The 138443-nt window shown below is 37.9% G+C and overlaps 19 protein-coding genes and 2 long non-coding RNA genes across 30 annotated transcripts in view; 4 read left to right on the top strand and 17 right to left on the bottom strand.

Moving 5' to 3' along the window:
- Positions 1-6783: 6783 nt before the first annotated feature.
- Positions 6784-10958, bottom strand: LOC126623215 (serine/arginine-rich splicing factor RS41-like). Of its 4 annotated transcripts, none has more exons than XM_050292015.1 (6): positions 10844-10958; positions 9938-10046; positions 8260-8381; positions 7928-8163; positions 7049-7804; positions 6784-6949 (listed from the first exon to the last, which is right to left on the bottom strand). In XM_050292015.1, exons 2-6 carry the CDS (start codon positions 10041-10043, stop codon positions 6922-6924), a joined length of 1248 nt encoding a protein of 415 aa, XP_050147972.1. In that variant the 5' UTR covers positions 10044-10046; positions 10844-10958; the 3' UTR covers positions 6784-6921. The 4 variants fall into 4 exon arrangements, with proteins under 4 accessions (XP_050147972.1, XP_050147977.1, XP_050147985.1 ...); XM_050292020.1 differs by having other exon boundaries at positions 8269-8381; XM_050292028.1 differs by lacking the exon at positions 10844-10958 and adding an exon at positions 8599-8925.
- Positions 10959-11787: 829 nt separating this feature from the next.
- On the bottom strand, positions 11788-12436 carry LOC126615149 (LOB domain-containing protein 24-like). The gene is made up of 2 exons (XM_050282908.1): positions 12284-12436; positions 11788-12102 (listed from the first exon to the last, which is right to left on the bottom strand). The coding sequence occupies exons 1-2, from the start codon at positions 12434-12436 to the stop codon at positions 11788-11790; spliced, it is 468 nt and encodes a 155-aa protein (XP_050138865.1).
- A 920-nt stretch (positions 12437-13356) lies between these two features.
- LOC126615140 (putative two-component response regulator ARR13) lies at positions 13357-18435 on the bottom strand. Its single transcript, XM_050282897.1, has 9 exons — positions 18288-18435; positions 16825-16983; positions 16325-16723; positions 16139-16215; positions 14220-15368; positions 13905-14135; positions 13726-13797; positions 13524-13625; positions 13357-13404 (listed from the first exon to the last, which is right to left on the bottom strand). The coding sequence occupies exons 1-9, from the start codon at positions 18433-18435 to the stop codon at positions 13357-13359; spliced, it is 2385 nt and encodes a 794-aa protein (XP_050138854.1).
- A 2701-nt stretch (positions 18436-21136) lies between these two features.
- Positions 21137-23851, bottom strand: LOC126633786 (uncharacterized). 3 transcript variants are annotated; one of them, XM_050304342.1, is made up of 7 exons: positions 23274-23851; positions 22731-22855; positions 22565-22653; positions 22368-22466; positions 21997-22119; positions 21779-21874; positions 21137-21678 (listed from the first exon to the last, which is right to left on the bottom strand). In XM_050304342.1, exons 1-7 carry the CDS (start codon positions 23654-23656, stop codon positions 21388-21390), a joined length of 1206 nt encoding a protein of 401 aa, XP_050160299.1. In that variant the 5' UTR covers positions 23657-23851; the 3' UTR covers positions 21137-21387. The 3 variants fall into 3 exon arrangements, with proteins under 3 accessions (XP_050160299.1, XP_050160306.1, XP_050160311.1); XM_050304349.1 differs by having other exon boundaries at positions 22392-22466; positions 23274-23843; XM_050304354.1 differs by having other exon boundaries at positions 22731-22868; positions 23274-23453.
- Positions 23852-28130: 4279 nt separating this feature from the next.
- LOC126618323 (ethylene-responsive transcription factor ERF027-like) lies at positions 28131-29233 on the top strand. The gene has a single exon (XM_050286381.1). It carries the CDS (start codon positions 28229-28231, stop codon positions 28934-28936), a length of 708 nt encoding a protein of 235 aa, XP_050142338.1. The 5' UTR covers positions 28131-28228; the 3' UTR covers positions 28937-29233.
- A 1204-nt stretch (positions 29234-30437) lies between these two features.
- LOC126618397 (uncharacterized) lies at positions 30438-32281 on the bottom strand. The gene is made up of 2 exons (XR_007621704.1): positions 31996-32281; positions 30438-31006 (listed from the first exon to the last, which is right to left on the bottom strand). It is a non-coding gene; the product is annotated as an uncharacterized LOC126618397 (long non-coding RNA).
- A 7426-nt stretch (positions 32282-39707) lies between these two features.
- On the top strand, positions 39708-40874 carry LOC126619147 (dehydration-responsive element-binding protein 1B-like). Its single transcript, XM_050287429.1, has one exon. It carries the CDS (start codon positions 39963-39965, stop codon positions 40623-40625), a length of 663 nt encoding a protein of 220 aa, XP_050143386.1. The 5' UTR covers positions 39708-39962; the 3' UTR covers positions 40626-40874.
- On the bottom strand, positions 40825-48313 carry LOC126619128 (valine--tRNA ligase, mitochondrial 1-like). Of its 2 annotated transcripts, none has more exons than XM_050287405.1 (21): positions 47851-48313; positions 47693-47749; positions 47519-47575; positions 47188-47360; positions 47029-47101; positions 46870-46935; positions 46695-46778; positions 46114-46191; positions 45916-45999; positions 45644-45723; positions 45341-45398; positions 44966-45268; positions 44695-44862; positions 43905-44104; positions 43254-43653; positions 42616-42867; positions 42025-42525; positions 41702-41793; positions 41523-41622; positions 41249-41394; positions 40825-41147 (listed from the first exon to the last, which is right to left on the bottom strand). In XM_050287405.1, exons 1-21 carry the CDS (start codon positions 48070-48072, stop codon positions 40976-40978), a joined length of 3366 nt encoding a protein of 1121 aa, XP_050143362.1. In that variant the 5' UTR covers positions 48073-48313; the 3' UTR covers positions 40825-40975. The 2 variants fall into 2 exon arrangements, with proteins under 2 accessions (XP_050143362.1, XP_050143365.1); XM_050287408.1 differs by having other exon boundaries at positions 47862-48050.
- A 318-nt stretch (positions 48314-48631) lies between these two features.
- LOC126619139 (uncharacterized) lies at positions 48632-51799 on the bottom strand. Its single transcript, XM_050287422.1, has 5 exons — positions 51348-51799; positions 50256-50517; positions 49959-50155; positions 49369-49556; positions 48632-49277 (listed from the first exon to the last, which is right to left on the bottom strand). The coding sequence occupies exons 1-5, from the start codon at positions 51440-51442 to the stop codon at positions 48991-48993; spliced, it is 1029 nt and encodes a 342-aa protein (XP_050143379.1). The 5' UTR covers positions 51443-51799; the 3' UTR covers positions 48632-48990.
- An 8496-nt stretch (positions 51800-60295) lies between these two features.
- Positions 60296-61324, bottom strand: LOC126628596 (uncharacterized). The gene is made up of 2 exons (XM_050298343.1): positions 60819-61324; positions 60296-60702 (listed from the first exon to the last, which is right to left on the bottom strand). Exons 1-2 carry the CDS (start codon positions 61242-61244, stop codon positions 60430-60432), a joined length of 699 nt encoding a protein of 232 aa, XP_050154300.1. The 5' UTR covers positions 61245-61324; the 3' UTR covers positions 60296-60429.
- Positions 61325-63900: 2576 nt separating this feature from the next.
- Positions 63901-67306, bottom strand: LOC126625584 (calcium-dependent protein kinase 26-like). 3 transcript variants are annotated; one of them, XM_050294640.1, is made up of 5 exons: positions 67091-67306; positions 65677-66568; positions 65289-65585; positions 64712-65113; positions 63901-64629 (listed from the first exon to the last, which is right to left on the bottom strand). In XM_050294640.1, exons 2-5 carry the CDS (start codon positions 66263-66265, stop codon positions 64367-64369), a joined length of 1551 nt encoding a protein of 516 aa, XP_050150597.1. In that variant the 5' UTR covers positions 66266-66568; positions 67091-67306; the 3' UTR covers positions 63901-64366. The 3 variants fall into 3 exon arrangements, with proteins under 3 accessions (XP_050150597.1, XP_050150602.1, XP_050150607.1); XM_050294645.1 differs by having other exon boundaries at positions 65677-66435; XM_050294650.1 differs by having other exon boundaries at positions 65677-66381.
- A 3881-nt stretch (positions 67307-71187) lies between these two features.
- LOC126629344 (zinc finger CCCH domain-containing protein 63-like) lies at positions 71188-75505 on the top strand. Its single transcript, XM_050299370.1, has 9 exons — positions 71188-71944; positions 72037-72132; positions 72862-72951; positions 73042-73143; positions 73453-73599; positions 73721-73840; positions 73944-74003; positions 74715-74812; positions 74922-75505. The coding sequence occupies exons 1-9, from the start codon at positions 71495-71497 to the stop codon at positions 75061-75063; spliced, it is 1305 nt and encodes a 434-aa protein (XP_050155327.1). The 5' UTR covers positions 71188-71494; the 3' UTR covers positions 75064-75505.
- Positions 75506-82858: 7353 nt separating this feature from the next.
- On the bottom strand, positions 82859-84962 carry LOC126632803 (sorbitol dehydrogenase-like). The gene is made up of 5 exons (XM_050303300.1): positions 84699-84962; positions 84492-84559; positions 84164-84400; positions 83569-84047; positions 82859-83192 (listed from the first exon to the last, which is right to left on the bottom strand). The coding sequence occupies exons 1-5, from the start codon at positions 84817-84819 to the stop codon at positions 83000-83002; spliced, it is 1098 nt and encodes a 365-aa protein (XP_050159257.1). The 5' UTR covers positions 84820-84962; the 3' UTR covers positions 82859-82999.
- A 3241-nt stretch (positions 84963-88203) lies between these two features.
- Positions 88204-93823, top strand: LOC126632821 (uncharacterized). The gene is made up of 2 exons (XR_007626840.1): positions 88204-88330; positions 93512-93823. It is a non-coding gene; the product is annotated as an uncharacterized LOC126632821 (long non-coding RNA).
- LOC126632778 (sorbitol dehydrogenase-like) lies at positions 88394-96972 on the bottom strand. 2 transcript variants are annotated; one of them, XM_050303270.1, is made up of 4 exons: positions 96842-96972; positions 89652-89732; positions 89228-89532; positions 88394-89142 (listed from the first exon to the last, which is right to left on the bottom strand). In XM_050303270.1, the coding sequence occupies exons 1-4, from the start codon at positions 96888-96890 to the stop codon at positions 88471-88473; spliced, it is 1107 nt and encodes a 368-aa protein (XP_050159227.1). In that variant the 5' UTR covers positions 96891-96972; the 3' UTR covers positions 88394-88470. The 2 variants fall into 2 exon arrangements, with proteins under 2 accessions (XP_050159227.1, XP_050159234.1); XM_050303277.1 differs by lacking the exon at positions 96842-96972 and having other exon boundaries at positions 89652-89905.
- Positions 91887-95106, bottom strand: LOC126632760 (sorbitol dehydrogenase-like). The gene is made up of 3 exons (XM_050303234.1): positions 94860-95106; positions 94422-94726; positions 91887-94336 (listed from the first exon to the last, which is right to left on the bottom strand). Exons 1-3 carry the CDS (start codon positions 94987-94989, stop codon positions 93665-93667), a joined length of 1107 nt encoding a protein of 368 aa, XP_050159191.1. The 5' UTR covers positions 94990-95106; the 3' UTR covers positions 91887-93664.
- Positions 96973-100028: 3056 nt separating the features above from the next.
- Positions 100029-101740, bottom strand: LOC126632774 (sorbitol dehydrogenase-like). The gene is made up of 3 exons (XM_050303260.1): positions 101492-101740; positions 101068-101372; positions 100029-100984 (listed from the first exon to the last, which is right to left on the bottom strand). Exons 1-3 carry the CDS (start codon positions 101619-101621, stop codon positions 100313-100315), a joined length of 1107 nt encoding a protein of 368 aa, XP_050159217.1. The 5' UTR covers positions 101622-101740; the 3' UTR covers positions 100029-100312.
- Positions 101741-107512: 5772 nt separating this feature from the next.
- On the bottom strand, positions 107513-109171 carry LOC126632768 (sorbitol dehydrogenase-like). The gene is made up of 2 exons (XM_050303246.1): positions 108895-109171; positions 107513-108762 (listed from the first exon to the last, which is right to left on the bottom strand). Exons 1-2 carry the CDS (start codon positions 109022-109024, stop codon positions 107786-107788), a joined length of 1107 nt encoding a protein of 368 aa, XP_050159203.1. The 5' UTR covers positions 109025-109171; the 3' UTR covers positions 107513-107785.
- Positions 109172-120485: 11314 nt separating this feature from the next.
- LOC126632792 (sorbitol dehydrogenase-like) lies at positions 120486-122065 on the bottom strand. The gene is made up of 2 exons (XM_050303288.1): positions 121738-122065; positions 120486-121608 (listed from the first exon to the last, which is right to left on the bottom strand). The coding sequence occupies exons 1-2, from the start codon at positions 121865-121867 to the stop codon at positions 120632-120634; spliced, it is 1107 nt and encodes a 368-aa protein (XP_050159245.1). The 5' UTR covers positions 121868-122065; the 3' UTR covers positions 120486-120631.
- Positions 122066-129379: 7314 nt separating this feature from the next.
- LOC126632751 (sorbitol dehydrogenase-like) lies at positions 129380-131066 on the bottom strand. The gene is made up of 2 exons (XM_050303223.1): positions 130787-131066; positions 129380-130645 (listed from the first exon to the last, which is right to left on the bottom strand). The coding sequence occupies exons 1-2, from the start codon at positions 130914-130916 to the stop codon at positions 129669-129671; spliced, it is 1107 nt and encodes a 368-aa protein (XP_050159180.1). The 5' UTR covers positions 130917-131066; the 3' UTR covers positions 129380-129668.
- Positions 131067-138368: 7302 nt separating this feature from the next.
- LOC126632811 (sorbitol dehydrogenase-like) overlaps positions 138369-138443 on the bottom strand; it is a 2131-nt gene continuing 2056 nt past the window's right edge. Inside the window, exon 5 of the mRNA XM_050303311.1 lies at positions 138369-138443. This exon is cut by the window's right edge and continues 430 nt beyond it. The gene's annotated coding sequence lies outside the window, so the exon portion shown is untranslated.

Raw genomic sequence — 138443 nt, 5'->3', positions numbered from 1 at the left:
TATACTCTATCGTTTTTATATGACAATGCATTAATTGATGTGGAATGCCATCCATGGCATTGAGGTTGCATGGAAATCATTCCGATCCGGAACATGAATTGTGAGCAACGAGCATGCATTAGTCAAATCAAGGATGTTTCAACTGCGGCCATTTCTGTGAGAAATTTTTAGTTGTGACGGGAACACAGATGATACACTACGTGTTTTTATGTAAGTGGTGGAAAATTTTAATTTTTAAGTTATTAACTTTTTAACACACATAACCCACAATTTATATAGGGACATTGGGTGTACCATTTTGTGTGACGGTCACACGGAAAAATCTCTCTATGTCTGCAGCCATGCACATTAGAAGACCAGAGTGGTCTCCATACGGAACCTTTTGATTCACCAGTTCCATATCCAGGGCATCTTTTGTTGAAGGTACGAGCCAATTGTATTTTCAACTTTATGCATGCACTGAACCCCATTTGGTTCAACTCCATCATAGCTCATAGGTCACGACTCACAAGTCACAACCCAGTGGGAAAAGTCAGCTTGTGTTGAGATTTTTTTCTTTGAATGTCGTTTTTTAATTGTGCTTCTCTTCTGGTAAGCCGTTCAAAGTCCTTTTGCTAGACGTCACACCATCAGAATGAAGCATTGCCAAATGGATGGCACTCATGGTTCCACACGCATGTCTTTGTGGGTTGGTCCGTCCTCTCTCTCTCTTACTGTTTTTAGAAAAGGATAATATAATAAAGATAAAAATTGTATTTTAAAAATATGTTAATAAATGAAAGATCAAATTCACAAATCATAATTTGGATAAAATAGTAACACATACTATATTATTTTGGATAATGCTAGAGAGATTAAATTTATAGACAAAATTTGTAAACTAAATGATGTGTCATCAATAAAAATAAGCAGTTTATCAACAGTTAAGTAATAAACCAATCATCGATTTTTATGTTATTTAATTTTCAAAATTTTATCTGTAAATTTACCCTTTCTATCATTATCCTATTATTTTACATATTATAAGAATTACGCGCAAGGCCTAAAGATCTTTTTGTTTAATGGGTCAAATTATATAGAAAAAGACAGTAGATGATTTTTGTCATAAAAACGTGTAGAACATTCAACACACAAATAAAAAGAAGACTGCATGCTTTGTTATTTGTTCCGTTCACAAATATGTACTTTGACTAAAAGAAAACCGAGTTCTTCTTCGTCTTTTGGACTAATCATCTTTTAACTTAACCAAATTGCTCATGTCGACCTTGTTTGTAGTCATTAGGATTTAGAATGTCCATTTTTTGTTGTCATTTTAATAGGAGACCACCACTTTCGGTGGACCCTTCGACGTTAGGGTTTAGGGACAATACTTGGGTCCTCACCAATCAGGAGCCTTTACACTGACCATCCTATGTGGAACAATCAAATAAAGACACGTGTTCCACTTAAACTTAACTAAAACTGGTTCCAAACAATCAATATTCTAGTATCCAAACATGTTCTTTCTCCCTCACCAGCCTTTGCCTACCTTTCCTCTCCTTCGCTGTCGTCGGCGGCCGATATCTCACCCCCACCTACTTCTCTCCTCCGGCTACCACATCCACATCTCCTCCTCCGACCTCCCTTCTCTATCCACCCCACTCACCACTCCTCTTCTAACCAACCTCGTGGACCCCGCCTTCAATCCCTCCTCTTCTTTCCAGATGCGACCATGGCAGCAAGAAGAGGAAGATGGTGGCGAGTCGCGACCAGTAATTGGGCAGGTCCAGAGGTGCTCCCATGGCTTCCACAGAAAATAACATGAGGGATTTGGGGTGGGGCCGACCGACAGGTTGAAGGCGGATGTGGGCAGGTTCCACATAAAAGAATATTAGGGATTTGGGGTTGGGCCGACCAAGAGGTTGGAAGGGAGATGTGGGTGGGTAGGGTCGACGTAGGAGAGGTTGGAGAAGCGGATGTGGTGGCCAGCTTTGCCATGACATAGGAAAGGGGAAGTTAAATATCAGAGTCCAGAGATTTACAAAATAATAAAAATATTATTAAATAAATAAAAATGTCGAAACGGTTACAAAATTTCAAGAAGCTACATTATAAATGATTGATTTCTCAAACTAAATTACAAGTAATATTTATAGAGAACTAAACCCAAAAAACATAACTCAAATGACTTAGGCCGAAATCATAAACTAACAAGCATAACCTAAATACTAAAATAAACTTTTTGACAAAAAAAAAATACTAAAATAAATCTCAGTACTAATATTTTCCAACAAGAAGAAGATGGGTGCTTGGTTACAAGTTCAAAAGTGAGAGTTTGTGTTTGGTTATGAGGATTGCAATAGTCTGGAGGAGTATAAAATGACCAGGTGGTATAATTCTTTTGGGTCACATAATATGGTCAGCAAGTTGGGTTCTCCCCGGGGAGTACCCAAGTATTATCCATCGTGTGGACGCATACATTGCCCAAAGAAGGAAGATACCATGTTCCCCTTGTGCTCTTAACATTTGTAAGAAAAGCAATACTTTGAATAATGGGTTTTTTAAGGGGTAAATATAAAAAAGAAAAGAGTTTGAAAACTTTGAATAAGGAAAAAATAAAGGGTAAAGTGAATAGTACCATAATTGACCTTTTAGTGTAAAAATATGGTTTTTCATTAAAGTGAACAGTACTAGAAGTTTTTCGTTAAAATTCCCAATATAAAAAATATTGGTATTCTTTGTTGTAATAAAATTGTAATGTTATGAAATTATCAACATCGTAATTTATTTTTGAACTTCTTGCATTATGTTTTACAGTTTTACAATAATGACATTAACATTTAACGTCTAAATTATCAGATGTAAGGTTACACTATAATCGTCAAGTTTACAATTCATGACTTCATAATATGTTAGGTTTATAGTTGATAACACACAGTGACGTTATTATTCTAACAAGGTTGGTGTTTACATGGTAAATGACCTATTACACTGTCAAGGTAGGTTGTTATGAGTGAACATGATCACATCACAAAATCATCGTTTGAACCTACAAACAAATTCACATATTGTTGACATACCCTCTAATAAATATCATTACCTTCAGTCCAATTAGAATTATTGAAAGTGTTTTTCTACTTTTTTTTACTTTTAGTTTTGTTGTCATATCATTCAGAAAAACTTTAAAAACTGCTTTTGTTATTGACTGCAAATTAAGGACAGATTCAACAAGCAGAAACTTGTACGTGTTTTCCGATCGAGCTTACTCACGACAGAGCTCATTGAATCCAATTCAGAAGGCAAATTGTATGCCGTAATGATGACAGTGTAGCTCTAGCTAGATCCTGCACCGACTAAATATCTTTGTGCTGAAAAATTGGATGCAAAGTTTTGAGAACACAATGAATCTTTGCCGACAAAAGACATGGATGCCCCCAAAATTCTTCGGCATGTGCAAAAAGAACTTGGACTATTGGTTAACACCAACATTTCTCATCAATAACAACAGAAAAATGCACAGTTCAAACAATTGTCGCATAATTTCTAATTAACTCCTTTATAATTATGTGAGCTACGAGTGACGGTTTTTCAATTGAGTCGTATTTCTTTTACTTTTTGACCATTAATTGTACTTTCAAAGCTTAAACTAAAGTATCAATCAGAATCAAAAAATTCGAAGACAACAACACAGTGGCAGCAACCTAAAAAACCACCAAGTTACAGAAAGCTATCGCTCAGACCTTGATACTAATGAGTAATGACCAAGTTTCAACTTGATTCTTTTGAGCTGATCTCTCGACAAGACTAAAGAAAGCTGTAACAGTGAACTCATTACCATGCAATCTGCCGTCAATCTTCTTGAGGAATGATAAGCAAGATCTTATCTAGACTTTCTTATTTTACTGTCTCAACTCTTCTTCTTATCTTGCAATGTTGCAGAATTAAACTGTTTATTTTCTAGGTCAATCTTTAATGATCATTACTTCATCTGAAATTGTTTCATCATCTAACAATTATCCAATAAATAAACGAATCATGTTTTTCACTGTAACACTAAAATTGTGACAAAAATTAATTGAATAGGTTTTAACAATTTTCTGATTTTGTTGGGTTTTTGTAGAATCGAACTTTAAGGGTGATGTAGAAAGTCAATGTGTGGAGAAGGTAAAACGAGAAGGTTGTTGCATCCCATCTTGTTTCTCTTAATTTCTTTTTAAAAAGGAAAAACAACTACAAAACAAAGGAGAAAAGAGTTAAGGAAATTAACCTAGTTAATTTGGCTACTTTGGACAAATAGTACGATGACAAATAAGCTACCGTGTAAACAGCTTAACTAAAATGTCCTAGTCGAAACAAATAGATATATGTCTTGGTAGATCCAAAAGAGAAGATAAGCTTAATTAATGAGGGGTCATGAGTCCTATGACCAGAATCCAAATATACGTTCACATTCAAGCTGGTGTACCCAACAAACTAATTAAAGATCCAAATCCTATGAGTCTGCAAGATTTGATTAGGATCTAATTTTATGTGTTAGCATTGATTGGTCAAAGAATTAGGGATGTTATCTAGATAAACTTCTTAAAGTTTCAGTTCAAACAAATTAATTAAACCCTCTTATGTTTGCTTTGAACTAAGACAAAGCACTTTGAAGAGAAGCATCTTAAAATTCCTTTTTTGACTTTGGCTTCTCCCTAAAAGCCATTTTTGATGCCACTTTGTTGCTTATTGTCTACTTCACCGAAAGCCATTTTCCCATTTGGTTGGTAGTGTGGGAAGAGACACAGAATAGGGTGAAATATTGTCTTAGTGAGGGATTAACTAGATTAGTGTTCACATAGAAGGAGAAAATTTTTAGTCTGCCAAAAATATGGTCTAATACACTAAGTGTCATAACATAAGTAATTGCAAATTTTTTTTTTCCAAGTATTCAACTACTTGTATTATAACACTTGCTTGATGTATCGGCCTATATTCCTATTACACTGAAAATCTCTCCACATATAACATGCAAAGTGCTACAGTGGAAATTAAATTTACACGTGTCGGCAGTCCATGTATATAATATTTTAAGTAATCTAAATGTTTTCCACGTCAGAAAATGGGAGTCATTTGCTTGGTCGGGTTTGACAGATTGATTAGATGATTTGGACAATGTTTAACAACAAGGATGATAACAAATTTGGCAAGAGATGTAACAAATTATGGTGCGGCGAAAACGATACAATCATTTATTTATTTTATGTTAATGTTTGTACACCTTTGGAAATCAGATCAAATCTATGACTTATCAAAACTGCGATCTTTAAGTTTTTTTAAAGACTCTTTTGCGAAGAAAAAACGTTGCAAGATATTTTTCAACAATCTTGCCATTTCTGAATCTTCAAACCGGAAAGTAGAAAGATATGTAAAAATACTAGTGCGTTTAAAAGCGTAGTTGGGATAGAGTTTTGTCAGCCAAAACATCTTTCGATTATCCTCCATTGCTTTTAAGAAGCCTATGGTGCTACTGCTACAATAGTCCGATTAAAAGTTTAGGCCCGAAGCATTTTAGAAACGGAAGTCATGATGCATATCTTATTGTTCAAAGAAATAAAGGAAGATGATGACTTTTTAAAGTGTTAGTGACAATCCCCTTGTATCAAAAAAGAAAGAAGAATAAATAACAATTCAACTCCCAATAACTACAAGTCTCTTACCATGGGAAAGGGATCCCTTGGATCCCTCTTAATCCACTAAGTTCAGGAATCTAGCTTGTTGAAATTTGATTTAACAATTAAAGTTATTATAACTTTTAAAGTGAATCCATGTTTGTAGCATTTGGATCAAATTTCAACCGTCTGGATTTCCGGACTTGGTGGATTAGAATGAAGAGATTCGGAGATGATCCCTTCCCTTACTATGTATATGCCTAGAGCCTAGAGGCCTAATTTAGGTTTGGAAGAATATATATACTCGTTTAATTGCTTAATATATAATAGGCTTTTTAGTTAAAATGATCATTGAAATTGACATAACTTATCACTTTGATCCATGACAAATAAAATCGATAGAAATAGTCCATGATTTATCTACCATAAATCATTATGACCATTTCGTAAAATATCACTCAATATTCAACAAGTGAAGAGATTGGTTTGACAAAAAAATCATTAAAAAGATAGTCACGTAACAATTTAATGAGAATATTGATAAATTTTTCACAAAATGATCAAAATAATTTACGGTGGATAAATTAAAGACCACTTATTGATTTTTAACTAAAAAGCTTGTAAAATATTTAATCGCTTGAATATATCGACAATCATTTCATTTTTAATTTATATAAATTGTATATAATATATTAAGAATAGAGAAAATATACGAAAGAGACGGTCATAGAAGAGTGAAGAATGACTGAGAAATCTAAAAATTATGAACAAAGAAAATTACACAAAACGAAAGTTAAAAGTCCAAACCCATCTCAAGTTGCTTTTACTTTCTTAATTCTGTTATTATTAATTCTTCTTCCTCCTTTCCCTTGTACCCACATCTAAAACACACAAAGCAAAAACCCTAACAGCTAAAAACTAAATAACTATCTACGTTGACATAGACGACGAAGAGCTAATACCTAAAACTTAGATTCATGCTGAACAAAATCCCCACAAGGCCGGCCAAGAAACAAACATAAACCAATCAAGACCAATCGACGAAAATGCAAACGACGATAACCTTCTTCAATCACAGATCAATCGAGAAATCGAAATCAAGAAATACCAGACATCCAATTCTGTAAATGTACCTCTCCTTTAACAGCAATAATAAGTTCCACCATAAAGTTTTGAGCAGAAACTACTGCGGATACTACAAATAAGAAAGTCCACAAGAAACTACAAAAGTAGCATTACGATTTTATTCCGCGGTAGTTTTCAAGGGAACAACATAAGTCAAGTTTCAGGATCATTCCTCCTCAGCTTGTGGAGAACGGCTGCAGTTAACAAAAGAAAAGTGTTAAACAACAGAAGCTGAGAGTAGATAATTAACAAGGTTAATAATCCAGCAAGGTTAGTGGGATTGAAACTCAAACCTGCTATATCTCTCATTCATGGGGCTTTCAGGCCCTCCATAGTTGGGGCTGTCCCTAGCTTCAGGCGGAGAATTTGGGCTTGCAACGCGACCATTTTCCAGACTGGCCCTCCCCTTTTCATAAGGACTTCCGCTGGGGCCACGACCATTTTCAGGACTGGCCCTCTCTCTCTTATATGGACTACTGCTTGGGAGACGGCCAATTTCAGGACTATCCCTTTCTCTCTTATATGGACTACGTCTGGGACCATTTTCAGGACTACCCCTCTCTCTCTTATATGGGCTCCGACTGGGACCATGGCCATTGCCTACCCCAATCTTCTCTCTTCCATAAGGACTACGGCTACGGCTACGATCACGAACAAGGTCAGCACTCACCCTTTCTTTTCTAGGACTATGACTAGAGACGCGGCCATGATCAGACCTGTCCCTCCTATATGGACTCGGGCTGCGCCCACGGCCATAGTCAGGACTTACTCTCTCCCTTCTATAAGGACTTGCTCCACGTCCATAATCAGGACTGCCCCTCTCTCTCCGGTAGGCGCCAGGGCTAGGGCCACGACCATAATCAGGGCTACCTCTCTCTCTTTTGTAGGGACTTGGGGACCTTCTTCTATCACGACCTCTGTCTGGAGACCTATCACGACCTCTGTCTGGAGACCTATCACGACTTCTCCGGTCAGGGCTAAATCCATCTTTTCTTTCATCATCATCACGAACTGCATATTCCACTGATATAACTCGATCCATCAACTTGCTGCAAAAATATACATTATCAGCCAAAATTGAACTTTAAATCAAGATGACCCATTAACTAAGAAAAAACAGAGATGGACAAAGATAAGGAAGAGAGAGAGAGTGAGAGAACGGGGATATCCACCTCATGTTTGTAGCTTCCAATGCCCTGGTAGCATCCTCTTGCGACTCATATTGAACAAATGCAAAATTTCTTCTGATCCTTACACTGACGATTTTCCCATATGAATCAAAGTGCCTCTCCAAATCCTTGGTCCTTGTGTGATATGGATCAAAATTTATGACGAACAAGGTCTTTGAAGGTCTTGTATTAGTCGAAGATCTTCTTGATGCACCAGGTCTTCTAGTACCACGTTCTTGCTACAATACAAAACATAAAAGTGCTAAAACCAGGACACACTTGAAAAAACAACTAACAAACAGTGACAAAACTAAATAGTGATAAAAATGGCCTACATTTGCTACCTTTGTCCATTCGACACGTAGCCTGCGTCCTTTTTGACCAAATTCTTTTCGGTCAAGTCCCCGAATGGCATATTCAGCATCTCTCTCATCCTCCATATAGATGAAAGCAAACCCTGTAAAAAAGTAAAGTACAACATTATGGACTGGCAACAAATGCCATGTATTTTTGCCAAGCAAAGGTAAGATTTCCCCCGTACAAGGATTCTTCAATAAGAGGCGGCATTGCTCCTTTCGACAATATACAAACCACCTAGATTCTATCCTAATTAAACAGTGAGGCAACCTCCGGGAAATCTATAAACTAAGTGACCAATAAAATTAGTAACAGACCTTGCGTTATGAACTAAATGATGTCAAGGGACAAGAATCCAAAAGTGGATGTCTCATGGTGGGTCAATGTAAAGAGAGTGCCTTCTCCATCTAATCGGCTGCCCCGTCCATGGGATTGGCAGTGTTTCAATTGTGATTGAGGGCTGGGCGAAGGTCGTGAGGAATGAAAGGCAATTGTGACTGGAAAACGTGGGATGGCGGTAGTGCAATTGCAGATCAGAGTGACTCTTCTTGAAAACAAGAAGAGGAAGCTCATCACAAGCAAGAAACGAAATTCTGAAGAGCCCATCCACTAGCCTGGAGGATTATGGATATCCCAAGATAATCCTGCGTCAAAGAAAATGTTGAGTATGGGGGTTTATGCGTCAAAAAATACATGCTTTTTCTTAAACGTATCCGGAACCCCCACAGGAACTCAACAAGGAAGACAGCTGCCACTGAGAAATGCAGACCGGATGATTCTTCGGCCGGACTGCTGATGAAACAGCGTACTGGAGGTGCCACGGTTACAGATGCAGACATGCTGTAGTTGAGTTGCCTTTCAGCAGTAAGAACCAGTTTTGCTTCTCGTAGAGGGCTAAATGATTGTTACTAAAAGTTTATTTCACTGCAGGTTACATGCATGCACAATTTCAATCCAGTGTTTTCTTGTCTTCCAACAGACTCCTCACCCAGACAATAATTTGAACAGAGTAACAAATTATAGTGATGTTCATCCCTCAAACCTCAAAAATCAAATCAGTATACCAAGAACCTCAATGCATGATAAATCTAGACAAAGTTGCTTTTAAGTACCCAACTCAAAACTGGGTGAAATAGGAATGCACGATTCAGAATCTAGAACATGTTTACAATCATTCGTGTCAATTCCGGAAATAAAGAAATTTAAAATTTTGAAGATGTTGTATTAGAATTCATCCTTTAATTTTGATCCCAAAAGAATTAGAAATTATTTATTTACCAAAGTTGCTAAAATCACTTTCACACCTCAAATCTTACCACACATCCAAGCTGTAAAAGTGCAGTAAAATTTTGAAGCATAAATATATGGCTCGCCTGTGTGAGTTTAGAAGTCAGTCCTCATTTTGGGTTTCAATTCCCTAGTTCAAATAAAATAAAATTATTCATAACTCTTTCAGGATCAAAACTAGAGGACGAAATCTCATATAAAATCTGAGTTGACTATCCAGCTTCATGGTGCTTTGCCATGTGAAGTAGAGGATGCTTTGAGTATTTTTGAGGAGAACAGATGCATCATTTGTGGGAGAGGGTTAAATGTTGGTACCACAAGTGAAATAAGCACAGTACAGAGACGAAGAGAACTAAAAAGTGTACTCACCAGACTTCATATCGACCCTATCAACTTTCCCATATCTACCAAACAGCCGCTCCAATTCATTCTGTCGAGCATCATATTCAAAATTCCCGCAAAAAATCGGCCTCATTTCCTGGCATAAATGGGAATAATCTGTCAGCAATTATGAAAGTAATCTTTCACACTTCATATTGCACGTGAGCAGCAAAAGACCAGTCTATCATAGAGTATGCATATGATAACAAACAACAAGAAAACCCAACACTAAATTATTAGATAAACAAAGGCCACATAATTTCAGAGAACACCACCCGACGCCAAACATTCTTTCAATTGCAAAAAAGAACACGGTGTTTAAATGAAAGATATAATAACCATGTTATGTTCACAAAGCACGGGTCTTTTCTTATACCAGAACCGCTAATTCACAATTACATTAACCAAGTTCCGAATCACAAGAAATATCATAAATACAGAAACAAAACAAAAAACAAAAAAAAAAAAACCCAATGCCTACAAACAAATTCACGGTGTAACTTCAGGTGTGCATAACCTAATTTAGCTCAAGAAAAATTAAATCCAGCTAAGAATAACACTAAAACAATATCTCGGTCTCAAATTTAACCAAAGAAAAGAATGTAAGAACACACAAATCCAAATTAATAACAAAAAAAATCACAATTTTTTCAAATAAATTAAGCAAAGAAATCAGAAACAAACACCAACAGTCAGATCTACCACTACAGAAAGCCTACATATCAGATCTCCATTTATTTTCCGAGAAACGGCACGAAAGATACCAAATTGAGCTAGAAACGCATCACATAACCAGATCACGAAAGAATTTGGTTTCTTTTCAAACTTTCTCGGAAACCAAACGGAAAATTGAGATTATTCGAATGAAGCTTCAGGTTTCAGAGAGTTTCGTACCTTCTCTTTGGAAGCAACGGAGCTTCAGACTGGAACCCTAGCGAGCGAGCGAGCGAGCGATGGATGTGAAGGAGGTAGGTGATACTTTCTTCGATTTGACCTTAACGAATTCCCACGTGAGTGGAATAAATAAATAGTAGAGGAAAAAGAGAACGACGTTTTTGGATATTTGTAGAAAAGGGCCCTGTACTTTTTGTTATTTGTAAACTTGGCCCTTTCTGATGACATGGACATGGAGGCACGGTCTTGGATTGGATGGAGGGACTATAGAAAAATAAAATCAATATCAGGGGCAAACTGGATATTTAACCCTTTTCTTTTTTTGGGCTCTTATTTTTTCACGTTCGGGCCTCTGGGCTTCAGTTGATTAAAATTTCAATTTGATCCTAAGCATGATTTTGGTCCGTGGAGTTGTACAATTTTTCATGTAATTTCAATTGTCGTGATTTAACTCGTGAAATTTAAATTGTCACGAGTAGTATACGTGGGGATAAATTGAAGTATCTTGCGTGCTAATTAAATTGTAACAATTAATAAACTACAAAGTCGAATTGTAACAAGTGATAGTACATTAACCAATTATGATTTTAGTCTTTGTGTGTCTACCTCATGATTGAGGTTCAAATCTTTTATCAGTAGCCAATTTTAAAATCATACACATAATGTTGCTTCGGAGTAATGTGTATGTCCCCCATTCAACCAATTTTGTATCTCCCGTCATCTAAATTAGAGTAATTGGAGTATCGTCTTGTAAAAAAATAGGTAATATTTCGAGGCAGTGTATTTGGTTATTCATGAATCCGAACTAATCTTACAACATCCGGTACACAAAATGGAAAACGATACAATGCAATTTGTAGCTAATTTGCATTGGATTGAATCAACAAATGAAATGAATATCAATATTTTGGTAACCTTTATTTTCTTTTGCATACAATAAAGAATCAAATAAACCAAGGAGCTTTGGAGGAAGAGCCAAATAGGGTTGCCTCAACTTCGGTTTGGTCCGGAAAGAAACTTAAGTCGGACTGAACTTCTGGCGTTTGATGCACTTGATGTTCTTGCCCTCCTCCTCCGCCGCCAGAGTTGATGAAGGCAATCTCAGCTCGTGTTTTCGCTAATTGACATTCTGCGTTGTGAATTTCTTGATGCAATTGGGAAATAGTCTTAACACAACCGTACACTGAGTCTTGTATTCTACATTCGGCTTCATAGCACAAAGTATCTGCTGCTTCAGCTCTCAGATGGCCTGGTAGTTGCTGAGGAATCATAAGAGGAAAAATTAAAGTTAATCACCTCACTAATATAAGATAAATTTCTCTTAAGTTCATAAATTATGTTGCCACGCGCTTGAATCCCTTATAACAACAATAAATAAAGAAATCTATCATGTATGTATGTATGAATTGATTATGTTTCTAGAGTAGTAGGATTATGTACCTGGAGCATTTTGGCAACGTTGCTGGCACCATAGATCCTATGAACAGAAGCAAATCTTTGAGGATTATTTGGAGGAAAATATGGAGAGAAAATGCAATCGGAAGGACATCTTCTTCTCAGATACTTGCAAGCTGCACAACGACCAGAAATCATGAATCAAAATCTAGAGGAGGATCGAAATCTCACCCTAATAGATTCTTTTTTCAATCCTTCAGAAGAAGAAAATCTTAGAAAATATTTGTTGTGAGTTAATTTTTTAAAAGGCCAAGATATATGCACGCTATTTGTATTGAAAGAAATTTGTATAGCTTTGGAAAGTTTTTTCCAACGGCTACTTTTTTATTGGCAAATTGAGAAAATTTGATGAGGATGGCAATCCTAGATTTTTAATTAGCATTTGGTTTCTCTTTTTAGATTTGTTTTGCTGATCACAACATTTTCCATTCGAAAACTTTGTATTTTCATTGGACCAAGACTGCCCTTTTTTATTTTAGGAAGCTAACCATGCAAGAGTTGACCAAATTTTATTCAAACTTTTAGATCATAAATTTTTGGCATAAGTTTGATGAGATTTGGCTAATATGGGCCTTACTCAATTTTGTTTGCTATACGTGCAAGCCTTGCCATCATAGCCCAAATCTTCTCTCATGAGTGAAGATATTTGTGCAAAAGACGGGATTATGTGTAATCGAAGATATATCATATTTCTATTTTCATCACACGTCAAAGAAAGACATTCTAGCCACACTTTGAGTTTTTTTTTTCCTTGTGAAATAGAGTAAACATTTCAAATGTCTTAACAAGGAAAGCATACTAGGTCTTTATTTTATTTGCAAAATACATCTTAGCTAGATAGCCAAAGTTCACCTTACCTAGATGCCAAAGGTTCAACTTATCTAACAAAATACATAATTATTACATAGCCAAAGTTCAATTTATTCCGCAAACTATTATAACTATTACACCGAAGCAAGCCAACTCTATAATCTAAATCCAATCAAAATAACTAAACAAATTTCTCCAGGATTGGATTTGGATCATTCTTGCTCGCTGTTAACTCCCTTTAATATAGACTACAAACCATCACCCAATAAGGCATTCAGGAAATCATCGTCACAATCCTGCATTAAAAAAAAAAAAAACACAAGTAAAATAACCAAGATGTTGGTTAGCAAAACTTATCAGAGATACCATGTCAAAATCGTATAAGTGATAGCTATAAATTGAATTCTTGACTTGCCGGAAAAGGGAGTGCTGTCTGAAATAACATGTTGTAGTCCTCTGATTCAAAGACATTGCCGCTGAATTCAGGGTTGAGGACTTGTTGATCACCTCCCTGCTGCTGCACACAACCACAATATAATTAGTATCGTGATGGAATCCTTTGTGTGTTCGTGCGCGTGTGTGTGTATGTGCTTAAAATATGAAATGAATATGCATGCCTGGCTCCAAGATTGTTCATTAGGTCCGTTTTCTTCAACATGGTATGGGCCAGAAGATTTAGGGTTTGAAACCTGGTCCACAAAAATGAGTAAGCAATATAATTAGTAATGTCGTGATCGAGTAAATATGCGTGTGCACACGAGAGTATGTGATAAACTATGAAATGAAGTAGGCATGCCTGGCTCCAAGATTGTTCATTAGGTGCATTTTCTTCGACACAGTATGTACCAGAAGAGTTAGGGTTTGGGACCTGGTCAGGAGAAGGGTCGGAAACATTGTTCACGGCAGTGTCCAGACCTTGGTCCGCAACAGCAGGGTTCATTTGATTCGGAGTAGCGTCTGGCACTTCAACTGGATATAAGAAACTAGAGAAGTCGGGAGGAAGTTGATCTTGATCTCCACCTTGTTGCTGCAAACATTAAAGCGGGCAATTTGGCGAGAAAACAGTAGAAAAGAAAAGAAGGATCATTAGGGTTTAGGATTTTATATGTACCTGAGAAGAAGGAGGAGGCTGATAGTTGTTCTGCTGGTCCACGAAAAGATTACTAATCATCAAAGCATCAAGAGCTTTGTCCATTTCTTGTCCAGGAGACAAATTATTCTTGTTGACCAATGTAGGAGTAGTAGTGCTATTATCATTGGTATTCTCTGCTGGCGGTGGCAACACTGAAACATTTTGTTGCTGATCTTCTCTGTTCTTACTGAAATCTTTTCGAAACTGATATGCACTAGAAGTAGTAGTGCTAGTCCCAATCCCAGCAGAAGGCGACAACGATGAAGAACATCCTAAGGTAGCCATTGGTGCAGTAGTACCACTCAGACTCACGTTTCGAACCCTATTGGTCAAGCCATTGATAGTCTCATTGTTGAAGTTAAACCCATTTGATGAAAATCCACCAGTCCCATTGAAATTATTGAGTATTCCCGGTAGCTCAGATCTGCCATTAGGGTTCATCATTTGGGTTCCTGAAAAATTACCAATCAGCTGCTGATTAGTAACATTGTTCTGAATTCCTGGTGTGCCAAAGTTGTGGCTGAATGGGTTGTTATTGGTGAAAATTCCATGCTGCCTTGCTTGTTGCAACATTTGGATCAAATTATTTGTAATAATATTATTGGTGGTAAGTCCAGTAGTATTGGCAGCATTAGAAGATATGCATCCACTTGATCCAAAATTGTTCATCAGTTGTTGCATTCCAAAAACCCCTGGGCGGCGACTTGCTTGAGAAATCAGCTGATGATTCACATTTCCAAGCCATGGTTGATGGCGGAGAAGATTAGCTTGAGTGATATGGTTCAGCAGACGGGACTGCCCCGAACCGATAAGTTGAGGCATGGATCTCATGGTGGTGCTGCTGCATGAAGATTGCTGATAATTAGGGTATTGGATCGAGCCAAGGAGATTAATGGTATTTCCATCAATCCCATCTGAGGATGGTTGAAATGCAGAGGCAATATTGATTGGAGATGCTCCCATTTGTTGTTGTAATTTCAGGTACTGTGAATATTGGTCTCCTGCTTCCATACTGTTGAAGACCAGTCCTGGGTGGCCAAATGCAAAGCTTGACCTGAATACCCTCTCAGACAAACACTTGGAAAGTCTAGCTTTCTCAGCAACTCGTTTCAAGAACATGCGATACTTCTGCAAATTCACATAAATATGCACACACCATCATTAACAATTTGATCATTAAGCATAATCTTTCTAGTTCATATACAGACCCATACAAATGTTTTGTGATAAATATTGGAATACTTGTTACCGTGCAACAAATTCGTACTTCTCTTTGCTACTAGGGTTTGGTCATTGGGTACCAAAAATAGCAAACGGCCGGGTATCTTAAAACTTATTGAGTAATCCTTCGTGAGCCAAATAAATTGTACTAGTTCCACTAAGTACCCGACCATTGCAAAATATGAGATTATCATTTGCTATTTTGGGTACCTAATGGCCATGAGGAAGGTGTCGTATTAGTTAAACCAAGAAAAAAATGATTTCATACTATACGTACCATTCCATTATTATTTCTAATATGTAAACTTTTAGACGAATACATGGTTACTATGCAAAACTCTCTTTTGTGTTATTTTGCAAGAATTGAACATCTTCACACATACACACACATAAGTTCTCTTTCTTTCATTAATCTTTTTGTTACGACTGAGAGAAATGGAAACCAAACATTAATGAGTTAATTATGCCAGTTGATCATAATAGTGTGTGCGCCCCCTTGTACTCAAATTTAAATATCCCTTCCTTAGGTTACACTAGCTTAGAATATATATATATATATATATAGACACACACATACACACACACACATAAATATATATATATATATATATATATTGTCTTGTAAACAAAATAAAACAAGAAAACGGCATAAAAATAGATGAAAATGTGGAAAAGACCTGCAAATGACTAGCCACATTTTCCCTGGTCAAGCCTGGCACATTCATGAACTCGAGAATCCTCTTTGGCACTGCCTCTGCATGAAACCAATTACATTAGTCAGTACAACGTAAGTATGTATTTAAACACAAAAATTAAAATTAGGAAAGAAAAAATGAGAATTGGCAGTAGAAAATGTCACATACTGTCCAAACCGATGTGTCTAATGGCCAATAGAAACTGATTGTGAAGTGAGTTTGTCCACACCACTTTTGGCTTCTTTGGTGCAACCATGCGTTCCTCATTATCGCCTTCCCTATCTCTCTTTTTTGCCTTCTTCGCCTTTGCCTCGGCCTTTTTCTCATGTTGTTCCTCATCAGTATCCGAAGGCATCCCAGAGTTACTTCCATTGTCCACCTCACCAGGTGCTTCTCTTGGAGCACCTTCTATTTCCTCTATAACAACAGATTTACCTTTCTTAGCTGCCTCAGCATACTGCCATACATTTTTAATGTCATCTTTGCTCACAGGCTTTACCATATAATCAGCAAATCCGCCCTCTAAACTCTTTAGTATCACATTATCGTTGTCATCTGCGGACATCACTGCATTAAGAAATGAATTAAACAAAATGAGTTGGACATGTATTGACTAAAACTAAAGTATACTTAAGAGATTAATTTTTTCACTTAAAAATGAAACTCACTAATAACAGGTAGCTTAAACTCATCACGAACATGCTTGTGTAATTCAAACCCATCCATCTGAGGCATATGGAGGTCCGTAACAACAAGATCAAATGCGCCTTTTTGTGCTCGAAGAATAGCCAAAGCATCCATAGGATTCTTAACAGCGACAACTGAAATCAAGTGTGGCAAGAAAAAGAAAAAATTATTAGTGTTGAAGTGTGTGTGTATATAGACACACGCGCGCGCGCACGCGCATATATATATATATCAATGAAATCTTGCAAAATTGTTCAACGAAGTAGTAAAGTGATCTAATTGAGAATGGGTCTTAGAACCCTAATAAGCAAGCATGCATGTTATTTACCTTAAAATCTTATTTATACGCAACTAAGGAATGGATCTCGTAAGGAGCCTTTTTTTTTCTTATTATAAAAAACAAAATAGTTTTTTTTATATACCCTGATTGGAAGTAAGGAAGTCAACAATTTTTTTTTTTTGTCAAACAATAGATTTTATTAGATTAGATGTTATATTAGCCACCGACAGGATTTGAACTCACGCTGTCATACAAGAACTCAACACATTTCCACCATTGCGGTAAAGAGCCACTTGCAAGAAGCCAACAATTGACTACCCCTTCTTTTGTACAAAAAAAAAAAAAGGCAACCAAGTCTCCTTTTTACTAACTTACAAAGTTGCACAGCCAAAAATTCTAATTGCCAAACAAATATATATAGGTTTTTATGATAATTCTTACAAAAAATTAAATCGGCAGAAAGCCTGAAACTAAAAAAAAATTAAAAAATTCTCTTACATCCTTTGATTGAAAATGATTTAAAAAAAAAAAAAAAAACACACACACATGCGGCAAAAAATCTGATCAAATTTGTATAAGATGGGATATAGCCGGGTCTGTCTATAGAAAAAAGGTTGGGCCAGAAAATAATTTTTCCGCAATTTTTCCGAGAACACATAACACATCGATATATCAAAAGGCATGCAAAGGCCTTAGACAAGAGTGAACCATTTGAAGATCTTTTTTTGTCAAACATATGAAAACGAGTTAGCCATTTGACGACCTAGGTAACTTATGAAACTAAACAAAATAAACATGATATGACAAAACAAAAGAATTAACCAATTATTCTAAGAAATATTTAAATCAAAATGTCATTTTAATGAATTAAGAATAATCTAGATGAAATTTTCAAATATAAACTATATAATATACAAAAGGCGCCAATTCATGACAAAAATTCCAAATTCCACTCTTGTTGTGTACATAGGTGGCCAATCAAAATGGAATTTGTCTTTGAATTGAGCAACAAATATTAATTCTTAGAAATTATTGTCCTACGCTTAAATCTAAACACAATATCTAAAAGAATAGGCGCAAAATCGTATTCAAAACATTTTTGTTTTGATTTTGGTTACATATTTGAAACAATTTTAAAGTAGTAGTAGTCTTCAATCTACATACCTTGATAGCTCCATGTTTTGAGCATTGCTGAAACAATAGCTAGAGTGGTGGCATCGTCGTCCACAACCAAGATATTGATCATACCAACGAAAGAGGGTTTGGAAATGGAAGAAGATTGCCTAAACTCAGCACCATCCGTAGCATCCATTGCTTGGAATGAAACTTCTCTTGCACCAAACTATTCAGTAGTGAGGGGTTTATATAATGCAAGGGCTGGTTAAGTCAGCCGTGACATCAAATGAAGGCGCAACAAGTGTAAGAAAACTGCTTAATTTAAAGAGATAGAGTGTTTACCTTTTTCTAAATTACCTCTATATTTTTTTTTTCAGACAAATGCATGCAGTTTACATTGTAAGTTACAAAAGATGTATATGCATCGACCACTTTAACATTTCACACTAATTAATGGTAAAATCTAGTATGAAATAAAAAAATTATATTATTTTACCAAACATAGGAGATTCTTACATAGAGTTCTTTGTGAAGAAGATTTCACAATCTTTCAATTTAATTGCCTTCCATGAAAAATATTTTCCAATTTTGGAGTACCATTCCAATTTTTCAACCTGAATGCATATCATTTTATTTGCAATTCAAAATTTCAAAATTTGGATTGTTTTTTCAGGGAGTGTTGTTTAGTTAATTTAAGACAATTCATACATTTATGCAGTTAGCATTTTTGTTAGTTCAATTTATATAATTTTGAATTATCCATTTTATAGTCAGCCAAGTTACTTCTCACATCTTGAATTAAGGTGTTTTTAGTGTTATTTAGGTAAACATCTTCAAAAAAAGTATGAATGAATACATGTATTAGTTATATTAACGTGGAAAGAATGGTAAACAATTAGGAGTTTGTATTGAACATCTACTGTTCTAGCTTGATTAAGTGATCTATTATCCATTGTAATAAAATCTCTTGAAATTAACAGTTTAATTATTAACTGTCTAATGACCTAACGGGATTAATGACTTTACGATTTCCACTTAGCTGCCTATAACGATTCACGAAAAATCATTTGCACAAGGAAATAATAGAATATCTTGAAATTAACAGTTTTAACAGTCTAACGACCTAATGGTTAATAACGTAATGGTTTATTCTTAGCTGCCTATAACAGTTCATGACCAATCATTTGCAATATATATATGTATGAAAATTTGCTAGCATCAATCACCACGTGCTAATTGAAACCAAAATTCATTTTTTCGCTAAAGTATGTACTCTCTTATTCTTTTATTACAAGCGATAATAATATTTTAAGTTACATTAAGGGGATAGACGGTTTTGAACCTAAAACGCAATATGTTGAAGAGGAAGACCCTATTCATCAAGTTAATATATCAATTGTTTTACTGAACAAACTAATTTTGTCACATTTTTTTAACTAAACAAATTAACTACTAAATGCTATAATATTTACCTCTTTAAATTAACCGAAAACCTCAAAACAAGAAAATCAAACGCAGAATATTATGATTTTTTTGTCAGTAAAATTCAGAAGATTGTTGAGTAAAATTGTGAAAAACTAAAAGTGACGCCCGTTATAGCAAAAAAAGCATTGGTAGCAAGAAAAGTGGTCAAATTTCACTTCTTTCTGAGTTTCGTGTTTTAAATGTAAAAGCTGGTAAATTTTGTTTGATATTATCTTGTTACACTTTACAGTCTCAACGTCTCAAATTTTTGATTTCAAATTGGAGGGAACCTGAGTATACCTATGCCAATTGGTTGTCTATTAGGGCTGGCTTTTGCTCACAATAACTTACCATAAACTAAAGCTAATGTGTACATTAATATAAAATCTCAGAAATGAAACCAGGATAAGGCAACTGGCTCGTGGTATTTGAAAACCATTACCTTAGTTCAGTCCATTGTTTCTAACCAAGTAATATGACAATATTGCCTCTCTGTTTTACTTCAAATTACAATATTAGCATCAATCATTTACGTATATGTGGACATCTATATCAGAAGACGATGTTCATGCATTAAACAAAGGTGAAATGTTTTTAGTGGTTGAAATCCAACGGAAAGAAGGAACGAAATCCAGGGCCATTGATTGCATTCTTAAACTTTCACCACCTTTAGATTATGATTGGCTAAATTGTCATGGACTCATGGATATCGTTTAATGACATCCTTATCGCATAATCTATTAACCAATTGACACTTGTCAACTGTCTATTGGTTGTAATTACCATCACTCAATTAGTTAATATTGTTAGAGAGTTAGTTACAAAGGGTATTACTGTAATAGTCCATGTCTTGTGGATACTATATAACACATTGTAAAGGCTTGTAATAATTTAGAGTGTGAAATATAAAGTGATATGAAATTCCTTCATCTCTAAGCTTCTATTCCTCTTTCTCTCTCTTTCTTCGTAACTCAATTTCTCAGTGTTATGATAATCAACCATGTGAAATATAAAGTGTTTGCTCACAATATTGACGTTATTGCTGACACATACGTTTTAATAGAAATGGGCCTTCTTATTAATTGCATGTAAGATCCACTTGTATTAAAGAGTGCGTCAGCAATAACGTCAATTCCAGAAGTCATCCTAGAAGTGAAGCCATATGTACCAAGTCGAATCACTCTTTCACCCCTAGAGTAGGAAAGCCTGAAACAGGAATGTTTAATTAGAGATGTAAAAGTTTCCTATAAATTACTTGGTTTTTTAATTCAGTTTTTGTTTATATCCTTCATTGTTGTATTAAGCTCCCCTGCCACCTCCAAAAGGCAACATAATATTCACCTTCAGCTTTAAGCAGTAAATAAATCAATCTTACTATTTTAATTTGTTTGAGGTGAATATGAATTGCAATAATACAAAAATAAATTATAAGCTTTTGTAGCAACAATCTTCAGTTCCCTCTCCTTATTAGTTCTTAAAAAAAATTATAAGAAGATACTTGAATTCTAATATGTAATGATTCATTACTCCTTACAGATCAATCACATTTTGACATGTTTACAGAAGTTATGATTTACGTGTAAGGAGGAATGAGTCCTTAAATAGAAAGGATTCGAGCAGATTTCAAATCTATATACAAAACAAAGATCAAATTTTTTCTTTTTCAGCCATTTGGGATTTCAAATCAAAATGGACTCTCTAACCCACCTTTTATGAACTGCTCATATAATGCCCACAGGAGGCCGGCAATGACAGTATCTCTAATCAAGTCCTGGACCAACTTCACAATCCAACCATTAGAAGAAGCATCAGTAGTACCTGTAGGCCTCTGTCCTACAAGGTCCCTAAACCTTAGGTCTCCCAGGTCAGCCAGTAAGGCATATATCACACCATTCATGTGTCCCTTTCCAATAACCCCAACTACTCTCTTACTCTTATTCACAGCTTTGCTCCTCTTTAAAGACCATGCAAGGTACTGAAATATGCAACAACACAAAAACAAAAGTCACTTGGTAACTTTCATTCTGCATTGTATTATAGAATGTTCATAATCCGGGTTGAATTGAGATACTTACAGTGTCTCGCTCGTGTATAAGAGGTTGTAGGAGTGAAGGATATGAAGAACTTAGCTGCTTATAAAGCTGAAATGTGCCATCACTTGTACTTGATTCCTACATTGTAATCAAATATACGTTTTGTTTGAATAATTAACTTAATTAAGATCTAGTAAGTATTGAACAGTTGTATAGTTTATTTTTATGTTGTAATACTAATCTTGTTAATCAAACTTTACCCTGTCTAATTCATCATTGAGATTCTTCTTCGACATATCAGACTGTGATGTTATCCCTCGAACAACTGAGCTCACTATGCTCAGTTTCTCGTTCCAAGTCAGAGAATTCCAAGCTCTTTCAAGCTGCAAAAACAAATTATATACAATTTACCAAAATTAACATCATGAACCTTTCTACAATGCAGTTAACTGACTTGCGGTCAAGTTTATCGATCACATATTAAAAACCATACTAATCACTTATCAATAATTGTAACTTTGTAAATACGCATGTAGTGTCAAGAATATCGATACTATCAACAACATGTCCGTATTAAAAAAATGCAGTTAACGGCGTAGTAGAAAAACTTCTATATATAGTCCTGTATTACAGTAGGGTTTCGATTTGCGCATACGGTAATTTCAATTGGACGATCCCCCAACACAATTTGAGCACCAACTTCTTCAGAGGCTTTTCGAGCAGATCGAAACTGCAGTCCATTAAAGGTCACATGGACATGGTCACACACCTGATTTCATTTTCAAGCAGTACATTAATCATCAATCAAATTTAATTGTAGTCAACTACCTCATCACCGAAAGGACGATTGGTGTCGGATGAAATCTTTGATGAGAAAACAGCCAACAGTACTCGTAACGCTAGAGCAGTTTGACCCCCTATGACATAAAACTAAACCAATAATTTCATCTACACATAAAACTATTAATTGATACACAAGAAACTGGCAATTTACCCAAGTTTATGCTTCGACCTACGGCCCCGAAAAACCCAGTTCCACTCAGAGAGAACATATTAGACCTTAATTGTTGGCCTCCTGCCTCACCATGCATGGAGGCATCAGCATACATAATCCCAGCTCTGAAATTGGGTTCTGCAACAATTTCAGTTAAGATGTGGAGTATGGATATATGGATGATTGAATGTACATAATCAAAATTATAGCAATATTTACTGAACTGTATGACTCGGGGCACATAATCTCATATTCAAATTGAAGGACTCAAATGTGACTCAGGGAATAATTCATGAACGTCACTACAATTATTCTACAAAATAACAATGGATTAAACTATGTACATAAAGTTGAAAAATAAGGGATAATTGCAGCAACAATCCTTGAACGATACAACTCGAAGCACATAATCTCATATTGAAACCAAAGCACTAAATGCGACTCAGGGTATAGTTCATGAACATTGCTACAATTAACCTAAAAAATAACGATTGCTACTGTAACTATGTAACATTTTGAGATTAAATTCCAAGTCACACTTGCCTGCTTCTACATAGCTCCACCACCACATTATCCGGCTTCACTGCCCGGACCACGCGTTCGACCTCCACCGCAGAGTCTTGAGAAATATGATTGGTTCCGACCAACCAGATGGCCTCCGGCTCGACGAACTCTGCCCTCCATGCCGGGACGGGACCGAACCGGCTCTTCTCGATCAAGAACAAGCTCCCATTCTCAGCCAAATCAAGCAGTTCAGGGTGCGTTCTGGCTATTGTGGCTCTTGAGTCCACTGAAATTTCTGACCTGAAATCAAAGTCCGGCGGTGGAGGTTTGATGGAAACCTTTGAGGGTCTGAGAGGCTTGGGGGTGAGGAAAACTGGGTTGGTGCGGAAAATTGGGAAGCTTGATGATTGAATGGTCTCCATGGACGAGATGAGAGAAGAGACCTGTGTTAGACGGAGAAACTAACTTTTAGATAAGGAAACTAACTTTTAACGGTCGGAGAGGGAAGAGGTATGTAGTTTTTTTCTTTTTTTAATTGTTGATAGTGTAAATGTGGGTCTCTTGTGCCCATGAAAAATGGGATTTGGTGTTTTGTGGATTTAGAGATATATCTTAAGATATTGGTTTCACAACCTAATAGCTTTTTCTTCTTTTCATTTGTTGTTTCTTTTCTTTTCTTACATAAAACTGAAAGGTGATGACAAAGATAATTTAGGAGTTGGTAAATTAACAGGTGAGACGAGATTTTTTTAGTGTGCAAAAAACACGGTCTATCATATTAAATGTCATAATACAACTGATACACTATGTCGTATTCTTGACACACTGTGGATAATGACTTGGCTACTAAATTAGCCATGTGAAGGATAATCGTAGGCCATTTAGACATAACATGCCATCACTTTCATTATCCCGTCTTAATTTGTGATTTGCTACCATGCACTTATTTGAGGTTGGGTATGTTAAATGTGTTTAATTTGACCTTAGTAAATGGTGATAATGAATTTTTTTAGCTCAATTGAATTACCTCTTATACAATAAGTTTTAAATAGGGATGGGCAAAATACTCATGGGTTTGGGTAACTGCGGTTATCCACCCATTTAAAATTCACGGTTACGGTTATGGGTAACCGTTTTGACAAACAAACAATTATGGGTATAACCATTTATCCGTGAAATTTAAATAGGCGGTTATGGATATTACCCATGGTTATAAATGATATCCATCGGTTATGGGTATTACCCGCGGTTATAACATGTATTTATTTACCCATTTAATTTAATATATGTAAAATTAAAAACCGTAATTGAAAAGTCAAATTAGAATTAACGTCAATTTTTTGCTACCATGAAGTTGGAATTGAGAACCTGAGATGAATTTTTATTGGTTTTGATTATTTGGAGGAGAAAATATCGATGGAAAAAAGTGCTTGTGGAATATTTGAAAAATGTGGAAGATTGTGAACCAATTGATATTCTGTACCTTTGGAACCTGGTTGTGTTCAAGTTAAGAAAGAAGCATTTAGTTCTTTTAACTTTACCATAAAGTTACAACTAACAAAGTTAATTGACCTTATTTTGCAGCTTAGAATCATCTAGTATTCAAGATAATGACTACATTTTGTTTTTATAAGTTTTACTTTGTAATCATATAGATTATAATTAAAGATTTTCTTGGGTGTAGTAAAAAAATATTGTTCGTAAACTATTATTTCAATTATTGGAATTGTATGAGGACTTAAATGATTACAATAGGGAAGTGCATGCTAAAATGTACCTATAACAGTGTTTAATTGTCATAAAATGAAAATTATGACAAATTTTTCTTTTGTAATTTTCAAGTTATTAAAAAAAACATGTAGACGGGTGAAAAAAAGGATAAATAGATAAAAAAAATGATAAACAGGTTCAAAAACTGGTAAACGGGTAAATGGTTATGGTTAAATGGGTAAATGGTTATGGTTAAATGAGTAAACGGTTATGGTTAAATGGGTACACTGTTATAGATATGGTTAACCGTTTATAAATGGTTATGGGTATGGGTATAACCGTTTATGCAATTACCCAACGGGTAAACGGTTATGTGGGTATGAATATAAACAGTTATGGGTAAATAATTGCGGTTATCCGTCCGCCATAACCATTGTCCATCCCTAGTTTTAAACATTGCTTAGTTACGATCATACATACAAGACCTGACTCTTTCATTTGAAACACTAGATTTAGTCTAACAAGCAGCATCAAAAGAAAATCGAGTAAAATATAGAGGGATGCCAGGTACCTTTTCTTCTTGCATTTTCTACTTGTCTTTCCCACTCACCATTTCCACTATCAGATTAAACTACAAAGTTAATGCTTTAAAATCATAAATTCTATTCTTGAACTTTTACCTTTAATGCATTTGAGAATTGAAAAGAAAACAGATTAATAAGGCCAGGCCACTCACCCGTCAATGTCTCTCTCTCTCTCACTCACTCGCTCACTCTTCGACTTCCTCCCTCTAGGCAGCAAGCGACTAGCTAAGTTAAAGACATCAATGGAGTTTTCTTTTCTGGAACAGATTACTCGTATTCCACTTTAAAAAACATCTGAGATTTTGAGTCTTTCACTTATGAATTTTGTTACTGCTCATGGATGTATAAAATGCTACAAGTTTGGGTGGTGGTGAAGTCATCCACCCGTTGCCTAGGTTTTCCCCTTCAGAACAAAAAAAGAAAAAGAAACAGGAGGATGGGGGGAGAGTGATAGAGAGATGAGTGGATGGGTTGACAACTGCTCAACGGAATTGGCCACAATTTTATTTTTTTTTTGACGAATTTTAGCTTTTTCGTATCATGGTTTGTTTTCGTTAATGTGGGTCCAAAACTAATCTGGTGGGTCGAGTTTTTCTGGTTTTTTTTTTTTTTTCAATTTGGTAGTTGAAACTTGAAAGCACATGAACATGCATTAGAAAAAAAAGAAGAGTTGGACGGTGGTCAAGCTTTGACATTTAATTTTTGTTTTTAGGATTTTGGTGAATGAAATAATCATTTTTAAAAATTAAATACTTAATTTTTAAGTGATAGTGGCTTCTACGTAGCAATCAATGAATGGAGATGGTAAGTAGAAAAAGGTACCAGATGATGGTGCATTTTTGCCCACCACCTTCAATTGGGGTTAATGTTCATGATCATATTTATCACTGTTGGATGAGTTTAAATTTTGAAATTTGTGTCTATCCACTACACAGATCTAGAAATTTAAACTTATGTAATGACAATAAACAAGGTGGTGAGTGTTGGAACCAATTTTGCGCACTTTCATGAAGGGTGGAGATGCACAAACTCGATAACCTGTAAAAGCACAAACAACCCTAAAATAGTGTATTTATACCAGTCAAGATAAAGATATTTTTTGATATGAAACCTGCATTAAACCGAGAAAATCCCATAAGATATCTAAAAGTAGATATTGCATCATTTTGGAAGTATGATTATTTGTGCTGCACGCCAATTATTCGATCGTAAGGATTCCCAGAATAAAGGAAACCTAACTAATTCCTTACTGGATCAGATTTAGGTGTCTTGCGAAACATTATGCAAATTCCAACAACTTCCCTGAGATTGATCATGTTTGTTTTGCAAGACACAGAAAACTGATCTAATAAGAAATCAGCTAGGTTTCCTATATTCTTGGAATCCTTAAAATTTGTACACTGCAAGTAATCATACTCTAAGAGAATGAAATAACTACTCCTAGATATCCTTTGCGATACTCACGGTATAATACGGATTCCATGGCCTAAAAGGTCCCTATCTCAACTGGTATAGATACACCATTCTAGAGTTCATTTCTGGAAACGCAATTGTCACACACTTATTCTCTTGGCTACTGCTTGAGTCTCATATATTTGCTTACTAAATTGACTGTCAGAGAGTCTTTGGCTGACACCCCTGGTCCTTGGTTGTTTACCGTTAGTTGTTCATTAATAGGTTATCGAATTTGTGCATCTTCGCCTATTACGGTGGTGCATGAATTTAGTTCTAATAATAAGTATCACAATCACTTAAGGGTAGTGAACAAAAATATTCCCACAACAGAAAAGTAGATAGTATCCCACTAAAATATGTTCACCTTTTATTATGTCAAAAGACAAAAAAAAATCCACTTTATTTTTTTTTTTCTTTTTTATGAACAAACAAGATCATTTGCACTAAAAGAAGGAATATGAATTACTAGCAATAATGTAATTTAAAATAGCACTTTATTATGTCAAAGAAAATTCACCTTGGACACTCTATTCTCCTTTTTATGTTAAAAAGAAAACTAGACAATTGTTAATGGTGCAGATGGCATCCGTACAGTCAAGCAAAACAAAGAGTGCGGTGTAGATGCTGAGAAAGTGGTCAGCATGATGCAATTAAATTATGAATATCACCCCCCATATCTCACAACACGTCTTACATTATAAGTATAATACTAATTAAATTTCAAGGGGAAGATCTTGATTAAATGACCAGGTCCACAACAGCTAATCTCTAGCTGCTATAGGAGACTGCTTGAGGGCTTAATACATGTTTCCTCTGTAATTTTTTATTACGACAGGAATATGAATGGTACATTATGTGTTTTTGTGCAAGTGGTAGGAAATTTTATTTTTTAAGTTATTAACTTTTTAACACACATATCCCACCATACGCATAATGACACATGGTGTACTACCTTGTGTATCTCTCAATTTCAACACCATCTCTCACTCATAAAGTATTAATTCTTAATCATGATTAGTCCTATTTAGTCACACAAAATGATTTAAAAAGCCAGCAAAAGCTCCGCGATTTTCCCACGCTTCATACAAAAACAAACAAACTCCCATTTTTCACATATAAATAGGATGATCATCTCACATATCCGTTACAATTCATTAATATTTATATCGTGACATGCATTTGGCCATGAATTCACATATATATAAATACATACATGCAAAGAAAAATTGTATGTAGATTATACTTATGGCCGATCCGTATAGCAACGTGCCCAAAACCCCAGTTGACCAACCAACTACAACCTCCAATCCCAATCCCTTTATACAAATTCCTCCGACTCTTCCTAACCCTCCCACATCAACTCTACCTGACGATTCCTCCTCCTCCTCATCCCTGAGACTGGGCGTTCCGTCCCAGTCGGGAGGCTCGACATCAGGCTCGCCGAAAGGGCATCCAGTCTACCGGGGAATCCGGTGTCGGAACGGGAAATGGGTGTCCGAGATTCGGGAGCCACGTAAGACTACAAGGATATGGCTTGGCACTTACCCTAAGCCAGAGATGGCGGCGGCTGCGTACGACGTGGCGGCGATCGCTCTGAAAGGGCCAGATACTCCCTTGAACTTCCCCAACTCGATTCTTACGTACCCGATACCGGCTTCCTCCGCCGCGAGTGACATACGATCTGCGGCCGCTAGGGCAGCACAGTCGAGGGCAAATAAGTTAGTTCCCCGGGAGAGGGAGAGCGGAGGGAGATCGGAGCCGGGTAGTGTTGATAATGAGGGTGTTGGTGGGGTGGTGGGCCAGCAGGAGGAGGAGTTTATGGATGAGGAGGCGCTTTTGAATATGCCGAATTTGCTGGTGGACATGGCGGAGGGAATGCTGGTGAGTCCGCCCAGGATCTCTTCCGACAATTCGCCTGAAAATTCCGACGGAGAAAATCTTTGGAACTATTAATTAATAATTTAATCAGATTTTCAGTATCTGGGCTCACTATTTGTATCACCATTCGGACTCAGGAAAGAATAAGTGAAATCAATGCTTGCATTGTAACGGATATCATCAGTGATTAAGGGTATGATTCACGAATCGCAATATATTAATTAATTAGTTATTTTTGTGTGTTTTTGTTGGAATTATTTTAGTTTAGCTGCTTCATCACATGTACTGCTTTCTTTCGTTCTTGCAGCTGATTAGTATTGTGTTAAAGCTTGTATAATTACTAGCTCTGGGAAATTAATGGTTATTACGTGATGGATTTTTCTACTACTATCATATGATCACAACTAACTAGTTGCGTTGCATATACTAGTTTGCTGTTTCTTTGAGTAGTGTACATGTTGATTGATGGCATGAAATGCTCCTGAATGTGCTACTTTCCTCTTTGGATTTGTGATTAGCACATGAACGTTTAGGTCTTGGTTATAAGTCAAAGTTGCTAGACAAGAAGCAAAATTTGTGCCCAAGATTTAGGGCATATCATATGATCATATAAAGACACTATGCATTACCAAAATTACATAAACAATTCTCAATTACTATTTTTCTTGATTGGATTCATTAAGGATAGGGTTTAATTAGGAGAAATAAAGAAAGAGATGTTGAGAATTAATCTCACATTAATGAGATAATAGACTTTGCATGGGCTAGCTTATAAGAAAATTAAGCGACTCTCTATTTAGCCAATTGGTTTTAATTGTGGAAACCTAACTTTATCCAAGGGAGACCTTAAAAATAAGAGAAGGAAGGGGAGTAGAATCAACTAGTCCCCTAGTTCATCTGTTTTTTTGCTTTGTTTTTAGGTATGATCAAGGATTTTAATAGGAAACTAACAGTTTTCTGGTTCCATGTTTATAACACATGAGAAAGTTAAGAGGTGAGGGCATGGACATGCTTACTTAATGGAAATGGGAAAAGGAAGGAATTAGAGATGTAGAAATAGATGAAGTAAGGAAGGGGATCATAATTTTTAGATATTTGATTATGGATTTTTAGAGTATACTCGCACATTTTAATTTCATATGTGTTAGTAAACATGTAGAAAAGTTAAAAGGTAAAATTGTTGTCATCTCAAAATGATTCCATTTCTAATTCTTAGCAAGTAAACATGCGCATACCATATTAGTAATTAGATAAATATTATAGAGACACTTGGTACCCGGAATTGCGATTGAAAGTTGGGTTTGGTTTTCAGATCAACATCAGCAATATAAAGGAGGAGAAGAGAAGTTATTATCCCTTGCGCATACATGTACTATATAGCACTGGTCTTACGGATGTAGCTGGGTAGGTATTTGGTAGCAGACTTTAACATAAAACTTATTATTTACACTGGCGGAGGTACAAGAAGAGATATTATAACTCTTTTTACTTTTCATACATTATTCTTAATTTACGAATTTAAGATCAAATGATTGAAAAAAATTAAAAAATAAATTAACACAAACGTGTAAAAATAAAAAAATAAAAGATTAATCTCAGTTTATTATTATGAAGTTTTATGGTTTTCAACATTTGGTACATGAAATTTTTTTCATCCCAGAGTCATACCTCAAGTCTTAATTTTGGGACAATTTCAAACATCCGTTAAGTTTTGGGGTGGGTGGGAGTTTCTGGGGGTTGGGTATCGGAAGTGCGTCTGGGGTTGAAGAAGACGCCCATTTTTTTATTTTTTGTGTTTTTGTATTTTTTAAATTCACGTAGGACTCATATTGATACGTGACGCTTAGTTATTGTTCACGTGTGCGCCACTTCATCATTTAACAGAACTTTTAACGGAAAGCTTAACGAATATATGAAACTGTCCCAAAATTAAGACTTGAAGTATAACTTTGGAATGAAAAAAACTTCATGTAGCAAATGTTGAAAACCATGAAATTTCAAGATAGTAAATTGAAATTAACCAAAATATAAATGTGCGTATAGCACGATTCATATTATATGCTGCTGCAATTTGTGGCAGTGTAAACGCTCTATTTCTGGCGGACCTTTGAACTGACAATCAGCGTGGTCCTGTCCTTCTCTCCCCTGTGGAAAAGATTCTTACAGATATATTATTTCTATAATTCTTGGAATCAAAACATCGTATCTGTCTAAAATGTATATATACACCAGCGCAAAAACACACGCAAAAAAAGTAAAAATATCAGTTGTATTGCCACCAGGTTAGAATGCATAGATTAAGTTGTACACTACAACCGGAACAAAACCCAGCAATTCTAGCCGTATGGATCGATTGTGTTGCCACTACTAGAAAATGGCTCCAAAGATAGATTTTATTAGAGGCGGATATAAAAGCAGTCTATAGTATGTTAGAGGGGACTAATCAAATCAATAGATTTCCATGCCTAACAGTATAAAGTAACTGACATCCGTGGCATGCTTGGCTAGAACTGACATACAAAAATAAGGGTCTGTTCTGGATTTAGTTTTTAGTTCTCATTTTCAAGAGAAAAATATTTGGGAGAATGTATAAAAAAAGATTCAAACTTTTACATTTCAAATGAAAGAGAGAAAGAGAGAATGTATAAAAAAATTAAATTGAAAAAAGAAGAGGTTAATATGAACTTTTGTATTTATTTAAAACGAGAGAGGTCATCAATAAGAAATGGCCATTTACATGCCGAACCTGCAGAAATCTGCTGGTGGACAAGTAAGGATAAAAGTTTGGGAATGAAGTATGGATCTTATTATGTGGAACTCTCACAAATTAGCTTGAAAGATAACGAAGTAACCACTAGCCTCTGCTATAGGAGAAAGATATATAATTAATATTAACTAAAAGATAAGAATGCATGTGATACAACCCAAGAAATATATAGCAATAATATTCCTTCCGGAGCAGAGTCCAGGCTCTCTCCGATGATCTTTTAATTCTCGGACAAAAGATACGATCAGTTTCATGTATTACTCACAGGCCATCGATATACTATATACATACATACATACATATATATATATATGCATGTACGTATAGAGAGAATCATTTTCTAGTTACAGAAAGCTTACTGCGTTACCTCCGTATGTATCCACGCAGAATATTAATGATGCTTTCCTTTCCTCTAAACAATGAAACTCCTCTTCCATCTCTGACTTGATCTGTCTCTGAGCCTGGAGCTGCATCCTTTCTGGTTGTGATATAATTAAACCAAACCAATAAACATCTAGGGTTGAGCGCACGGTTTTAACCTCTTGCCCAACTTTATATATATTTGTGTGTGCACATGTATATATATGAAAAATGCTAAGAAGATTCTCTCAAAAGTGGGATTCATCGTATGAATTATTTATCATCTCACAGTTTAACGTCAATTTTCATACCAACATCATAAAACATTGTGCTAAAATATGAGATAAGAGTTTATGAAGGTCTTATTTTTTATAAAGTCTCATTAAAATTTCCCATATATATACATATTAAACGAATGATGAGAGTTGGCTAAACCAGCTATATTGTCCATATAACTCATATTTTATCAGGAACACTAGTTTCGGTGATCAGTGATCACACATGCGATGTTCCTATGGTGCGCTACATGACCAAAATGCACTATTAATTAAGGACCTACTTGCATCCTAATCCAGCATTTTAATTAGCGCAAACTTCACTCAAAACAGTGAAAATCGATGACATGGAACTTTTTCAGGCAGACAGAAGATTGTCTTTTCTATTTCTCGACATAAAATGTCGATAGAAAATGTCGATCAAATTAAAGTGTTAAAAAGTAGGGTATGAAAAAGTGGTGGTCCGAAAGAAAAGAGATTCTCGTTGTATTCTCTTTTTAAGGATATCAAGGATCTTTCAATCATATTTATTCATTATATATCGTATGATCAATTTTTATTAGGTACTGTTTATATTCAATTTTAAGTAAATAAAATTTACAATAATTTTTAATTACACAATATATGATAAATGAATGTAATTGAAGAATTCTCAAAATCATCCTAAAGAAGATTTGGCGAAAATCCTTTGGTTCCGAAAGATACACCCTGCCAAAAGCCTCTTTGAAAAGTTGCTAATGCTGTCGGATGGTATCGCTGGTGGATAGATGCAATTGATCTGGTCAGGAGGACGACTACTGTTCCTAAAGTGGCTACAAAAAATATATTGAGAGAAGATTTACACAGTTCGGATCTTATAGTTAGTAAAAAAATGTGTATTATTTGATAATTTTGCTAAAAATATCTTCTTGACATTTGGGCTATTTTTCAAATTTAAAATTTAAAATTTAATTATTTAAAATATTTAGTAATTTCTAGTTCTTCAATAATATATATATATATATAAATACATATAAAAAAGGTGAACTGTAATTGTATTATCCAAAAATATAACGTATATTAAACATGAAAAGTATGTATGTACATATATAATACATGTGTGTTACGTTCGAGAGTTAAAAAAAGTGCAATTTAAAGAATTATTAAAATATGTATGAAACACAGAAGTATTCTAAAAATGAGAGATTATATTAACACATCCAAACTACTTCCCTCACACTTTTTATTTTTTTAATATTTTTTTATATTCTACACACAGGTCCGGATCCTCACATTCTAGCCGTTCATCGTATATCGTGCAGTCAATTTTCGTTAAGTACTATTTATGTTTAATTTTATATTTAAAATTTAAAATAATTTATGACCGCACGATATACGATGAACATCCTCACAATTTGGATCTGGATGGGATCCAAATCCTCTACACACCACTTACACTTGATCGAAAAATATTAAAATATTAAAAAATTAAAAGCTTGTGGGAAAGTAATTTGAGTGTGTGAATATAATCTCTCTTAAAAAGTACATACTTACATGCTTAATATGCGTATTATATGCACTGTTCTAAAAATCTTCACCTAGCGTCGCCTAGGCGCTAGGCCACTGGCCACTGCCCTAATTAATGTCTAGGCGTTCGAAAGTTAAGAAAATGCACCTAGACCTACTGAGGCACCCACCTAGACCGCCTACCCGCCTAGCCTACCCAGACCCACCTAAGTTGCGACTTACTTAAACAGAAAATAGATAACTTTCATTTTGCATTTTTATTTTTTCCAATAAATTTTAAGAGACTTGCTGAATACTTAAATGAACACACATTATATGATTGTTCCCCATGTTTTCATTATGTTCTAATAGCTCATGATATATATGTCATTCTATTTTGTAGGTTATGATGAAATTATATATATTTTAAGTATAAACATACACTTATTTGCATAAAATATAATAGATTTAATTAAATCCGCCTAGTCCGCCTAGACCCTGCCTAGCCCACTGCCCGACCAGCGCCTAACAATTTTTAGAACCTTAATTATATGCAAATTTACTAACTGTGACGTATACATTACTATCATGACGTTGTGTATCACTAATTTAATATTATGTGTAAAAAATTTTGCTTGATATATTAGCGATGTATTTGCATCATATAAATTTGAAGACGCAATTATGCATTAACAAAGTTGCTCTCAAAACTTTGGAGACCACTGTTGCTAAAGTGGCTACAAAAAGTTATATGAAAAAAGGTCGGATCCCTTCCTCCTAATCCATATAGTCAATTAATTTGGATCTTTAAAATTTGATCAAACGGCTAAAATTTTTATAACTTTTAAAATTGACTTCTCTTTGTAGCCGTTTGATCAAATTTTAAAGATCCGGATTAGTTGACTATGTGAATTTGGAGGAAGAGATCAGGAGATCATTTTCCTGAAAAAACAAGAGGGTACTACGAATCTTGGGGGACGAGACAACTGTTGCTAAAGCGGCTACAAAAGTTATAAGAAAAGAAAAAAAAAGGTTTACGAACCCTACCTCTATTTCTAATTTTAGTCAAGAATAAAAGGAGCACTCAATCTCTCAAGTAGTCAAGTGAATGTTGATTGGGTTTGGAGTCTCTCCATGTCGGCTGATTGGCTCGAAGGAAAAGAGCGCTAATTCTGTCCAGTTGAGCTATACATTTCAGTGGTCCACGTACTCCTGAATCCTGATGATCACCCTTGAATGGACGGGTGATCAGTGACCACACCACTTAGTTGGGGATGGTTCTTTCAGACATAGTTCATTATCCGTGATTCGTGATACGTCCTCGAGGTTACAGTATTGACCTTGATAACTGTAAGAAGATACAAATGGCCCTATACTTTTAGTAGTATTCAAACTTTTTGCTAGTTTACATTGCTCAAGGCCCCATAGAGAGCAATTTGAGCCCTCTTGAGGACAACTCGAATCTACCTTAAGTGCTTGTTGAGCCATAGAGACCAATTTGAGCCCTCGCTCGAGAACAATTCAAATCTACCTTGAGTGCTTGTTATCGCTCGTCTCTAGTGTTATATTCATTTATTTTTTATTGTAGTTACAAGAGGGTTTCTTTTTTTTGAACAATATTTACTAGAGGGTTGGGCTCAAGTTGTCTTCTAGGGAGTCTCAAGCAATGGAAACTAGGCAAAGAAAATTATGAGGTTAGTTTTAGTCTTTAAGGGAGGGTAAAGAAACAAAGTTTTTAACAAATAGCTTGGTCGAAATATTTTTGAGGCTTTAAAAGCATCTCTAATGCAAAGATTCAAATTCTAAACCTATTTTCTTATTTGGAAGTTTTTAATTCTTTTGTCCGATGCAAGGACTTATATTCTTAGACATATATTATTGTACTTTGAAATTTCGGATTTGAATTTTTTACATTAGAGGGGAAAGCATTGGAGTTTAATTTGATTACTTGAGCATGTGTATTGAAGATGATTGAACTTAAAACACAAATTTTTATTTTTATTTTTTTATGAATAACATTTTCCTTATTAGCTTGGGCTCCATTGGACTCAAATCATATATTCTCTCTCAAATTTGGGTCTCATTTGATCGGAAACTTAAATATAAGTTGTAAGTCTCCGGTGTAATGGAAATGATTAAACTCATGTTTAGACTCAAATCTTATATTTGAGTCCTAAATCTCAGTTGCATTAGAGAAAAACATAATTTCAAAATTTTCGATATAGCCTATATGCATGTAAAGTATGATTTTTAACTCTTTTAGTTTCGTATCTATTAAATCACATAACTAAACTAAAATCAACAATCAAGATAAATAAAAAGTGAGCACAAAATATAAAAAAATTGAGTTAAATGCACTACCCATAAAGCACCACTCCATCTAGATGTGTTACAGGGCAACCAGGGCTGTCTCCGCAAACCGACTTTAACTGAATCAACCAACAAAATCAAACTTGAATTAAGTCAAGAAAAACTTCCAAGTTCAAACCCTTGACCAACTCCTCTTTATCCATCTAGAAACTAGTTGACGGCCCAAAGAAGAAAAACCGACCCGTACGTCATTCATGATGCACGCCCTCATCAATGAGGGTATATGATAGGGTATGACAAGTGATGCCTCTTTACCCCGAAAACCAATGTTGTTTTTTCTTCTACCCAAGGGACCAACTCTCTATATAGTAATACTTTAATGAGTCCAAGTTGATATCGGAAACCCTAAACCCTAACTGGACTCGTGGCCTTTTCCACCCACTTGACGATGCCCTAATTTATAATATGAACCGCAATATAGTAGTTAGAAACCAACTGATTAACTTGAAAAAACAATGGCAGAAGATAGATTGATCAAAAAGCAAGGACGAAGCATAGGCAAGGGTTGAATGGGCTCCATGTGGAAATTTTGAGAGAACATACTTAGTTATCTTTAGTTGCCCACAACTCAGACGATTTACTTTATAGTATGCACGGGTATATAATGGCTAGAAGCTGACTAATTAGCTAAAAATAAAGTTTGAAAAGCGATTCATGAAGAAGGCTGGTCCGTCTCGGTACACAAGTGATCTTTGATTGTTAACTATAATATCACAGCCATTAAATTTTTAGGCCGCATATCAAGCTGTTTAATGTTTGTGCCTATCATATGACTGAGTATAATTGAGTTTTTGTAAGATAAGACCACATGAGGAAAAGAACTAAAACGATACTAGGAGAAAGAACATCTCCTAGAAATTGACGAAACTGGATCCTCTTCTGAGCAACTCATTCGGATCGTTGAAATTTAATCCAACAGCTTCAAACATGGAGCTTCTCTAAAAGTTATAATAATTACAACCGTTGAATTAAATGACCGTCCGAATAGGCTGCTTATGAGGATCCCCATCCTGAACTCAGGAAATGATCCAGTTCCGAAATTGATATCCTCACTTTCCTTTCCCACTTAACTTAAATCATCAGAAGAAAGGAGGTAGGTCCCAAATCATGTTTCAAGGATAAGATTGAGTTTAAGAAAATCTCTGGGTGCGAACCGGCCCAGATGGTACTGTCTTTGGGGGAGACAGACTAATGAGGCACGTGGCTCACGCGTCAACCTAACGCGGGAAGGCCACTGGATTTCCTCTGGAATCTTAGCGACTAAATAAACATTCAATTAATTCTAAAAGCATTTTTTTCGGTTAACTTATTAACCGTCAACCGTGTTTTGGAGACTGTGTGACGTCGTTTCAGAAAGGTTTGCCCTTCTCGCCACGTCATCGCCGCCGCCTCTTGTCTTCATGTGATCAGTAGTGCAGTGGCAGTAGCTTCCTACTAACTTCTCTCTTCTTGGATTCAGTCTCAACCAAATTAAACGGTCACAGATATTTCTTATATATATTATACAATAAAAATAATAAAATATATATTAATTTTCGGTTCGCTTTGGAATTAAACCAACATATTAATAATATGACGGCCCGATTCCCATTCTGAATTATTATGATTTTTTCAATTTCGACTTTTTTTGGGTGAAGTTTGGGACATTTTGGGTCGAGTTCGCATTTTTTGTTTTTATTTTTTATTTTCCAGCCCTTGGTCTTTTTTTATATTGAAGTATTTTCTTGGACCCCAAAAGATATATTTTCTTTTTACTTGGTGAAAGTGAAAAGTTAACGATGAATATCGCTTATTTTTAGCTACGCCACTTGAAAGTGGAATTCCATTTTGATTTCATTTTATTTATTACAATTCAAAAGCCATCACTTTACTCATTGAAATTCAAAATTCGTTTCACTTTCACTTGTGGACTCTCTCTTCTCCCTAAAACTTATAAGTCGCCTCTTGAAACATATGTGAGACCAACACCTAATAAGACTAGGGGTGGTTCGGTATGGGATCCCATACCGAAACCCTTGTCCCGATTCCCAAACCAAAAATTTCGGGAATCCCAATTTCAATACCGATCCCAAACCAAATTTTCGGGAATCCCAATTTTCGGGAATCCCAAAATAGTTTCGGGATTTCGGGACAAATCGGGAATCCCAAAATGATTTTGGGCTTTTAGGCTTTTAGGCTTTTGGACTAAAATATTATGTTTTTGGGCTAAAATTGAACCTTTTAACACTTTTGGGCTGCAATATGCTAAGAAGCCCGTTGCAATATGTGCCAATTGCAAGACTATGTCAATTTAAATGTAGATGCTACAATTGCAAGACTGCCAATCTGGATTCAAATGTAGATGCTACAATTGCAAGACACTGTCGATTTAAATCATTCATACAGAAATATGTGCAACTATTGAAGCCTTCATTTTTTATGGACTCTGTCGATCTAAATATATATTTAAAAATTAAATAATATATATATATTTTTTTCGGTTCGGTTTGGGAATACCGAAATCCCAAAAACTTGAGACCGATTCCCGTACCGAAATTTCGGGATCTGTTCGGTATTGGGTACCGAAATTTTCGGGAATTTCGGTTTGGGATTTTTTCGGTTTGGTTTGGGATTTTTGGGATTTTTTTCCAGCCCTAAATAAGACTATGCCACATGTGCAATAAATTTGACTATAAATGTTCATTATACGTTAACATTAAAAAATAAGAGAATATTAAGTTAAAAAGAAATTGAAGAGATAAAAAAATAAAAAATAAAATGATTAGCCTGGCGCATCTAAATCAAACCCCATATAAGAAATTAACAGATTTAAGGCAATGTAGAGCAAATTTTGAGTTTTATAAATACGACTTTCAAGTTTCAAGGGGCAAAATATGATCAAAAGTGAGTTCTAAGAGGCAAAATTAAGCGAACTTTGAGTTTTAAGAAAAAAAGTGATGATTTTTAAGTAAAAGAGAACATAATGAAATTAAAGCCGAACTTCAGGAAACGTAACTAAAAATAAGCTTATATCCTTATACGAAATGATCAAATAAAAAGATAAAAGAAAGAAACAAGTTGATATAAAAAGGTAAAGAAAGAAACAAGTTGATATAAAAAAGGTCAAGAAAGAAACAAGTTGATCTGACGAAGCTGTTTATATACGGTGCAGCAGGTGTGAAAGTATATTTGAAGCTTCCAAAAATACTAAAATGAGTCAAAGTATAAATACATACATATATATATATATATTCATGTGGATTGGGTGATGAGTGAGTGAGGCCGACCTTTGACCTTGAAAGCAACAAGATTCATTCACTTAAATATTAAAAACCAGTCAAAACTCAGAATCCACACACTTGGCACACACAAACAAAACTACAATCCACGCCCGCAACTTGGGAAAAAAGGGAGGGAGGGATAAAATCCTACGACAGCTGTAGGGTTTATTGGTTTAATATCCCCCACCCGGCACCCAGTCCTGCAATTACTCCGTGGATTCCATGCCTGCCCAACCCAGCCCCAGCCTGGCTCCGTGTTCGCGTTTTTCATTTGCCCAGTCGCCTTTTTGCACTCACATCACACCTTATATATATCTAAACCAAATCTACTCATAAAAAAAAAAAGTACCTAACTAGAACAAACAATCTGATCCATACTTTTTCATCAGTACTAAGTTTCCATTAACTCCGAAACTGCAAAGTACTAGATTGTCCACACTTGCGACTTTTCCAACTATAAAGCTTGAATCGCTTGTAGTTTAGTAAGTTAAGAGGTCGCTTAAGCGTTTGAAGTTTTGAGTTCGATTCTTGCTTGCTTCAACATCGTTTCTGTTAAAGGAACTCTACTACTCTCGTACCTAGAAATGGATGCTTTCTCTCATTACTACGTGGACCCGCAGCCGGAATCGTCGTCCGCTTCTGACGCCAACAGTTCTCGCCCCATGTTCATGAACTTGTCGGACGAGGAGGTCCTGCTGGCGTCCACTTACCCGAAGAAGCAGGCTGGACGGAAGAAGTTTAAAGAGACAAGGCACCCTGTGTACCGCGGTGTCCGGAGGAGGAACTCCGGCAAGTGGGTGTCCGAGGTCCGGGAGCCCAACAAAAAGACAAGGATTTGGCTGGGAACATTTCCCACAGCCGAAATGGCCGCGCGCGCTCATGATGTGGCGGCCATTGCGCTGAGGGGGAGGTCGGCTTGCCTCAACTTTGCCGACTCTGCGTGGCGGCTACCAGTCCCGGCCTCCGCCAACGCGAAGGATATTCAAACTGCCGCGGCGGAAGCAGCAGAACAGTTTCGGCCGGTGGAAGAGTCGGATGAGGCTTGTGGTGCTTCTGCGGTGGCTCCCTCGGAGTGCACGTCAGCGCCGGAGCAACAAGTGCATTTTATGGATGAGGAAGCGGTTTTTGGGATGCCGGGACTGCTGGCAAGTATGGCGGAAGGAATGCTACTGCCTCCACCTCATTACAATGACGATGATGACGTGGTTGTTTATGCTGACGTGCCATTATGGAGTTTTTCCATTTGATCTCTTTTCAGTTTTAGCTTAGTGTAGTCTCTACTCTCTAGAACGCAAAAAAGCTGCTTCTGTGAGCGAGTCTTAAATTTTGTAGTAATCTTTGGCTTGTAAAAGTGCTTTTTCTCCGTACAAAAATTTGATTAGTATGGAAGCACGTATAGGAAGAAAAGAAGAAAAATAAAAGTCAAATATATGTACCACGAAGATGTACCGTGTATAAATTTATAATATAATCGAGAAAAATTATTTTTGAACTAATTATTCAGTAACGGCGACAAAATCTCAATAAATTACCTAAGAATACGCAAGTAATGTAATGCGAATAAATACTTCTTGATCGAATTTCAAATTGGAAGTCACTACTTTTCGTTGCTCGATATCTGTGCTTCCATATGCTGGCTTGCTTCTTCGAGAGACATTTTTTCCTTCTCGAGTGATTCAAGCTTGTCTGCGTTGGCTTTCTGAATCTTCTCCGGGACCTTTTCTTTGTAGCCGGCTACATTCATCGCCTTCGATAGCTTCTCTTGTTGCCTGCAAGTTAATAAAAACGGCTGTCAGCAATCAAAACCTGGAGGGATTTAAAGTGTAATCTGAGCTTTCAGTCACCATGTAACTTCAACCGCAAAGCTTACAATGTAATGTCTTCCATCTTCTTCCTGATCTTTTCAAGGTCGGCTTCTAATGAACGGCTTCCTTGAAGCTTGAGATACACACAAAGGTTTTCGTTTACAACACCCACCACACATCCAGTTGGAGCAGCATCGTTCTCGTTGATTACCTGAACGGATAAGAAATATATTAACTGAATTTGCATAAAGCAATGGTCAGTCAAAAAGCAGTCGGCCCTATAATTTTGTTGCCTCGTTCTGTTGCTAGAGCAGGTTTTTTAAACAACGCATGACTTACCGTCAAAGATGACAAATTGGCGAGAGTTTCAATCTCCAGTTGATGGCTGCATATTATTTCCCTATCTAATGGTGTTCGACAAAGCACAGAAGCTGGTCGCCTGAAAGAAACAAACACTAATCAGATCAATTCACAACATGACAAATCAAAGTATTTCACACTGCAGCTACAAGATATACCTTTCACGACTTTCTTTTGAAAGTGAACGGAGAGATTTCACAACAGAATCTATAAGATTCATCTCGATCTCTGCCCTTTCATTTGTCCAGCGCTGTATAAATGACAAGTTAGAAAGATGGTTACTACACATACTATAACTGTCTCCGCAACATTATCCCAAAGCCAGGGGTCATAATGAAAACCACCATTCCCATGAGTAATCCTTTACGGCCTAAGAAGAACAATGATGCAAGTGTACTTTTTGCATGATCGTTCGCCTCTAGCCTTAGGCTGGTCAGGATCATCCAATTTATGTTTGAGAAAAAAGAACTAACCAACCAACCTCTAGAGTGGAAGGATATTCGCATATCATAATTGAGGCTGGCCTCTTGTGATCCTTTGGTGACGGAAGGCGCTGCCACAGTTCTTCTGTGACGAATGGCATAAACGGATGAAGCAACCGCAGACCATTGTCAAGACATAACCATAGTGTGGCTTGTGCAAAACCCCTTTCAGACTCATACTTTGGATCGTTGCCAGAAAAGTAAGGCTTGATAGCTTCAATAAAGACATCACACAATTGGTACTGCCACCAAGCATACACTGCAGTGGCTGCATCTGAGAAGTCATACGCTTCCAATGACAAAACAGCTTTGGATATGACTTTATTTAGTACCGAGAGTATCCACTGGCAACTAAATGGAAGCACATCTGGATTTACATATGAGGGTGGCACAAAATCATCCCCAAGCCTGCTCATAGCAAATCGTACTGCATTCCACAGTTTATTGCACCATTGACGATAACCCACAACCCTTTGGATGTCCAGATTTATCTTATCTGACTGAAAAGACAAGAAAAGACAATCAGATAGATTACTAGATCCATGGTAGAAAACAGTTACCTGCCAGAAATATAACGATAAAATCCTAACCTGAGCAGTGTAAGAGACAAGAGCAAAACGAAGAGCATCAGCACCACATTCTTCAATACCCTTAGGAAAGTCCTTTACTTGCCCTTCTTTGGCTACAGTCAATTCCTTGGGATCCAAATTTCCCTCCAAAAGCCTCTGATGCAGACCTTCAAGGGTAATACCATTTATTACTTCAAGAGGATCAATGACATTCCCCAAGGACTTAGACATTTTACGCCCATGTGCATCGCGAATCATTGGGTGCAAATAGACCTGCAAAGCGACCAAATTCCACCTGTCTCTTCGGTAATCAAACTATAATGTATAATCAAAACCATCTTTGCATGCTCAGAACGATTTTTGCAAAAAATAAGATGGTGAAAAAGTCATGTGTCTCTAAAAAATGCCCACTGGACATTTTAACAAGCTCGTATACATATAAACATTGTAAACTGGGAATCTTGTAATAACAATGTAGTAGCCTAGTAGGATTCCACAAAATTTCTTTTCCTTCAAGCTTTTACCAAGTAGAAAAACACTCAGTAATGTTAAGTATAACAGGCTATTGTTTCATAGTCAAGCAACTGGACATTATAAGTTAGGCAATATGCAACACACACGGAAAGCCATTACATAAATAATGTAAAAATAGTTCCCACCTTTGTAAAAGGTACGTTGCCACCCAATGTACTTCCAAGCATTACCATACGAGCAACCCAGAAAAAGAGAATGTCATGACCGGTTTCAAGAACTGAAGTAGGATAAAACGCCCTCAGATCTTCTGTATCATCAGGCCAGCCTAACACAGACAATGGGAAGAGACCAGCGGAAAACCAAGTGTCAAGCACATCAGGATCCTGCATCAATTGAAATTTCCCCTCAAATTTTTGACTGGCATGTCCTTTGGCCTCTTCTTCATTTCTCGCAACAACCCATCGCTCATCTGATACTCCAAAATTGTCTGGACTATCACCCTCATAAACAACATACCATGCAGGAACACGGTGACCCCACCAGAGTTGCCTTGAAATGCACCAATCACGAATGTTCTCAAGCCATCTGTACAATTGAGACCAGAACTAAGTACAAATTTTAGCCTTTATGTTCAGAATTCCATTTACATAAATTGCAAAGACACAAGTAACAACTAGAATTTATCCACTGACTTGTCAGTTGTCCAAAACCTGAACTTACTTTCTTGGCAATGCTCTAAAAAAGAACATACCTTCTGGAAATATGATCTTATTATTCCTTACAATGCATACACAAGAAATTCCAAAAAGTAAGGCAAAGAAAGGAAAAAACCACACCTCTTCCAATCTGCAGTATACTGTTTCGGGATGATCTCAAGCTTCCTGTTCTCATCATCTATGGCAGCATGAAGGGCTTCTTTTCCCATACCACTGCATGTAACATACCATTGGGGCTTTATCATGGGCTCCACAACATCTTGACTTCTAGAGCAAATTCCAAGGCGCATCTCATTGGCCTTAGCATCTCTAAAGAGGCCCTAAATGCAAGGAGAATAGGGTCACTGAACCATCCATAAAATTGTAAACAGTAAGGAATTCAAACAGACAGTACCCTCCAACAACTAGGAAGATTGATGCACGTGTAACACAAAACTGGGGATGCTGACAAGTGACATTATTACAAGTAGGGTATATTAAAAGGAAAACAAATGAAAAGGGCTTGAAAACTTTGAGTTTTAACGATAAGGAAAAAATAGAGGATAAAGTGAATAGTACCAGGATTGACTTTTTAGTGTAAAAATGTGGTTTTTCGTTAAAGTGAACAGTACCGAGAGCCTTTAAATTGTGCGAAGTGTCTGGAATTATGGGGATGCAAACAATTTCATTTCATAAGACATTGTTTTGAAGGAGTATCGACTTGAAAACAATATTAAAGAAGTGTGAGAGGAGGTGGCAGTGATAGTGTTAAAGGTGTTACAGGAAGTCCCCACTAACAACAAATATATTCATCTACTTGGTAAGCATTTAACAATTGCATAGGAATATGATATACTATGTTGATATTAGAATTAATTTTTTTAACCACCATCTATACATAAGCTACACATGCAGTACTGTAAACAGATACCTTCTTCTTTAATGCTTCAGTCACTGCCTCTCGGGCTTTGAAACGTGGCATCCCTACAAATTCTCCACCATCCTGATTTATTTTTCCATCATCAGTAAAGACGTTGATAAATTCAAGATTATGGCGCTTTCCAACATCAAAGTCATTAGGATCATGGGCCGGTGTAATCTGCATGAGGCAAAAGAGAAAGATCAACAAATCTTTATAACCTGAAACATAAACCAGAAAAGAAATTTAACATAATCTTTCACAACTTATACGTTAAATTTACCTTCACAGCACCAGTCCCAAATTCTGGATCAACGAGAATTGCATCACATATTATGCGAATCCTTCTTCCATTAAAAGGATGAATGGCATGCTTTCCATGAAGATGCCGGTACCTTTCATCATCAGGATGTACAGCAATAGCAGTATCACCAAGCATAGTTTCCACTCTAGTAGTGGCCACAACAATCTCACCTAAACCTTCTTCCAGAGGGTAAGCAAATGAAGTCAACACTCCAAATTCAACAGGGTTCTCATATCCAGGAACCTTTAGCAACGTCCTTTCTTTTACATCAATATAGTCCACCTACATAGACCAAAAAAATTTCATAATGCTGAAAAATTTGGGAAAGTATGCCACTAAAAGGAGAAGGCTGACCTCTATGTCAGATATTGCTGTCCGCAAGACACAATCCCAATTCACTAGGCGATTATCCCTGCAAAACAAAGCCAGAATGTGTACAAGAGTGCATAAAAAAGGCCATAAAGAGGATGAATTATAGGAGTAGATGATTGAAGAAGTCCATTGGTCGTTAGTATTATCACCCAATCCTCACCTCAACTGGCTAACTAAATAAAAAAAAAATATGTACATATGAAATCAAACAAAAACCAGAAAAGCTAGCCTCCACCATAACATAATGTTAAACCTAGAACAACACAGCTCCTGTGCCTAGCATACCTGTAGATAAGCTCTTGCTTATGAAGCCTTACAAAAGCCTCTGTCACGGCCCTTGATCTTTTCTCATCCATTGTAAAGCACTACAATTAAGAAGGAAACAGTGGAAAAAAAATCAAAGAAATTAGTAATACATATAATAATACACACACACACACGTGAGAGAGAGAGAGAGAGAGAGCTTCATGACTAGGTCTAATAAAGAGAACAAGAAATTTAACAGGACAACTGATTCTTTGCTCCAAAAACAAAAAATCCAGAATTCAACTGATTACCTCACGGGACCAGTCCAAAGAAGCACCCAAACGACGTAGCTGCTGTAAAATGGTGCCCCCATACTTATTTTTCCAATTCCAAACCTTTCAACAACCAAAATTACCAACAATTATGAAAAGGTAAGAATGGATCCATTAACTTTAGAACATCAAAATTATGAACGGATATAATACTAGCTAGTTTCAGTTCAAACTCACTTCAGCTACAAATTTCTCACGACCAATATCATGCCTGGTTAACTGTCTTTCACGCATTAGCTTCTTTTCTACAACAACCTATAAATGGCACATAAATGTTAAAATCCAGAAAACAAATAACAAATGACATGAACATAATCCAGATATATATATATATATATATATAGACATATGTAGGGTTTTCATGACTGAGATTTTGGCAAAGACACCATTCTAGTTGCTTTTTCTGTTATGAAAAGCTACAACACTGAGAATAAGATAAAATATAAAACCCCACTCCTGACTACGGCTTAATTTTGAAAGAACGCGCCCTTGAGGACATCGGACATATATGAGAGTAAAAGTTGCTATTTAAAATCCAACATCCTTCACACGGAAGTTCTATACCCAGAGAACAGCCTACGTATCAGGCACTAAAAACTATGACCCCTACAAGACCCCCATCCAGCCACATAATAAACTGGTGCTGTTGAGTTTGTGTGAAGTGTTGGAAGGAAGCGAGTGCAGAATCACTTTTGCTTAGATTGGTAATACTCAAAAACTAAACTATAGTAAATATTCAATAATTGTTAAATGAACACCTGTGTTGCTATCCCAGCATGGTCCATTCCAGGCACCCACAAGGTATTGTAACCAGACATTCTTCGCCAACGGATTATAGTGTCCTGCATATAACAAAATTACATCCAATTAGTTTTTTTTTCTTTTTTAGAAAACATACTTTGGAAGTCACCATAGAACAAACTTGGGAATCACCTCAACAGCAGCAGTAAGAGCATGGCCAATATGAAGGGCACCAGTCACATTGGGGGGCGGTAAAACCTGTAATATATGCGAGTTAATTTTATTTTGTTTATTGGTATCCATGTCAATGCAAACTCAAAAACAAATTTGATGGAGCAATATGACACTCACAATGACAAAAGGAGGTTTGGAGCTCTTAGCATCTGCCACAAAGAATCCCGTCTTCTCCCACCATCCATACCACCTAAATCGTCAAGCATAGATAACATAATAAATAAATAAAAAGTAAAATTGTTGGGAGAATTGGTGAAAAGAAAACATGACACTCACGATTTCTCTACTGCACTTGGACTATACTGTTTTGCCATTTGACTCGACATCCGTTTCTTCTCGCCAAATGGAGTCTCTGGGTCAATAAAGTCCTCCGGATTCTCCTCCCCCTCGTTGGAACGCTTTACATGCTTCTTTTCACTCTTCTTAGAGGAACTAGATGCTTGTTGTGCCTAAAACCATCAAATAACACCATATCCTTGATCAGTCATCTCAGGGACTGACATTCTAGGACGTTTCGACACCACGCAGACGCAGCACAACAAAATATATTCGACAAAACCAAAAAATGAATCGAAAACCTACACCAAAATACATTCACCATCATTACCTGAAGCTTGGCAGCTTTCTCTAAAGCTTTCTGCTTTTTCAATTCCTTCTCTCTTGCCTGCCGAAATATCAAAGAGTTAGAAATTAATTTCTTTCTAAAATTCAGTAATTCACATATTTATCCATCTGGGTCTGCAATTATAACATTAAAAGAAGCAATTTTGCAAGAGATTACCTTTTCTTCCTTCTTCTTTTTCTTCTCTGGGTCTTCAATCCCTTTTCCGTTATCCATCTGCGGCATCAGAACGACGCAGTTAAACCAATCCCAAAAACCAAAACGGATGGAATTTCTAGAAAGCTTAAATCTTTGATCGGGAGGGTGAGTTCACATACCGCCGCCCTACCGGCCGGAGGGGAAGACTGAAGAGGCCTCTGAACGTGGAAGCGGCGGAGGAGAGGCGGCGCCGCTGCTGCAAATTTGATCTGGTTGCTGATGAAGTGGTAGAGTACTTGCGTCTGCTTTCCTAAAACCCTAAAGTGGGGCCCAATCATATATTGTTGGACTTTGGTGCCAAAAGTTTTAACCGTCGGACACTTGCAGCTCAAGCTCCACATATAAACAATGCAATACCTTTTCCTAATTTCTTATTTTTAAAAGCATAAAAACCATCAAGGGACTTAACCTAGATCATCTTTTTAAAAGCTGGAAAAACTTACATAAACATTTTAACTTTTTCTGACCATCATTATGTGATTAATCAACGCCAAGAATCTAACCCACGACGTACCTCCTAAATTTTTCTTTTATGTTGCAAAAATTAGGTAGATATATGGTATTTCTTTAAAATAGCACTTAAAGTGCTTTTGGGATAAGTGCTTCTTCCAAATAGCACTTAAAATGATTTTGCGACCCAAAATCAATTTCACTAAAAACGCTTTCAGTCATTTTAAATGCTCTTACGAACTCTACTATAGATAGAAAAACTTAAAAACACTTCTACCACCTCTTGGACTTCCAAGTACTATTCCAAAAAGCAATTGGACGTGGCTAAAGTTTTGAAACGTTAATAATAAAAGCGCTTATAGCAAAAACATTTATCAGCAAAAGCTTTTTACTATTTTTTTTTTATTGGTACCTTTCTCCATAAGCTATTCCAACACTGCATAAACAACATCACCACACAACATCCTAAAATGGTATTCGACAAAGATTTACAGCACAATTCAGTAACTTGAGAATTCAAATCTTACATCTAAAAGTTTCCAGGAAAAAAAACCAACACAACGACCTGGAAATCCGGATTCCATCAGAGGAAGTAGCCCACCGTAGACAGCGGAAACAATTTGACCGATACCAATGCGAAATGCAAAATCAAACGGAACCACATCACGGTAAGCATTTCGGAGAAACGCATACACATGAGGAAAAAAGGAGAACATTTTACGAACTAACTGCGCTGAGCATGTCATGTACTTTCGAGTCTTTGATACAATCCACCATTGGATCACTTCATGCTTTTCGATTCAGATCTACTACTTTGCTTTCTTAAGGAGAGCCGATGTAACAAACTCGGCATCATCCCTCACAAAACTCCACCAGAGGTATGTAATAGGTATGTTGATTGCATTCCAGAGAGCGTGCGCGTCAATAAAGCCTTGGTAAGGTGGGAAGTCATATATCTCGAAGAGCAGGGCAAGGGCTTCTCCTGCCACTACCGCCCACAACTTGCAGCGCGATGGATGGCAACTGACACCAGCCCAAACTGCCCATGTAAGAAGCTGAATGATGCCCATGGCCATGCACACTTTCATGTTCAAACCTGCAAAACTTGTAAGCTCATTGCCACGGCAAATAGTTTTGTATTAAAAGCAACAAAAAGTTTGGCTCAAATTTGCAACAGAATGTCTTACCGTAATCAAGTTTATAGAAGTTCAGGTACAGTATGTGTGTGGTGACGAATGCAATCAGCGGAGCACAAACCATGACCCTTGCAGCCTCATCTCTCACATTAAACGCTCGAATTAGGGTCACAATGAGTGAAAATCCAAGTAGTGCTACAGAAGAAGAATAATCTAGCTTCTCTGTCAACTCGACATCTCTACATTGGATAACAAAGCAGCAGTTAAAAACTGTCTGAAAACAATTAATGTTATCATATCAAAATCGTGTTCTTCCCTCACACCAGGCACAATCAACACGCAAAAGTTTTGTATTCGTTACGAGGTCAGTACCACAAGCTACAGCATAATCTTGCTGTTGAAATTTAGCAGAGAAAAATTCTGGCCTATGGAATACCCTAATTCCATATGCACAACACTACACTAAATCTTGTCCTGCTGTTATAAATTGCGACCATCAATTTGTTTAAATCGATAGGTTGCGAGGTCTAAGAAGTACAAAGTACTAAAATATTTATCTTTTGCATAAGTTGACATTTTGGAGCAGATCACGGTTGTATGTATAAATCATTACGCTGTCAAAGGAATTTAAAACCACTTACCGGCTGTGAAATACACCACTCCAAAACCAGGCATTCATTGCCAAGATCCCATAGATGTGCCACATACCAGTATATTCATAGTACGTCTTCTTATTTGGATTCAACGGCAACTTGTAGTATATAAGGATGAAAAAAGATATCCAGCCATGAAATTGAATGGCAAGATTGATAGCGGAGAGAGCAACAGCAACCGGTTCCTAAACAAGTTCGTTGAATGGTTAGGCCATATCAGCAAGTAAATTAACTTATTTAGATTAGTAATCAACTAATTTGCTCTACTAAATATCAGCGGAAGACCTGGATGCCATAAACACGCTGAAACGGCCATTTCCCATGGTATTTGACAGGTTTATGGCCGAGTTCCTCTCTCTCTTCCTCCCTTGCAAACATGCAGTGGTACCTGCAGTCACTGCGGCAGTCCCATTGTTTCCAGCGCAAATAGAGGGGCTCTTGCATGTACCACGGACCATCAATAGGTTTCCCATCGGATGAAAATTTACAGTGTTGAAAGCATGTGTCCCCTACACACCCAGATTTTTCGCACTCCGCCACACAAGACCTGGAAAACCCATAAAAATCATAATGGTTATCACCCAACAGCCATGAAACAAGCAACATATAGATGAATACGATACAAGAGAACACCTAATGAACTTCCGTGAATGTAAATTTTGTACTTGTGAAATCACATCAATCAAATAGCATAACCAATATAGGGCTCGTTTGGAAGTGCTTTTAAAATGATTGAAAGCGCTTTTGGTGAAATTGATATTGGGTTCCAAAAGCACTTTAATTGCATTTTGGGAGAAGCACTGTGTTTCTTGCAGAAAATCACTTTTCCAGGATCCACTTGAACTTTTACTAAGGATTGATTTCAAAGACATTCTCGCCAAAAGCATAACAATCATTTTAAAAGTACTTCCAAACCCATTCGCCTAAAGCTCCCAAATAAAGAACTTTCATCATTATCTGCATTAATGCTAGTTAACAATAAAAGATTTCAAATTTATTTTTCCCTAGCATTAAATGATTGTTCAATTTTCATAATTATCTTCACAATCTAAATCCATCAAGTAACAAAAACATCACACTAATCGTTGATTCGTTGTACGGAATACACGAAACTTAGTCCAGATTTTCGAGTTTTCAACCACGAAAACACGAAAACTCGATCAAATTTCTAATAAATTTGGCTATACAAACAACTAAACGAAGCTCATCAATCAAACAGTGAGAGCATTCAACTAAACTAAAATACTTCAAATAAACAACTCAATGAGCTCGAATATTATAAATAAACCAAACCAAATCAAATACTGATACGAACTTGGAAGCGAAATTCCAAGTCCTTTCAGAAACCAAGCAAAAATCTCAGAAAGGAAGGCATACTTGTAAATCGGATCAGCATCGCCATCACTGGCGCGAAGAGCAGGAAGCAGAGAGGAGAGGAAAGCGAGGAGAAGAATGCAACGAAGCTGCGCCATCGGGCTCTCGGAAGCAGAAAGTCAACAGCGGAAGAATCTTCTGGAGGTTTCTAGAGCTGGCGAGGAATGTTCGTGTGGAGATGCGACTGCCTGCGTCCCATGGAACCGCGAACTGGTTAGAGAGAGAGAGAGAGAGAGACGGCGGAGGATGAGGATAAGCAGAGGGAGGTGGCGGAGGAGGAGCTGAGGACGGAGGAGGAGCTGAGTGGAGTAGCGAGAGAGGAGGAGTTGAGGTGATTTGGGTGGTGAATCGAGGCGATGGGGTGGAGACCAGAATCTCGTGAGGGTCCTCTTCTCGACTCTTGGCGATACTCCAGGAGACACGTGGGCGGAAAATGGACGTGCTGATGCTCTCTCTATATATATATATATATATATATATATATATATATATATATATATATATATCTCTCTCTCTCCCTCTCTCTCTTTCTCTCTCTTTCTCTCTCTCTCAATTTTTTATTGTTTCCTTTTTCGAGTCCCTGTTTTGCCCGTGACGCAGTCAAACAATGACGACGTTAATGGTAAAAACTTGGTCATCTTCATTCTTCATACGTAAATTAATCAATTTATAGGTGAAATTTTGACCTTCTTTATAAATTATAGGTCAAATTAATCAATTTATAGGTGAAAATTTGACCTTCTTTATAAATTATAGGTCAAATTAATCAATTTATAGGTAAAAATTTGGTTCAAAAATAAAAAAGTCAAGGGTTTCAGTTTTTAGCATTAACATTCTTTTTGAAATGTCACCTGAACTTGGTTCCAAACATTTGACCTCCTTTTTAGTAGGAGGTGGACAAATAAATTGATTTTTGACATTTGATCTTTTTTTCACAAGTTTTCTATTTTTTTTTTTGGGTACGCACTCTAAAACTTTGATTGGTAGAAAAACATGTTTTCTATTTTTTTTTAATTGGTTGCAAGTTTTAAGAAACTCCGCCTATGTAAGTTTATCTTACATGGCCGGTCCCAAACCCGGGTAAAGGAGGAGGGGGAGGGCGTCAGGTAGTCGACAGCCGGCACTCCACAGTTACGTCGAATCCTTATGAAAATGAATTCAGAACGAAATCGCGCTAAAGCTAGGGCGTCACCCGTAAGTGGCGCGCTGTGTGGCCCGAGCACAGTGATAAGTGAGCAAGGGTCGTTGTATCTCCATAGGCACCCGGATGCAGTGTTAAATGAGCAAGGGGGCCATAGAAACTTCTTTTCGAACGACTCCACTCAAAGTTGTTTGGGAGCATATGCACCTATCAACTTTACACGGGACACACAAAAGAAGTACTTTGATTCCATTGGAGGGGGGAGGGTGAAGAAGCTAGGACAGAAGGGTAGAGTTCAGGAGAGTAGAATGCGTTTAGGAACGTGGAATATAGGAACGTGGAATATAGGAACCTTAACGGGAAAATCCATGGAAGTAGTGGAAGTTATGGTGAGGAGAATGATAAATATTATGTGCCTACAAGAAACTAAGTGGGTTGGTCTTAAGGCAAAGGATCTAGAAAACTCAGGGTTTAAACTTTGGTACTCGGGCACAAATAGAACGAGAAACGGTGTTGGCATCATCGTGGACAAGACCTTGACACAAGATGTTGTAGATGTCAAGAGGGTAGGAGATAGAATCATGGCAATCAAGATTGTAATAGGACAAGAACTTATCAATGTGATTAGTGCGTACGCACCTCAAGTAGGGTTGGATATGAGTTCGAAGGAGAAATTTTGGGAAGACCTTGGAGACTTGGTGCAAGGAATTGCTCAGATGGAGAAGTTATTTATAGGAGGAGATTTAAATGGACACGTGGGCAGGGAGACAGGCAACTATGGAGGTTTTCATGGTGGCCATGGTTTTGGGGAGAGAAACGAGGATGGGGAAGCTATCTTGGATTTTGCAATGGCATATGATCTCTTCTTAGCCAACACCTTCTTTAAGAAGAGAGAAGAACATGTGATCACCTACAAGAGTGGGTCGTCAAAAACACAAATAGATTTTCTTCTAATGAGGAAAGGGGATCGTATAACTTGTAAGGATTGCAAAGTTATACCAGGAGAGAGCGTGGCTAATCAACATCGCTTGTTGGTGATGGATGTACATATCAAAAGAGTGAGAAAAAAGAACAAGACTTTGAAGTGCCCAAGGACTAGATGGTGGAATCTAAAAGAAGAAAAACAAGTCATTTTCAAAGAGAAAGTAATCACCCAGTGTGTGTGGGATAGAGAGGGGGAAGCTAGCCAAATGTGGGATTCCATGGCTAGTTGTATCCGAAAAGTAGCAAAAGAGGTGTTAGGAGAGTCCAAGGGCTTTGCCCCACACCAAAAGGAATATTGGTGATGGAATGAGGAGGTACAAACAAAGGTGAAGGCTAAGAAGGAATGTTGTAAAGCCTTATACAAGGATATGACCGATGAAAATGGTGAAAGGTATAGAAAAGCGAAGCAAGAGGTGAAGAAAGCTGTGAGAGAAGCTAAGTTAGCGGCTTATGATGATATGTATAAGCGACTAGATACCAAAGAAGAAGAGTTGGATATCTATAAACTAGCTAGAGCAAGGGAAAAGAAGACAAGGGACCTAAACCAAGTGAGGTGCATCAAGGATGAGGATGGAAAGGTTCTTGCTACAGAGAACGCGGTTAAAGATAGATAGAGAGGTTATTTTCATAATCTTTTCAATGAAGGACATGAAAGGAGTGCTTCTTTAGGGGAGTTGAGTAACTCAGAAGAGTGTAGAAACTACTCTTTTTATCGTCGAATCCGGAAGGAAGAAGTGGTTGTAGCTTTGAAGAAGATAAAGCATAGAAAAGCAGTAGGCCCAAACAATATACCAATCGAAGTGTGGAAAGTTTTGGGAGGGACAGGTGTAACATGGCTCACTGACCTTTTCAATAGGATTTTGAAAACGAAGAAGATGTCAAATGAATGGCGAACGAGCACTTTGGTGCCTATTTACAAGAATAAGGGCGACGTACAAAATTGCATGAACTATAGGGGTATTAAGCTAATGAGTCATACAATGAAGCTCTGGGAGAGAGTCAATGAGCATAGATTGAGGCAAGAGACACGGGTTTCGGACAACCAATTCGGGTTCATGCCAGGGCGCTCAACCATGGAGGCAATCTATCTCTTACGAAGATTGATGGAAAGATATAGAGATGGGAAAAAGGATTTACACATGGTCTTTATAGATTTGGAAAAAGCGTATGATAGGGTCCCAAGAGACATTCTTTGGAGGATTTTAGAGAAGAAAGGAGTACGAGTAGCATATATCCAAGCTATAAAGGATATGTATGAATGAGCAAAGACTGCCGTAAGAACTCATGAAGGACAAACCGAAAGCTTTCCCATAACTGTAGGATTACATCAAGGCTCATCCTTAAGTCCTTACGTTTTTGCGTTAGTAATGGATGAGTTAACAGGACATATTCAAGATGATATTCCTTGGTGTATGCTTTTCGCAGACGATATAGTGTTGATAGATGAAACTCAGGAAGGGGTAAATGCAAAGCTTAACCTTTGGAGAGAAGTGTTGGAATCTAAAGGTCTTCGCCTAAGCCGATCAAAGACAGAATATATGGAGTGCAAGTTCAGTGCAAATGAAGGCCAAAATGAGTTTGGGGTGAGGATCGGAAATCAAGAAATACCAAAGAGCGATCGTTTTCGTTACCTAGGATCTATCTTGAAAAAGAACGGAGAATTAGATGGAGATCTCAACCATAGAATACAAGCTGGATGGATGAAGTGGAAGAGTGCATCCGGCGTGTTGTGTGACCGCCGTATGCCATTGAAGCTCAAGGGAAAAATTTATAGGACGGCAATAAGGCCGACGATGCTGTATGGCACAGAATGTTGGGCGGTGAAGCATCAACACGTACACAAAATGGGTGTAGCGGAGATGAGGATGCTTCGTTGGATGTGTGGGCACACAAGAAAGGATAAGATTAGGAATGAGGATATCCGGGGTAAAGTAGGAGTAGCCGAAATTGAAAGAAATATGAGAGAAAATCGGTTACGGTGGTTTGGACATGAGCAAAGAAGGTCTACTGACGCTCCGATTAGAAGATGCGACTATGGGACAGAGGTTCAGGGCCGAAGGGGTAGAGGAAGACCTAGGAAAACTTTGGAAGAGACTATAAGAAAAGACTTAGAGTACTTGGATCTAACGGAGGACATGACACAGGACCGAGCACAATGGCGTTCAAAGATTCATATAGCCGATCCCACTCAGTGACTTGGATTTTCCAAGTCTCCAACCGAGAAGTTTTCCTCACTCGGGAAATTAAGGGAATACTACCTCAACCTACATGCTCCACTCACAAAGCTTCAACAAAAGAAAATTCAGAGAACTTAGCGAAGAAGGCTTTGGTGTATTCAACACAATACGTTGAAATGAAGGAAAACTATTTATTGATATCCCCGATAAGTCACAAATATGTACATATACATGAGTCAAAATAAACAAACAAGCGGGAGCCTTCACAAAGGTTGCTTAGGAGAAGTCTCAGCAGTCGGTAGAGCCCCAGAAAGAGCAGGCACTGGAGGGGGATCATTTGGAGCCTCAGTACTGGACAGAACCCTAGAAGGAGGAGGCAGCAGAGGTTGATCATTTGGAGCTTCATTATGCGGTACAGCCCCAGAAGACGAGGGCAATAAATGCCTTTGGAACAAACCCACAAATCTCTGATGATCAAGTAAAACCTGACCATCAGATTCCTTCATCTGGTCAAGCTTCCTCTTCATGTTTGTAGCATAGTCATGTGCGAGCCGGTGCAACTGTTTATTCTCATGCGTGAGCCCTCTAATCTTATGTTTGAGACTCATCACTTCAACCGCCAATGATTCAACTTGGCGGGTTCGAGCAAATAGGCGTTGGCCATGTTAGACACAGAACCTGCACACTGAACACTGAGAGCCAGAGAATCCTTAACAGCCAACTCATCAGACCGTTTGGAAAGTAGTCTGTTATCTTTGGGAGTGAGAAGGTTCCTGGCCACTACCGCATCGGTCATATCATTCTTCATCATGGAATCCCCAACAGTAAGAGGACCAGTAGGGGAGACGAATGATGGGCGCCATATGTTGTCTGGAGAAGGCGTGACTGCCTCTTCAACAAGGTTCAAGTCAAAACGACGGTCGGAGGGGCCATACATTTTCAAAGGTGTTAAAGAGAGAAGAGGTCGGACAAATCAAGATCTTAGAAGTGCAAGAATGGAGCTTCTACTGGTGGAGATTCAAGTGTGCTTTGGAACTTAATGCCAGCCTCTATAAAAAATCTGCACTCGACGGAGCTTCAGAAATCGAAGAGGAGTTTGCTTTCTCAAAAGCTGGGCTGCTCAGAGACCACGAGACGTTTGCTTTCTCAAAAGTTGGGCTGCTCAAAGACCACGAAGGCCGATCTCAGAAATCGAAGAGGCGCTTGTTTTCTCAAAAGCTGGGCTGCTCAGAGACCACGAGGGCCGATCTTAGAAATCGAAGAGGCACCTACTTTTCCAGCCTTGTCAGCACCTGTCAGCTTTGCGAAAATTATGGGCATTATGTCGAAGATTTCTGGTGAAGTAGAAAGCACATGAATCTTACTGTTCAATCACCCACTTCCCACACGCAACATTAGCTCATGGGTACCACAAATAACTTTGCAAAAGTTCTCTGACAAAGTTGAGACACGTGAAGCTTGCAGCTCCCACTACACCGCTCTGACCAAGAAGGGTAAAAGAATAGCAAAGAAACAGCACTAACAAAGTTTAGACACATAAATTTTGAAGGTCTAGCTACCATATTATTACCCACAAGGGTAAAGGAATAGTACCACTGCTGGATAATTGGAAAGTCCCTGTGTGTCAACCTCTGTGCTTCGTGGCAAGATAGACTAGCAAACATGCCCAACCTTTTCTCACATTCGAGAAAACACTCCCAACAAGATTGCTTGCTCCAAAATCGAAGAGGCACCGCCCTCCGAATCTCGAGAGCCAGACTCCCAACATGATTACTTTCTCAAAAATCGAAGAGACACCGCTCTCCGAATCTCGAGAGCCAGACCCCTAGCAAGATGACTTTCTCAAAAATCGAAAAGACATCGTTCTCCGAATCTCGAGAGCCAGATCTCCGACAGGATTGCTTGTTCGAAAACCGAAGAGGCACCACTTTCCCAACTTCAAGAGCCGGATCTCCTTGGATAAAGCTTGTCTGTAATCTTTACACGCAATATCAGCTTTCCAGATACCATAGACCACTTTTTCAAAGTGCTCTGACAAAGTTAAAACATGTGAAGCTGGCAGCTCCCACTACCGTGTTATGACCAAGCAGGGTAAAGGAATAGCATTACTACTTGTTGTTAGGGAGACTCCTATATATGTTGACCTCTATCCCCAACAGACAGGCATACCTGCAAAAATGCTCAACCCTTCCTCATATCTGATAGGGCACTCCCAAAGAAGCCTTTCGAAATATTCAGCTTTCTTTCCCCCCGATAATACCTCTGCAAACAAGCTATATTAGAGCAAGAATATCTCATATCATCAGGGTTAAAAGCAAGAGTATCCCATATCATGTTTTTTCCCTGTCTTTTCCTTTGGCCTTGTTCTTACCTACAAGACAAGGAGAAAGAGAGCAATCAGCCAGCACTTGGAATCAAGCTTCCAGTCAGGAACTGACTGCCTGGAACCCCTTACTTGATTACTTACCTGGCATTGCTCTCGAGTACTCATCTTCAACATCTTATGCTTCCAGGGAAGATACCGCATCTGCCCGAGGAACATATAGGGCAAGTGAGAAGGATACAAGGAAGCATGTGGAGACAAACGTAACAGCACACGTGCCGATACATCCACTACTCTGTCAAAAGCAAAAGTATCCCATATCAGCAGGGTCGAACGTACTATAGATTTGATGGACTTGTTTTGACCCTCAAATTCTTCAGTCGGCCTTATACTCTGGAGGAAACCAGAAAACCCTCCAGCCCAGTTCAAGAATAAGCCTGTGGAAAGTTACTTCTTCAAAAGCAAAAGTATCCCATATCTTCTCTTCTCATTTTTCTTCTCTTTATCCTTCATGCTGCCTGCAAGATAGGGAGAATGTGAACAATCAGCCGGAACTCGAAATCAAAGTTCTGATCTGGGACTGATTGCTTGGAGCTCTGATTGCTTACCTTGTCTATCACCTCTTTCAGCAGATCCCCTAGCTCGGCGACTTGGAGGACTCCTACTACATGGTTTGTATCGCGCTTGACCAAGCCTGAAACTACAAGTAAGCTTCATGTGAAATTGATACATTACCTTGTGCATCTCCACCAGTTAAAGATACCACCCCTGGATGGAGGAAGAGTACTTTCAGAGAAGATGTCACATCTACCTACGAGACAGATAAGGCAAGTCAAGACGATACCACACTCCGGAACTTAGAAGTTTCGTGATTACGAGATCATTCTCCCACAATATTTCCTAATGTCATTTGTACTAAATCATTCACTTGTACTCACTAAAAGAGAGCTTAAACCTATGTACTTGTGTAAACCCTTCACAATTAATGAGAACTCTTCTATTTCGTGGACGTAGCCAATATGGGTGAACCACGTACATCTGGTGTTTGCTTTCCTATCTCTATCGATTTATATACTTATCCACACTAATGACCGGAGCAATCTAGCGACGATCACAAAAAGCGACTGTTTTCGCTACCTAGGATCTATCTTGCAAGAGAACGGAGAATTAGATGGAGATCTCAACCATAGAATACAAGCTGGATGGATGAAGTGTAAGAGTGCATCCGGCGTGTTGTGTGATCGTCGTAGGTCACTGAAGCTCAAGGGAAAATTTTATAGGACGGCAATAAGGCCAGCGATGTTGTATGACACAGAATGTTGGGCGGTGAAGCATCAACACGTACACAAAATGGGTGTAGCGGAGATAAGGATGCTTCGTGGGATGCTTCGTGGGATGTGTGGGCACACGAGAAAGGAGAAGATTGTGAATAAGGATATCCGAGGTAAAGTAGGAGTAGCCGAAGTTGAAGGAAAGATGAGAGAAAATCGGTTACGGTGGTTTGAACATGTGCAAAGAAGGCCTACTGACGCTTCGGTTCGAAGATGTGACTACGGAACAGAGGTTCGGGGCCGAAGGGGTAGAGGAAGACCTAGGAAAACTTTGGAAGAGACCCTAAGAAAAGACTTAGAGTACTTGGATCTAACGGAGGACATGACACAAAACCGAGCGCAATGGCGTTCTAGGATTCATATAGCCGACCCCACTTAGTGGGAAAAGGCTTTGTTGTTGTTGTTGTTGTTGTTGTTGTTGGTTGCAAGTTTTAAGAATTCAATACAGTCCATCCCGTTTTTAAATAAAAAAAAGTGAAATATCCGAAATAATCTTGAAGAGGTGTGGGAGTTAAAAGTTCCGAAATAACTTTGAAATATTTTGAATGGAAAACTTAAGGCGAGATGACAAATGAATGATTTTGAAAATTTGATATAACAACAAACCCCTTAAGATTATGAAAAACTAAAATAGTTGAACAAATTCAATTCCAATCCTGATCATCGTTGCGAATGAATCTGGAGATGTCAAAGCCTTTCCTTTTTGTGGCATTAGAATTTGCTAATCAAGCACAATCCCAGTTTAGCAGGTTTTCATTTATTGGAGTTCTTTGCTGCAGGCCACCAGTGCATTGGATGCAGTTCAACGTTGGTGGTTGCTCACCGATTAAGCACAGTACGTATCAAAATGCGCATCAAATTGCTTTGTGCTCCGATGGAAGGATAGCTGAACTCGAACCCAAGACATCTCCGATCGTTGAAAACAAGCGAGCAATGACGGAGCAGACGGGTGAGTTCTACACTACTATATAGCATATGGAGAAAATGAACGTAAATTGTTAAACAATCGAATTCAGCTGCATATGAACATAAATCTGGCTCTACATATTTTTGCTTTCGTTCGACATTGACTTTGATTACGCGAAAGAGTACTACATTGCAGGGGCGATGATCGTCTCTCGTGAAACCACTAAGAGCTAGAGAAGGAAATAATAGCGTTCAAGTCGGCCAGGCATTCCGTGGGAAGGCCAAGGAAGGAGTTGATCAGAAAGTCATCGATGGGATCAACGGTTGCCACCCCAACAAGTCTGCACTTTCCTTGTTTATCCAACCTCTCCCCTCTTCCACTTCTCATCGTTCCTTTCGATTCCTCGGATGTCAATACCGTCTTCACCAGCAGCGGAGGTGCCTTGTATATACTCCCAACCGAAAACCAAAACTCCGCCTTGAATTCGAGATCAACCTGCAAAATAAAGTACCAAACAGTGGCTATGAAACAAACCAGTTAACATCGCTCTACTGCTAACCAGTTAGTAAGTTAATGCGACACTAAGAATTACTTTTGTCGAAGCATTTTACCTGGCCGGATTCTGGATTGATGCTCCCACTGAAGAACTCAGGGACAATGTCAATCTTCAAAAAGGGCGGCAATGGCAACCCCAAGAACTTTGTTGTTGCACTCTCCAATGGCGGGATATAGAGCCTTCCGATGTCAAACGACACCAAGACATCGCCATTCGAGTTGCTTTCCGTGACCTCTGTGGCAGACCCGGTTCCCGCTCCACCTTCAGCATTGTATTCAAAGTCAGGATACCTGGCTATGCCAAGCTTGCAGGCACTCAAAGTCTTGAAGTTTACGGTATAAAGTTTCGATTTTCGATCTTCGGTTTGAGAGTAAGAAGGGGAAGAGAAGGAGATGATGGTTTTGGTTCTGGGATTCTGGTTTTGAGTTGGGAATTTCCATAGAGCTGGAAGGTTGGAGGTGTTTATCCTGAAGCACCCCATTTTTGGCGGGTACCCTTCTTCTGTGTTTTGTGAAGATTAACTGAAAACTTTTCTTTTTTCTTTTTTTAATTTCCCACTGCAAAATTTGAGGCTGGTTTTGATTCTAAAAACCTTATCTTTTTATGTTGGAAGATTTAAATTCTATGTGATGACTGGCTGTGCAATTGAGACGTGTACATAGACAGGACGAGGATTGTCTGCCCTTCTAATTGTGGTGCCCTTCCATGCCCTCCTATTTTGTGCGGTCACGGTTAAACCATGTCAATATTTTATATTAATTTTTTAATAAGATAATAAGACAAAAAACAATAAAAATATAAAATATTAACGTGGCTTAACCATGGCCGCACAAAATAGAAGGGCATAGAAGGGCACCACAACTAGGAGGGCAGACAATCCTTATCCAGAAAAGTCTAAAGCAGAGAAGTGTGTCAGTGGTCCCCTCCATAACCAATTGCTGCCACCAATTTGCAAATAATTAGCAGATGTGAGTCAGATCAATTGATAATGGTGTGTTTATCAGTTAATTTTTTGTGTGTCCGCCAATCGGATTAGGTGAACTGTTTGACCAACTTACAGAGGCATGGAACCCTTGCATTGAGATGTTAAAATATACATTTAGTGTATATTTTTTTTTTAAATTATAGATGTTAAAATCACCATTAGGTGAGGTTTAAACAAAAAATAGCAAAACTTAATTTTGGTAATAGTCTTTCACCTTATATTTAGATAAAAGAAAAATTAACAAAGCAAAAAGGTTAAAATATCCTCAAAATATATTTTTCCGTGCAAGGAGCCCGACACGTTTTCTTTCTGAGCATCTGGGAGTTTGCCTTGTTCTATGTGCGCAAAGCCTGCCTCGTCTAGTGTGCCTACGTTCGCCTCGTTCTGCATGTGAGTTGTCTGCATTGTTTTGTGTGTCAGAAGACCGCCTCTTTTTGTCTCCACAAAGCCAGTGTCATTTTGGCGTGCACGAAGACAACCTCGTTTTCTATGCACAAGGCTAGCCTCGATTTGTGCGACTTATATCGCCTTGTTTTTTGTGCATGGAACTCACCTCGTTTTCTGTGCCATAAGCCTGCACTGTTTTCTGTGAGCGGAGCCTGCCTTGTTTTACATGTCATGGTTCACTTCGTTCAATGTGAGATGAGTTCGCCTCGTTTTATGTGCGTTGAGCCCGCCTAACACCCACGTTTTTTTTTTTTACAAAAATGCGAATTTTTATTTTCCCAAAATATTTTCCTAAGCATTAAGTTAAAACTTTTTAAGGAATTCGAAAGCAATTTTACAGCTTATTGACCAACAAATGTATATTTCGTAAAATATTTGAGTAAAAAACTAAAAAAATAAGTGAAAAACATAGTAGTAAGGCCCATATCATTGTCAAATGGGGTTCCACATTCAAGAATTTCAACAGAAAGTCTCATCTTAGTTTTCAAAACTTCACAATGAGGCGAAAGTGAAAATAAATAGATTGAACAGAGATTTATGTTCGAAATTGCAAAACCGACTGAAAACTGTGAGTGTTAGTCCATCTTTTTTTTCTTTTTTTTTTTGTAAATAATGCAAATTTTTTATTTTCTCAAAATATTTTTTGTGAGCATTAAGGAAATCTTTATAATGTATTTGGAAGCAGATTTATTATTTTTTGAGCAACAAATATATATTTAGCACTGGTCTAAAAATCAGCCTAGGCTCTGGGTAGTGGAACCCCGCCCCGATTTTGGGCAAGGCGTTTGGAAAAATCGGCTAGAAGCTAGGCGGCTCCTAGGCGGAGAGCTAGGTGGGACCTAGGCTATTTTTTTATTAATTGTGTGCTTTTTTTTTTGGTTGCATGATGATATACTTATGAAAATGGTGGGACCTAGGCTATTTTTTTATTAATTGTGTGCTTTTTTTTTTGTTGCATGATGATATACTTATGAAAATGGTGTACCTAATTTGCAAATGATGGATTTACTACAAGTTCATCCAATACTTATGGAAATGATGGATTTACTACAAGTTCATCCAATACTTATGGAAATGATGGATTTACTACAAGTTTATCATTATTTTATTATCCATACAAGTATAGTTTTTTTTTAGGTGTAAATAGACACTATTTACAAGATATATAATAAATTTATATAAATCCGTTTAGGCCACCTAGATACTAGGCCCATGCCTACCGTCCAACTAGCTTAGCGATTTTTAGAACCTTGATATTTAGTACAACATTTAAGCAGAGAAGTAAAAAAATATAGAGATGTTAAAATGTATATTTAGTGTATATTTAAAAAAAAAATAGAGATGTTAAAATCGTCTGTATGTGAGGTTTAAACAAAAAATAGCAAAATTTTGTTTTGAATAGTCTTTCACCCTCTTTTGGTTCACAAATAAGGTTCTATTAATAAGTAGTTTTCATTTAGATAAAAGAAAAATTAACAAAAAATAAAAAAACACAAGATTCAAATATCTTTAAATTTCAGTTGTATCTGTAACAAAAATGTCTATCAACGGAAGGCTTGTAGTTTGACTCGATCACTTGAAAATAGCATTTACTTATGCACTAGAGATCTCGTGTCCGGCCCGCTCGATATTGTATCACCGTGAAACTGACAAGGTGAATAATAAAAAAAGGGCAGAAAGATAAATCACAAGACTTGGAAAGCACTTCTGTGAACAATTACTTTGTACGAAAGGGCAGAAGCTCATTAGGCATGCATCACATACCACTCTTCTTAAGCTACCAACATGAAAAATGGCACTAAACATCACGAATCAGCCGAGTGGAAACACAGACATGGAAACAGACATGAACTATATATTACATTAGCTTACAGAAGCCTGTCAGTTTCGGGACATCGTAGCAAAACTTCATCAGAACACTCCACCTCCATCTATCGCCCTTCCTACCTACCCGTAAAAGCGGAAATTCACTCTCCCTTATCATGAAGACATCTCCCATCATACGACCAGCTACTTGAAGTTGAAACTAAAGAGAAAAGTGGCACCAAGCATTAGGAATAAGCCAAACGGTAACATATGTGCTTGCTACAATGCACGAGCTGAAAGACTTTAGACTTCATATGAGCATCAGGGTCCTCCGCCTTATCTTTTACCGCTTCAGGTCCACACGGTTAACAGACAAGAGAAGATCTCAGAGATGTAGGATAATGTGTGCATGATGACCAGCGAATGATTGATTCGGTCACCATGAAATCTAGTTGCTCGTGCTCACCAAGTCCAATAGTACGGTTCCTCTTGCTGTGAATGGCTGATGTCCTAGATCCAGTTGGTCCACCTGTCCTTATAGCTTCGGCTGGTTTGTTAACCAATTGTCTTGTTTCAAGTCCGAATGAAACAGAATCTGGCAATAATAGCAGCTTCCTTGAGATTGTCTCTGCATTACAATACATTAAAATGATTGAGACGAGATTTCTATGCTACTGATGCAGGGAGAAGCAAAATGTAACTCAAAATACCTCCATGAATTGTGTCTACTCTGGATATGCTGGCTGAGAACTCTATTGCACAACTACCTTCCTCGACCAAAGAACTAGGGCTGAAGAATGAAAAGCTTGGCATGGAGGGAATAGGGGAGGAGAATTCCAAACCATTAGAATCACCATCACCGCAGAATGAAAACCCGCCAGATGCTAATTGGGGAGTAAATGGTTCCGCCATGAAAGCAGAAAAAGATGACCTACAAGTAAATGTAGGTGATTGGGCATCACATACACTAGGTGATCCAGAGCCAAAGCTGATGTCTTGACTCCTGGACATACAGAATGAGCTGCCGGCTACATCACATTCTCCACGGCCTCCATTTTCACATTGACTCGGTAGTTTAGGATATGGTTCATTAACCCTCATCCAAGGATGATCTACAGGGGAAAGTTCACAACGAACACATATTAGTCAAGCACACTACGAAACTTCTTTCATTCACCACTCACAAACACAGATTTCATAACGCATCATTCATGGACTATTAACTGTTACAGCATTTCAATAAACTCTTGGTGAGTGTGTGTGTTTTCATGCGTGCATTTGACCTACCTAAAACTTGCTGAGCAGTGAGCCTTTGTGAAGGATCTTTACAGAGCATTGCTCTAATCAAATCCTTAGCTGATCCAGTAATTCGATCCCAGGGATCAGATGGGAATCTCAGGTCAGCTGTCCTAACAGCATCAAATATCCGTGACTTCGTCTTCCCCCAAAATGGCGGCATTCCACTAAGAAGAATATAGAGAACAACGCCCGCACTCCAGACATCTGCAGCCTGGTTATAGCTACCTGCAAGTACCTCAGGAGCTATATAAAACGGACTCCCAACTAAACCATGCAAACTCTGCCCTGCTTCGACAAAAAACACTGTCAAAAGTCTGAACTCAAAGTTTTAGCGGAAAAAAATTAGCCAGCCAATATAAAGGAAATATGGAATTACCAGGCTTGATGTAGGTTGCAAGACCAAAATCGGCCAACTTGATTGGAGACGAGGAGGCTTTTGTGGCCAATAGGATGTTCTCTGGCTTCAAATCTCTGTGAACAACCCCATTTTCGTGACAATATAGAACTACCCGAATCAGATGCCTAAAGAGAACCCTGGCATCAGACTCAGAGAACCGTCCGTGCTTCTCCAACTGATGGAAAAGCTCCCCTCCTGCACAAAGCTCCATCACCAAATGAACATACTCTTCCTCTTCATACACCGCCTTAAGATCTACAACATTTGGGTGCCCAGATAACCTGGTCATAATTTCAATCTCAAGTTTAACGCCTCGCACATCGTCTGAGGTCACTAATCGATCTTTAGCAATTGACTTACATGCCAAGACCTCTCCCGTCAACTTATCGGTGCACACCCTAATAACACCAAACTGCCCCCAACCTAATTGCTCTCCTAGAATGTACCGATCCTTTAGATTTGAGGTCTCATCTGCATCTAAGATGGAGGAAGTCAAGCTAGCAACTTTGTAGCAATTGCACAGCCCTGTTGATGCTTCATTGCTGCTGTTGCTCTTGGCAACAGCCATACCAATATCCCGCTCCTCAACCACCCAGAACACTAATCACAATTTCGGCCCACAAATCTCAATTTTCAGGCTTTCGTGCAGAATATTTCAAAATCCTTTCCCAACAGATGAGAAACCTGAAGTTTGAAGTCAATATCTTGAATTCTCAGTCAAATCAGAAGAGAAGCTTCCTGGGATAGTAAACAAAGTTCTCAATAAGGCTTCTAGAACACTTGAACCTTAACAACAACAAAAGTTCCAAGCTTTCAGCAGGGAATTCCTTTTCGACATGACCGGATCACGTGGATCCGGATAGAAATGAAGCTGTACCAATTACCAAAATTCAGTCTCAAGGGAGCAAATTCCATTTACAGCAAAAAAAAAAAAAGAGAAAATCTCCTTGCTTTCTATTAACAGGTTGCTTCTTTTCGGACTTTTTGACCTCCAGAGTCAAGCACAAAACAGAATTCAAGCTCAATTCAGACACAAATCTCCCACTTTTCACAAACCACCCAAAACTAGAAACAAAGGAAAATGAAAAGTTTGAGCATTTTTACGTATAGATCAATCTAGAATCTCCAACAACAAGCTCTAATCATCTGAAAACAAAACCCCAAAAACACCCAAATTCCATCAACCTAAAAAGTTCCCAACTTTACTAAAAACAACAAAATTCAAACGCAACCCATCAAATTCCAGTTGAAAACAAAACAACCCCGATCCAGTTTTCCAAGGACTTCCAGAAAAAAGCACTTACATACGAAACCCAGAACCCCAAATCCACACACACTCAAACATATACATTTAGAGAGAGAGAGAGAGAGATTGTGAGAGAGGGAAAGGTACCTGCTTGAAGAGAGATAAAGCGCAGAGAATGGAAAAGAGGCCGTTGGAGCAGTGGTGGAGCTCCACAAGACAGAACTCTCTTCTGTCCTGTGGCTCGCTCTCTCTCCCTCTCTCTCCTTGGATTTTGGCTTTGGATTCCTCCGAGGCTGCTTTAAACTCTTCTTGTTTGCGATGTTTGGCTCCTCCCTGCTCCTACCCTCTCTCTCCTTGGAATTGGACTTCGGCTTTTTCTTTTTATTTTATTCATATTTTTTTTCAAATACGGGGTCTATCTTTCTCTACTCGCTCGGTTGGTTGTAATCCGACGTACTCGCCTATTCTTAGCTACTTTCCTTTTCCATTTATTCAGCCAGATAGGAAAGTAACTAACTTTCCTTTTCAGGAAACTTTTGACAATTTTGAATCCAACATGAACAGATGAGGAAGTTAATAGTCACCGTAGAGAGTTTATTTAACAAATCACTCTGTAATAAGGACTTTCATATAAATTTTCTTGAACAACAAATGAGTATTATAAATTATATTGGGATTAGTCCAAGTGCTTAATGAGGAATTGAGATCGTATTTGAATCTCTGTGTTCGGAGCTGGTAAGTTCAAAGATCTGAATCACTCATTCAAAATACTACAACCCTCGTTTGTCTATCTTACTAACTCACCTCACACAAACTAAGGATTCGGATCTCTCTCTTCGACCTTGAAGGGCCCTGATTTTTCATTCCGTTTGTTTCGGACTTGGAGATACGGAAAGGATCTTGATTCCTTAACTAGGGATGTGTTGAGTTGGAGGTATAGTTTTATGCTAGCCAGCCTTGTAATGATGTTATAAGTCAACTCCGTCTCCAATTTTAGAGTTTAATTATGATGAATCTATATTTGACTGAACTCCAATCAGAGAAATCATTCTTAGAATTTCAACAGACCCTTTTTCTCTCTTTACGTATATTCTTAAACACCACATTTTGATCAACGGTCTAACGATGTTGTTATTGATCTTGATCTCATTTCATAGTATTGTCGTTAGCATAAATTCAAAGGTTCTCTTAAGTGGTAGAGATGAGTATTGTCCTTACACTACAATGTGGGTTTAAACTTCATCGGCCCCTAATTTAACAAGTTTATCGTTTGATAAAAAATAAAAATAAAAAGTTGTTTTCATAAATATGTGGCTTTTTAGCCAAAAATTATTCTTAAGATTTTCTTAACTCCTCACTTTGGTCACTGAAATTCAAAATCAATAAAAATGGTACCTAAGTTTGTTCTCAATCATTTAATTTGGTTATTCTGTGAAAATTCTATTAAATAAGGATCAAAATGATAAAAATACCCTCTATTTAATAAACAGCATGCCAAAATGATTTGACAAAAAAAATTGATAGTATTTTTGTCAATTTATCCTTATTTAATGAAAAATTTTCATGTAATGACTAAAACGATTGATGGTTGGCAAACTCAATGATTATTTCTATTGATTTTAAATCTTAGATACCAAAATGAAGAGTTAAGCCAACCTCAATTACTATTTTGGCTAAAAAGTGTATTGTTAATTACATGTGAAGGATAATTAAACAGTTGTAAATAATAACAAAGATTTTCTTAGAACTAGAAACAAGAATGCTCTTCGATATGCTGCAAAGTTTGGATTTACCCGAATGCCTGCTTAAATATGCTGATAGCTTATTAGAAAAATCCAAGGTAATATTATTTTTAAAGAAAATTAATGAAAAATGTTTGAAAACTTTGAGTTTTAAAGATAAGGACAAAATAAAAAGTAAAGTGAATAATACTAAGATTGATTTTTTAGTATAAAAATATGGTTTTTCGTTAAAGTAAATAGTATTGGAAGCTTTTCGTTAAAATTCATTTCTTTTTAGGGTCGCCATCAACTATGAGACTTTCTTCTTCTTCTAGTTTTCTTGTTCTTCTTAGAATCTTAGAGATTTCGGTTATAATGGATGAGATTAAAATATAAAAAAAAGTTAGAGATGACAACAGATGATGTGAACAATAATGGATTCAGGATTCGAACATTTGATGTGCGCAACATGGTGGGTTCAGGAATTGAACATATGAAGTGCACAACTATATTGTGCACATCTAAATAGATATTAATATATATCGACGCAATCTGGTGAGTGATATCAAGAGAATTTGTCAAGTACGCTCGACGCAACTTGCCAAGTGTTGTCGAAATATGTCTAGTAGACATTACATCAAACACTCGAGAGAAACATAAGAGACCTGTACCAAACATTCGAAAGATTATGAGAATGTATATTTTATGAATTTCAAATGGTGCTAGGACCATCTTGATCTCAATGTACATCGGTCATTGGCCATCAAAGAAATATATATTGTTATTATTTATCTTCTAGAAACTGAAAAAACGACAACTTGTTAAAATCTATAGAATTGACAGATGATCGATGATGTACGTAGTATTTTCCATATCCTCTCAGCTCCCGGCCTGCCGCATGCAGAAGAAAGTTGTTCAGTATTCTTTCTTAATCTGGAAAATCCCAAATGACAAGAAACTACGATACTTCCTAAACTTGTGCCCTGTTAGTTGAGACGTGTATGCATGCAGTCAACTAAAATGTTCATGATCTGAAATATTGCATGCAATTGGCTCGATATCTGCCGGTCGCAGACATCAGTTTGCAGCGGCGGCGCGATGAAGTCGAAAACTTCCTCATCCACTCGGCTTTCCGTTCCTTTTATTTGTCTACTAGAAAGGGTAAATTGAGGAAGGTCGATTATTAATTCTTCTAGGGAAGAGGAGGGGGAGAGATGAGATTTATACACGAGCTTGAGTATTGGGATAAGCCTTGTTAACTACTTAAACTATAATTACGATAAAAACTTGTAGAATAAAACATTATTTCAATACACGTCGCTACCTTGAATTATTAAATGTTTCCCGTTATTTATGTGCAATTGAAAGTCGTAAATTAATCTTGTAAATACAGTAGAGTCTAACCTAAAAATTATTAATTTACTCAAATATTTACTGTACTAAGAACAAGTGTTGAGCCTTGGGCTTTAACAATTGTGGTGGAAACATATAGAATACTTTCGTGTTGATCACTTTTATGAAACCTTAGTATAAAGTTAAGTGTTCATAAACTACGTAAATCATCTTCAAATTATAGAGGTTTAAGTGTTTTTTTTTAATAGTTTGACAAATATTTAAATTTATGATTAGATTATTACTTAAGTGTTGATTAATATGCTTATTTCTTATTGATGACACATCATATAGTTTACAAATTCAATCTAAAAAGTTGGTCTACCTAACATTACTCAGAAAACAAAGATTGGACGCTCTATTCGTCCAACTAGTCTGATATGTTCAGAGAGCACTATGACATATGATATTTCATTTCACTTATGAATGAGATGTCTCAAATTGGACTCTCATTGATAATAAGTTCAATACTTAATTATAATTGATCTAATATGTAGGTTAAACCAAATCCGTAATCATGATGGGACCTTCAATAGTTTTTTTTGGACAACCAATAAGATAATTTCTATTAGAGAAATGCGTAATTGGATTATTGGTCTTTGTGGTGATACGGTAATAAGAAAATAACTCTTGTGGTAAAGTCTGGTAGGATTTAGGCTAAAAATTGAATTATGTCAACCCTCCATTAATTATTAGTATATGAGCTACGTATATAAGATTAAAACATAACTCTCCATTAATTGTTAGCACGTGAGATTAACTTTATCTTTTAACCTCACATATGAGCCTCATGGAGTCATGTGCTAACAATTAATAAAAAGTTGACGAAATTTTCAATTTTTGGTCTAAATCTTAACAAACTTCATCACATGCGTTTAAATTCTAATTTTATCATATGAGCTATCTTCCGACTACCATATCATCACGAGACAATTAATCCAATTAAGCCTTGAGAAATGCTAAAAAGACTGTCTCAAAGTGAGACTACCTACCATCTTACAATTTAATGTTAATTTTTATATAAATATTATAAAATATTATGTAAAAAATATGAGACGACAGAGGACACTCGTGCGTTGCCTTCCCATCAGAACCAGGGCATTTCAGTAATTCAATTTCCTCGTAGACACGACGCAATTCCAGTTTTGTCCATCGCCTCCCTCCCCCTACTGCGCGAGCGAGACTGAACAGACTTATAGAGAGAGAGAGAGCAAGAAATTTCGAGCTTCCGAATCTCTCCAACTCCATGATCGGATTCCAATCAGCCAATCCATCCAATCAATTTTGAAAAAAACCCAGAAAAAAATCAAGAAAAAAGAGGGAAAATCGAAGCTTTTGAGTTCCAGTTCAAAGTATATAGCTACAGAGAGATTCGAATCGAAGCTTTTGAGTTCCAGTTCAAAGTATATAGCTATAGAGAGATTCGAATCCGTAGCTAATGGATGTAGACGGAGGGGGAAGCAAACGGGTCTTCAACAGACTGGGTGGGCAGCAATCCGACCCGTCAAAGAACCAGAAGGTATGCTACCATTGGAGGGCGGGCAAGTGCAATCGCCACCCTTGCCCTTTTCTCCACAGAGAGCTCCCGGCGCCGCCGTCGCAGCAAGGTTTCAATGGGACGGCCTCGACTAAGCGCCATCACGCCTTCGCGGCCAACACCGATGGTCCATCGTCCCGGAATCGGGGTCCAAATAACTTCAATGGCGGGGCTTCTTCGACGTGGGGCCGTACAGGAGGAGCGAATAGGGTGTTTGTTAGGAAGATGGAGAAAGTCTGTAATTTTTGGGTTCAGGGGAATTGCAGCTATGGGGACAAGTGTAAGTTCTTGCATTCTTGGAGTATGGGGGATAGCTTCAGCTTGTTGACGCAGCTTGAGGGGCATCAGAAGGTATTCGTTTGGATTACATGGGCTGGGTTCTCATTGTTTCAATTGGGTTACTTTGTGTGCTTTTGGGAACTGATGGGGGTTTTTGGGAACAGGTTGTTAGTGGGATTGCACTGCCTTCTGGGTCTGATAAGCTGTATACTGGGAGTAAGGATCAAACTGTAAGGGTTTGGGATTGCGCATCCGGTCAGGTAGTTATTCACTTTTGGGACTCCAATTTTCAATTATTTAACAATATTCAATGCATAGTTTCTGAGGATTTACAGTTTTAAATAGATAAGTTTCAGTACTTATTCCCCTTTTTTGTGACGGGGGAAAGTTTAATGTTTGAATAGATGGGTAAAGGACTCCCGTAGCGTATCTCATTTCTGTTCTTTGGATTAGGTTTAGTTTAGTACATTTGGTAGACGTTGTAGTTCCAACCCGTTGTAGTTTATAAGGTCGTTGTGTAATAGGAATGTTAGAGTTGTATGCCAGCTAATGACTATGTAAAGAAAGCTCTTAGTGATCACAGTCAGTAGAAGCCTTAAACAATGAGTGCAAGTTGTATGTACAAAGTAGTTTCCATACCACATCACTGAATGCAGCTGTCGCTCAAATTATAGTTTAATGGATGGTGATCACATTAGCGAGCAGAGTGTGCAAACTCATGAATACCCATGACGAAAAATGTGGAAGGGAAACACGGCTTGTTCTGGAGGATGCATAGAAGAGAGCTCCTGACATGGTGGACTGAAGAGCTTTCTAGAGATTTGCTCCCATGTCTCAATATCTATTGACTTTGTAGTTTTCCTAAATCACATGGTCATTGCCACTGGGTTTACTCTAGATAGTTGGACAATATTTTTTCACATGTCTCATTGCCATTCCAGAGGGCTGGGAAAATAATTCGTGTGTGCTTCTATTTGGTTATTTTGCAGTGCATGGGAGTTATTAATCTTGGTGGTGAAGTAGGTTGTATGATCAGTGAAGGTCCTTGGATTTTTGTTGGCATACCAGAAGCTGTAAAGGTAGGGCAGGAGGATTCTCTTTTAATGTAAGCTTATAGGATCAGACTTTAAGGATACTTTGTCTCATTTGTGTATGGATATGTTTTGTAGGCCTGGAACACCCAAACTAACTCGGAACTGAGTCTTAGTGGGCCTGTCGGACAAGTTTATGCCATGGTTGTGGGTAATGATTTGCTCTTTGCCGGTACACAGGTAATTCCTTTACTGCCATAATGGCTTAATTTATGTTTGGTCCCCATTCTTGGTCAAAATATTTCTTGTTAGGGCTTTCAGCTGTGAGGTATTTCACTGTTTACTACTATATTATGTGAACCATCCAATTGAAAAATGTATTATTGAAGGAGCATTTTTTCTTTTTTATTTCATATCTTTTTCATGTGAGTTGCATCTAAATTAGCGAAGGCCCTTGCATCTGCTTTTTCCCTCTCTGTTTTCCTTTGTGCATTCATGTGTGGGATCTACATATTTTCTAATATTTAGCAAAATTGTCCTTCAATGCAGGATGGTTCTATATTGGCATGGAAGTTTAATGCTGTGACTAATTGCTTCGAACCAGCTGCATCACTGATAGGTCACACCCTTGCAGTTGTTTCATTAGTAGTTGGAGCAAATAGGCTCTACTCTGGTTCAATGGATAATTCTATAAGGGTAAGTTGGGTTGAGTATCACATGTTTTCTGTAATATGCATAAACTCTTGCTGATGGAACATTTGAGGCCTTAAATTGCTTGACACCAATAGCTCAGTCATTTCTTTGGTATTCTTTTTAGGTCTGGAGCCTGGAAACTTTGCAGTGTATACAAACTCTAACAGAGCATACTGCAGTTGTCATGTCTGTTCTTTGCTGGGATCAGTTTCTCTTATCATGTTCCTTGGATCGACAATTAAAGGTGTGTTTTCTATGATTTATAACTCTTTTTTGTGGGTGTGTAACTGTGTGTTGCAGTAGACCTGTAAACTTATTTAATTGTTCCACTTCATTTGTTTGTGCAGGTCTGGGTTGCTACTCAAAGTGGAAACTTGGAAGCAACATATACTCACACGGAAGAAAATGTAAGTTTATGTTTCAATATTTTTCATTCTTCAGTTAATCCCTGTTCCTGCGTTGACTAAGAATAAGAAAGGTATGTTATAGGATTTTTTTAGCCCTATGTTTGGATGAGGGACGTAAAAGTACCCAGGAAGTTCAGACTCAATTGTTAAAAAATTAAAAATGCACTACAAGGGGTACTACCAATGAACTACTCAAGCACTACAAAGCTACTACTAAAAGTCTAAAACACTACAAATGCACTACAAATACAGTAACCGAAGGACTTTCAAAATGACATTATGACAGGTGTCATTTGAAAGTCTTCTCAATTGTGTTGCATCAAGTTCATCTATCTAATTTTGTAGTTCATGCCTAACAAATTTAGCCTCGGATCCATGGAAACTCAAAGTTCCTCATCCAAACATAGGGTAGAGGAACATTCAAGGCTGACACTCTGGCTGTACATTTATCTAATGCAAGTTCTATTTGCTTAAAACTAGGTTTGGGTAGAATTATAGAACCACCTTTGTATGCGTGCTACGCATGTATTTTGTGTTTAAATTCCATAACCATCATTGTATTTCCCATAATAAATGAATCAGTATGCTTGATGTTCACCTAGCTGTGGGTTTAATGTTGAGTTTCGTGGACCTGTTATCATTAGAGGTTATTTATGATTTTCAAGGTGACATGAAAGGTCAAGTTTAATAATGCTTAGGACCTTGCTGCAGGGTTTGATTACACTTTGCGGGATGCATGATTCAGAAGCCAAGCCAGTCTTACTGTGCGCTTGCAATGACAACACTGTCCGTGTATATGATTTGCCATCGTGAGTTTTCAACACAATCTCTCTGCTGTAGTCCTTTTATACGTTAGTTGTAGAAAACATTTTTCAAGCATCTCACTTTGCTGCAATTGTCTTCTTTGCTATGGTCTAGGTTTTCGGAGAGGGGTAAAATTTTTTCAAAACAGGAGATAAGATCGATTCAGGTAGGCCCTGGTGGCTTGTTTTTCACGGGTGATGGAACCGGTCAAGTGAAAGTATGGAAATGGACTGAACCAGCTGCGGTCACTGCCTGAGAAAGGGGAGATTATTTATATTGGCCACATTGTATCTGTAGCTTTTTCATTTTTCTTTTCTGGGTTCTTTCGTAAGTGTTAGCTCCGAGGAATGAATTACGGGATTTCTGTTTTTGGGTCGGAATGGATTGAGTTTTCTCTATTTTTGGAGGATTTCTAGAGCTAGGAATCAGTAGCATTAGCAGTGTTCGCAGTCCGCTCTTTTGGGTGCCATGAACGTGAAGAAGCTTCTTGGCTCGTTCGAAGTTTTGACTGCAGGACAAATTTTCATAAAGGAGTGAGTTATAAACACATTCTGTTTGCAGCGGATGATCTGTATGCATTGCGATGTGCTGGTCTTATCAGTGATGGGAGTTGCTTATGTTCTTCGGAGTGTAATATTTCTCATCTTGTTTTCGAAAAATAAATAAAAAGTTGGCACACGTTATTTCTCTGTTGATTAGATCATAATCTTCTTGGTTGAAACATTCAAGCGCAGAGATGGAGATGGCTCCGCTGTTTTACGTGCTTTTTTAGGAAGCACTTCAGTTTTAATAAAATTTTCGACGTTTATTTAACAAAAGTGCTTTCGCTGAAGACGTTGAAGAGCGTAAGTGTCTTTAAGAAAAACATTTTCAAATGGGCTTTAAGCAAGTCCACCGAGAACCGTAAAGTGCTTTTGTGATCAATGGGGGCCTGGTGTGGCATGGTGACCATTAAACCAAACACATTAGCCAAACGGCCATTAGCCTATTACGGAATAGTTATATGCCAAGATAGCCCATTGCAATGTCATGAGAAACACTTGCAAACCAAAATTTGGGGGCCTATCAACAAAACAACTGCCAAGATTCAATAAAAAAAATTGAGCAAGGCTGTCAGCTAGGCCTGCATTTTCAACCCAACCTATTAACCCGACCCGATTCGATCCGATCCGATCTATTAAAATTAGTATTCGGGTGGGTGGTTAATGGGTCTGGTGGTTAACGAGTCAACCCGTTAATCACCCGTTAAATAACGGGTCAGTTTGGGTGAACCTCTGAAACCCATTAACCACCCGTTAACACTCGTTGGTAAGGATTTTTGTGTAATTAATCGAGCAAAAGCACTTTCCCATTATAACAGCATTTTGTTATAATGGCTACATGAGCAACTTGAGGTGAGGGCATGTGCTTGGTACCACTCAGTCGAGAAAAAACACTTTCCCATTATAACAGCATTCTGACAATTTATCCCGATCGATTATAGAAAACATTTATCATCTTATAGTAAATGTTTTCTATAATTGTTGAGGCCTCCAGAAGCACTTTTAATTGTAATCTGCCATTCCATGTTGGCTCATGAATTGCATTGCATCCTCTGCTGTGCATTGATTTGGATGAAATGTGTAAAAAAAACACAAAAAAGCCCAAAAAAAAAAAAACAATAACGGGTGACCCGTTAAGACCCGTTAACTTAACGGGTTGGTTTTAGGTGACCCGTTAGCTTAACGGGTCGGGTTAAACCCGATCCAAACCCAATAAACCCGACCCGTTTACAGTCCTACTGTCAGCCACTCCAATTCGGCTTTCTCAAACTTCCTTGAAGAGTAAGGGAGATGACATTGTGGCATTCGGTGGTACTATTGGTTCGGAATGTCACGGTAGCCTCACAAGGAGTGTAAGAAAACCCTAAATTTGAGGTTTATATAATTGAAACCGTTGATCTCGAACAGTAAAAATACGCCAAAACCCACAATCAATCTGCACAGTTGATTGCAACGGTTTATAAAAAATTTAAAATGAAGCAACATGTGTTGTGGGACCCACGCTTGCAGCTGCGACAGATTTCATGTGGGTGGGCCACTCTTTCCACTCAAAACGCCTAATGGGCTCCACTCTTTGCATAATGGCTTAGTCCCTATGAAGCCCTCAATTGTGAGGATTTTAGCATTTGAATCCTTGCCGGATCCCTCCATGTGATTACAGGGATTAACGCATGTGAACTGTTGATAAAAAATCGTATGACCACAATTATATATTTTTTATATTTAAAAAAGTAAAGTAGTCTTATTTTGCGTGAAAAATATAAAAAAAAAAGAAAAAATTGTGATCACGTGATTTTTTATCAACAGTCCACGTGCGTTGATCCCTAAGATCCCTAGGAAGGGGATCCGATGAGGATCCAAATCCCGGATTTTATACATACTCTGATGAGGCCCTATACTATAAGGTCTTGTTTTCAGACCCATTGGGAGGCCTTGGACCTTATATACGAAGATTATACGATTGTAAAGACTATATGTAGACTAAGGGCATTCATCTATGCACTAACGTTAGACTAAAGGAGAGATCCCACAATGGTATTATGAACCAAAATCACCTTCAAACAAATTCAAACGCCCAAAATTCATCGTACATCATAGCAAAGCGGTGAGTTTGATGTGTCTTATCGTTTTGCTATCAGAATGGTATTATGGACCAAAATTAGACTCCGAAATAAAAAATTACGTTAAACCTGATTTGTAGCGTTAGACACCTCTTTTACAACCGCGTCATCTTCTGATCTTATCCAATATAATCCGCATTTAACCTGGTCCATCGCACACATGGTTTGACTGCAAAGCAAGTCGAAAGCTTCTCCCACATGCGTGCCTATTCTCCATGAGTCTTGGACGGTGCATCCAATTTCCTAAGCTTCTTGCATGTATTTTCCTATCAAATTATCCAAAAGGAGGCTGAAAGTGAATATATAAAACATTATCCAAATGGAAAACCTCTGCGACAATTCATAAGCTTGACTATGTAGGTTTGACTTTATGTATGTTTTGATTTGACTATGTACTATGTAGTAGGTTAATTTGTTCTTGAATTTTGGCTAGTAGGTTTACTCAAAGTTGAATGTTCAATTTATTCCAAACAGCCCTGTCCTTGAAGCAATACCCTAGTAAATACTTTTGAGTTTTATACAAGTTTGGAGATTTGGGCAAAAGATCTTCCCTCCTTTCCTTGACTTTGTGGTTTCTATACTTTGAACTAAACTATATTCTACCATGAAAAAACGAACTATAGACATATTTTATTTCGTTTTTCTTCTAGCGGAACGCAGAAAAGTATATGCATGGTGATGTAGCAAGAAATTTATAATCAAAGTGGTTATAAGTGTTTATTAATGCTTGTTAGATCTTGAGTACGAATTTTCATCTCTCAATATTGATGAATTAGAAAGTAAAAAAATACATGATAACGTGTGATCGGTTTATGTAGCATCACAATTTCTTAGTATCTAAGTCAATCTTTAGCCTTGATCTTCCTTCAAGGTTTTACAAGGCACTAGATGTTGAGGGCTAGCATCTAGGCGGGGGTCTAGACTCTAGACCCTTTTTTTTTTTTTTTTAATTTTAACTAAATTTATTATACAACGTATAAATAAATGTCTATTTACATGTAGCAAAAATATATAATGGTATGAGAATACATAAATTACAAAATAGAATGACATATAAATTATAAAGCACTTGAATATATTGAAAACATAGGAAACAAATATATAATGAGTGTTCATCTAAGTATCCAACAAGTCTTACAATTTCTTGAAAAAAAAAATGCAAAATGAAAGTAATCTATTTTCTGTTTAAGTAAGAGTTACAACTTAAATGGTCTAGAAGCATTTTTTTTAAATGCCTAAAATTAATTGTGACGGTGTCAATCGCAGCTGCATGACTACAAGCATCCACATAATAAGGCACTATTTGTTTAATGTATGGCAACAATATCTTCGCAAACCAACTTAATTTCTAGCCATGGCAATTGTATGGCAACAATATCTTAGCAAACCGACTTAATTTCTAGCCATGGCAATTGGCATCCCCAAAAACCTAACAGAAATCTGATCTAACAAGTATTAGGTAGAGCTAACAAGTAGGTAAGAATGTTTTTTTTCTTTTCTTTTTTGATCGATTAGGTAAGTTGTGGGGGACACGAACCATCTTGTTTTAAAAGTTCTCTTGTTCTTATTCTTTTTCTTGGTTCCTGCTGAAAGAAGCAGTCACGTCACATTAGATTTGGATAGTGTTCCCTAAAAGAAAAACTTGTGTGGGTCTTAGTTTTTTATTGAATTTTGTTGAATGACATTACAATTCATTCAAAACTCGTCAAGCAACAAGTTTTAAATATAATATGTTTCATTCTTTTATATTTGGGACTTAGTTTTTTATTGGATTGTGCTGAATGACATTACAATTCATTCAAAACTCATCACGCAACAAGTTTTAAATATAATATGTTTCATTCTTTTATATTTAAGATTATTATAATTATTTTTTGGGTAAATTACATAGTAGCCCCTCAGGTTTGAGGTCTATTGTAATCATATACAACATCTTTAAAACATTTCACTTTCATACGTCAAGTACTATTTTATTTCAATTTCATACAACCGTTAGATTTTCCATCCATGGATCTGTTAAATGCTGACGTGGCTGCCACATATATGACACGTGGCTGCCAAATGTCTGCCACGTGGCAAATAAAATAATTTTTTAATTTAAAAAAAAAAACATATATGCCACTTTTTTTTTTCTCTCTTTCTTGTTCTTCTCTTTCTCTTTCTTCTTCTTCTGGGTTCGGACTCCTTTTTTTTTTTTTTTTTTTTTTTTCCTTCTTCTTCCTCCTTCTTCTTCTGGGTTCCGTCCTTTTTTTTTTTTTTTTTCTCTTTCTCTTTCTTCTTCTTCTGGGTTAGGACCCCTTTTTTTTTTTTTTTCTTCTTCTTCTTCTTCTTCTTCTCCCTCTCCCTCATCCTCCTCTTTCTTTTTCTCTTCTTCTTCTGGGTTCGGTCCCTTTTTTTTTTTTTTTTTTTTTCTTCTTCTTCCTCATCCTCCTCCTCTTTCTTCTTCTCTTCTTCTTCTTCCTCCTTCTTTTTCTGGGTTCGGTCCCTTTTTTTTTTTCTTCTTCTTCCTCCTCCTCCTCCTCCTCTTTCTTCTTCTTCCTCATTCTTCTGGGTTCGGACCCCTTTCTTTTTTTTTTCTTTTTTTTCTTCTTCTTCTTCTTCTTTCTCCTCCCTCCTCTTTCTTCTTCTCTTCTTCTTCTTCCTCCTTCTTCTGGGTTCGGTCCCTTTCTTTTTTTTTTCTTTTTTTTCTTCTTCTTTTTCTTCTTCTTCCTCATCCTCCTCCTCTTTCTTCTTCTCTTCTTCTTCTTCCTCATTTTTCTGGGTTCGGTCCCTTTTTTTTTTTTTTTTCTTCTTCTTCTTCTTCTTCCTCCTCCTCCTCCTCCTCTTTCTTCTTCTTCCTCCTTCTTCTGGGTTCGGTCCCTTTTTTTTTTCTTCTTCCAATTTCAGGTTTTTAAAAAAAAATTAAAAAATTATTTTATTTGCCACGTGGCAAACATTTGGCAGCCACGTGTCATATATGTGGCAGCCACGTCAGCATTTAACAGATCCATGGATGGAAAATCTAACGGTTGTATGAAATTGAAATAAAATAGTACTTGAGGTATGAAAGTGAAATGTTTTAAAGATGTTGTATAAGATTGCAATAGACCTCAAACCTGAGGGGCTACTATGTAATTTACCTTATTTTTTCTACTAACTGATATACACTATGAGATCAATCTAATAGTTAACCTTGTGCTCTTTTCCCCTTTTGCTTATTCCCAAATGTTCCCTCAGTGTGTTTTTTTTTCCCGAACTCTTCATTTTCTTCTCTGATCTTCCACTTATCCCTCTCTCCCAGTTTTTTCTCTTGCTTTTCTTAAAAGGAAATCCTAAATCCTAAAAAAATCAAATTCTCCAACTTTTATCATGAGAAGCAATTAAAAATGTGTAAGTTTATTTATTTAATTATACAGTAGTTGATTTGATCATGTGAACTTAAAATAAGTACCCCATATATATACATGCATATTAGGGTTAATATGTGTTGACCCTAAAAACTACCAAGCCTACCTGGCGCGCAGACCGAGTAATTAGTAAGTTAACTACGTCATTCGGTTGTATGCGGGGCGTGCCAACGTTGGTCGACCTGGGTCGAGGAGTAAAATTTGTTGATGTTGCGTTGGGTGCGCAGCCGACTTCTGCGTCTTGCGATTGCGACCGAGGAAGGAACACGTCTCGGTCTCTTGGGTTCTCGAACTTGAAGACAAGGCTTCTATTCTTACAAAGTTCACAAATCGTCGTCGTCGGATTCGGTCACAGTGATGGTATTCGTCAGAGTAAACTCACGCCGAATCGACACCAAAGTGTAAGGGCACAAATACTCAAAGCGGATATACGTTTTAACAATAAACGTGGTTCGGCCGTCGGAATGCCGAACTCTAAATCCCACTTGAGAGTATCCAATCATAAACTAACTCGGCGTGCAATGTGCCGAGCCTAATAAACTGTAACACCCCACTTCGCCGAGAAGGCTAATGAGATGACCTCGACCAATAAGGATTCGGAAATCCTTTTCGACCGAGATTTGGATAGATAACCAGTCACCCTCGATGCAGTGCTATCTATGCCGACTGAAGATGTTGGGAGACTGGCTGGTTCTACGGTGACAGTGCTATCTATGCCGACTGAAGATATCACCGGTTGCCTTCACAGTACTGTTTATCCAAACTGAAGGTGTGTCGGCGAAAAAAGAAAAGGAAAAAGTCTCAAGGTTGTTGAGAGAATTTGCGCAGGGCAGTTGTGTGTTGAATTGGAGGGGCTTGTTTCGATGTCTTCTCTCCCTATTTATAGCAACCAACCCGTATTGAATCCTATTCATTCCTGGATTAGAACTCCTTCTCATAATCCATCTTTATCTCAACTAATTCTATTCCTACTAGGACTTTAAGCATAACTCATTATCAAACCGTGTTCAATCTCAACGTCCTGATCCCGTCGAGACTCCCTCTCATAACAGGATTCGTCCACATTCCTTTTTCCGATAGGATATGATCCACTTCGACCACTTGGCCCATGGGCTGAATAACTTCTGGGCCGAGGATGAATCTATCCTTGGCTTATCCCATTCTGGGCCGAAACAGATCTAACTCGGCCCAAAACAATATTTTTGGGCCCAAACAATATGTTAGTCTAATTTTGTTTATTTGTTTTCGTTAATATGTTAGTCTAATATTAGGGTTCATATGTTACCCATGAGTCCCGATTTCCCCTCTCTTCGTTGGATCAAGAGCCCTGCACGTTAAAGAAAGCATGCCTTGCGCATTTTAAAGCAGTAGTATAGCTGATAGCGTGATACATAGAAATTATCATTTAGCAACTGAACAAACTTCAAAGTGTGCATATCCCTACACTATAAGCCACCTTACTTCAGCAAGTGAATAAAGATGGGGAAATGAACAAAAAAATGGCGGATGGGAAAGAAGTGAAGCGTCCAGCAAAACACAAACGGATGGAATATTTGAGAAGAAAAAATGGGGAAAAGAATAAAAAGTTAACCATTAGATTGATTGTATATTAATTAATAAGAAAAATAAGTGTGAGAATCTTAAAAAGAATGATAAAAGATTATTTTAAGACTTGTCACGTGACGAGTTTGAGTTTTGAGTGGATTGTAGTGTCACTCAGCAAAGTCTAGTAGCAAACCATGCCCCACACAAGTTTTTCTGTATGATGTGACATGTGATGATTGAATTCCTTAAAAAAAATTAAATTATCAAATGCCACATCATGGATTCACAAAATATATGATGGGTGATGATTGGAGTCACAAAATATGTTTCTAATAAGACGGTCTCTCTATCATTTTCCTTGTAATAATGCCAAAGATTTGGTAAATTTGTAAGTGGATCTTTTTGTTAAACTTCATCGTTATAGACCAACCAAAAAAAAAAAAAAAAAGAAACAAACAAAAGGGAAGTCCGTATAAGTAATAGTATAAAACATTATGCATAAAACCATGCGATTGGACTTGTTTATTGACCTCCTTTGGGCCAATAAACTTGCTTATTGAGTTATAACAGGTAATTAGATAACAAAACTTGCAGTGTCTTTACAAATTAAACATGACTTTGATGGCATTGCCTCCACGAGCACTGGTCTCAAAGGCATCTTCCACTTCCTTCTGGGAAAATCCAAAACGGTGAGTAATAAGCGGTTTCACGTCAATCTTCCCGCTTCTTAGAAACTCGATGCAAAGCGGCCATGTGTTCTTGTATCGGAAAATTCCAACCACGTCCACCTCCCTGTGTTCAAACACATCAGAAAAAAAAAAAAAAAATTAGATGCGACCAAATTTGTTAACTCACACTTTGATTTATAGTGTGCCCTAAATAAATTTGTTGACGTAGAACAAGAAAACGGTCGATCTTTATCCAGAAAGAAAGAAAAATAATACCAAAGTTGTAACGCCCTCCATGACCTAGCAACAATGCCCTAATATATTTGTTGACATAGGACAAGAAGGGGTTGATAAGATGGAAAAATAAGACCAAATTTGCAAACGCACTCCATGACCTAGCTATAACGCCCTAATAAATTTGTTGACTAGGACAAGAAGGGAATCGATCCTTATCGAGAAAAAGATAGGAAAAACAGACACGTAGTGGACAAAATCTATACCTGGCAGCAGCAGGAGTGAGAGGGACAGTCATCATGCTGTGTCCCATTCCGACGAGGCAGACTTTGCCGCCGGGACTAGTCGCGGCGAGAGCTGTCGCCATGGTTTTGTTGAAACCTACACAATCAAAGGTCACATCCACTTCGGATTTCATGGCTTTTTTAATCTTGGCAACTTCGTCATCCAAATCCTCAGCTTTTGTTGAAACTTTGACAGTTTCATCGGCACCAAGAGACTTTGCCATAGCTAGACGCTGATCATCCACGTCCACAATGACAATTCTCGGCGCCCCGAAAGCACGAGCAGATAGCACGGATACCAGCCCGATCGGCCCTGCTCCGATGATGAGAACATTTGTTTCTGGAGTGACATTGGCTCTCCGACAGGCATGAACCCCAACACTCAAGGGCTCACACATTGCCCCTTCCTCCAAGCTAACATTCTCCGGAAGCTTAAAGCACAAGTCCGCAGGATGCACAATCTGTAAAAAGACATGATTATCAAACGGGTTCAAAGTATAAAACACTGTTACACTACAACGTTATGTTCAGATCTTATAATAAAAGTTGAATTTTTGTAGTTGTGCGAATATTTTGCCTGGTTCGCCAAGGAACCATGAACCGGCGGGGTGGCGAAAAACTTCATGTCCGGGCAAAGATTGTAGCGGCCTCCTTTGCACTGGTGACACTTTGCGCAGCTGATGCCGGGCTCTAATGCCACGCGATCGCCAGAAACCAGATGCTTCACGGCGCTCCCGACTGCGTCTACGATCCCAGCACACTCATGACCAATCACCATTGGCTCCTTAACTTCAAAATCCCCGCACTTCATGGTCTGAAAATTTTCCAAAAATAAAATTTAGAACAAGGGAGGTTACAATCAATAAACATCAAAACGGGGAAATATACATGGAAGGAATAGCAACCTTGAGGTAATGGACGTCGCTTCCACAAATGCCGACGGCTTTGATCATAATTCGAACATCATTGGGTCCTAAAATTAAAGAAATCCCCAGAAAAGAAGGGAGCAAGATGTTAGCCAAAGCGATGATAATTTGACATGAAAACTAAAAACAACAAAAAACAATTGTGGAATCAAAAGATCAATTGTAGTGAGTGAGATAGATGAATACCAAGACTCGGGAGAGTGAAAGCCTGGATCTTGAGGTTGTTAACACCAAGAAGCCATGCAGCCTTGTTTTCTTGTTCGCCATCTTTGGCATCTCCGTTAGTCGACTTGCCTCCCTTCCCCATTGTATTTTTGCTTTTTTCTTTTTCTCTGTGTTTGAAAGAAAAAGATTATTTGTCTGATGGAAAAAAGCGGGCCCTAGCGATAGTATTTATATCAATCCTGTGAAGAAATAAGATCGGTGCTCCTGTAACCTTATAAATCTATACTCTGATTTGGTAAAGTTTCGATTTGCTACGGCTATATATAGTTTTAAAGAGTCCTCATTTAATGTATATCCGTAAACATCCTATCTATTTTTGGATACCCTTCCTTGTGTTACAACATATCCATATTTCACTGAGATTGGGAATTAGTATCTTAGTGGAGAGAAACTCCTTGTTCATCTAGGACTTTTGCACGTGGAGGTATTTCAAACCAATCACATCTATATCTAAAACTGTAGTTGTCTTAACTTTTTCTGCAGGTGAGAAACTCCTTACTCATCTAGGATTCTTGTATGTAAAAGTATTTTAAACCAATTGCGTATTAATCTAATTCTATGGCAAGTGGTCATTTACCACATTGGTAGAAATGTGCTGAGTCATTGCATAACGTCGTGGGTTGAACTCTTTCGTTGGCTAATCTAACAATATCTATCGCTAGACAAAAAAAAATAATAATCGAATTATATGGTTTTCTTAACCTTCTCACGTCCCACTTTGTGGTCAAATTGGAGTACTATCGTCACATAACTTCGTATGTGCATGAAATCTGATATGGGGAGCTTAACTTCCTACGTCTCATGAGTAACTAATTTTCAAACTGTCCGAAAGATTTTCGTCTGGATTTAGCGAGTTCGTTGGAATTAGCGGAGTTTTAAGTTGAGTAGAAGATTCGAAAGGGGTCTTTTTACGACTTAAAATAGGATTAACGGATATTATGGAACTGCTGAATGGGTGCCACGTAATGCAGAGTCAGATTAACATAGCAACCGTCCCTATTATTCCTTCATGGTCGACCTCACATGGATAAACAAAAACTAAAACTAAAACTTAGGTAATCACTGGTAAGTACCTTATATACTCATTTTATTTTTTTTTAATTTTAATCCAATGATATTTTTAACATATGTTTTATTGTTTTAAAAAATAATAGACATGTTAATTAATTTTATTGAATTTTAAAATATAAAAAACGCATGATATTTTTTTATTGCACTAAAACAAAAAAAATATATATATATTAGCTCGTCACGTCGATTTTATTATGACTTCTTAATTTTCATTTATCACAATTTTAAATTTTTGCTTAAACACCGATTATGTTACCGAGTCACCCATAATCATTTTTAGACGATCCATTATTCTATGAATATTAGATTATGAAAGACTTAATTTTGCCAGTGGAAATAAAGTTGGTTGTATCATAATTATATCAAATCATCTGTCTGATTTATTTATTTTAATTTGCGTCGATGTCTCTAATTAATAAAATAAATGATCCAATGTCAACTGTTTAACAGAAACGAGTTGAGACGGGCTCTCTGTGTTGCCGCTGGCTGCCCTAGGTTTCTGCACGCATTAAAGATTAGTGATTAATTTCCACGTTAGAAATATGTCCAGAAATTTCTTTGAAGTGCGATTTTAGCCAAGTCAAAGAGGCGTGGTTCGTCACAAATATGAATAATGAGTGCCACGTCAACGTCCAGTCAGACATGCGTTGGCAACATAATATATTTTTGTTTAGACAACTCTGTGGGACAAATTACGTAAGTTAAAACAGACTTGAGTTAAACTAGTTGAATAATACTATAGTAAGAGTTTAATTGTATTTTTGTGACCTCTTCCGCTTTGGACCCATGATTAAATTAAGATTTTTTAGCCAAAATGGTCCATGAAATATTTTTAACACATAACTTTGGTCTCTGAAATTTAAAATCAATAGAAGTGGTCCATGAGATTGTCCATCATCCATTATTTTGGTGATTCTATTAAAAAACTCTATTAAGTGGTCCCTGAGCTTTTTAATGAAATGACCAAAATGATGGATGATGGACAATCTTAGGGACCAAAGTTATGTGTTATACCCTCAACTTAACGGACTTTTTTAACAGAATGACCAAAATAATGGATGGTGGACAGTCTCAGGGACTACTTCTATTGATTTTAAATCTTAGGGACCAAAGTTATGTGTTATGCAAATCTCAGGGACCATTTTGACTATAAAAAATTGAATATCAGAGTGCGCAATGAACAAGATTACAAAATAATAAGAATATTATTAAACAAACGAGAATGATAAAACGGCTACAAAACTCTAAGAGGCTTTATTGTGACTAGCTTATTTTCTAATGAATAACAAAGCACTCTATTTATAATAAACTAACCCTAATCTCTAACAAAATCTAATTCTAACGGGCTAAACCCATAAAACCAAACATTCAAATAAACCAAAATACTAATATTTTCCAATAAAAAAAAAACCTTAAATTGATAAGGCCTATTGGACATGATAAGGGCTGGTGTTGTTTAACTTTATAAAAATGATAGTTGACCGCGATATGGATGAGGACGACATTGTGGCACGAGGATGAAATTTGCAATATATGGGAATTCAGAGGGTTATTAAATTTACATTTGTAGTTTTTATTATGTTTTTACGTGATAGATATGAGAGTTTTTAGATTTATGTGTGTAATATATCATGTAAGAGAGTCTTTAGTTTGTTTTTAGTCATGTATCTCGGGCGACATCTTAAATAAAGAACTCAATTTGGGAGAATAGCCCATAACTGCCCATAGAAAATTGATAGAGATTGATAGCGATTATGTTTAATTTATAGATGATTAATATTTAAAGTTGTTATCTAGTTTTATAAGATGAATATTTTGATGGCTTTATTATTGATATTAATCCTAAGCTATCGTTTCCACCCCCCCCCCCAAAAAAAAATCCTAAGCTATCGTTTGAGTTTTCACTTTGTTCCCTTTGAAATTCATTTTTGTACCACTTAACCTCAAAACTCAACTTTGTCAAATACTTTGTTAGCTTCTAAGGACGTGGCAACATATATGACCTACTTTTTTTTGCTAAAACACTTGTACCAATAAGTTTAATATTCACAAAATGTTTATATAATCAATTGAAAAAAAAAGAAAAAAAAAAGAAGAGAGATTGTATTGTCACCTCTTTACATCCGGCTTCACTAACACAAGAATATTAGGGTTTAGAACTTTAGGGTGAAAAAGTAAAAGAAAATGCCTTGGGGTGAAAAAGAGAAAGAAAAAGGATAACTTGCAACTAAAGCAATGAAGGCTTTCATCTTAAATTGCCCGGTTTGGATTGATAAGATACAGAGATGCCACGTACAAAATAAATGTACAAGGATTGTTCTTAACTGTGTGCTTGTAATACTTATGTATGCTTCAAAGGTGTGCGACTGAGACATTGTCTTAAATAAACACAACTTGTTAAAAAAACAGGTCATATTGATTGAAGAACCTCTCAGTATAATGTAACGTTACATAGTTCATATTTCTTGAAGGAAATAATGTAAAATAAAACAATTTACAACTCTGTACATGAAGAAGCTTGGGTTCTATCGTACAGCTTCCCCAACAGTAGAAACCAGAACTTTGTCCAAAAAAAAAAAAAAAACTGTAGATAATTTTCACCTAAGATTTCCGAACCATTACAACTTGTCTCAAAGAATCCGAAATTTAGTAACTTAATTTTCTAAAGATTAAACATGACTTTAATGGCGTTACCCCCACGAGCACTGGTCGCAAAGGCTTCTTCCACATCCTTCTCGGTAAATCCAAACCGGTGAGTAATAAGCGGCTTCACGTCGATCTTCCCACTTCTCAAAAAATCGAGGCAAAGTGGCCATGTGTTCCTGTACCGGAAAACTCCAACCACATCAACCTCCCTGGCAGCAGCCGGAGTGAGAGGCACTGTCATCGTGCTGTGTCCCATTCCGACAAGGCAGACTCTGCCGCCGGAGCGAGTGGCCTTGAGACCTGTCGACATGGTCTTACTGAAACCCACACAATCAAAGGTTACATCCACTTCGGATTCCATGGCTTCTTTAATCATGGCAACTTCGTCATCTATATCCTCCATTTTTGTTGAAACTTTTACAGTGCCATCAGCGCCAAGAGACTTTGCCATGGCTAAACGTTGGTCATCCATATCCACGATGACAATTCTTGGTGCCCCAAAAGCACGAGCGGCCAAAACTGAAACGAGACCAATAGGCCCAGCTCCGATGACCAGAACAGTTGTTTCGGGACCAACATTGGCTCGCCGACAAGCATGAACCCCAACACTCAAGGGCTCACACATTGCCCCTTCCTCCAAGCTCACATTCTCTGGCAGCTTAAAGCATAGATCCGCAGGATGCACAATCTGTTAAACCAAATGGTTATTAGACGGTCTTGATGTTATAGAATTCATGTCACGAAGGTTAAGAAAGTCAAAATTTTATTTATACCTGATTTGCCAAGGAACCATGAACCGGTGGGGTGGCGAAAAACTTCATGTCGGGGCAAAGATTGTACCGCCCTCCTTTGCACTGCTGACACCGAGAGCAACTGATACCGGGCTCAACCGCCACCCGGTCACCAGGCACCAGATGCTTCACCTCGCTCCCAACTTTGTCTACGATGCCAGCACACTCATGTCCGATTACCATTGGCTCCTTGACCTCAAAATTCGCACATTTCATGGTCTTGAGGTAGTGAACATCGCTTCCACAAATGCCGACAGCCTTAATCCAAATCCGGACATCATTGGGTCCTAAAAGTAAGAAATCCCAAGAGAACAGGGGAGCAACATGTTAGCATCCCTACAAAGATGAAAACTAAAAACCGAAAAAAAATAACGATGAATTTAAAAGAATGGAGAGAGGTAAATACCGATACTGGGGAGCTCGAAAGGTAGGATCTTGATGGTGTTGACATCAACAAGCCAAGCAGCCATGTTTTCTTGCTCAACAGGTTTGGCTCCATTTATCGATTGGCCTCCCTTACCCATAATATTTTTGACACTTGCACTGTGTGTTTTTTCTGAAGTGTATTGCTTTCTCTGTTTGCTTTGTGCTGTGTGTGTTTGAAAGACGGAATACGTGTGTTTTTTTTTTGTTTTTTTTTTATGGAACAAGCTTGGCAAGGGTGTGTATTTATAGCAAACTTGAGAGTCTGATTTGGTCAAGTTGGTTTGTATAAGATTAGGATAATCTAAACCTGAAACATTATCTATTTCTTTTCAAAAACGAATAAATATTATGGGGGGACATTGGTTGATGTTTCCTAGAAGGAGTGCCTTCACATTTTTACAAACTAAAGACACACATGTAAAATAAGTCATAAAAATTATTGTTTTTCGGTTATGTAAACCAAGAATGTTTTTCTGTAAAAAAGAAAAACACTTATATGAGCTATTTTGTAACTGTTTTTTAATTGATTAAAAACGTTTTTTTAAGAAAATGTTTTTGTAACCAATGTTTTGCAAAAATATAATTGAATCTTGAAGAAACTCTTGAAATGCTTACACAAGAATCGCAGAATTAGTGTGTCTTATTGGAAGCACTTTCGGTGTTTTTCAAACACAACATTTTTTTTAAAACTCGTTCGGTCATTTTTAAAGCACTTTCAAACGAGCCTTATATATATATTGCAAAGTACTCCATTTCTAATACTGTTTCCAAACATATACGGAAGAAGTCTAACAAAAAATCCTAGGTCATTGTTTTAGGCCAAGACAGCCCTTTAACGTCAACAAGAAGACTCGCAATGACAGATTGGGGGAGGGATGGGTGTTTTTGTTCTTTCAAGAAACCTGCAACGCAGATCCACCGGCCACACATGGATAGCTATGTCATTTGTCTAATTAGCTCAAAACAATTGTTTGATTTATTTATTTATTTTTCGTCGGTATTTCTTATTAATAAAATAAAATAAAATTATATAGTGTCAACGCTTTACAGAAACGAGTTGAGATGGGCTGTCAGTGTTGCCGCTGGATGCTTTTAGGTTTCTTCACGCTTCAAAGATCAGTGACTAATTTCCACGTCAGATACATGTGGTGATAGAGTTGTGCGACTGTTGGCGGTTGCGAAGGTCCAGAATTTCTCTAAGGTGCAAGTTTGGCCAAGTCAAAAGGCGTAGTTCGTCACAAAAATATGGATAATGAGTGCCACGGCAAAGTCCAGTCAGACACGCGTAGGCAACGTATTCGGTGGGACAAATTATGTTGGTTTAAGATCAAATAGGATCCTCTTCACATTCTCAGAATTTGGAGAATCAATCAATCGTGTCTGTTCATCGTATATCGTACGATTATAAATTATTTTAAAATTTTTATTCAAAATTAAATATAAATAGTATTTAACAAAAACTGATCGCACGATGTACGATAAACAAACATAATTGATTGATTCAAAGATCATCAAAAGAGAATCCGAAGAAGATCCGAGTCCCTGTAAGACAAACATGAATTAAACAAGTTGAATAATCCAATATATTAATATGAGTGTTAGTCGTAAATTTGTGGCGCTATCAAATATGGCCTTTTGGACATGATACAAGGGCTGGTCTTGTTTTACTTTGAAAAAATGATGGTTGACGATGACATTGTGGCATAAGGATGAAATTTGCAATTTATGGGAATTTAGAGTGTTACTAAATTACAACTTTTTTTTTTGGTCAAAAAATATATTTTATTTATAATCTAATCGAAATATTTACATCCATAGTAAGAATATTAAATAAAAACTCAGGTCTTATCTCGTTCAAATCCAACAAGACGGGCCAGGCCAGGTTCACGGGTCCAATTACATTCTTTTCTTTCATAACAGAATATTTAGATTGGTGTAAGTACCACTGTAACATCTCCTTCTCCTTTGTAAACTTTCCCCAGTACAATCTAATTAGGAGAAAAGAATATTGCACACGCCTAATTAACAAAGAAACCCAAGTCACTCTGCAATCCCAACCAAATCACACAAACAACAAAATTAGCAAATTTCAAACACCATAATTAAAATTCTTCACAATCCTGAAACAGAACCAAGTATGAAAGACTAAAACTATCACACGGCATATATAATTAACTAAATCTAAAAAAGTCTGAAACTAGACATACAAAATCAATTTAATTCAACTGAAGAATGAAATTCAATAGATTCAAATTCAATTCAAAAGATTTTGAGTTGGAACAGAACATAGGTCAAGATTCAAGAATCCAACAAAATTCCTAAATCTAGAAAACCCTAATTTATTTTCAATCCTAAACCCCTAAAACATAATACCTTAAAATTGAAGGTAAAAGTGTCGACTATCAAGAATCGTCAACTCTGTAAATATGGATCTGAGTCAAACGGAGGAGATGACTGATACTAATTTCGTCGTTTCGAGTTGTTCGACTTTGTGACTTAATCTCTTCGATTTCGACATAGAAACTGATAAAAGTGAGAGAGAGCCACAACAGCAGAGACAAAGAGAATCTTAAATTAGAAATCAACTGTGGGAGCTAACTAGATAGACACTCAACATTGGAGATTTAATCTCCATTATAAATTAACCCTAGAAACGGTTCAGGTCGGCGTCCCGTTTCCTCATACATTTGGACTCGCCTCGCCTCACCCTATTGTATGTTTCTAATAATTGGACCCATCCCGTACTCGCCACGATCCACATGTATTTGCCTCAACTCACAGCTCTAGGACCCGTTTCATGTAAGAGAGCTTTTAGTTTGTTTTAGTCCTATTTGCTTTAAAGTGTCCATAGAAAATCAATATAAAAATTGATAACGGTTATGGTTAATTTCTAAATGCATAATTGTTAAAGTTCTTATAATAATGTTATTTATATTATCTATTTGTATTATCATTTATCTCATTTCTCTAAATCTTATTGTATTATAAGATGATAATATCGATGACTTAATTATTGATAAATCCTAAACTATGGTTTGACTTAATTATAAGATGATAATATCGATGGCTTCATTTTTGTATCACTTAACCTTCTAAACTCATCTTTGTCAAAATGCTCTGTTAGCTTCTTGAAGGTCGCAACATGTCACACCTACTTTTTTGCTAATTTGCTTGTACCAATAAGTTTAATATTCACAAAAGAGTAATGCTAGATAGACTAAGATTGTAGATAAAGTTTTGAAAATTAAAGGACATGAAAGTTGATGATTGATTTATTACTTATACGTTGATAAACATGCTTATTCCTATTGGTAATACATCATTTAGTTTACAAACTTAGTCTTCAAATTTAGTCTTCATAACATTACTCTTCACAAAATCTTTATATAATCAGTTGAAAAAAAAAATAGAAATTTTTTTAACACCTCTTTATATCTGGCTTCACTAGCACAAGAATATTAGAGTTTAAAAATTTAGGGTGAAAAAAAAGGTAAAAGAAAATGCCTTGGGGTGAAAAAGAGAGAAAAAGAGTAACTTGTAGCTAAAGCAATGAAGGCCTTCATCTTAAATGACATAATTTGGATTGATAAGATACAGAAAGATCACACACAAAATAAGTTGGAAGGATTTAATCTCGACTGTGTACTTGTAATACTTATGTATGCTCCAAAGGGGTGCGACAGAGGCCTTGTGTTAAATAAACACAGCTTGTGATAAAAAAAAATGTCTTGTATTGATTGAAGAACCTTTCCGTATAATGTAACATTACATAGTTCATATTTCTCGAAGGAAATAATGTCAAATAAATCAATTTACAACTCTGTACATAAACAAGCTTAGGTTCTACCATAAGGCTTTCCCCAACAGTAGAAACCAGAACATTGTACAAAAAAATAAAAAAACAAACTGTAGCTAATTTACATCTAAGATTTCCGAACCATCACAATTTGTCGTCTCAAAGAATTCGAAATTTCGTAACTTATAGCTAACTTTCTATAGATTAAACATGACTTTGATGGCGTCACCCCCACGAGCACTGGTAGCAAAGGCTTCTTCCACCTCCTTCTCGGTAAATCCAAACCGGTGAGTAATAAGCGGCTTCACGTCGATCTTTCCACTTTTCAAAAAATCGAGGCAAAGTGGCCATGTGTTCTTGTACCGGAAAACACCAACCACATCAACCTCCCTGGCAGCAGCTGGAGTGAGAGGCACTGTCATCATGCCGTGTCCCATTCCGACAAGGCAGACTTTGCCGCCGGGGCGAGTGGCGTTGAGACCCGTCGACATGGTTTTATTAAAACCCACACAATCAAAGGTCACATCCACCTCGGATTCCATTGCTTCTTTAATCTTGGCAACTTCGTCATCCAAATCCTCCATTTTTGTTGAAACTTTGACGGTGCCATCAGCGCCGAGAGACTTTGCCATGGCTAAACGCTTGTCATCCATATCCATAATGACAATTCTTGGTGCCCCGAAAGCACGAGCGGCCAAAACTGAAACCAGACCAATAGGCCCTGCTCCGATGATCAGAACAGTTGTTTCGGGACCAACATTGGCTCGCCGACATGCATGAACTCCAACACTCAAGGGCTCGCACATTGCCCCTTCCTCCAAGCTCACATTCTCTGGCAGCTTGAAGCATAGATCCGCAGGATGCACAATCTGTTAAAAACAGATGGTCATTATATACGGTCCTGATGCCATAGAATTCATATGTCACAAAGGTTAAGAAAGTCGAAATTTATACCTGATTTGCCAAGGAACCATGAACCGGTGGGGTGGCGAAAAACTTCATGTCGGGGCAAAGATTGTACTGCCCTCCTTTGCACTGCTGACACCGTGAGCAACTGATACCGGGCTCAACCGCCACCCGGTCACCAGGCACCAGATGCTTCACCTCGCTCCCAACTTTGTCTACGATCCCAGCACACTCATGTCCCATCACCATCGGCTCTTTAACCTCAAAATCCGCACATTTCATGGTCTTGAGGTAGTGAACATCACTTCCACAAATACCAACCGCCTTAATCCGAATCCGGACATCATTGGGTCCTAAAATTGAGAAATCCCAAGAGAACAGGGGAGCAGCATGTTAGCATCACTACAACGATGAAAACCAAAAACCAAAAACTGTAAACCGAAAAAAAATAACGATGAATTTAAAAGAAGGGAGAGAGGTTAATACCGATACTGGGGATTTTGAAAGGTAGGATCTTGATGGTGTTGACATCAACAAGATAAGCAGCCATGTTTTCTTGCTGAACAGGTTTGGCTTTCTTAGCCAATCCATAAATCTTTTGCCCACCCTTACCCATAGTGCTTTTGATACTTGCTCTGTGTATTTTTTTCTTTCTGAAGTGTATTGCTTTCTCTGTTTGCTTTGTGTCTTCTGTGTTTGAAAGACAGAATAGTTGTGCTTTTTGATGGAGCAAGCTTGGCTAGGGTGTGGTATTTATAGCAAACTTGAGAGTCTGATTTGGTAAAGTTGGTTTGTAAGTTGGATAAGCCAACCCTGGAACATTATCTAATTATTTTCAGAAATTAATAAATTTATTTAATTGTGGAACATTGCCTGGATGTTTCCTAGGAGGAGTCCTTTCGGCTCTCACATTACAAATTGTTGACACATATGCTTATTAAGTCAAAAAAATTGAGAAGTTTCGTTTTATATAATTACCAAGAGTGCTTTCTGCAAAGCAATTCATTTTTAATACTGTTTTCCAAACAGCCCTTTATGAGGTGGATTCTCTTCCGTCCTAATCTCTATCCCCTTCTCTCTCCTCTTATTTGAACGGTTACAATTTAGCCACGTCAACATCTTATATTGATTTTTTATAAAAACAAAAAACAATATGTGAGAGGAGAGGAGGAAAGGGAATGAAAACAGGAAGGGAGAGAATCCTACTCCCATCAAGAAGACTAGCAATGATAGATTGGGGGAGGGGGCGTATCAAGAAACATACAACCAACATCCACCAAACACACATGGAGAGCTATATGTGATTGGTCTCACTTATTTATCTTTATGGTTAGTCAAAGGATCACATAAGCTGTAAACCGGCGTCAATTCTCAACATAATCAACTTAGAGTATAATCAAAATATTGTAACTGGAGTGATTAAAATATTTTTGTGTGTTTCAATCCCCCTTTATAGGTAACGATCACAGAAACTGCAAATCAGCATCAGTTCTAGACAGAATCAATTCATATCATAACCGAGATCTTGTAACTCGAATGATTAAAGCCTTTTTTTTTTTTTGTTAATCGTGATTAAAGCATTTTCTTCGTACTCGAACTCATGTGTTTTCAATCCTCCTTCACTAAAGTTGTTTGTATAAAATAAAATAATAGTCACTTTACACCTTTTTCTATGACTAGGTTTAAAGCAAAGAACAAACCACCACCCCCACCCCCACATGTTTGACACTGAATTTCGCCGGAATTCTAGCGTTATCCACAATTAACAAGTCTAATCCACTTAGCGGAGAAAAGCTTCTACCACATGCCGTCCTCCATTAGTCTTGGACGGTGCATCCATTTTCCTAAGCTGCTAGCAGGAATTTTCCAAATATTTGGAGGCTGAAAGTGAGATTATCAAACGCTATCCAAATCAAGACAGTTGTAACAATAGTTAATAAGTTTGACTATGTCGGTTTGACGATCTAGGTTTGAGTATGTACTATGTACACGGTTTTGCTGTTAGTCATGCCCATGTTAGGTTTACTCAAAGTGGAATCTGGAATATGCTGTCCTCCTTCGGTTTATTCCAAACAGTTTAATTATCCTTACAGCAAATACTTTGAGATTCAAATAATTTTGGAGATTATGTCAAGGGCTTCCCTCCCTTGATTTCATAACTTTGGAGTTAACAAAATTGTCGACAGGAAAAAAAAAAGAAGGTAACATTATAGTTGAACGGAAGCAAATTGAAAAATTAAAATACATGATAACAGTACAAAACGGCAGTATTATAAAAAACACATAATAACATGTGATACTGTCATTTTAACGTCCTGGTTATGTGGTCCTATTCAACATTCCTAACACCATTTTAATTGTTGTTGGTCATGGAGAGAGGTAAATTCCGATACTGGGGAGCTCGAAAGGTAGGGTCTTGGTGGTGTTGACATCAACAAGTCAAGCAGCCATGTTTTCTTGCTCAAAAGGTTTGGCTTCCTTAGCCACTCCATTAATCGATTGGCCTCCCTTACCCATAATATTTTTGACACTTGCTCTGTTTTTTTCTGAAATGTATTGCTTTCTCTGTTTGCTTTGTGCTGTGTTTGTTTGAAAGGCAGAGTACTTGTGTTTTTTGATGGAGCAAGCTTGGTTAGGGTGTGGTATATATAGCAAACTTGAGAGTCATATTTGGTCAAGTTGGTTTGTATAAGATTAGGACAATCTAAACCTGAAACATTACTAATTCTTTTCAAAAACGAATAAATATTATTTTGGGGGGTGGGGGGGGGGGTTGGACATTGCTTGATGTTTCCTAGAAGGAGTCCTTTCACATTTTACAAACTAATGACACACATGCGAAATAAGTCATACAAATTAATGTTTTTCGGTTATGTAAACCAAGAATGTTTTTCTGTGAAAAAGAAAAACAATTATCAGCTATTTTTGTAATTTTTTTTGTAAAAATGGTTAAAAACGTTTTTTGAGAAAATATTTTTGTAACCAATGTTTTGCAAAAATACAAGTGAATTTTGAAGAAGCTCTTGAAATGCCTACACAAGAATCACATAACTAGTATTTCTTGTAGGAAACACAAAAATATTTTTCTAAAAACGTTTTCAGATATTTTTAAAGCACTTCTAAACGTGCCGTATATATGTTTTTTGCAAAGCGCTCCATTTCTAATACTGTTTTCCTAACATATCCGGAAGAAGTCTAAGTCATTGTTTCGGCAAGACAGCCCTTTAACGTCAACAAGAAGACTAGCAATGACAGATAGGGGGAGGGATGGGTTTTGTTTTTTTGTTTTTTTTTTAAGAAACCTGCAACCCAGATCCACCGGCCACACATGGAGAGCTATGTCATTGGTCTCACTTGGCTCAAAACAATTGTTTGATTTATTTATTTATTTTTCGTCGGTGTTTCTTATCAATCAGATAAAATTATACAATGTCAACTCTCTACAGGAACGAGTTGAGATGGGCAGTCTGTGTTGCCGCTGGATGCTCTAGGTTTCTGCACGCTTCAAAGATAAGTGACTAATTTCCACGTTCAGATATTTGTGGTGATAGAGTTGTGCGACTGTTGGCGGTTGCGAAGGTCCAGAAATTTCTCCAAGGAGCAAGTTTGGCCATGTCAAAATGTCAAATAGGCGTGGTTCGTCACAAAGATATGGATAATGAGTGCCACGGCAACGTCGAGTCAGACACGCGCAGGCAACATATTCGGGTGGGACAAATTATGTTGGTTTAAGACAAACATGAATCAAGCAAGTTGAATAATACAATATATTAATAAGAGTTGCAATCGTAGAATTGTGGCGTCTCCCGCTTTTGACCGGCGATCAAATATGGCCTTTTGGACATGATAATGGCTGGTCTTGTTTTACTTGGTAAAAATGATGGTTGACGACGACAGTGTCATATGGATGAAATTTGCAATTTATGGGAATTTAGAGGGTTACTAAATTACAATTTTAGTTTTTAGTGCCCTTTTTTTTTTTTTTTTTATATATAATAGATAGATAGGAGGGTAGAGAGTTTTATGTGGGGGTGGGCAAGGGTTGCGTTAGGACTAAATTGAAGTGATCGGATTATACCTGTTTTAAAATGTAACGGGACTATTTACGCTATTTTTCTATTTATGTTTTTTTTTTTCATAACAGAATATTTAAATTGGTGTAAGTACCACTGCAACATCTGCTTCTCCTTTGTAAACCTTGCCCTGTACAGAGTCTAATTAGGAGAAAAGAATATTGCACACTCCTAATTTAGAAACCCAAGTCACTATGCAATCCCAACCAAATCACACAAACAACAAATTAGCAAATTCCCAGCAGCATAATTAAAATTCTTCACAATCCTGAAACAGAACCAAGTATGAAAGACTAAAACTGTCACAGGAGATATATAAATAACTAAATCTAAAAAAGTCTGAAACTAGAAAACCCTAATTTATTTTCAACCCTAAATCCCTAAATCATAATACCTTAAAGTTGAAGGTAAAGGTGTCGACTCAGTCATACGGAGGAGATTACCAATACTGCTATCGTCGTTTCGAGTTGTTCGATTGCGTGATTTCGTCCCTTCAAGTTCGACATAGAGACTAATTTAAGTGAGAGAGACACACCAACAGAGACAAAGAGAATCTTACATTAAAAACCAACTGTGGGAGCTGACTAGATAGACACTCAATAGTGGAGATTTAATCTCCATCTATAAGTTAACCCTAGAAACGGTTCGGGTCCAGGTCCTGTTTCCTCATCCATTTGGACCCGCTCCGCCTCACCCCATTGTATGTTTCTATTAGTTGGACCCGCCCCAATCCGCATTTATTTGCCCCAACTCACAGCTCTAGGACCTGTTTCATGTAAGAGAGTTTTTAGTCATTTGCATCAGGCGACAACTAAAATAAAGAACTCAATTGAGAGAATAGCCTATTTGCTTTAAAGTGTCCATAGAAAATCAATATAAAAATTGATAACGGTTATGTTTAATTTCTAAATGCATAATTGTTAAAGTTCTTATAAAAATGTTATTTATACCATTTATTTGTAACATTATTTGTACCAATCTTTATTACATAAATGATACAAATGATGATAAAAATAGCTAGTAAGTGTAGCACTACTTAAATTCTTGTAGTATTATAAGATGAAAATATTGATTGCATAATTATTGATATAAATCCAAAACCATCGTTTGAGTTTCACTTTGCTCCCTTGAACGTCGCAATATGTAAGACCTACTAAACTCAACTTTGTCAAAATACTTTGTTAGCTTCTTGGACGTCGCAATATGTAAGACCTACTTTTTTGCTAAATTACTTGTACCAATAAGTTTAATATTCACAAAATCTTTATATTTATTAGTTGAATAGAAATTGTTTTAACACCTCTTTATATCTGGCTTCACTAGCACAAGAATATTTAGAGTTTAAAACTTTAGGGTGAAAAAAGGTAAAAGAAAATGCCTTGGGATGAAAAAGAGAGAAAAAGAGTAACTTGCTGCAAAAGCAATGAAGGCTTTCATCTTAAACAACACTATGTGGATTGATAAGTAAACGAAAGGTCACGCACAAAATAAGTTGAGATGATTAATTTCGACTGTGTACTTGTAATACTTATGTATGCTCCAAATGGAAGCGATCAAAGACCTTGTGTTAAATAAACACAGCTTGTGATAAAAAAAATGTCATATATTGATTGAAGTATCTTTCCAAATAATGTAACATTACATAGTTCATATTTCTCGAAGGAAATAATGTCAAATAAATCAATTTACAACTCTGTACATGAACAAGCTTAGGTTCTACCATAAGGCTTTCCCCAACAGTAGAAACCAGAACATTGTACAAAAAAATAAAAAAATAAACTGTAGCTAATTTACATCTAAGATTTCCGAACCATCACAATTTGTCGTCTCAAAGAATCCGAAATTTCGTAACTTATAGCTAACTTTCTATAGATTAAACATGACTTTGATGGCGTCACCCCCACGAGCACTGGTAGCAAAGGCTTCTTCCACCTCCTTCTCGGTAAATCCAAACCGGTGAGTAATAAGCGGCTTCACGTCGATCTTCCCACTTCTCAAAAACTCGAGGCAAAGTGGCCATGTGTTCTTGTACCGGAAAACACCAACCACATCAACCTCCCTGGCAGCAGCTGGAGTGAGAGGCACCGTCATCATGCCGTGTCCCATTCCGACAAGGCAGACTTTGCCGCCGGGGCGAGTGGCGTTGAGACCCGTCGACATGGTTTTATTAAAACCCACACAATCAAAGGTCACATCCACCTCGGATTCCATTGCTTCTTTAATCTTGGCAACTTCGTCATCCAAATCCTCCATTTTTGTTGAAACTTTGACGGTGCCATCAGCGCCGAGAGACTTTGCCATGGCTAAACGCTTGTCATCCATATCCATAATGACAATTCTTGGTGCCCCGAAAGCACGAGCGGCCAAAACTGAAACCAGACCAATAGGCCCTGCTCCGATGATCAGAACAGTTGTTTCGGGACCAACATTGGCTCGCCGACATGCATGAACTCCAACACTCAAGGGCTCGCACATTGCCCCTTCCTCCAAGCTCACATTCTCTGGCAGCTTGAAGCATAGATCCGCAGGATGCACAATCTGTTAAAAACAGATGGTCATTATTTACGGTCCTGATGCCATAGAATTCATGTCACAAAGGTTAAGAAAGTCGAAATTTATACCTGATTTGCCAAGGAACCATGAACCGGTGGGGTGGCGAAAAACTTCATGTCGGGGCAAAGATTGTACTGCCCTCCTTTGCACTGCTGACACCGTGTGCAACTGATACCGGGCTCAACCGCCACCCGGTCGCCAGGCACCAGATGCTTCACCTCGCTCCCAACTTTGTCTACGATCCCAGCACACTCATGTCCGATCACCATCGGTTCTTTAACCTCAAAATCCGCACATTTCATGGTCCTGAGGTAGTGAACATCGCTTCCACAAATACCAACTGCCTTAATCCGAATCCGGACATCATTGGGTCCTAAAATTAAGAAATCCCAAGAGAACAGGGGAGCAGCATGTTAGCATCACTACAACGGTGAAAACCAAAAACCGAAAAAAAATAACGATGAATTTAAAAGAAGGGAGGGAAGTAAATACCGATACTGGGGAGCTTGAAAGGTAGGATCTTGATGGTGTTGACATCAACAAGATAAGCAGCCATGTTTTCTTGCTGAACAGGTTTGGCTTTCTTAGCCAATCCATAAATCTTTTGCCCACCCTTACCCATAATGCTTTTGATACTTGCTCTCTGTTTTTTTTTCTTTCTGAAGTGTATTGCTTTCGCTGTTTGCTCTGTGTCTTCTGTGTTTGAAAGACAGAATAGTTGTGTTTTTTGATGGAGCAAGCTTGGCTAGGGTGTGGTATTTATAGCAAACTTGAGAGTCTGATTTGGTAAAGTTGGTTTGTAAGTTGGATAAGCCAACCCTGGAACATTATCTAATTATTTTTAGAAATTAATAAATGTATTTAATTGTGGGACATTGCCCGGATGTTTCCCAGAATGAGTCCTTTCACATTCTTACAAATTGTTGACACATATGCTAGTTAAGTCAAAAAAATTGAAAAGTTTCGTTTTATATAATTACCATGAGTGCTTTTCTGCAAAGCACTCCATTTTTAATACTGTTTTCCAAACAGCCCCTTATATGTCATCAAGAAGACTAGCGATGACAGATTGGGAGAGGGGGTGTATCAAGAAACCTACAAGTGCAACCATGATCCACCGGACACATAGAGAGTTATATGTGATCCTAACAATTTGTCTCACTTATTTATCTTTTAGGTCGTTTATGGTTAGTCAGACACAAGTTTTTCTTCGTAATTAAGGATCACATAAGTTGTAAATCAACGTCAATTCTCAACATAATCAACTCAGAGTATAATCAAAATATTGTAACTTGAGTGATTAAAACATTTATGTGTGTTTCAATCCCTGTTCATAGTTAACGATCACATAGACTGCAAATCAGCATCAGTTCTAGACAGAATCAACTCATATTATAACCGAGATCTTGTAACTTGAGTGATTAAAACATTTTTTTTTTTGTAATCGTGATTAAAGCATTTTCTGTGTACTCAAACTCATGTGTTTTCAATCCCCTTTCTCTAAAGTTGTTTGTATAAAATAAAATAATAGTCACTTTACACATTTTTCTATGACTAGGTTTAAAGCAATGAACAAACCACCACCACCATCCCCCACCCCAGCCCCACATGTTTGACACTGAATTTCGCCGGAATTCTAGCGTTATCCACAATTAACAAGTCTAATCCACACTTAGCGTAGAAAAGCTTCTACCACATGCCGTCCTCCATTAGTCTTGGACGGTGCATCCATTTTCCTAAGCTGCTAGCAGGAATTTTCCAATTGGATTATCCAAATATTTGGACGCTGAAAGTGAGATTATCAAACGTTATCCAAATCAAGACAGTTGTAACAATATTTAAGTTTGACGATCTAAGTTTGAGTATGTAATATGTACACGGTTTTGCTGTTAGTCATGCCCATGTTAAGTTTAGGTTTACTCAAAGTGGAATCTGGAATATGCTGTCCTCCTTCAGTTTATTCCAAACAGTTTAATTATCCTTACAGCAAATACTTTGAGATTCAAATAATTTTGGAGATTATGTCAAGGGCTTCCTTCCCTTGACTTCATAACTTTGGAGTAAACAAAATTGTCGACAGGAAAAAAAAAAGAAGGTAACATTATAGTTGAACAGAAGCAAACTGAAAAATTAAATTACATGGTAATAGGACAAAACGGCAGTATTATAAAAAACACATAATAACACATGATACTATCATTTTAACGTCCTGGTTATGTGGTCCTATTCAACATTCCTAACACCATTTTAATTGTTGTTGGGCATTATTTTCATCTACCTTAGTATCCGAGTAAACCCTAGCCTTGGCATCCCCAAAATACCTGACTATAATCTGCTCGAACGAGTCGGTAGAGCTAACAAGCAGGTAAGCACGCAATAATGCTTTTTTTCTTTTTGGATCAAGTAGGTGAGAGATGTGGCTAAAAATTTGAGTAAGGGGCCAAAATTATCATTTTATTTCTTTCATGTAATTCAATGTTCTAATGGATAGAGCGTTGAGTTTATATACATACATAGCTCAGGATTCAAAACTCTCATGTTCTCTAAATTAATGTAATTAGTAGTTTCAATATCTTCCCCAAAAGATAAAAAAAAAAATCTCCCCCTCCTCTTAGTAATAGTAAATTAAAATAATAATAATAATCTTGTTTTAGAAGTTATCTTTTTCTTTTGTTACTTTTCATGGGATTCCTTTAACGCCTGAATTAAATATATTTTTGGTCGGTTAGCATAATCTATTAGCCATTCTGTGCAGTAATGACTCCCACCATCCATTATCAACCAACAAAAACCGACCAAAAACCTAATTATTTAGTAACAGTTGGTTGGTCCCTGTGTAGCCAGGCTTAAACACGAGATGTGCTCTCTGTGTTGCCAGCAAGCCTTAGGGTTTCTGGCACGCGTCCAAGGTAGGTGACGACTGACTAATTCCCGCGTCAGAAATATGTGGGATCGAATTCGGTGACCGGTGAGTTGCAACCCTCCTGAAGTTTCTTGCTTTAATGTGCATGATAAAGTCAAGGGAGCCGTGGTACATCAACAATGGATATTGAGGTGCCACGTACAATGTGTACGGTTAGACACACGCGTATGAAGCATAATATATTGGAAAATTTGTTTTAGTGGCCCCTCTTACAAAATCATTCCTCTCATTTACACCGTCTTTGCATATGGGTGTATTTTTTATCGTGGCCCTCAAGTGCTGATAATATTTATCTTTACATTTATCTTCGTTGGATAAACTTAAATTTTGAAAGTTATATCTAGTATATATATCTCGAATTATGTTGGTGAGTATTATCATTATGTGAGGGCGGTGAGCAAATATTTTTTTTTTCATATATGCAACATACAAATGATATTCTACACTAATTTACTCCAAAATGATAGGATTTTTGACCGGATAATATAATGGGTTGAAGAGAAATACCCTAACTATCAAGAGAATCTACCACTTAAACTCAATATAGTAAAAAGAGAAATGCTAAAGAGACTCTCACAAAGTGAGACTCTCTGTGGACTTTCTACCACATCACTGTTTAATGTTAATTTCAATGCCAACATTATAAAACATTGTGACAAAAGTATAATGTGGCAAAGAGTTCATAAAGAGTTTCGTTTTTTTTTTTAAATCTTCTTAACATTTCTCAAGTGAAAATATCAACAACATCAATAGAACTTATTACCATTTTGAACATCAATAGAACTCATTACCATTTTGAAAATACTGACAAGGAATATCAACACATCGACGATATTAACAAAGAACAAGTTGATTGTCTCTCCCAAAGATCACAGACGGTCTTTGTCAATATTGTCGATGCATCAATGTCGGCGATATATTGGATAGCTCAGTGATGAGCATATTGGCTAAGCAAGGCTACATGCAAAATACATTTTTTGTCGATTCTCTACAAGTTCCCTAAAATATGTATATAAGAGATCATAGTGGGAGGAAGTGAAGTTCAAGTTTGGCGTGAGGCGATTAGATGGACGGGATTTGGGCCGGATCTTTGTGGTTTGGCAACTAGTTAGTCCAAATAAAAATTGTAAGGGTTAATGTTTAATTTGTAGAATATAATTAGGGTTCTTGTAATTTAAAAAGGTGAAAATATTGATCGTTTAATTTGATATCTCCTAAACTATGAGTGAAACTCACTATGTCACTATAAACTCATTTTCGTGTCACTTAGCTCTAACTCTACTAACTCAATTTTTATGTCTCACTTTATCTTGTTTCATTACTTTCGCCAAATACGCTACTAACTTTTATAACATGTCATCTATGTGAGCTACTTTTCGCTAACATGTAATCAAGTCATTGCCACAAGTACTAATGAGTTTAACATTTAAAATTGTTTATAAAACTAATTGAAACTCACATTTTCTTAAATAAAAAAAGGGACCAGTTGCTGGTCAAGTTAAAACATTCCATTATTTCGGAGGCCGGGAAGACTCAAGGGCTCACACTTCGCCCCAATCGATGAAGCCTCAACACTTCAGACATGTGTTCTACAAGCCAAAAGGCTTTGAGTCCATTCGTGTTTGGAGTGAGCCGAACTTTGTTGCAAATATTTTGACTCACTAAGGACACTAACCGATCATTCTTAGATTTCTAGTTGTGCTAGGTATGCATTATTTTTAGACTTCGTTTGTACATAAGAGCACTTCCACCAGAGGGCCAATGTGCTGGCACCCAGTTAAAAAACCAAGCTAGGGGACTTGCACCCAGCCCATGCTAGTCTCCAGGCCATGCTAAAATTGACTGACCCAGGGACCGGCCCATTTTCTTTTTTGCGCCTGGCGCATGGCACTCATGCTCGAGTGGGCGCGAGTAGCAGACATCAATTCAACGGCGGTGCCCGCTGACAGGCGCACTCAATTGTCACCCGGGCTTGCGACGTGGCCCACTATATGTCGTTGGATTTCCAACGGTAAAAAAAATTTGAATTATAATTTTGATCTGGACCGTTCGATTACAGATCAACGGTCCACGTTTTTCAACCCACAGAATTATGACCGTTGGCCACGTGGCACCTTATAGGCTATTGGATTTGAATATTTTTCAAATCCAACGGTCCAGATTAATTAACTACATTAAAATTTATTAAAAATTATAAAAAAATACAAAAAAATTATTATTTTTTTTCTATAAATACATAACCCTCATCTTCCACCTTACACCACATTTCAATATTTTCCACACTTTCTACACTATCTACATTTCAATATTTTCTACACTTTGAGAGAAAAAAATTTCTTCGTGGAAGAACATTGAAGATGTTACGTTGTGTGAATGTTGGGTTCACACTACTCATGACCCCGATACCGGAAACAAGTCGAGGGGTTCTAGCTACAGAAATCCTAGCAACGAAGATCCTAGCACCACATATCCTAGCTCCACATACTTTGTATAATTTCGTATTTCTTTGTAGTACTTTATTTAATTTCTTATGTAATTTTTAATGTAATTTCTTATTTATTTTTAGAACTTTATGTAATTTCAAATTTATTTTTTGTACTTTATTTAAACACATCAAATAAGATTACATAAACTCACCAAATAAGATTACATTAAACTCACCAAATAAACTTTACAAAAAAAAACACCACATAAAATTACATAACCTCACCATATAAACTTAAAAAAAAGAAGATAGTGACACGTGGCGCATCGGGATTGGTTGCAAATCTTAGAGGAAATCTATTCACAAAATAGTACGTTCGGAAAATGACACATGGCGTTACAAAATTGGTTAAAAAATCTTATCCGAAATTAAAACTAGTTTATTTATTTATTCTTTTATAAAAAAATTAAAAAAAATTTAAATGGGCTGGGTGCCAGCGCATTTTTTTAGGGGTGGAGATGCTTTAGCCTATTACTATTCACTGGGGTCTATTAATGTTCACTTGAGTGGATAAATGCGCTGGGTGCTGGCGTAAAGTCTTAGGGGTGGAATTGCTCTAAATGCTTTGCTCTTTAACTATTTTTCGTTTTAGAAAAGAAATATTAGATTCTATTAACCCTCAAAAGTAGTATTTGGACAACCATCGTTAACACAAAAGTATTAGGTTTACAACTTTAGGGTGAAAAGAAAATGCCTTAGGGTGAAAAAGAGAGAGGAAAGAGTAACTTGCAATTTAAGTGATAAAGAATGTTCATCTTGTGTGTTAAGATTTGAATTATCTTTGATTATAATTATAGTGGCCGATTTATGTGACCAATTTCTCTAACTTAATAAGTTGGGTTTGTGATAATTTGTAAAATTGTTAGGAATTAACATTCTCATCATCTTTGGTAAAATCAAATCCACCGCGTAGACATTCATAAACTGCTCTACCATACGCTACTGCAGCAGGAAATGCTATTGGAACAACAGTAACTCAAGGTATATATTTTCTACACTAATAGAAGTACGTCTATATTTCTGCATCACGATGTGTCTAGTACTCTCTTCGATGGTCCAAAGGAACTGAAGCAAGGCCAACAGACTCGTGTCAAATGAAAACAACTTCAGCGGAAAAAAAGACTTATATTGAAGAACTTTTAGTTACATACATAGTTCATATATATTGACGGACTCATGTTAAAAATACGGGAAGCTACTACACTGGTGCATGCCGAGATCTAATAAAGGTATACAATGGTCCCTGTACAACAACAAGTTTCCACGAACTTTAGAACAAGAACATTCTTCATCCGAGATGATGACTTCCAAATTTCCCAACCATCACAAACTTGCCCCCTCAAACAATCCGAAATTCTGCAACTTCATGGTTGATTTGCTATAGAGTAAACATGACTTTAATGGCGTTGCCCCCCCGAGCACTGGTTGCAAAAGCTTCTTCCACCTCCTTCTCGGTAAAACCAAACCGGTGGGTAATAAGCGGCTTCACGTCGATCTTCCCGCTTCTCAAAAACTCAAGGCAAAGCGGCCATGTGTTCTTGTAACGAAAAACTCCAACCACGTCAACCTCCCTGGCAGCAGCCGGAGTGAGAGGGACTGTCATCACCCCGTGTCCCATTCCGACAAGGCAAACTTTGCCGCCAGGACGAGTGGCATTGAGGCCCGTAGACATGGTTTTGTTGAAGCCAACACAGTCGAAGGTCACATCAACTTCGGATCCCATAGCTTCTTTAATCTTGGCAACTTCGTCATCTAAATCCTCCATTTTTGTCGAAACTTTGACCGTGCCATCGGCGCCGAGAGACTTTGCCATGGCTAAACGCCTGTCATCCATATCTACGATGACAATTCTTGGTGCTCCGAAAGCACGAGCAGCCAGCACGGAAACCAGCCCGATCGGCCCTGCGCCGACGATCAGAACAGTTGTTTCGGGACCAACATTGGCTCGCCGACAAGCGTGAACCCCAACACTCAAGGGCTCACACATTGCCCCTTCTTCCAAGCTCACATTTTCCGGCAATTTAAAGCACAGATCCGCGGGGTGCACAATCTGATTCGCCAATGAACCATGAACAGGTGGGGTGGCGAAAAACTTCATGTCAGGGCATAGATTGTAGCGGCCGCCTTTGCACTGCTGGCAATGTGCGCAGCTGATGCCGGGCTCAACAGCCACACGGTCACCAGGCACCAGATGCTTCACCTCGCTCCCAACTTTGTCTACGATCCCAGCACACTCATGTCCGATCACCATCGGATCCTTAACCTGAAAATCCCCACATTTCATGGTCTTGAGGTAGTGAATATCACTTCCGCAAATGCCAACAGCCTTAATCCGAATTCGAACATCATTCGGTCCTAAAATTAAGAAATCCCAAGAAACAGGAAAGCAAGATGTTAGCCAATACTTCAACGAAACTTGAAAACTGAAAATCAAAAACCGAAAAAAAAACTAGCGATGAAAATAAAAGTAGGGAGATAAGTACATACCAATAGCGGGGAGCTTGAAAGGTAGGATCTTGATGGTGTTAACATCAACTAGCCAGGCAGCCATGTTTTCCTGCTCAACAGGTTTGGCGTCTCTAACCACGCCATTGCAGGATTGGCCTCCCTTACCCATTTTTTACTCTCTGTTTTTTCTAAAGTGTGTTTCTAAGACACAAACTACTACTTCTCCTAACAAAATAGACACAGATAATACAAAAGACACGGATAAACGGAATGAACGGACTTGTTTGATTTCTTGATGAAAATAGAGTGGCTACGGGGTGGTATTTATATTAGTTTAGGAAGCCTGTGAAGCTGCAAGATCACCTGCTGTAAGTTTATAGAATCTATCTCACATGGCCAAGTAGTGGTTGTCACAGCCGTGTCCTGGGGAACCTAATTTAACGTGCATCTTGAATTATTCTGAAATCTTTCCTCGTGAATGTCACATTGTTACATTGAGAAATTAATTCATTCTTATCATAACACGTGTATATATTTATCATTTAACGTGTATCTTGGATAATTATAGGAAATTTTCATTGTAATTGTCACATTATTACGTGGAGAAATTAATTCATTCTTATCATAATACGTGTATATTTATCCTAATTATGTCATCTACCATGTTATAATCCATAAATTAATAGTATAACGTGATGGTATGAATGTCACACCCCAAGAATTTGGATTTGGACGGAGCGATTTGTTCTCAAGAATATTCCCATTAGTTACAAACACACTTTTGGATACATGCGTCTCTTGTTTGAATTGGGATTGGTATCTCCTCTTGAGAGAAACTACTTTGTGCATCTCAAATGTCATTCCTAAATTGGCTTCATATGCAGCTTATTCGAAAAATTAGGATCAATATGGAAAGAGAAAGTGAAATGCCTAACTATATATCAGCGAGATATATGATTCAGTACATAAATTTTACCGGAACCCATTACAGATTTAAAACTTTTGAACTTTTAAAGAAAATTTTCTCTAATTTCGACTAAATAAGAATAAGTTTAAACACTCATCGCATTATAAATTACCATGAATTCTATCAAAGATAACTGACATCGATATATTGATATTTTAAACAACAACCGTTATTGTGTGCCATGAACGCCCTTCTCGATTTTGGAAGCCTAACCAGTTTATATTTTTTCAACCACAAAATAACATTCGAGATAAATTTTCGCCTAGCTTTTTGGAACTTGAAAGCAGTCAAATTTTTTATTTATAAAATAAATCTATTTTTAAATTCGCCTCATCAACGATGCAAGTTCAATTTAAAACTTCTTTTTTACAATTATTACGAAGAGAAATATCATTTAAACACAATGTCAACTACTAAACCAGCCGAATATCAAGTGGAGTGCAAGATGCGCGATGGTGTTGGTGTAGGGACCACCTACATTAGAATCAACGGATGTGAGGGGACTGCTGAATCGATTCCACGGCATGCAGAGTCAGATTGACGTGGATTCGTCCTCTTTATCCATCAGTTGGGTCCCACGTCGATTCAAGTTGGGGTAGGTAGTTGAGTAATTTCGAGCTTAATTAAGATTAGCGTTGTAACCCCATCAGGAAACATATTTCGCGTAATTACCCCCATGAAGATATGGAATCAGATCGAATATTCCTTTTTTCTTCTTTGGAAGGAAAGTCTTACTTGTTTTTTTTTTTTTTTTGGTAAAAGAAAGTCTTATTTGTTGATTAGGTTATCACAAATATTTGTACCAGCCATTGCTTAGAACTACAGTTTATTTGTATTTGTTTTCATTTGTAAGAAAAATGTGTTATGTTAAATTTTGTTGAATTATTATGACTAACTTGTTGTGAGGTTTAGTACACTTCCTCACTCGTTTGTGTAGAATATCGAAATATGACTAGTCCATTATGAGATTTAACTAAATCTCCCACTCGTAGTGTAGATAATATCGAATTAGAGAACTATTAATTTTTTTAATCAAAATAATCTCTGAGATTAACATAACTCTTTACTTTGGTAATTCAGATTGAAAATCGATAGAAATTGCGCTTTGGTTTGTAGACTGTCAATCATTTTGTCATTCCGTAAAAAATCTCTGCTAAATGAAAAAACAAGTAGAGGTGTTGACTGGACAAAAACACTCTCAAATTCACATAATGACCAAAATAATAGACCGTGGACAAATTTAGTTACCACTTCTATCGATTTTCAATCTCAATGACCATACATAAGTTATGCCAATCTTATGAACCATTTTGGTTAAAAAAACAAAATAATAATTGTTTTAGCCAATGAAATAAATGTATGATTTATTTATCTAATTTTTTGTCGGCAAAAGACTGATTAATAAAATCAATATACTCAAACTACCAAAATATTTCTCCCAAAATTTTGCAATGGCAATGTCAACACCCTACCGACCAACTCTTAAACTAATAACCGTCGGATAATATACCAGAAAACAAAATAAACGGTCAACTGGGTTCTACTGTTTGCAGCCCTAATTTTCTGGCGCATGAAAGATGTCGAAGTTTCTTTGAAGTGCAGCATCAGCTTGTGAAGTCTATCAATTCAAGTCCAGCGTGAAAGTCAAAGAGGCGGTCAACAATTGTATCCCAGAAATCATAATAACATACGCCAACGCAACAACTGTCGCTAATGAGGCTCCCCCGCCCACCATACGGCACCATAAGCCACCACACCAGCCACAGCTTCTGTCTCGCGTTCCGTCTTTCTCCTCAAATCGATCCCCGATTCGATGTACTTACGGTAAAAATTGAATTGAAGAAGTTTTTTTTTAATACATCGATATTTTTACATTAAAGAAATGAGGAGTTTGGCTAAGCCACTCAATGGGCAATCTAATTTGGTATTGAATTCGTCATCTACGATATTCGAATATAAGACGTCTCACTTCCAAGTGAAGAGGAATACCACGAGAATTGAAGAAGATTTTACTAATGAATTTTTTTTTTTTGTGTATCTGAAGTCGTTTGGTTTGGTTTGGTTTGTTTTGTTAATTATTTTGAGTTTTAAAAGAAATTAAAAAATTAAAACTCAAATTCAAAATTTAAAAGGAGCAATTCTAGTTTTGAAATTAGTTAAGGATCAGGACAAGCGAAGCCTAGATCTTGTTGAGGAAGAGAGAGAGGTAGTTTGATTACTCGATCATAGGGAGATGTAAAATTGCTTACTTAGTGCTAGCACTAAAGAATGATTCATGATTCCCATATAGCAATAGCAGTGTGGCTAAACCGATGCTAAGAGCACAGATAGAGACAAAAAAAAGGATTGATTTTGAACAACATGATATTGGATACAATAGATGGCAGAATAACTCGAATGCGGGATCATGATTTTTCTAGGCTCATGACACAAGGGTGGTTAGAATGACTCGAAAGGCCTCAAAGTGAGATCATAGCTACACGGGTATTCCGGATCAGACTACCACATGACAAGGTAATCCTTCACAACTCCATTAGCTCTAAGCCCGTTAAATATATTACTTGTCTCCCAAGTAAGGAAACCCTAATTCAAGTCAAATAATGATATCTTGTGGATTATGCAATGTAATCATAATATTAGGAGAATTGAATATCTTATCCTAAATTTCCTCCTATATAGTCTATTCTGTTAAATAGGGATTGCTCCCTCAATATCTCATAAATATCTTACCTTGTGTATTTATTTGGGACTTCTCTCTGATCATCTAATAGCTATAACACACATTCTTTCCGCACATATTCTCTCAGGCGTAGACATGGAAAGACATCTCTTGCTCACCTTCGTCTATGCGTAGACATGGAAAAACATCTCTTACGCACCTAAGCCAAGGCACTTTCGTCAATGATGTGTTTTGATGTCGTACACATCATAGATACTCATTTCTTCAACAATAATAGTGATTTGATAATACCAGAGATATGTAGGCAATCCGATATGGAATCAATCACACCCATAATCAACCCTATTCACCCTTCTACGGAGTTCATGAGTCATTCCGACCGAACACTGTCTTCGTTCGCAGATGTGCTCGAATTTAGTTCCAACATCGAAGATCAACTTGACAAGCCTAAATAGAACATCAAGGTCCACACAACATAGGTTTGGGCTCTCAACTCGGATTTGGGCCCGTAATATGTTTTTCTCTTCGAAAACGGTGTCACATGTCAAATTCACTGATAATTTGTGATCTATGGGTTTTTGTTTAGGCCCAAAATAGTAGTTTGGGCCGAGTATAGAATCATTCTCAGCCCGGAAGGCCTTGCGACAAGGGTGCTATGGATCGTTCAGTAAGTGGGCCTCCAAACCTAGGTCGGCTAGGTCATGACGTAAGACAGGCCGAGTCCTAGTGCGATAAGGAGTCTCGGCAGGATTAATAACCCCAAAGCGAATCCGGTTCAATAAGGGACTAGGTTCACAGTCATAATGAAAGTAGGATTGGTCGAGTCAATGTTTGATCAGGAGAGGAAATCCTAGTCCGAATAGGGTTTTAACTCGACCTTGGGGGATCCATTGCTATAAATAGAAGAGGTTGTGCATCATTCAAGGACCTGCAATTCAACACAAAACTGCCCTGCGCAAACTTTCTCAACAACTTTGAGATTTTTTCTTTTCTTTTCTCGCTGACACATCTTCCGTTGGCATCAACAGCACTGTGGAAGCAACCGGTGATATCTTAAGTCGGCATAGATAGCTCTGTCATCGTAGAATCAGTCGGTCTCGCAGTATCTTCCGTTGGCATCAACAGCACTGCGGCGAGGACGGTTGGTTACCTATCCAAGTCTCGGTCGAGAAGGATTTCCGGATCCTTATTGATTGAGGTCATCTCATTAGCCTCCTCGGCGAAGTGAGATGTTACAGTATATCGAGCTCGGCGCATTGCACGCCGAGTTATTTTATGATTGGATACTCCCAAGTGGGATTTAGAGTTCGGCATTCGGACGGCCGAACCACGTTCACTATTAAAACTTATATTTGCTTTGAGTATTTGTGCCCTTACATTTTGGTGTCGATTCGACGTGAGTTTACTCTGACGAATAACATCACTGTGATTGAATCCGACGACGACGACTCGTGAACTTCGTAAGAATAGTAACCTTGTCTTCAGGTTCGAGAACCCAAGAGGCCGAGACGCGTTCCTTCCTCGGTCGCAATCGCAAGACACAGGAGTCAGCCGCGCACCCAACGCAACATCAACAAATTTACTTTTCGGCTGAGCTCGGCCGACGAGTTGGCACGCCCCGCATTCACCGAAGGACGTAGTTAGCTTATAGATTACTCGGCCTGCGCGCCACGTAGGCTTGGTAGTTTCTAGGGTCAACATTTTGGCATGCCCGGTGGGACCTAGGGCTAAACTAGGAAGTTCATGCCAATTGAAACGCGATCGGTAAAAAAGAAAACAGCTATGGGAAAATCAACAGCTGATAGCTCTGTCTCGTCGTGTTCTTCGCCGCCTCCAAGCTTCGACATTACATGCTTCCGTCGGTCACACAAGTCATTGCCCAGACCGACGTTATCCGGTACATGCTTACCCGGCCAATCGTAAAAGGCAGGATTGGGAAGTGGACGATGGCGTTGTCCGAGTTTAGCTTGCAATACGTGCCCCAGAAAGCTGTCAAAGGCCAGACATTGGCCGATTTCCTTGCTCAACACCATTTCCCCTACGGTTTTGGGGACACCGATGTCGAAATCGGCATGGTTGAAACACACGAAAACTATTGGACGATGTATTTTGACGGTTCAAGTACTCCATCTTCGGCCAGCGTTGGCATTGTCATTCAATCTCCTAATCACGATCGTTGGTATTGTTCGCTTAAGTTGGATTTCGACTGCACCAATAATCAGGCCGAATATGAAGCCCTTATCATCGGCCTTGGCCTCCTTCATGACTTGCGGGCCACCCGTGCCCTCGTCCTCGGCGACTCTGAACTCGTGATTAACCAACTTAATGGGTCTTTTCGCTGCATGAGTTGTACCCTGGCACCCTACCACATGGTTGCCAGCTATTTGGCCGAATCCTTCGACGGTATTACGTTTGAACATATTTCCCGGATCCATAATACCGACGCTGACGAGTTGGCTCAAATTGCCTCCGGTGCACAACTCCTGGGGGGCAAGCTAGGCCGAGAAATACCGGTGTTACGACAGCTATACCCGGCCTTGGTTAACCAGCAAATCCTCCGGCGCGACAATGTAATACGCACCAGAGTCATGTCTTTACCTTCGTTGCTAGACCGACAAGACACTATAGAGGTTTGTACCGTCGAGGCAACACCAGATGATTGGAGAAAACCCATTATGCAGTACCTTGACAATCCCAATGGAAAACATAGTCGCAAGACACGAGTTCACGCCACGAACTATGTATCGTACCAAAACGAGTTATACCGAAAAGGCGAGGATGGATTGCTACTGCTATGCCTCGGCCCCCAAGAGGGTGCTCAGGCGATCACAGAAGTCCATGAAGGGGTTTGCGGAGCTCATCAATCCGGACGAAAAATGTGATGGCTACTTCGACGACACGGCTATTTTTGGCCAAGAATACTAAAGGATTGTATCGAGTTTGCACGAGGATGCGTACAGTGCCAAATCCACGGGCCTATACAAACGGTCCCGTCCGAATTGTTGCATTCGGTCATTAAACCATGGCCGTTTAGAGGATGGGCCATGGACGTGATCGGCAAAATCACGCCATCTTCTGGGGCTGCCAAGCACGCATGGATAATAGTAGCGACTGATTACTTTACTAAGTGGGTCGAAGCGAAATCATATGCCGAGCTAACATCTAAAGAAGTTTGTGACTTTGTGGAGGAACACATTGTGACCAGATTCGGCGTACCAGAAACGATTATAACCGACAATGGCACGATCTTTACAGCCGAAAGGTTTAGAGAGTATACGGCAGGTTTGAAAATTCAGCTTGAACAGTCTACACCGTATTACCCACAAACCAATGGGCAGGTTGAGGCAAGTAATAAAGTGTTGATCGGCATTCTCGAGAAGGTAATAAAGGAAAGGCCCGGTATGTGGCATTTGAAGTTGAATGAGGCATTATGGGCATATCGAACGTCACCCCGATCGGCAACTGGGACAACCCCGTATGCACTAACTTACGGACACGACGCAATGTTACCAGTCGAGTTAAGCATAAATTCATTGCGGTTGATTGAGCAAAGTAGTTTGGTTAGTGCCGAATATAATCAATCCATGAGACAGAAGTTGGAAGATTTGGAAGAAGCGCGACTTGACGTTTACAACCTGTTGGTAGCACAAAAACGGATTGCCGAACGAGCCTATAATAAAAAAGTACGGCATAAAACATTTGGCGAGGGTGAATTAGTTTGGCAAACGGTGTTGCCCGTAGGACTAAAGGATCCTAGGTTCGGCAAGTGGTCGCCAAATTGGGAAGGGCCGTTTGTTGTGCATAGAGTATACGGTAAAGGGCATATCATCTTAGAGACCGGACCGGTTTAATTCACAAATTACCAATTAATGGGAAGTTTTTGAAGAAATACTATCCGGTCACTTGGGAAATGCGGGAGTAAAAACATTCATTTCATTAAAATTGATAGAATACAAAGTGAGCTGGTCGATCGGATTACATAAAAGTCAAAATAACGTCAAGGCGAAGAAGGTAGAAGAGTGCCGAGCAAGGCCTTCAGCTCTAACCACCGCACCTCGCCCATGATGACCTCGGCCTGCAGGTTCCTCTTATCCAGCTTTAACTGCTCGACCCGTTTTGTGTTCGCCGCATACTCGGTTAGGCAATCTTTGCCGCCCAACTCGAAGTCCTTAGCAAGCTCGGAGGTAATGGCCGACCTACGTTTCGCCAATTTGGCCATTTGACGGTCGAGCTCGGCCAATGCTTCTCCTTTTACCTTTAAAGCATCGATCTTTGGACGGAGAGTGTCTTGGACGGCCGTGGCAGCTTGCAGGTCTTGTTCGGCCTTTAGAGCGTTCTGGAAGATACTAAAGGCCTCCCAAACCCGCTCCAAGGCAGACGATGCCCGAACGATAGCCTCGCCGCTCAGGTGACCATCGACGCCGAGCAAGTCAAGACCGTTGCGCTCGAGTACTTGCGACGCCGAAAGCAACAAAACTTCTTGCAACCGAGTTCGAGCGGTTGAATCGGCAGCTTCAGTCGCGGCGGCCGAATGACCAGCCCCTTCAGTTGTGCTCAAAGAAATCCTATGAGGCCTGCACACAAAATACAGTTGAGCTCAAAGAAATCCTAAAAAACATAGCAGGAAGGTTTCGTTTCTTTTAACTTGCCGAGAGGATACTTCGGCCATGTCTTCAGGATCGATGCTCTAACCTAAAGAGCTTAATGGCCGAGCCCAGTGTCTTAGGTTGCTTCTCAGTTCCCGCGGCCGATGGAGGTTATCTACATTCGATGGCCATCGAGGCGGCCAAGAAATATAGATAACACCATTCGGCGCATAGAATTTTCGATGAAAAGAGTGTGCAGGCACCTGACATTTAGTAGTTTCCTGGTTTAGAGTTTTTACGGCAGAGAACTAACCAAGAAAAGGCGGAATGAGGTACTTACAAAGGCCGAAGTAACCTCCTGCGGGGGAATGTTGATATCCTGGTCCTGCGGATGAACGAGCGTCTCCGCCGACGCTTCTGGCTTCCCAACAGGTCGTTTACCGCGGTCGGCCGTAGACGGGCCGACTCGGACAGCAGCTTCGGGCACGGACTGGAGGTTCTGGTCTTGCAGGTGAGCGGGTGCGTCCGCCGTCGCTGCTGGCTCTCCGACCGGTGATTTTCCATGGTCGGCCGTCGTAAGGCCGACTTAGACAGCCACCTCGGACATGGGAGGAGGTTGACGATGGGAACGAGGGCGACTCGCCAGAGGCACTTCGTCGCTCCCCTCACTCTCCTCCAGAACTACGGCCGCGGGTTTTGCAGAAGTTTTCTCGGCCGAGGGGACTGCCTTTTCTAAGACAGGTGCAGCCTCGACCAAGGGAACAGCAACTGGTTTCCCAACCTTAGAAGTAGGCCGTGCGTGGACCGCTTCCTCGGCCGAAATTGGCCGATCCTCGACCAAGGCTTGGGCGACGGGGGGAGAAGGGGATACGTTGGGAGTCGTCGCCCCCGTGGTTTGACTGGAGATGACGTGAATCTCCCGTTCTCCTTTCCTCGCCAGCTTCTTGACCCGTTTGGCAGGCCGAGAGGGTTTGACGGTTGGCTCGGCTTCTCGACGAGGCCGTTTACTCGGCAAAGCCTGCGCGGCAACCTCTACCCTTTTTGAGACGGTCGATTTTTTCTTGGCCACAGTTACGGCGCCCGCCTCTACCTTTTTCAACGGTCGACCACTTGAGAACGTAAAAGCAAATCAGCAAAACCGATCAATAGCCCAAAATTGAAAGGAAAAAAGGGAAAATAAACAGTTACCCTGGGCTTGGGAGACAGAAGCTTTCTTAGGACGATCACCGAAAAGTTGGTCCAAGACGGTTTCGACCGGAACACCAAAGAACTCCTGGGTATACTTTTCCCACCACTCGCCAAAGGTATCGATGCTAAGTGTTTCCGGGATGGCCGGTCGAAGGCGGAAACTTTGGCATTGCTCTTGAAACTCCCTCTTGGCGATATTGCATTCCTTCTCCGAGGAACCAGTCTCACGTCCATGGCTTAGGACGGTTCGCGAGGAGAGAAGAGGGACCGGGCAGCCTTGGAGGTAGCCAAGCTGTCGAGTCAGGAAGTTAGGATGGTATACCTCCCAGCCCGCTCGTTTCCCATCACAGCCGAGAGGAAGGTCGCGAGTAAGCACGAATGACCCCCAGGACTGACGAAGGTCGGCCTCTTCGTCCGCGCCCCACATTGACGTAGGTAACTTGATTGAGGAGGGATATTCTCGACGACGACATATCAAGAACTCGTCGTTGGAAAGGTCATCAAGGGCGAAAAAGTATCTAAATACCTATTCGGCTTGGTGAAGGGGTGTTGGTCGGGAGGCCAGCTGAGGCCCAAGTGCTTCCGTTGGCGAGAAATAGACGATTGCCGTCCGAAAGGAGGCGAAGTAAACTTGCACCCAGAGTTGAAAGACCCAGAGGGGACCATTTTTTAGAATCAGTCGGTCTCGCAGTATCTTCCGTTGGCATCAACAGCACTGCGGCGAGGACGGTTGGTTACCTATCCAAGTCTCGGTTGAGAAGGATTTCTGGATCTTTATTGATTGAGGTCATCTCATTAGCCTCCTCGGCGAAGTGATGTGTTACAGTATATCGAGCTCGGCGCATTGCACGCCGAGTTATTTTATGATTGGATACTCCCAAGTGGGATTTAGAGTTCGGCATTCGGACAGCCGAACCACGTTCACTATTAAAACTTATATTTGCTTTGAGTATTTGTGCCCTTACATTTTGGTGTCGATTCGGCGTGAGTTTACTCTGACGAATAACATCACTGTGATTGAATCCGACGACGACGATGACTTGTGAACTTCGTAAGAATAGTAACCTTGTCTTCAGGTTCGAGAACCCAAGAGGCCGAGACGCGTTCCTTCCTCGGTCGCAATAGCAAGACGCAGGAGTCAGCCGCGCACCCAACGCAACATCAACAAATTTACTCCACGGCCGAGCTCGACCGATGAGTTGGCACGCCTCGCATTCACCGAAGGACGTAGTTAGCTTATAGATTACTCGGCCTGCGCGCCACGTAGGCTTAGTAGTTTCTAGGGTCAACAGTTTTATAGGTTAAATTCCTTTTTTTGCTATGTCAAATTTGGATTTTTAGTTTTGAGGATATTATGTAGTTTTGTTATTTTTCTCGCAAGTTTCACATAGGATTCCTAGCAAGTCTTGGTTTTAGGTAAACTATAAAACCATTTTTTCCCTGGTGATATGGCGTTGTCTTTCATATTATTCAATCAAAACCTTGAAGAATATTCGGGTCTGTTTGATATCCTATTTGTAATTTTTTTTTATCATTTTTCAAAACATTTCTTAAGAACATTTCTTAAAAACAATTTTCTTTAAAACTTAAAAACTTGATTGGTTTGTGATTTAAAATTTTTAAATCTTACGACTTAAATTAAACAAAGAGATCTAAAAAGAGGGGGTCGCAAGAGAGGGAGTCGCAAGAGCGGGAGTAAGAGGAGAGAGAAGGAAAGAAAGTAAGAGATGATAGAAGGAAAGAGAAAAACAGTGAGAGAAAGAACCAAGAGAATGAAGAGAGCGAATTGGAGGAGAGACGAAAAATATATAAAAAAAACAGAGGAGATAGAAAGAAGAAAAGAGATAGAGATAGATTTGGAGTGAGAGAGGAGGAGGAAAAAAGAAATGAGTGAGTTTAAGTTTAAAAACTCTAAAAACTCACTTTTTATGTTTTTAGAGAATAGATTATATTTTTGAGTTAGTCTTAAGTTCAGTTTTTTAAAATAGTCCTACTAAATAAGTTTTTAAGGCCTAAAACTTGAAAAATTGTTTTTCAGTTTAAAAAGTTATATTTAAGTAGAGTACCAAAAAGACCATTCTTTTCGTGCTCTTTCCTACAGTTCGGTTATGGCAACGAATGTTGTGACCGCGGCTCAGCAACCGTGGCCTTTTGGTTCAATAGCCACCCTTCTTGGGCAATAACCCTGGAATTTCTCGCTCTTGGTAAATGAGTAAGCGGTTTCTATTAAGCTTCATCGTAATAGATTAAAAAAAACATGGAACTTTGCTTATTGAGTTATGACATGCAAATAATCCCCCTCTCCCTTTCTCTACATCCTAATAAGAATTCGTTAACCAAAACATGTAGCTGTCTTTACAAATTAAACATGACTTTGATGGCGTTGCCCCCACGAGCACTTGTTGCAAAGGCTTCTTCCACCTCCTTCTCTGTAAATCCATACCGGTGTGTAATAAGCGGCTTCACATCGATCTTCCCACTTCTCAAAAATTCGAGGCAAAGCGGCCATATGTTCTTGTATCGGAAAACCCCAACAACATCAACCTCTCTAGCAGCAGCAGGAGTGAGAGGCACTGTCATCATGCCGTGTCCCATTCCGACAAGGCAGACTTTGCCGCCGGGACGAGTGGCGTTGAGACCTGTGGACATGGTTTTATTGAAACCCACACAATCAAAGGTCACATCCACCTCGGATTCCATGGCTTCTTTAATCTTGGCAACTTCGCCATCTAAATCCTCCATTTTCGTTGAAACTTTGACGGTGCCATCAGCGCCGAGAGACTTTGCCATGGCTAAACGCTTGTCATCCATATCGACAATGACAATTCTTGGTGCCCCAAAAGCACGAGCGGCCAAAACTGAAACCAGACCAATAGGCCCTGCTCCGATGATCAGAACAGTTGTTTCGGGGCCAACATTGGCTCGCCGACAAGCATGAACCCCAACACTCAAGGGCTCACACATTGCCCCTTCCTCCAAGCTCACATTTTCCGGCAATTTGAAGCACAAATCCGCGGGGTGCACAATCTGATTCGCCAATGAACCATGAACAGGTGGGGTGGCGAAAAACTTCATGTCGGGGCATAGATTGTAGCGGCCTCCTTTGCACTGCTGGCACCGTGCACAGCTGATGCCGGGCTCAACCGCCACGCGATCACCAGGCACCAGATGCTTCACCTCGCTCCCAACTTTGTCTACGATCCCAGCACACTCGTGTCCGATCACCATTGGCTCTTTAACCTCAAAATCCGCACATTTCATTGTCTTGAGGTAGTGGACGTCACTTCCGCAAATGCCGACGGCCTTTATCTGAATTCGAACGTCGTTCGGTCCTAAAATAAAGAAATCCCAACAAAATAGGGAGCAACATGTTAGCTAATACAACAGAGAGCACGGAAACTTAAAAACTGAAATTTGAAAGGAACAACGACTAAATTCAAAAAAAGGAGACAGATTAATACCGATAGTGGGGAGCTTGAAAGGCATGATCTTGATGGTGTTAACATCAACAAGCCAAGCAGCCATGTTTTCCTGCTTAACAGGTTTGGCTTCTCTAACCACGCCATTGCAGGATTGGCCTCCCTTACCCATTTTTTACTACTATCTGTTTTTTCTGAAGTGTTTTGTGTGTTTTAAAGACACAGACTACTTCTTCTCCAAATAAAATAGACACAGAAGCCACAGAATACACGGAATACACAGACTACTTTGATTTCTTGATGGAAATAGCGTTGCTACTGGGTGGTATTTATATTAGTCTAGGATGCCTGTGAAGATACAAGATCACCTGGTTGTGGTTGTCACAGCTGTATGAAACTAGGCAACTTGATTTATTTATACATATTTTGAATTGTCCAGTTTCATTGTCACGTTGTTATATATAAATTATTGTTATAACATGTGTGTATACTTGTTAATCCCTGCTGTAGACTCATATTAGCAATATAATCTACTAATATTTATAATACATAAATTAATAACACACATAATAATATGATAATTGCATATGATGCTTTATTGCAGCGATGAAATCAATAATGCCTATGCACTTTAGTGCGGTTTCGTTTCCCCCTGATTTCCCTCCCTAACATTTAATAATTTAACCCCCTAACAACATCGTTTGTAGAATGGATAGGTAATTTGTTTTATGAAATATGACCCTCATTGGTTACAATCACACTTTTGGATATAAGTGCGTCTTATTGAAATTGGGAGTGGTATCTCCTTTGGAACGAAACTTTGGTCTACATCTGGAATATCACACGTAATTGGCTGAGATGCGGTTCTCAATCTCAGAAGCCCAACCAATTTGTAATTTTGACACCACAAATAAAATTTTAAAGTTAGATTTTACGAGTTTGTTTGGAAAATGCTCCATCTCCTTGTTGGAGGTAGAAACTTATTTGTATTATGAACCTTACTATTATTAAAAAGATAATTTAAATGGGTAATGTTAGGAGACTAAATTTGTAGATTAAATTGTGTAAACTAAATGACTTTGAAGTTTGATAATTTGATTATTACATAAGTGTTGATTAACATGCTTATTTTTTTAAGAAAATTAATGAAAATGACTTCAATACTTTGCATTTTAACCAAAAATCATCTAATAACTTTATTTAATGATAAGGACAAAAAGAAAAAAAACCCATAAAATAAAATCATGTGTGCCCAATGCGCGTTAAGTTTCATAAACAGTATCGTACCGTTAAATTTCACAGAGTGTAGTAAGTTTCATAAACAGTATAGTACCGTTAAATATCATAAACAGTGTAGTAAATTTCATAAACAATATAGTAAGTTTTAGAAACAGTGTAGTACCGTTAAGTTTTATAAACAGTATAGTAAGTTTCATAAACAGTATGTGTGAGATGAGCAGGTCCCGTGCGTCAGTTTTTTTTTAAATATTTTTTAATATTAGAATTATGTCTTTTTTCATTAAAATCTTAGTTTTTTTTAATTATTTTTTTATTAAAGTTTAAGGGTTTTTCATTAAAATTTAAGTCTTTGTCATTAAATAAAGGTATAACATGGTTTTTTTTTGTTAAAATAAACTTAGGCCAAACCATTTTTATGAATGTTTCATTTTTTTATTAGCAACATATCATTTAATCTACAAATTTAATTTATCTTGCATTACTCATTTAAATGTGATCTATAAAACAAAGTCTCTCTTGCATTATATTTTTTTATATGATAATACTAAAAAATATAAATATAAATTGTCACACAACTATTGATCATAATTAGGTCTCAAACTTGTAATATTTGAGAGACAAAGTTGAAACTTAACCATCTGCGTAGGGGCGCACCTAAACAAATAATCAACGGATATTAGGGACTGTTGAATGGATTCCACGACATGCAGAGTCAGATTGATGTAGCAAACATACTCTTTACCCATCTCGTGGGTCCCACGTCGAATCAATTTTTTGGTAGATAGCTTGGCAATTTTGATCATAAACTAAGATTAGGGTTGCAAGAAGCAAACATAATTGGAGAAATTCCCTAATTTGATGTTGGAAAAAAAAAAATCATTTGATATGTGGGATCCATCAAATAAATCTTTTATTTATTTTGGCCACTAAATTAATTTAGACTTTGAGAAGATGGTAGTGTTTGAATTTAAGACGAATTGGTTAAAATCAATCAACATAATTTATTATTTAAAAATATATTATTTTATATCAAAATGGATCGATTGGTGGCTTTGCCATGGCAGACCATTATTCTTGAGGCTGGGAAGACTCACAAAAACATTTTAGCCTCGTCCTAACCACCATTTAAAGATGCAAGTTAATCTTATTTATTTTAGCGAATGGTATAAATATGAAGTTTATCAAATAAAAATGTATGATCTATTTATCAATTCTTTTGGTCGGCAAACTAAATTGTCAAACGACTAAATTACTCATAAATGTTGCAATGTGAACATCCCAGGGACCAAAGAAAACTCATTAAATAATAACCTTCAGATTAACCGTCCTTTGGGGTTTCTGTTGCCAACCCTAGCTAGTTGTCCGGCGCATCAAAGATCAGTGATGAAGTTTCTTCGAAGTGGAGTATGAACGTCAGAAGGCCGTTGGACGGTCAACAATTCGAACCCTAGTTATAATAACAGTTGGATAACGATTGCCACGGCAATACACACTCAAACCCGCCTCAGCAACAACTGGTCATATGTGTTGAATGAAGGGTTTATAGTAGATGTGAGTAAAGTCACTTGAACAAGTCAATAAGCTTACTCTATCTTGCATTTTTTATTTTGTTAAAAAAGAAAACATCTGATGGCAAACTACGGTTATCCACTTATTTTAGGCTTGGAAAGGTTATGAAGAATTGCACTATGTCCGTGGTTACAATTAAACTGATCCACCAGCTTACGCTTGAGTTTGATTATGTTTACAACAAAATTAGACTATACTTTAGTCCTCCCAAAACTTTGTTCAAAATTGTCCTAAATCTTCACTTTTAGGTGGTCTATGCCGATTTACGAGTAATTCCGGTCTAAATCCCGCCATCATTCTTCTCTCGACGCGGTTTTATTTTTGTTCTAGTTGTGCCATGTCACATATTGAAAATGCCCTCCACTGATAAAATAGCTCTTTTGCACTTATATTTTGAGTCCATGTCAACCCTTTTTGCTTTAAGATATTTTATTTTGTCCAGTTGCACATTCCTAACACCATCTTATATTCTTATTGTTGCATAATTCCATCCATAGTACAATTTTTTTGTCGAACATGAACTGTAACTTAGAGTCTTAGACCTCTTCCTTTGGCATCCCAAAAAGCCTAACAAAAATTTGCTCTAAAGAGTACAATTTTTCTCCTGCGCATCACCTACATGGGCACAGAAATTGAGCATCAGCTCACTTAATCAAATCTTGGCCTTTCATTTTTTTTTTAAATGAAAACAAGTGATCGTGATCAGGTTTTAGAAGTTGATGAGCAATGTATTTGCATGTGGGTAATGCGCAGGGTAGAAAAACTGCTCAAGAGTATTAGGTAGAGCAAAGGAGTTAGCCTGTTAGGTAAGAATGCTTTAGACCATCTCTAAAGGAGATGTCAAAATTTAAACACAAATTTAAATTTGAAGGCTTATGTGGCACATCGATCTTTGTATCAATTATGTTCTCCAACCGATATGTCAAATTTAAACTATTATTTAAACTATTATTTACTTTGTATAGTTGTAATTAGTATTTTAAAACAAAAGATAACTATTAAAAAATTATAAAAAGTATTTATTAATTACTAAAAATAGATTTGAAGCTGTTGTCAAATTTGACAGCAACTTTATCTGCTGCATTTTTATGTCATGTTACATAGGAATTTGTATTTTGGTTGGAAAACACTAGTGATGTCTTTTATTACTGTTATTGTTGATGTGGACTGTCACATCCCGGCCCAGGCCCCCACAACATCCCGAGCTCGTCTCTGCCGTAGCACGATATTGTCTTCTTTGGATCCTGACCATGCCCTCACGATTTTGTTTCTGGGAACTCACACGAGAACTTCCCAGTGGGTCATCCATCATAGGATTGCTTTCGCGCGAACTCGCTTAACTAAAAAGTTCCAATGGAACCCGAAGCCAGTGAGCTCCTAAAAAGCCTCGTGCTATATGGAGATGGGCATGTACGTATAACGCACATCACCCCCTCTCCATTGGTCGATATGGGATGTTACAATATTATTACATCCCACATTACCCAGGGGAGTGGATCCTCTAAGCCTTATATGTACATGCCCACCTCCTATAACACGAGACCTTTTGGGTGTTCACTGGCTTCGGGTTCCATCGGAACTCCGATGTTAAGCAAGTTCGCGCGAGAGCAATCCCATGATGGGTGACCCACTGAGAAGTTCTTGTGTGAGTTCCCAGAAATAAAACCGTGAGGGCATGGACACATCCCGACCTGGATTGTCCACTAGAACTCCGAATCTAGTTGTGTTGGCCGACACCTGGAAGGTGGCGAAGCCATAAAGTGTAGTGATGTGGAAAATGTGAATGAATTTAAACCTAAAAGTGCCTAAATAGAAGAGTGCGCTATGAGCATGAATGAACGCCTTTCACACGTGAAGTCAGAGTATAAGTAAAGTACAATAGAGTAGATTGAGAATCGTACTATCAAAGGTAATCTCTAATACCAAGATTTGCCACGAATTCTCGTCGATAAGAAAGCTCAGCTATTAAAACCTGGATGGGGAAAAAACAAAGGTGAGTGGACCTGAAAATAAAGTTCTAATAAAAACCTTTTGAAAATGTTATAACCCATTACTGTAAAACCTGTATAGTTTCCAAAAAATCATACTACGTATAAGTATGAAATCAAATGCAACTCAACAGTAAATCCAGAAATATTCCAAATCACTACATATCAGCAGCGGTATAATAAAATCAGGTGCTCATCAATCTATGCTGACACACGAGTCGGAATTGCCTAAGGCAACCTATACGACTCATAAATCAATCTATGATAACACATGAGTCGGAGTTGCCTAAGGCAACTTGTACTACCCAATAGGCAACCTGTACGACAGTGTTGAAGTTGCCTATTATTGCAACCTGTACGACAAGGTCGAAGTTGCCTATTATTACAACCTGTACGACAGTGTTGGAGTTGCATAAAGCATAAATATAGTCATGCCATAACTCAATCATTTCAAATAACATCATAAACTCACCTGAACTTACCTGAGCGTCCCGCGTTCACCTTAGCACTTCCAAGCATTCACAACAATTATATGTAGGTAATATGCATATGGATATGCCATGATGCAATTTAAAACTTAACCATATCATAGTATTTAAAATATATGTATATATATATATATATATATATATGACATGGCATAAAATGCCTAAATCAATTTAAAAGCATTTGTCGAACTATCAATCATATATATACTATAAAAAGGAAAAGACTCACTCAACTGAAGTCCGCGCTGCAATTCCCTAGCACAAATATCGAGGCATCACGAATCATCGTCGCTTAGAACAATTATCAAATAACGTCTCAGAATTCTTATCACTAGAACATGTAATTTACATAAAATACATCCCCAAGATACACATTATGCTTCTAGAACATCATACTAAAATTTCATTACGATCAAACGGTCGGATTTCCGCTAATTGCTAGAATTAAGTGGCGGCCGACGTTTCATTTTACGAGCTTACAAATCCAGTTCGGGAAGATCCGTTTGTCGGATTCCCGATCCGTCAGTTTCTATTGTCCTCAAATATTATGTATTATAATGTATTACAGTTTGGTGACGATCCAACGGTCGGATCGTCAATTCATATAAGGATCAAGTAACGATCTGTATCATAACTATGTTCAAACAATGAAATTCCATCAATCAGACTTCACATATGGAATTGGGGTACCAAATTTAGCCTAGGAAGGTCAGGGGATACCTCGGCCCATTCACTGCCGTACACAATGGTCGGCCGCCCCTGCTCGCCGGAAAAATCAACTGTTTCTAAAAATTCTCAAATTTCATAGAAATGAAGATCTCAATGAGTAGAGAAAGTTTTATACCTGTGACCAAGTCTAATTTGGCTTGGAAAAACTCCAATTTAGCTCGCACCCACCGGAAACCTAAGGTGGGTGTTCTTCGATTCTCATTCCTCGGTGTTCCAATGCCCCTATCACTGGTTGGGTCTTGTTCTTGGGTCCAAGGGAAGTTGATTAAGGGTGGTGCAGCTCACCGGATCGGCGAATCGCCATCGAGGACCTCCGGGTTCTCTGGTGAAGTTCTACACAAAAATGGACCTAAAACCCTTCAATCTTGGGCGGAAATGGTAGAGGGGAAGTGATGGAAGAAGTTGCAGGTGTTGGATGTGAATGAATCGCCTGAAAAATGGTGGAAGACCGCCGGAAACCACTTCGGGTCAAAACCGGGTTTCTGCATGTGAAGGGCTACGGGAAGGGAAGTTGAGAGCTTCTCTCTCTCCTCTCCTCATTGGCTAACTCCCTCTTTTTCAAATTTTTTGATTGGTCCTCCCTTACTTTAATTGATTTGGTCCCTTATTTTCTTACTTAAATATGATTGGCTTCTTTCCCACAAGATGGGAGTTCAATTTATTTATAATCTAAAATGTAAATAACCAATTTCAAACGTCTATAACTATACCGTTATAATCCGGACTTGCAAACGGATTCCGCCTATGCGCTCATAGTGACGAACTCGCTTAACTTTGAAGTTTCGATGGAATTTGAAGCCAGTGAGTTCCCAAAAGACCTTGTGCTATATAAAGGTGGACATGTATATATAAGGCATATCACCCCCTCTTCGTTGGTCGATGTGGGATGTTACAATCCACCTCCCTTAGGGGCCCGACGTCCTCGTCCGCACACTCACACCGAACGGCAGAGTGGCTCTGATACCATTTTGTCACATCCCAGATCGGCTCCACTGTAGCACGATATTGTCCGCTTTAGGCCCCAGCCACGCCCTTACGGTTTTGTTTTTTGGAACTCACATGAGAACTTCCCAATGGGCCACCCATCCTAGGAATGCTCTTGCGCAAACTCGCTTAACTTCGGAGTTCTGATGGAACTCGAAACAAGTGAGCTCCCAAAAGGCCTCGTGCCATATGGAGGTGGGCCTGTACACATCACTCCCTCTCCGTTAGTCGATGTGGGATGTTACATGGACTTTTTGACATCTCCTTTGAAGATGCTCTTAAGAACAAGGGTATTTTTCTTTTCTTACTGTTCTAAAAAACTATTAAAAAATTAAGCTATAGCCACGAATATTAAGGCGTCGGCTTACCAACCGTGGCATTTTTGTTCAATACCCACAATTATTGGGGAACAACCATATGGCTTATCTCGCTTTTGTTAATAATGGGTGGCAAAATAACATTTTAATTTTAGGGGTGTGATATCCACACACACCTCATCTTCCTTCTCACGCATATTTTTAATTTTCGATCATTGGATCAGATGAATTGAAGAAGATAAACAAACATAAATGTTCAAGAAGTGTGTGAGAAGTAAAATGAGATGTATGGATAGCACACCCCTTATTTTTTTTCCACTCTTTATGGTCAGTCGGATATCACCATGGATGAAAAAATAGGACGTTGAAATGGATCTAACGCACTCTATTTCAAAGGTTGAGTTAGTAAACAGGTAAGGAGTCCTTTTGTTAAGCTTTGCAGTTGCAGGACTAATATACAAAACAAACAGAACGAGAAGCCCACGAAAAGTAATACTGTCATTACTTAAAAAACCATACAATGGAATGGAACGTGCTTATTGTGATGACGTAAATAATATCTCCCCACCCCCACCCCCATCGCGAGCCCCACCGCCACCCACCCTCACCCACCCTCTACATTCTACTAAGAATTTGATAAACAAAACTTGTCACTGTCTTTACAATTTGAACATTACTTTGATGGCATTACCCCCACGAGCACTGGTTGCAAACGCTTCTTCCACCTCCTTCTCCGTGAATCCAAAACGGTGCGTGATAAGCGGTTTCACGTCGATCTTCCCACTCCTCAAAAACTCGAGGCAAAGCGGCCATGTGTTCTTGTATCTGAAAACTCCAACAACGTCGACCTCCCTAGCAGCAGCAGGGGTGAGAGGCACTGTCATCAGGCCGTGTCCCATTCCGACAAGGCAGACTTTTCCGCCAGGACGAGTAGCATTGAGGCCGGTCGCCATGGTTTTGTTGAAACCCACACAATCGAAGGTCACATCCACTTCGGAGATCATGGCTTTTTTAATTTCGGCAACTTCATCATCTAAATCGTCCATTTTTGTTGAAACTTTGACGGTGTCATCAGCCCCGAGAGACTTTGCCATCGCTAGACGCTTGTCATCCATATCCACTATAACAATTCTTGGTGCCCCGAAAGCACGAGCGGCCAAAACTGAGACCAGACCAATAGGCCCTGCGCCGATGATCAGAACAGTTGTTTCAGGACCAACATTGGCTCGCCGACAAGCGTGAACCCCAACACTCAAGGGTTCACACATTGCCCCTTCCTCCAAGCTCACATTTTCCGGCAACTTAAAGCACAGATCTGCAGGGTGCACAATCTGATTAGCCAAGGCACCGTGAACCGGTGGGGTGGCGAAAAACTTCATGTCGGGACAGAGATTGTAGCGGCCTCCTTTGCACTGCTGGCAATGTGCGCAGCTGATGCCGGGCTCAACCGCCACTCGGTCACCGGGCACCAGATGCTTCACCTCGCTCCCAACTTTGTCTACGATCCCAGCACACTCATGTCCGATCACCATCGGCTCTTTAACCTCAAAATCCGCACATTTCATGGTCTTGAGGTAGTGAACATCACTTCCGCAAATGCCGACAGCCTTAATTCGAATTTGAACATCATTCGGTCCTAAAATAAAGAAATCCCAACAAAATAGGGGAAAAACAAGTTAGCTATACATCCAAGAAAACCAAAAAAATATAGAACTGCAAACTGAAACTGAAAACCGAACAGAACAACAACGAAATTAAAAAGGAGAGAGATTATTACCAATAGTGGGGAGCTTGAAAGGTAGGATCTTGATGGTGTTAACATCAATGAGCCAAGCAGCCATGTTTTCCTTCTCAACAGGTTTGACATCTCTAACCATGCCATTGCAGGATTGGCCTCCCTTGCCCATTTTTTACTCTTCTCTGGTTTTTTCTAGGGCCTTTATCTGTATTTAGAAGACACAAACTTCTTCTCCAAATAAAATGGACACACAAGACACAGAATACACGGAATACACGGACTTGTTTGATTTGTTGATGGAAATAGAGTGGATGCGGGATGGTATTTATATGAGTTTGGAGGAGTGTGATTCGGTCAAGTTGCCCTTATACAGCTATCCAAAACCAAACTGTATTATCCAATTACTTTACGGAAAAGGAGAAGTATCCATTACCATTTAACAATGATCCGAGAAGTTAAAAGTATTTTTGTAAATTATATTTTGATACGGAAGAAATAAGTCATCTAAAGTATAAAAAGAAAAGTCCATTTGTGATTGGTTTAATTGCAGAATTTTAATTTACAAGGAAAGGAGTATGTTACCTAGGGTGATGTTAGAGAGACTATATATATAATTTTTTAAGAAACGGTATTATCTATTCTAAGGAGAGGGGATAGGCTCAACCTCACAATAAGTTAGTAATAATGTAGTTCAAATTTGCATTTGTTAAAAATCAAACTTAAAGAGTCTGCTTTTAAAAAAGTCTACTTATAAAATATTAGCATTTGTCTACACATTTGTTTTAGAAAATTAGAAGGAGAGAACGTTGGGGGGGGGGGAGTGGGAGGTTTTTTTTTTTAATATTGGAGGTATTTTAACATTACTTGTAGGTGAGACTTCAATAAAAAACAATAAAATTTGGACCTATGAAATTACATTATTGCCTATATATATATATTTTTTGTGTGATAGAAGATTAATTTGCTTTTTCATCATTTTTTTATTGACAAAGAGAATTTAATTAATTAATAGAGATATGAAATCACGGAAAGTTCATGAAAAACTCTTTTGAAGAAATCTTATTAGCATTTTTCTTTTTCTAAACAGCATAAATATATATATATATATATATATATATTTTGGTAAAGAAACAGAATAATATTTGGGGATTGATATTTACGAGCTTGTTGGAAGCAGCCGAATCGAAGTCACAAGTACGAAAAGAGTAGGCGTGGGCCGGAATGAACGGATATTATGCATTTGCTGAATCGATTCCACGACATGCAGAGTCAGATACACGTAGCAACCGTCCCTTGTGGTCCCACATCTTAATTATTTAATTTCCGTTTGTAGTTGGGTAGGTTTAAAGGATAAATTAGGATTAAGGTTCTTTGCAACTCAAAAAGAAATACATTTGATGTAATTACCTGCGTTGGTACAAGGGGATCATATCGGATAAAATCTCATTCACATTTTGACCCAAAAGCAAATCCTTATTCAATAGTTGATTATCAAATACTTACCCTAATAATCTTTATATATGAATAGGAAACCTTCAAAAATTACGACAACTTCGGATTACTTGCCGCATAAGGAAATTAAAAGGGGCGTTTTGATTTAGACACAGTTACATAAAACGTTAAAAAAAAAACAATTTATCTTGGTTAGCAATTTAAGATTTTAAATTCAAATGAAGTTTAGACGATGATTAAGAAACAAAATTTTTAGGAGGTCAAATAGATTTACCTATGAGGTGGATGCATTGGGTGCGAAAATTTTATAATAGACCCCCGCATATCGTAGACAGTGTAAATAAACGATTGAATGTGCATCCAAGCATCTACCAGCTAAGGATTCAACAACTAAGAATCCCACCACATACTATGTTCTGGTTGATACTCGAAAATCCCTAAGTGAATGAGGAGGATGGGTACACTGCAAGTACTGTCCTAAATCGACTATTGCTTAGATTTATCTTCTTGTTCTTGGGTTTGTAAATGTCTGATTACCGGCAAAAAAAATTACATCCTAATCCTAATTATCTAATGTTAATTATTTCACATAAATTACCGACAAAAATAGAATTTAATTATATATAAAAAAAAAAGATGGACTCTCAAAGTTTGCTATGTTAAATTAGATGGTCACTCTCTCTCTCTCTGTGGTTGCCAGCCTATATGTTTTCTGGCAAGCATCATACATCAAGTGACTAGTTTCCACGTCAAAAATATGTGTGATATATTTTTCCAACCGCTGAATTTGCAACTGGTCCCCAAAGTTGTTTAACATATGCAGCATGTCAAGTCAAAAATCGCCGTAGTAGTTGTAGTAGTACGGTCAATAATTGGATACCTCCCGAATCCCGATCTCCTCCAGCGAACAGTAACAGCAATAGGACAGGGATGATGACTCCACGCCGATATACAGTCAGCTACGCGTAGGAAACAACTGTTTGTAATCATGCATTATCCAACATGCATGAAACGAACGATCCTCGTTTATGCAAGTTTTTTTTCTTTATTTCCATGGCATATGATATATGTGGGTTAGGTTTGTCCTAGGAGTGTGCTCACCATCGTCCATTGGGGTTTGATCTTATTTTAACAGAGTGGAAATATATTAAATTAGTTTTGGATGAAATTTCTACTGAAGGAGCCAGAGTGATATATATGTTTATAAGTAATGTTAAGGAGATTAAATTTGAAGATTAAAATTGTAAACTAAATAATGTATCTAATAGAAATTAGAAATGATCACGTCTATCAATAGTTAAGTAATAAATCAATCATCAACTTCTATATCTTTTAGTTTCTCAAATTTAATTTCCAAATTGAGTATCTCTAGTATTACTCTTTGTTTGGTCGAAAGTGTTTAAGAGCAAATTTGAGTCTAAATCGTAACCTGGAATAGAGCAATTTTATAATTAAGGTGGAATATACCTTAATATGGTAGATATTCATATATTAGTTTTTTTTTTCCTTTTGGAATATGCTTAATTAGGGAATTGCGGATGACTATAATTTGACTAGACCTAAGAATTTGTTGCACAACCCATTAATTCGACCCGAAAGTATCGGATTTATGGTCAACACATTAAATAATCAGGCCATTATTGGATCATTCCGTTAATCATTGACCATGAGTGGTCAACAGTCAACGTCGGTCAACGATGATCAACAATCATGGGTGGTCAACTTTGACCGCTCATGATGAATTTTTTAAAGTAATTTGACTTTTCCTACAAAATACCAAAGCACATCAAAACATTCATAAAAATTAATTTACAAGTGCGAAAAATATGAAATTTTTTTTTGTCAACATTCGTGATCACATTCTTTATGTTTTGATGATGGTTACATCATTGTTTGAATTTTAGAGTTTAGGGTTTAGGATTTTAAGATTTAGGGTATGTAGATATAATTTAGTAACAACATGGTATGTAAATACTAATTTAGTATAACGTTTTTCATTTGGTTATTTATTGAAGCAAAATATATTTTTTTTAATACGTAACTGGTCGGGTCATAATACTTGTTAATTTTAACAAGTTGAGTTTGAGTCAGGTCATATTACTAGTTCATTTTAATGGATTTAACAAGACACATTCTGTTTAAACATCAAGTATGTCACGAAAACAACACACATACGATAAACACGAAACGATCACCATATCTAAATCTAACTAGGGTTATTGGACTGAATGATTCCCGATGTTACACAAAATATTCTCAGTTAGATGCATCGAGTTTGATGCCGGCACTCTTTTCAAATGGTGGCCATAGTTGTTTTGCTTTAGCCTTATCAGTTGTTTTAGGGTTTTGGGTTCTTTGAGCTTGGTTACTGATTAAGCTTCTTTCGGTTATGTGTGATATTTAATCAGTGGTCGATGAGGTTGTTGCCTGTTGTGAGTGTGATGTTGTCCTTTTGGTTGGTGTGTATTCATCTTGTAAATAACTTTGATGTCATGTTGAAGTTTATCTTTATTTATTTTGATAAAAGAATTACTACGGGTTATTGTGATTTCGGTATCAATTAATTATTTTATATTTTATTTCAAGGCATATGTTATGTGGGTTAGGTTTGCCGAAGGAGTGCGCTCACCATCTTCCATTGGTCTTTGATCCTATATATTTTCCCTAATTAAAACAGTGTGAGATAAGTTTCTTAAGATGTAGCGAAAGTGATCTATTTGTATAGACAAAAGTACTTAAATTGGGACCGAGGAAAATAGAAAGAATGAGAGATAGATACTTGTGAATCACTCAATCAGGGGCAACAAAAATCACTCACGTTGCTAATTGTGGATTCACTCGACATAACCAAGTCTCAAACTTGATTTTAGAAGAAGAAACAACTCACTTCGATTGCACTAAGCAAATTATATTTTAATTCATTCAAGTCTCCTTTCTCAAGGGTTTAGTACATATATTTGTAAGGAATACAACACAATGAAACACTAATCCGAATTGGACTTTTGATCTACCCCAAAAATATTTAAAATGTTCTTAAATGACTACTTAATTATTTGTGTTGCTCTAAAACTCAATTAAATATATTTGATGGTTCCTATATGCATGAGACTATTACTACATCATTATGAGAAATTGAAGTCAAAAGTCTTAAGCAATAACTTGAATGGTGCAATTTATATAAGGTGGAATACGCTACTCTTGTTAGCCTTTTCATTTTAAAGAACCTTTATTGGTGATTCAAATTGCTTTCTCATTAGAGAAATTCTAAGGTTCAGTAACCAGACCACGTGTATATATGTATCACTCTATACACAAACAACACTCGCTTACTCCACCCTTCCTGATTTTTCATGCTAATTTTGGCCCATTTTTTATCTCACCCTCTCTTACAAGGATTCCAGGTGCCGTACGTATAGAAGACCCTCTCTTCTCATTGACGTTTGGTAATGTGAAAAAACATAACGACAGTTTAAGATAAGGTAAGGTTTAGGTTTAATTTCTGGATGACCAATGACTAGGGTTGTTGGGCAGACTTTTTTACACCATTGCACCAGGCTCAACTAATTTTCCTTGGTTTGTTGGCGGAAATTTGCTTTAGATATTTATGGGTTGTTTTAGGGTTTTGGGTTTCTTGGGCTTGGTTAGTGATTAAAATTAGTTGTGGTTATGCGCGCGTGTTGTTTAGTTGATGTGGTTGTCTTTCCCAATAGTTTTGTGTTGTTGAACTCTTAGTGTGTGTTTTGGTCTTGCAGACGACTTTAATGTAACGTTGGAGTTTGTTTTATGAAATTATTTATTTGATAAGAAAATGACTAGGCATATTGTAGTTTTATGATGTTAATGTATTGATGATGTAGGGCAAATATATATATGTATATATAAAAACGAAAGGAACAAAGTCACTTGCAAGTTGCAACTTACAAAACTCATACTCTCTGATCACAGTGGAAGACAAAAACAGTGGAAGCAGCTGACTTGGAGCAGAGAAATTACATTTTCCTAAGGCTATGAAAATATAGTGAGGGCAAGACTGATTCAAATTAAGAGAGAGTAGGATTCTCTCATCTTCTTCCCACTCTTCCTCTCACCGTTTTTTTTTTTTGTCTTTCTTTCTCTCTCTAAAAAATCAATACAAGATGATGACGTGGTTTAATTATAACTGTTTAAATAGGAAAGGAGGGAAGGAAAGAGAGATTAGGAAGGAAGAGAATCTTCCTCCTTCATAAGAGACTTTATATATCTCTCTCTTGCTGGATATCCCATGGGTCATTGGAACTGTCATCTCCTACCCTTCCCTCTGGCTGCTTTTGGATTGTTGAGAGATCAATATATATTATGCCGGGAATCGCCTTACAGGTTAGCTGCCCCTTCATTGAACCGGCATATGGAGTAGATAAATCTTGAGTTTGCACAAACCATTGAAGAGAAGCATCATGAACTCGTAAAGAGCTAGTATCGAGGTTCTCTTCAACACCCGGAGATTTTGAAGCATTATCTAAGTAACATGCACCATGCACGAACACAAGTATCGGTGGCTAAATGCTTTATTCACCTCATCTTGTGTAAATGACTACTGATGCTGTTTTCCTATCGTGTTCGGTCACACACATATATGACATGGTGTGTACGTGTCACTCTGCGTTGGGTAGTAGCCATTAATTACGCAGGGTTGAGGGTTACATTGCACATGATCTCTTGAATTACTGAGATTACTTGGGATAGCTGGGATGACTGATAAAATGCTTGGAGTCCCTTGCAATGACCAGCTCAAACAAAATATACATGTGAATGGATGTGTTTGAATTAAGAAACGGAGTTGTGATGATGAAATTTTCTTCAATTTTTCCCAAAGTGGCGTTGCTTCAAAGTACACAGCTAATCCATGTCATTTGGAAGTTTACAGATGAAATGGTTCTGTTTTGCAGCTTGATGAATATCAAGTGTCATCTGAACAAGAAATGCATTGATGATATCTATACAGTTCTACCAATGCAAGAGACCAAGTATATTTTTACTAACCGAAAAATTAAAAAAACACTTACAATGCTTGAAAAGACATGTGACCACATTTGCTAAAAATATTTACCTCAGGCTTGGGAAAGACTTAGATGTCATGTCCACACCATGTTTTGAAGATGAAGGATGGTGAGTAGTCATTATATGATCTACTACAATTAGGGAAAGTCCCGCATTATAATATTTACATGGTTTGTCACTTTTCTTGCTTGGAAGTTGGAAGTTATTTTGAGCATGTCTGCAACGAGAGAGCATTCTCGCCGGATTCTCTTTGTAAGGATCCTAGAGATCCTCCAATCACATACATTCATCGTACATTATGCGTCAGTTTTTGTCAGGTACTGTTTATATTCAAATTTAAATAAAAAAATTTACAATCATTTCTGACTGGATGATATACGATGAACGGATGTGATTAGATGATCCTCAGGATTCTCACAAAGAAGATCCGGCAAGAATCCTCCTGCATCTACAACATATCCTAGCTGGGAGATATTATTTAAGGGTCCCTTTCAATTTTTTTTCTTTCTACATCATTTATTACCTTTTCTTTACCTAACTTGTGCATGGGTCACGTTATTGGTACCTCTCATAATCCTCCTCGATCGCGTTGTAAGTATCTCTCATAATCCTCCTCACGATGCATCTATGTATGAAGCCACTTGACCAAAAAATAAAACACGAAGTACCATCTAACTTTTAGTCTAGTGATACTTTTATTCGTAATATTAGAAGAGGTCTAGAACTTGAACTCGTCCTTTTTTGTTGATAAAAATACTACAATTTTAAATGGACAAGTTCATTTATATTTATCAATTAAAATCACTGCGGCCAAGTCTCTTTGAATGCTAATATAGATTGCATTTTGGTTAACCTAACTCGCGCATAAGTCACATTTGGTTACCCCATAATCCTCCATTCACGAATGAGGTTTATCATCAACTAAAATGCGAGGCACCGACAAACTCTTAGCTTGATGGTTCTCTTCTTCCTAATGCTGAAAGAAGTCCAAAGTTTTGAATTCCTCATTTTCCTTGACGAGTTAAATGATATTTATATGTTAACAACAATGTGGCCAAGAGTATGTGGCTATTTTTGTAGAACATCTAGGATTCAAAGAAATGGGAGAAGCCCTACACCACAACCATGAGCCTTGTGTTAAATAAAACCATTTGTGTCAAAAAATAATAATAATATGCCTCGTAGTTAAGAACCTTTAGGCATCATC

The sequence above is a fragment of the Malus sylvestris genome, chromosome 1 (assembly GCF_916048215.2).
Source record: "Malus sylvestris chromosome 1, drMalSylv7.2, whole genome shotgun sequence".
Taxonomy (NCBI): domain Eukaryota; kingdom Viridiplantae; phylum Streptophyta; class Magnoliopsida; order Rosales; family Rosaceae; genus Malus; species Malus sylvestris.
This window is presented reverse-complemented; position numbering and strand designations above follow the sequence as displayed.

Coding starts and splice junctions, on each gene's coding strand:
- LOC126623215 (XM_050292015.1), bottom strand. CDS start 10,043: ATGAGGCCGATTTTTTGCGGGAATTTTGAATATGATGCTCGACAGAAT. Junction 8,164..8,259: donor AATGGACAAAGGTAGCAAAT/GTAGGCCATTTT, acceptor TTTGTATTGTAG/CAAGAACGTGGTACTAGAAG. Junction 6,950..7,048: donor ATGAATGAGAGATATAGCAG/GTTTGAGTTTCA, acceptor TGTTAACTGCAG/CCGTTCTCCACAAGCTGAGG.
- LOC126615149 (XM_050282908.1), bottom strand. CDS start 12,436: ATGATTTCTGGTCGTTGTGCAGCTTGCAAGTATCTGAGAAGAAGATGT. Junction 12,103..12,283: donor ACGTTGCCAAAATGCTCCAG/GTACATAATCCT, acceptor ATGATTCCTCAG/CAACTACCAGGCCATCTGAG.
- LOC126615140 (XM_050282897.1), bottom strand. CDS start 18,435: ATGGATGCTACGGATGGTGCTGAGTTTAGGCAATCTTCTTCCATTTCC. Junction 15,369..16,138: donor ATGTGGCTAGTCATTTGCAG/GTCTTTTCCACA, acceptor GTGAATTTGCAG/AAGTATCGCATGTTCTTGAA. Junction 13,405..13,523: donor AGACAGCACTCCCTTTTCCG/GCAAGTCAAGAA, acceptor TTTTTAATGCAG/GATTGTGACGATGATTTCCT.
- LOC126633786 (XM_050304342.1), bottom strand. CDS start 23,656: ATGGAGACCATTCAATCATCAAGCTTCCCAATTTTCCGCACCAACCCA. Junction 22,654..22,730: donor AGGTCGAAGCATAAACTTGG/GTAAATTGCCAG, acceptor TTTATGTCATAG/GGGGTCAAACTGCTCTAGCG. Junction 22,467..22,564: donor ATCGTCCTTTCGGTGATGAG/GTAGTTGACTAC, acceptor AATGGACTGCAG/TTTCGATCTGCTCGAAAAGC.
- LOC126618323 (XM_050286381.1), top strand. CDS start 28,229: ATGGCCGATCCGTATAGCAACGTGCCCAAAACCCCAGTTGACCAACCA.
- LOC126619147 (XM_050287429.1), top strand. CDS start 39,963: ATGGATGCTTTCTCTCATTACTACGTGGACCCGCAGCCGGAATCGTCG.
- LOC126619128 (XM_050287405.1), bottom strand. CDS start 48,072: ATGTGGAGCTTGAGCTGCAAGTGTCCGACGGTTAAAACTTTTGGCACC. Junction 46,779..46,869: donor CTCTTACTGCTGCTGTTGAG/GTGATTCCCAAG, acceptor TGTTATATGCAG/GACACTATAATCCGTTGGCG. Junction 41,794..42,024: donor AATATCCTTCCACTCTAGAG/GTTGGTTGGTTA, acceptor TCATTTATACAG/CGCTGGACAAATGAAAGGGC.
- LOC126619139 (XM_050287422.1), bottom strand. CDS start 51,442: ATGGCGCAGCTTCGTTGCATTCTTCTCCTCGCTTTCCTCTCCTCTCTG. Junction 50,518..51,347: donor GATGCTGATCCGATTTACAA/GTATGCCTTCCT, acceptor TGGGTTTTCCAG/GTCTTGTGTGGCGGAGTGCG. Junction 49,557..49,958: donor AGTGGTGTATTTCACAGCCG/GTAAGTGGTTTT, acceptor TATCCAATGTAG/AGATGTCGAGTTGACAGAGA.
- LOC126628596 (XM_050298343.1), bottom strand. CDS start 61,244: ATGGGGTGCTTCAGGATAAACACCTCCAACCTTCCAGCTCTATGGAAA. Junction 60,703..60,818: donor TCAATCCAGAATCCGGCCAG/GTAAAATGCTTC, acceptor TTTATTTTGCAG/GTTGATCTCGAATTCAAGGC.
- LOC126625584 (XM_050294640.1), bottom strand. CDS start 66,265: ATGGCTGTTGCCAAGAGCAACAGCAGCAATGAAGCATCAACAGGGCTG. Junction 65,114..65,288: donor CACTGCTCAGCAAGTTTTAG/GTAGGTCAAATG, acceptor TTTCCCCTGTAG/ATCATCCTTGGATGAGGGTT. Junction 64,630..64,711: donor AGTAGACACAATTCATGGAG/GTATTTTGAGTT, acceptor ATTGTAATGCAG/AGACAATCTCAAGGAAGCTG.
- LOC126629344 (XM_050299370.1), top strand. CDS start 71,495: ATGGATGTAGACGGAGGGGGAAGCAAACGGGTCTTCAACAGACTGGGT. Junction 71,945..72,036: donor AGCTTGAGGGGCATCAGAAG/GTATTCGTTTGG, acceptor TTTTGGGAACAG/GTTGTTAGTGGGATTGCACT. Junction 73,144..73,452: donor TGCTCTTTGCCGGTACACAG/GTAATTCCTTTA, acceptor CCTTCAATGCAG/GATGGTTCTATATTGGCATG.
- LOC126632803 (XM_050303300.1), bottom strand. CDS start 84,819: ATGGGGAAGGGAGGCAAGTCGACTAACGGAGATGCCAAAGATGGCGAA. Junction 84,560..84,698: donor TTTCACTCTCCCGAGTCTTG/GTATTCATCTAT, acceptor CTTTAATTTTAG/GACCCAATGATGTTCGAATT. Junction 83,193..83,568: donor CTCACTCCTGCTGCTGCCAG/GTATAGATTTTG, acceptor GTTTGAACACAG/GGAGGTGGACGTGGTTGGAA.
- LOC126632760 (XM_050303234.1), bottom strand. CDS start 94,989: ATGGGTAAGGGTGGGCAAAAGATTTATGGATTGGCTAAGAAAGCCAAA. Junction 94,727..94,859: donor TTTCAAAATCCCCAGTATCG/GTATTAACCTCT, acceptor TCTCAATTTTAG/GACCCAATGATGTCCGGATT. Junction 94,337..94,421: donor ATGGTTCCTTGGCAAATCAG/GTATAAATTTCG, acceptor TGTTTTTAACAG/ATTGTGCATCCTGCGGATCT.
- LOC126632778 (XM_050303270.1), bottom strand. CDS start 96,890: ATGGGTAAGGGAGGCCAATCGATTAATGGAGTGGCTAAGGAAGCCAAA. Junction 89,733..96,841: donor AGTGGCTAAGGAAGCCAAAC/CTTTTGAGCAAG, acceptor ATGGAGCCAAAC/CTGTTGAGCAAGAAAACATG. Junction 89,143..89,227: donor ATGGTTCCTTGGCAAATCAG/GTATAAATAAAA, acceptor TTGGTTTAACAG/ATTGTGCATCCTGCGGATCT.
- LOC126632774 (XM_050303260.1), bottom strand. CDS start 101,621: ATGGGTAAGGGTGGGCAAAAGATTTATGGATTGGCTAAGAAAGCCAAA. Junction 101,373..101,491: donor TTTCAAGCTCCCCAGTATCG/GTATTTACTTCC, acceptor TCTTAATTTTAG/GACCCAATGATGTCCGGATT. Junction 100,985..101,067: donor ATGGTTCCTTGGCAAATCAG/GTATAAATTTCG, acceptor TGTTTTTAACAG/ATTGTGCATCCTGCGGATCT.
- LOC126632768 (XM_050303246.1), bottom strand. CDS start 109,024: ATGGGTAAGGGAGGCCAATCCTGCAATGGCGTGGTTAGAGACGCCAAA. Junction 108,763..108,894: donor TTTCAAGCTCCCCGCTATTG/GTATGTACTTAT, acceptor TCTTAATTTTAG/GACCGAATGATGTTCGAATT.
- LOC126632792 (XM_050303288.1), bottom strand. CDS start 121,867: ATGGGTAAGGGAGGCCAATCCTGCAATGGCGTGGTTAGAGAAGCCAAA. Junction 121,609..121,737: donor TTTCAAGCTCCCCACTATCG/GTATTAATCTGT, acceptor TCTTTATTTTAG/GACCGAACGACGTTCGAATT.
- LOC126632751 (XM_050303223.1), bottom strand. CDS start 130,916: ATGGGCAAGGGAGGCCAATCCTGCAATGGCATGGTTAGAGATGTCAAA. Junction 130,646..130,786: donor TTTCAAGCTCCCCACTATTG/GTAATAATCTCT, acceptor TCTTTATTTTAG/GACCGAATGATGTTCAAATT.